This window comes from Lagopus leucura, unplaced genomic scaffold, assembly GCF_019238085.1.
Source record: "Lagopus leucura isolate 7727_CA_CO unplaced genomic scaffold, USGS_WTPT01 Super-Scaffold_100027, whole genome shotgun sequence".
Lineage (NCBI taxonomy): Eukaryota > Metazoa > Chordata > Aves > Galliformes > Phasianidae > Lagopus > Lagopus leucura.
Genome location: NW_024962278.1, coordinates 548,973 through 662,180, shown reverse-complemented (window position 1 = coordinate 662,180; position 113,208 = coordinate 548,973). Strand labels below are relative to the sequence as shown.

The 113,208-nt window shown below is 45.6% G+C and overlaps 2 protein-coding genes across 2 annotated transcripts; one reads left to right on the top strand and one right to left on the bottom strand.

Moving 5' to 3' along the window:
* The first annotated feature begins 3,988 nt into the window (after nucleotides 1–3,988).
* CTNNA1 (catenin alpha 1) lies at nucleotides 3,989–110,543 on the top strand. The gene is made up of 18 exons (XM_042880642.1): nucleotides 3,989–4,065; nucleotides 17,716–17,822; nucleotides 20,029–20,224; nucleotides 27,210–27,376; nucleotides 28,143–28,262; nucleotides 30,316–30,582; nucleotides 33,195–33,398; nucleotides 68,313–68,393; nucleotides 69,160–69,312; nucleotides 82,348–82,440; nucleotides 91,727–91,883; nucleotides 96,998–97,198; nucleotides 98,226–98,377; nucleotides 100,995–101,105; nucleotides 102,913–103,094; nucleotides 103,864–103,969; nucleotides 107,547–107,681; nucleotides 109,569–110,543. Exons 2-18 carry the CDS (start codon nucleotides 17,718–17,720, stop codon nucleotides 109,854–109,856), a joined length of 2,718 nt encoding a protein of 905 aa, XP_042736576.1. The 5' UTR covers nucleotides 3,989–4,065; nucleotides 17,716–17,717; the 3' UTR covers nucleotides 109,857–110,543.
* On the bottom strand, nucleotides 58,426–60,416 carry LRRTM2 (leucine rich repeat transmembrane neuronal 2). The gene is made up of 2 exons (XM_042880729.1): nucleotides 60,413–60,416; nucleotides 58,426–60,079 (listed from the first exon to the last, which is right to left on the bottom strand). Exons 1-2 carry the CDS (start codon nucleotides 60,414–60,416, stop codon nucleotides 58,536–58,538), a joined length of 1,548 nt encoding a protein of 515 aa, XP_042736663.1. The 3' UTR covers nucleotides 58,426–58,535.
* Nucleotides 110,544–113,208: the final 2,665 nt, after the last annotated feature.

Here is a 113,208-nt window from a genome sequence, read left to right as displayed (position 1 = left end):
GGGCAGATGGACTGGCAAATCCATCCTCCTGACTCAGCTCTGTTTAATTGAGGCTGCTGCTTTATTATGCACAGCTTGGATGGTGTGGCTGCTGTCCCACCAAAAGCAGCACCTCCCAGTGCTTCCACCCTGCTAACACAGTCCTGAGGCATCCATGGCCTCAGGACATTGAGATGAGCTTCCTGGCTGTGCAGATTCCTAACTGGATCCTGTGAGCTTCCTATGCAGTTCTGTGTCAGAGCCCTGAGGAGAATCAGTGATGTTTCCCAGCAGCATGGAAATGCTGAGACTGATTCTGGGGTCCCTCAGGACCTGGTGCCATGGCATGCATGAGATGGCATCTGTGCTAGACCCTCAGTTTGGTCTCACAGTGCTGTGTTGCTGGCTTCATTAGAGCCACCCAAGAGAATGTTGCTTACCCAGGCATGAGGTCCCTGCCCTGCCCCATGCTGGTAGGCAGACATGGCAAGGCTCTGCACTACAAGGCTTCTCTGTGGCTGTCCTTGTTGGGCTGTAACATCAGCCTGCACAAAGCCTATATCCCCAGCTGCGTGGACCCTGAGATTCTTTTACACTTATCTTTTGTTTTTACTCTTGCCACTGACCGTTCAGCTTCTTCTGCAGCACCTTCCACTCAATGCTGCTTTATACCTTCCCATCTTTTCTTCCTTGCTGCCTTCATCTCCTGCCCTCTCCCATTCTCTCGATTCCCCTGTTACCACCTCTGGCCCCTGCAGTCCCATTTCCACACCCTTCGCTTTTGCTTCAGTGCTGACTTCTCAAAAACAAAACTGAAATGCTCCTATCAAAACCCACAAAGATCAAACGTACACTTTGAAGCAGGCATGAATGTATGCATGGAGCAACTATTTTACTTTCAGCAATGTTGTCACAGAAACAGAAAATCCGATTCCAGCTAACTCACGTCACTTGGCCCCCTGTCAGCTGTGACTAGCAGGCAGCACAGGTACACCAGGTGCCGTGTAAACAAGATCCTTGCTTAGCACGCAAATCCAGCCCAGGATACAGCAGGGAGAGGGCAGCTGCTGCTGTGGCTACACCCACACGGGTATCCTTAGGCAGCAGTAGGCAGCGACTGCCTCGTGCACACCTCTGACTAACGCAGGTACTCTGCCAGCAGTGTGCAATCTCCAGCCACAGTCTGCTGTGACGTGCTGCACCCTGAGTTTCCCTAATACAGGCAAGATTGAAAGCGTTTGTTTGCTTTGTGCTGAGCAACCCACCAGCAATACTGCTGCTGCACCCTCTCCTCTGTGCCTGCTTCTCCCCCTGGCTTACATTTGCTTTTTAGCTGGTGAAAAGGGCTAAAAACAAAACAAAACACTAAAAGAAAATGGAATTACAAAACCATAAACACTGTTAAAAGGGAGATTCAGGGGCAAGCAGAAAAATTCTGACTCATTTCAGAAAATGGATTGGATTTCAACTGCTGGCACAGCCTGATGCTGTCTCAGTGACATGTGCTGGATGGGAAGTGCTAGCTATAGTTCCTGGGTGCCTGTCCAAACAACACCCTGCGTTTCAGTCTTGCTGACAAAGCCTGCCTCCGTGTTCTGAGAGAGCTGTTAATTAAGAGGCAAAGTCCAATCTCAACCTGGCTGGCTCTATTTTTACATGATTTTGTTTTTGTTTCCTGAGTCTTTTCACTTGATTCACAAGCCATCAGAGCTGCCAGCTGATTGCTTGCGTTTTTGCTTTGCTTTTCAGCAGCGTGGCACAGAACGTGTGATTCTCCACCATGCCAGGCCTTCTACCCTTGGGTTTGTAGTTTTAAAAGAGTTTTTTTTGTGTGTGTTTTTTTTTAATCTGACATTTTGTCCTGAAAGGATGTGAGACGTGCAAAACCAGTGAATGTGGAAGCCACCACAGGAGGCCAAGACACAGTATTAAAAGGAGTAATGAAAGAAAGCAAGCTATTGAAGTGTAAACTCAATTTTACCGTGAGTACGCTGCAGATCAGAAATGAGTAGTTTGGATCCCTGTTGCAACCAACACCAAAATATTAATGTCTTGGTACAAACAGGAAACAGAGAGAGCTCAGAAATCTGTTCTCTCTGTTTTTCTAGGGGAGACAATTTGTTAAGATACCGAACACCCTGTGTCATCTTAATAAATAGCATCTCTATAATAATAGACCTTGCTTTCTTTCGATTAACTTTGCTCACAAGGTTGGACTCTTGATCCCTGTTTTCTTCCTGGTTTGGAAAACAATGGCGTTGTTTTTATTTCCCTGCCTTGGATCCCTTTCGTGGGTTAAATCCGCGGGAAGGAAAAATGCAATCTGAATCGCTGCAGGACACCGCCTGCCTTCCTGTAGCAGCGGCCGGCAGGAGCCTGGCGAAAATAGGAAGTGCAGTCCTGGTAATGTCTGGGCCCAGAGAAAAATCACAGCTGGGAGCCATGGTGTGAACCACAGCATGCTCTGCAGTGACATGGGCTGGGGGTTGGCACCCCGGGAGTCTGCATGGGCTGAATTGCACTGCTCGGATGTAAGCTCCCTGAGGGCTGCCCGAGCTCTGTGTTTTGATTAGTATCAAAGGATGCAGCAAATAGATTCAGGTATCTCGGAAATGCTGGCAAATGAGTCATGAAATGTATTAAATTTATTCATTTGTTTTTACAATGCAGTACGAGCGCAAGTTCTGTAGAGATATTTGAATTAAAAGTCATGTCAAAACAAACTATGAAAAATACCAGTGATTTGGTGCAGAGTAAACGTGGTCGCTGGCACTCTTCAAAGCCTTTGAAATACATTCTTCCTTGGAGACATTTCTCCCCGTCAACAAATCTATCTCCATTGACTAACGCTCAGCTCCTAAAAGCTCCCTAAGAGCAAGGGCTGCCACTGACCGCACCAAGCAGCAAGCATGGCTCAGGAAATCCCTGCAGCGTCACCGCTCACACAGCTCCATTCCTGGATGCTCTCCAGGGCTTCAGTGTCTTTTCTGCAGCGAGGGGCCCAAACCTGAACACAGCGCTCAAGGTGCAGCCTCACCAGTGCTATGTGCAGCAGGAGTGTTGAGGAACAGCATTAAGCTTTCAAATGAAAACAACTCCCGAGAGGAACGGAGCTGTTTTCTTTGAGATCATCCACTGGTTTTCCACAAGCTTGCTACCTCTGCATCCTGCAGTAGCCCAGGAAGTTGAGGGCTGCTTCAGACTCCTGCGGACTCTCACAGCTAAACGTATGATGTGTGTTTTCACTTGTTGAAATTAGACATTGAAAGACTAACTACAACTCCATAATGTCTCAGTCAGGAGCCACAGCTCCAAGACGGGACATCCCAGGTTTGACTTCTGGGGGCCTACAGTGCTCTTCTAACAGCAGTAAGTCTTAGTGAGGAGCAGCTGAGTGCTCTGGGCTGTCCAGCCTGGAGCGGAGGAGGCTCTGGGGAGGCTCTGTACACCTTCCTGCAAGGAAGTTGTAGGAGCACTCAGTGTGTTGTAAGTGACAGGATGCAGGGAGACAGCAGCACATTGCACGAGGGGGAATTTAATTCAGCTATCAGGAAGGATTTCTTCATAGAAAGAATGGTAAAGCAGCAGACCAGGCTGCTGGGGACGAGGCCCCATCCCACAGGCACTGAGATTGCGGATGTGGTGCCTGGGGACTGCAGCAGTGCTGCTGGGGGTGCGCTGGGTGGTCCTGAAGGTCTTCCCCAAGTGAAAGCACACCGTGATCTCACTCTGTTCGGTCAGTAGCCGGACGGTTTTTTGCCTCCGCGAGAAGTTTTGACTGGAAATGTCGGTCCTGTCCCCAAGCGTGAGGTGCGAGGGGAGAGGCCCGGGCGCCGCAGCACGGCCCGGCCGGCCTGCAGGGCCGAGGCGAGGCGGGCGGCACCCCCAGGCCGGGCCATCACCTGGCTGCGGGGCGGCGCGGCGGGCGGTGCCGGGAACAGCGGCCGGGCGGGGCGGGAGCGGCGGCGGGAGGCGGCCGGAAGAGCCCATTTCCTCCGCGGGACGGGAGCGGGTGCGGCCGAGACAAAGCGGCCGGGGGTCGGAGCGGATCGTGCGGCGCGGTGGGGCTCCCTCTGCCCTTCTCCGGTAACTCTCGGCGCTCTTCCCTCGCGGTTCTCCCACACGGAAACTTTTGGCGGCGGGACGGGACGGGCGCGGCGGCCGGAGCTGAGGCCGCTGGTCGGGAGCGGGGCCGTGGGGCTGCGGGCGGGGCCGGGGCAGCGCGGCTTCCGGGAGCGGCCGTGGGCCGGGGTCGGTCCGCCCGTCCGCCTGTCGCGTTTCGGTGATCTCGGAGGAGGGCGGGCGGGGCCCGGCAAAGTCCGGGCAAGTTTCGATGTCTGCGCGGAGTTCCCTGGGAGACTTCGCCCGGCGCGGGGCGGTCCCCGAAAGCTCGGTCTGCCCGCCTGGTTCCTCGGGGCCGCTCCGCTTCTGTTCCTCCGCTTCGGGAGCGGCCGGCCTCCCTCCCTCCGGGCGCGGTGCCGGCCCGCCGCTCCGCTTCGCCCTGCCGGCCGTTGGGCGCCGCCCCCGTGCGCGGGCGGACGAGGCGGCGGTGCGGCCCGCTGCGCTGTGCTCGCCCTCGGCCGGACGGCGGTGTCCGCTTCTGTCTGAGCTGCCGATCCGTGACCCCCGTGCCCCGCCGCGATTCGCGCTCACCGCTTGCCTTAGGAGTGCCCGCGGCCTCGTTCCAGCACCCGGCCTGCCCGCCCGTGGCGTGGCTGCGGTGGTTGGGTTTCCTTTTTTTCCTTTTTTTCTTAATATTTTTTCCCCCCCTTTTTTATTTTCTTGGGAAGGGGCTGAACGACCAGAGCCGTTCCTGGAGCTGCAGTTGCTTCCTGTGTTTTTCCTGCACGGGGAGGAGGAGGAGGTGGGGAGGCTCTGCTGGCTGCACCCATTCCAGTGCACAGCACTGGGTGAGGCTTCGCTTCACACGCTGCCCAGCTCAGCCCTTGGGCCGGGCCGTTGGGAGGTCATTCTGTGCTTAAATGGTGTGAAAGCCAGCTTGCCTCGTGGGACGCGTGGTCTTTGGGTTTGGTTTGACTTGTCTTTGGGTGCTGAGTGTTTGGTAGCACTTGTTTCTCCTTCCTGAACGGAAACTTCTCCTTTGGAAAGGGCGTTATTTTATGTTGAGTCTTTAACTGTTTTTTATTCAGAGGAATGGTTTTTAAAGGAAATGTCTTAGTCTGTTCCTCCTCTGAAAAGTCAATGATTTACTTCTAGTGGTTCTTTTTTTTTTTTTTTTTTTTTTTTTTGAGGCTTTGCCCTAACCTTTTCCATAATAAACAACAAGCCTTCAGCTTTTTTCAGCAAGCTCTAATAATAGGCCTCCGCACTGGAGATTAAAAGTTTACCCAAGGTGGCAGGGGGGAGCGCAGTGGGTGGAGATTAGAAATCCTGCACCCAAACCGATGACTTAAAATACTGTAGCAAATATTTATGTCTCCATAAATTCTTGAGCTTTGTGTAACATCAGCATTTCCAGTGTCTGACATGTGTAATGGCAAACGCTAATATACAGCTGCTTCACAGGGTGTCCGTGGGTCTGATAAAGTTAACTGAAAGACGTAATAGAAAAACAATTTGTGTGTTTTCAGTGGCACGAATATCTTCCTCCCGCAGCTGTGAGATGGAGAAACTGATCTTGCAAAAGAGTCTTCATAAATATAAGTGTTTATGAGCTGGAAATAGACTTCAGTAGGAAGTCAGGCCTGCGTTGAAGTTGCACCTACTGTTAGAACTTGATTTCTAAATTTCTTTTCTTATGAACAGAGTTTGTTAGGCTCATGGAAATACTTAATGGCACGGCCAATCAACTCGTCATGGATGGTTAGTAAGGTTGGTGTAGTGTGAGAAGGTACAAGGCCATGGTTCTCTCTGAAAAGACTCGATGTATGGTGTCTGGTTTGGTTTTACTGGCATCTCTTGGCTTTGGACACCAGAGGAAACGTGGTGAATAAAAGAGGACTGATGATTACGTTGCCAGCACAATGCCATATTGAGGCAAAGTCATCTCACACAAAGCTGAATGCCCATTGTTGTTCTCTTCTGAAGTGCCTTGACTGGAAATCATTCAAAGTCTTGCGTTGTGGAACATTAGTGTGTATAACCTTGAGGATTTGGGTTCTTTATTACTTCTGGGAATCCACCCCAACTTAGCTGTATAGCTAATCTGGAGTAGCTCTGCTCTGTATGTAGCTCGTGCCTTGGTTAAACAGAGTTACAGCTTTATAGGAAGTGCAGATGTTGATGATTACTACTTTTAGCTTCATATGATTTTAATCCAGCATGCGAGGCTGGAAAGAAAAACTGTAACAGCACCTTTGTTGGAGGAACCCAACTGAGAAGAGAAACTGGGAGTGACCTGTGGTGCCACAAGGCAGCAGTGGGTGGCAGAGCCCAGTGCAGGGATGTTGTGCCTCATGGAAGTAAAGGAACTGCAGGAGGAATGCAGCTGTAAGTTGGGTCCTTCTACTGAGTAACTGAGACTCTTCATCTCCCATTCAGGGTGAGAATGGGTGTCAACTCGGTTTTTGTGTGTGTAATGGGTTACTATAGACTCTCCTATTAGCAAATCTGATACTTGAATGTGATTCATGATTCTACCTTCTCTGCTCTATTTAAAGAGCCAGCTACTTTTTATCTGGCATGATTACATATTTTTGTTAGTCGATCCTAGCTGTACAACGCAAAACATCTGCTAGTCTTTTCATGGATGTTTGTAAACAACTCTGGTAGAATCAGAGAGGAGTAACCTTTTTGTCTACACTTTATGAAGCAATAGGAATAATTCAGAGCGCCAACCTAAACTACCACAGTTTGCAAATGGAAATTCTCTGCAGTCTCTTGACATTCCCTTACTTCTGTTAGAATTCTAGTTTATAAGGCAGCTACCTGAATAATCATATTTACTCATCTGCATATCTCTTGAAAGGCTTTCTTTGAATTCAGGCATCTAAGAATGGGGAAAGCAAGCTTGGGGTCAGGTACAGCTAAGGGGGGTAGTTTACCAAGGCAGATAGTGCAACAGTAGCAAGAACACAAACCAAACCTGATGCCAAACAGTTCCCTAGTACATCTGTTTCAGTATATTAAATGACAAGAAGTGTACACACATTATAATCTAAGAGTGAATTCAAATCCTTAATGTTTCCAAGGGATGAGCAAACAAACTGGAGCCCAGCAGTGATGTGCCAGGTAGGATTTCAGTGCCCACAGCGAGATGCAACTGCCAGTGTGTACTTCTTTCCAAAGAACTTCCAGTTTCCAAAGCTATCTGTGCTGTTGCAGAACAGAGCTGTGCCTCACGTGTGCTTCAGAAGGCTTTCTGGTCAGCGTGGGGCTGATGGCAGGGAGCGGGTGGGATGTTGGTGTAAGCTGGGATAGGAGATGCTGTGAGCCCATTGGTGCACTCCATTCTGGAGTGGCGTTGAGCAGTTATTTTGGGAAAAGGAGACTGAAATTACAGGGCTTGTGGAGAGCTGATGAAGGCTCAGGAAAATAAGATTCTATTTTTTTTTTTTTCTTCTGGATATTGTCTGAAGGAAATGAGGAGAGTTAGGGTCAGATGCTTCTGATGCGCTTGTGTCCTTGCTGCTGTGCAGCACAAGATCAAGATGGCATTTAGGGAAATACCTAATTTGCTGCTTTTAAATTGATAAAGAAGTCAATATTGATGGCTTTTTTTTTTTTTTTTTTTTTTTAACCCCTCAACCTTCTGTGGCCTTTCACACCCACAAAGGTTCAGAGAGTTTTCATTCATTCCCTGCTTTGTTCTGGGTCCTTTCATGGGTGATATCTCCACAGCTTTAAGGGAGGATTCTTTTAGAGTTATCTTTCTAGGTAATATAACCTCAGCCCAGGAGATCCACTTAAATGAAATGGTCTGCACTAAACTTCACTTAACCAAAAGGGTCAGTTTAATTTTTTATGTAAACAAGACTGAGCTGTGTGCTTATAAAATAATGTTTAACCTGAGTAACACTGAGCGAGTTAGTATTCATCTTTGCAAAGTGCTCTTGAGATGAAGCTTTAGAGAGGCTTTTTATTATTATTATTGACTAGAATGAAAATTATATTAAGAGACAGCTTTGAAATATCAGGGGACAGAACTAGTTGTATGCTGGTGGAGGTGCAGGATGGTGCAAGCAGGTATTTCTTCCGCATAAATGTAGCTGATGGATGCATACAAACTCTCCACTCTGTACTCACTTTAAAGTGTGTCCATAGTGTGCCTGCTTGTAAAACTAAGTTCCTTTGGCATGACTTGGAGGCATAAGGGGTATCGTGGCTCAGTGTCACAGTTGCCAAAGCTGTTGGATAATTCATAGAATAATATTTGGTGATGGTGGTGGAAATGTACGTACAAGTTCTGTGCAGGCTTTGCGTGCAGTTTGTGTTGTGAAATGGAGTTCATGTCAAGCAATGCCTGATGCCCAGGTGTTGGAGTCTAAGCATATTAAAGCTTAAATTATTTTGTTTAAAGGATGAGAAGCGAAAATAATGGACTGGAAGTGGTGATGGGAGATTTGATAGGGTTTTCTTGGGAGAGCTGGGAAGTCGTTGGCCTGCAGTCCTGTCTCCAAGCCTTTTGTTGGGGCAGGGCCTGGGTCCTACTGCTGCCATCAGCTTCCTGCTGACTGCCTGGTCCTTGTCTGAGCTCTGGCTCAGATCCTCTTCCTGGCCTTCACCAAGCTGCCTGGTCACACTAGGAGGAGAGAATAAGGCAGGAGCTCAAGAGCCATTCCCTCTGCTTGTCACACCGTGAGCAGTACTGCTCTGGTTTTATCAGTATTCCATCACTTGTGCCAGTTGATGCATTTATGGAGCAATAGATGCTCTTGGGCAGTGGCTGATATCTTCCTCTGGTTTCCTATTTGTAATTTTTGACTCTGACCTCTTTTATTATCCCCACAATCACTCGGCTTCCTTCTGTCTTTCTTACCCCTCCTCCCCCCCAAGTCCATAAAATCGTCCCCAAAGGGAAAGCAACAGGAAAGCAATAAAAGAAGGAAATGGCATTATTTTCAATAGGCTCAATTTGATGACTTATTTTCCTTTAAATTCCCAAACCCGACTGGGAGTTCAGAAGGCCTCGTACAAAGGAAGAACATGACTTTTTTTTTTTTTTTTTTTTTTTTTTTTTTCCCAAGGCAGTAAAAAGCCACGATGTGGTTTGGGTCGATGAAAATGGCTTGATTTCTACATGAAGCTGGGCTTTTATAGTTTGTGCCACTTCCACTTTTTGGGATATGTGTTTATTTACAACCAAAAGAATTTCCTAACTAGTCTTAAGTGTCCTGAAAGCAGGCATGCAAGGCTTCCAGGAAAATAGGCTCAGGGGTTACTTGTTGCTCCATGGCACTTCCACTGCTGTCAGGAGTGCTCAAAGTACTCCAGTTTTGTACTGAAACAGAGAAGAGTGTGGTGTGACTCCTTTTGCCCTCCATTTCTGGCTGGGGTTAGTCTGTCTTCGATCAGATCCTGAGTTGGTTTTTTTACTCAGTAAATCACTGTCAGCAATTTTTGTTCCTCTCTGTGCCCTTCCAGAGAAGCCGTGCAGCTCCCACTGGTCCCTCCTATGTGCTCTCCTCAGCTTTGTTCCCCGTTGGTGCACAGAGAAGGTGTTTGTTTGAGCGTCCTCCCTTATGTATTCCCCCGGATAATTGCAGTCATTTACGATGCTTAACTCATCCAAACAACGCTTGTGCGTTACATTCCTGCTCAGCCTTCATCCCGGGCTCTGCTTTTGTGTTGTTTTTTGATTCCTTAGCTTGTGTGTGTTGGTGGAGCTGCAGGCTGACTTGTGTGGAGGCGTGTGGTGATGGTGCAGCTCTTCCTCTCACCAGCTCGTGGTTTGAAGTGAAGAGATTTCTCGTGATGCACGTGGCACATCTCAGTGCTGTTCTGAGCCCTATCACCTGCGGTTTGTTATTCCTTTTTTTTTGACTTACTGCTTTGTCATACTTAGATGAGTGTTCCTGAATGAAAGTGAAAGGCTAGAAAAGGAAATCTAAATGTCTTTTTTTTTTTTTTTTTTTGAAACTTCAGAAAACATCTTTCTTTTGGGGACTCATCGAGCTCTTGTTATTCAGTGCTGTAGTGGATGCTACTCTTTCAGTAGCTTGCACAAACTAAAAAGCAGTGGAAAAACCTTTTTCTCACTTTTGTGATACCATGGTGAGGGCTGCTTTTTTTTTTTTTTTTTTTTTTTTTTTTTTGCTATTTAGTCTTTAGTTGCTTCTACCCTGCTCATGCAATTGAGAAGGAGTGTCGCATTTAGTTTCTCAATACATTCTGACCATTTTGTCCATGTTCAAGAAAACTGTTGTCTACCAAACCTCTAATTAGAGAAGTCTCATTTCTCATCTGTCAGAATATGTCAGCTCAGATAGCTCCAATATTTGTGTACTTCTCCTTTCTAACTGTTAATGAGGGTCTGGCTTTGGAGGCTGGGGTCAGCAGAAAGGACCAAGCGGAGTCGCATCACAGCGTATTGCTTTGGGAACGAGATGCTGGTTTGAGTGGGGTCAGGTTCTGCTTATTTCCAACCTTGTAGCTTAAACTGCGCTTCCTATTGCAGATTGAGTGCTGAAGATCAGGGGAAAAAAAAAAAACAAACAACAGGTTTTCTTTGCTTTTTATTGCCAGCAATCAGTTTTTTTTTGTTTTTGTTTTTTTTTTTTTTTGCAAGCTGTACAAGAATTAATTTTGCAGAACTGGCAAATTTTTGTGCCAATTGATAAAGTAGGCTGATTTATTACAAGCCCTTTTTGAAGAAGACTTGTGAAAATTAATTTGTTAAAAGGCTGCCCTCCTTTTTGTTGATGTGCACTCATTGTAACATCAGTTGGTGGTTGGGTCCTGTGAGGGGTTTGCAGAGCCAGGCTCAGTAGCCACAGCCCAGTTATTGCCTCTTCAGTTACTGCGTGTCCCAAGGCTCTGAAATGTGCTTTGGGGTGCTGTGAGCTCAGGACATGCTGTCTGACTTTGAAAGTCTGCATCTAGAATGTTAAAATTATTCTTAGCAAAAGGGTTTCCCGTGTAACTGAGGAAAAGTGGATGTATGTTGTAAAGCAGCGTCTGATACATCATCAGTTTTCTTTCTATGTAGTTAGAATCCTGTGTGAGTTTTGGAAATGAGAAGCCATGCAGAAATAAATGGGAAGCTCGTTGGGCCATACGATGATATCCATCTGGACAGTTAAACAGGCATGAGCACAAGTTTGGTTCTTGCATCCTTTTAGGATCTCATCCATGACTTGAAGCCTTAATGTGGCATGAATAAAGCAGTAATTGCCCATGCTTGCTGTGATCTGGCTTCCCATACACCTCCCTTCCAGCTCCTTTGAGGCAAAATAGTCATGCCAAAATAGAACAGCGAAAGTCTACTGCTGATGTAACCGAAGGCAAGAGGCTGTTGTTAGCAGTGGCTTCTCCCAAATGTTGGCTCCTGTAGAGCTGTTGCTGTGGTTCCATGAACGCTGTGGTGAAGCTGCTTGCAGAGTGTGAGCTTTATGCCCTCAATGACAGCTAGACCAAAACTTCTAAATGGAAGGAGATTGCTTCGGTCCATGGTGCAGTAGCAGTTCTGAAGCTGCTGGAAGCAAGCACTCATTGCTTGGGCAAGTTTGTTGCATGTAAACCTGGTGACATACAGGAAAGTGTGTGCTTTCCTGTGGCAGTGCGTGGCATAGGAAGGGCTCTGCAACTTGTGAGGGGTTCTTGGGGGCTTGCTGCTGGCTTGGCTAATAAGGCAGGAGATAGCTCTTAGTTCTCTTCATTGGGGTTATGGAAGTTGTTACTTTGCCTAGGGATGTTGGGTTAGGTTGCACTTCCTAAGGTATAAAGGTTTATTAAACAAATAGCTGAGTTAGAGAAGCATTTGTCTGTCAGTGGCTGTGCAGTGCCCTCTGATTGGCAGCTCCAGGTCATTCTGGATAACCTTTTCCACAGCAGTGGGGATATACCCAAGCAGATGGGAGCTGGGTCTGAGTGGTCCTGTTCTGCTGGAGCTGCTGAGCGGTAGGCTTATCCTTATCTGGATTTGTCCTCTTGTTTGGCCTGTTACTGTGGCCTGTACTGAAACTTGTGGTGAAGTTGAATCCACTCAAGTGATGGGAATATTTTAGGGATTAAAGAATGTAGTCAGTGCAACACCTGTAGTTTGTATTTGAAATCCTAGTTCTAGGGCTTTGTGTGGAGTTTAAAACTTCATTGCTTATAGGGTGGAGAATGAGATTTGGTAGCTGAGGAGAAGGAATTTAATGTTGAAGGTTATGTTAGAAGATGAGTGTGTGTGTGTGTGTATACTTGGCTTTCAGTGAAAACAGTTTAAATCAAAACCACTCAAATCCTCCTTGAAAAGAATGGTGTATGCCAAATGTCCCTGACCAGCAGCCATTCTTCCATGGAGAGGAGCGCCGTGGCAGGAGGCTGTGAAGGAAAAGAGGAAAGAATGGAATTGCTTTTTCTGAATACTTAAACTACATTAAGAACAGTTCCTGAAGCCCCTTCATGGGAACTGGGCTCAGCATGTAGCATGCCTTAACCTTCTTCATACCAAGATGTTTACAGTGGATGTTAGGTACCAAAGTTCTACAGATTTGTGTCTGTTGTGTTTTGTCCTCCAGCAGAGGTAGAAGATCCCTGCTTATTGTCAGCTGGGTTACGTACTCAGATAACAAAGCAAACAGACAAAACCAGAATTTCTTTGAGGGCAGAGAAGTGTGGTTTGCTGTCTGGCTGGGAGATGCAATGGGATCGTTGTCACAAATCCCCTCCGTATTCCATGCTCATGCTTGGATGATGGAATAAGGGCTATTCTCTTTACATTGCACAGAATAACCAAGGGCAGCCTGCAAGCACAGGAGAAGACAGGGTTATAATTCAGCATGACTGACTACATAGCAAAATATGAAAGGAAGAAATAAATTGCAAAATACTGTTCTCGTGTATTACTGCGCCTGGGCAAAGTGCACAAAATGGGGACGAGTGGCTGGGTAGCACAGATAGCTAAAATGGAGAATGCCCTCCCAGGTATAAACCAAGGATTGTGTTTTAAATAGTCCTGTATAATGTTCTTTTGCTTTTTTGTACAGCATAGTGCACAAATCCAGCATGCGGTGGTGCTTGGCTTGGGTGTGTGCCCCCCGCTGTGTTCCTGAGGCTGTGTTCCTTTGAACATCACCTTCCTTAGGAGAACAGGGAGGGTCCTTCTGGAAAGCCTTGTGTTGGGGTGATTAAAATTTGAAAACGTGGAGAAGACAAATCCTTGCTTGGTGTAGGAAGCACCAAGTGCTGGGGCTTACATGTAGGAGAGGAGACCAGCGGTTAGATCTGCTGCTTCACAGCCAAAAGGTTGGCTGTGGTGCACAGCTCAGGAAGCTGAGATTGGGAACAGAGCAGGTCGGGCGTGCTTGCTTAGTGCTGTGTGGGATGGAGCCAGCATTGCCACCAGGTGTGTGTGGGAGCAGAGCCTGGGAAAACAGGACTGGGAGCACTGGGCCCTGTTTGCTGCTGTAGGGCTGCCAGAGTGCAGAGCTCACTGTGGGAACCCTGCTCTGTGGGCTGCAGAGCCCTGGGTGCCTTTGGGACACTGCTGCAAGGAAGCCACGGGGCTGCGTTCTCTCCCTTGCCCAGGTTTAGAAGTTGTTTGCATGCCGAGATGCTAGAATTAAGCATCTGAAGTTATTCTTAAAACCTGGAATTACCAGTTTGTCAAAAACTGAAAGCCACAACTAAAGATCATACAAAAAGAGCACCGTATGCTTATTGCCTGCAGCACGTTCATGGCCTGCCAGCTTTTTTAGTGTGAAATGCAGACGCAGCCTCACAGCTTGAGCAGCAGCCTTCTGCCAGGGCATCCATGCTGCTGCAGGGCACAGCTCACTCCTATCCCTGCTGCCACAATCCTGTCCTCTGCCCCGCACCGTGGCAGCTCCTCCGGCTGGGACAGCAAGCAGGTGAGGTGACTGGAGATGCCAGGTTACCCTGAGACTTTGGGCTCACTGCATCAAGTGGGTGCCAGAGTTGGTGCCAGTTGGAGGCAGATTGGTGGCAGGGAAAGGAGCAGTAGTACTGCAGTAAGCTTGCAGTAAGTGGTTGGAAGTGTAATGGGAAGCTGTTCTTAAGCTTCAATTGTTGATTCATTAGAGGAAGCAGGGGGTAAGGCATCCAGGGAGGGCTCCAGCCAAGGTACTTGTTAGCTGGAAGCTAAAGCTTCTGGAAGCAACATGAAGCTTTGGAAGTGGCTTCTTTAAACTTATCATCTTCCTCTATCCATTGTGGCCTTGCATGCCTGCTCAAGCCCTGTAAGATACCTCACTCTAGGAAACGTGCAACTGAAGTGAGCACCATGCTGACCCTGTAACAACCTGAAGGGCTGACATTTATCCTGCTGGGCTGCGAGTGTGGAAAACGCTGTGGCTTCATATATTTGGAGATGGGATCTGCTGGGAAGGCATTCCTGCTCTCTGCTTCTCTTGGAGCTCTGTCTTCAGCGCCCCTCAGCACAACTCAGCAGCAACATCCAGCATTGCTGTGCCCATTGTACATCTGTGCCAGGTGCCAGCCATGTCGCCATCTCCCCATTTCTGCTCTGCTTGCAGCAGTACTTGTGGCAGCACAGTGAGCCAGATGGGCAGCACATCCCGCCCTGCAGAAATGGGTTTCTTTTCCTCCAGCCAAATCAGCTCTTCCCCATCTGGTTAATCGCTCAGCCATGGGAAAAGCTGTGCCAGCACCAAGGGAGTGGGATGTGAAGATGGGAGTGAGCTCCTGGAGAGGTGTGGGAGGATGAATGCTGGTTCCCAAGCAGATTCCCTGCTGCTTTTGGAACCATGGGCTGAGTGAACGCAGCTTCTGGTGCGCTGGTGTCTTCCTATATATTCCAGTGCTTCAGATTCTGTGTTGCCTCCTCTCTTTTGCTGTGTGCTGCTCTGTCCTTGAGCCATGCAGTAGGTTGCTGGTCAGGGTAAGCACATGGTGTACCATCCCTTCCTGTAGCCCCTGGGCTGTCTCAGCCCTGCAGCTATGCTGGCTGTGGGGGGGATCCATCTGTACTAAATGCTACAGTTTCTGCAGTCGTCATGGGAATCATTGAGTGTGCTCACAGATAGCATAGCAGAGCTTGACTGCTCTATGCTTTATTGACAAGATATTAACATAGTTGCATCCAGTGAGGTAAAAGCTTGTGCAGTCACAGGAGGAAGAAGAGCTGAGCATCAAATCTTTCTGCTCTCGGGTGCAGCCCTCCTGGCAGTTGTACCTTTGTGCCCTAAAACTACCCTGTTCACATGTGCATTTGGAGGTCTTTTATTGTATTCTTCATGAGTACTAAAAATACCATATTTACTGCAGTGTGCAAATGATATCTAAGCTGTTGCTGCCAAACAATGTATTTGGTATCAAGCCATGTTTTAAAGATAAACTCCAATAAAGTTCATACTAAGTGGTTTTATGGACCATTACTTTGGGCCAATTCGTGAGCCGTCATACTAACGTATTTGCAGATGAATTGCCTTCATTACCCTACTAATACAATTAATGTATCTTCTTGCTGTTACCTCCTGTACTCTGCTTTGTTTCTGCAAGAGGCATAGCAGCATTAAATATATAGAAACAGCTTTTACCTGGAAACCTAATGGGCTTTCCAGAGACCTGGGCATGTATCTCAGGAACCATAAAGGCTTTCAGCGTATTTTTCTTGTCTAGGCTGCATTCACATTCACCTAATTGGGGGAAATAAAACAGCAGAGTTCCTCATTCGGGGCAAGGGGTGGAGGGGTGGGGGCAAAGAGGAGCTTCTGTGCACACTTTCACAGCATATCACCTGAGAAATGTATGTTTTGTGGAGGAGAGAGCGTGTGTTCTTGCCGAGCCTGGGCAGCAGCGTGCCTATGTGGCACTGGGCTCCTGGGCTCCAGCCTGGCAGCTCACTGCTCACCCAGTGCCAGCATCAGCACAGCAGGGCCCTGACATAGTCCAAGGCAGAGCTGGGCCAGCAGAATGGGCAGAGCAGGTGAGGACGGGAACCTTGTGAGGTATTGCCTGCTGCTGAGCGTTGGGGTGAGCAGGAGAGGGCAGCCACCCTCCTGCAGCTCGATGTGCTCCTGCTGCTGTGCTTGGAGCCCTTCATCTGCCCCTCTCAGTTCTTTGATTTAAAGCTAGCTGAAATACTACATGTGCTCTGTTCTCTTTTTCTAAGCTTTCAACCTATGAAGTGCAGTGTAGGCACAAGGAGCATAGGAGGGGATGGAGATATCTGTGTGGGCTAGGTGACCGTTCCTCTCTGCGCTTTGCAGAGTTGTACTCCAGCACATCCTTATGACGAAGTGTTTCAGTTTGTATTGGGTATTTAGATGCTCACACTGCTGTGGTGTAAGGCAGCGTGTGGCAGGGGAGCAGGCCAGTGCTGGGGCTGCAGCCAGGTGCTGCTTAGCCCAACTTCCCCACCTGCTCTCCGAGCTTCTCAAGTGCTGGAGAATTAATGAGAAATAACCATTTGTGTCTGCTGTTCCTGCGTGTGTAACTGTCAGCATTGCTGCGAAGCTCTTAGTTCTTGGTGTGCGTCGTAAACATTGCTGGGTACCAAAATTAGTGCTTTGCCTCCTGCTTCTTAAACATAGTAGGACATCGTGCTTGCCTGGCAGCTCAGGGACATCTGGTGCTGTCAGAGCAGTCTGTCTGCTGAGATGCTGTGCAGACAATGTCCTGTCCAGGGTGAGATTTAAAAATATCAGCTAACAAGTGTTTAAAACAACTCCAACAGCAAGTGCTTGGGAGGAGGGGAGAGGTGGCTTTGTAACTTACTTATTCTTCCTTTCTTAAAACAAAGTTACGAAACTAATTAAGCCCAATTTTGTATTTTGAGGATGAAAATGTTTTAGATGAAATTGGGTGTGTGATTTTCAGGATGACTTGCAGTGCTGTATCGTGGCGGTAACCCAGTGGTTCGTTTGGAGCAGAGCTATTCCAGCAACTTCACTGAACTTCTCCTGTAATCATTTCTGCTGTTCCATTGGGATGTTGGTTTAGAAGAGTAATGGAAAGGAAAGGCTCGGTGACAGCTTTGAAGAGCTCTCTTCATGCAAATCTGTTTTGTTTTGTTTTTTTTCCCCTCCTATGTAAATGTGCAGGGGAAGTGCAGTAGGTCTCTAAGCTGTTAAATATGAACCAGCTGAGTTCTCTGGCTCTGTAAGGCTCTTTTGCTTTTGTACTTGAGATGCTGTGTTGGATGAGCGGGTTGAGCTGGCCCAGCTCTGTGCTTACTGAGGTGCTCAGGGTTTCTGCTTGGCGCCCTGCTGAGCTGGCGGCTGTTGTGCAGCTGGAATGTTTCCATCTGTTGTCCCACTGCCTGGGCTGGGTGCGCAGGGCAGAAGACGTGGGGCAGAGGCTGTTGGTGTGGCCTCGTGCCAGCGCCCCTCGCACCTGTGAAGCTCTTTGGAGACCACGCAGCCTTACTTGTCGTTGTTCTGTTGAAATATTGGGACTTTTGGGTGCTTTGTTGTTGTTTTCAGTTTCTAACCAAAACATAAGGGTGTAAGGTCCACGTGCTTCATAATTAGCCATTAAAAAAGAAAAAAGTTGAACCAAACTATTATTTCCATTCATATTGTAAACTTAATTTACACAGGATGGCTGTGCTGCGCATTTAAAAGCCTCTGTTTTTATTCTGTTTTTCAAATAAATTCTGATGGAGCTGATGAGAACCAAGTTATTCATAGAGCACTTTTCTTCTAGAAATGACGGCTGTTACTGCAGGCAACGTGAACTTCAGATGGGACCCCAAAAGCCTGGAGATCAGAACGCTGGCGGTGGAGAGGCTGCTGGAGCCTCTTGTTACACAGGTAAAGGAGAAAAAAAGGTGTGGGGAACTGCCTTCCTAGGGATGATTACCTGTTCTGATGTGCCACTTCAATCAAGGAACTCAGAGCTTCTAGAAGAACGCTGCAAACCCAGGGAAAGGGTAGAAGGCAGAAATCATTGCTTTGTTTTATTTGAGCCGTTACTGTGCTCAGCTCTGTGCTCCCTCAGTGTGTGATTAGATGCAGCATTTCAACTGGCAGAAGCTGATATGCTGTTTCTCACCTCTATTTTGAGTGGTGTGTTGCTAATTTGTTGTGTATTGACGAAGCTGTGTTGCTGAGGAATGAAAAAAGCCCCTTGCAATGAAGCCCTCAGTGCTTGCTAAAAGGAAGGTCTCCTACGTTTTCTTAAAGATTCTGAAGGGAACCCTAAACATAGGTAGAGAGAATCAGATAAATGCTAAAGTTTCTGATGGATTAGTTTATTAATTTCAAAGCAATGAGGCAACACTTTCCTACTCTGTGTGAGGGGGTGTTTGCAAGCTATCTGTAGCAGCCTCCTGTTGTGTATCAGTTACCAACCCCTCCTAACGGGGTCCCACTTAAGAAATGTGCTTTCATGGCATTTGTTACTGTTTCAGTGTATCAGTTACAATATATGCTTTTTGTTGTTGTTTAATTTCTGCCTAGGCTTTGCACTGGGTTTGTGAATTAAAACTTATGCATGGTGTATGTTGCTCAGTAAAGTGCATGGGGAAGTATAGGAAGACTACGGCGAGCCTTGTGAATGTGATCTGCATCTTTTGGGTATTTTAGAAGTTCTTTGGAAATAATCTTTCTCTTCCAGACCTGGTAGGGTACGCTGGAGAGATTTAACTTATGTTTCTAGTATTATTTTCCTGAGCAGTAGAATTTTTCAAGCGAGAGTATGAATTGGACACGACTGGAGCAAAGCATGAACCGAAGTGATCGAGTTATGTTTCCCATGTGTGTGTCCCCTTATTTGCCATGCTGTAGTCCTTGCTTTTGAAAGAATTTGCCATTCGTTCCCTCTGGGTGCACATCTGGGCTGTAGGGGGTTTGCTGTATAGCTCTGAAGCTGGAGTTACTGGTGGAGTCTTTCCTTATCAGGAGTAGTCCTGATTTGGAAAACTTCACTCAGCAAAGGAGCTTTTTGGCCAACTTCATTGTCTGTAACTTATTACTAAAGTGGCTCAACAGGCAGTACTGACAATCCCAAATTTTGTGAATGATGAGACTGGCAAAACGTGGAGAGGAAAGTTGAGGAAATTGCCTTGCTGCAACCAGCTTTTTATTTGTAGTACATGATGAATTGAGACTCCCAGATCCTAATGCTTTCCACTAAAAAGAGCAGCAATGCTCCCAGCAGATGGCTTTACCTCTCTGAATCAACGTGAACCAACCTACTGAGAAGATGGATTCAGCTCAGAGGACCTTCATGTCAGCAGTCCTTGGGCTTTCCAGAACATTAATTTTTTTAGCATTGTAATTTAATGTCCTTTTGAAATAGCTTTATATGAATTTTGCTAGACTTTAGAAGGGGAGGAAAGAAATGAGAAATGAGTGGGTTTTGTGTGGGTTTTCTGACATTTATATCCATGGGATTGAAGGGGATAGATCTTGATCCTAAGCTAATGGAGTAGCTGGTCATCTGACCAAAGAGGACTCTTCATACTAAAGCCTTACTGGGAGAAACTTGAAACATTCCTTGATTACAGGAGGATTGTGAACATTTGATTTGAGTATTTTTGCACCTGATTGTTTGGCTGCAGTATTCTCTGGTTTTGATTGAAAAGCTGCTGCATTGCTAGATTTCTGTAGATCATGGCTTCAGCCTTGTTTGGAGTCTTTTTACGTCTGGAGAGCTATCCCAATCTATCCTCTAGTTGGTTCCTTTGTGTGTGATGCCAAAGAGCTCTGGTCTGGTTTTGAGATTGCAGTTTATCAAAGATACAAATAGAAATCAATTCTTAAATTTTTCAGGTCTGCTGATGCTTCTGAAAAATCTCTGAGCAGTTTAGCTGAATTTGTAAAGCTCATCTAATGAACCAAAAAGCATGGTAATGTTTAAAGAGAAGAGAAAAACGCTTGTTTGCAAATCTACCCTTTGGAGCTGACAGTAGAGCAAGTATTACAAATACGGTGTTTAAAGAAATTACACGTGCATGACCTTGCTGTCAGGCTGATAAACTTCTAATTTCTTTTTCCCTTCCATTCATACCTCCAGGTTACAACGTTGGTTAACACCAGTAACAAGGGCCCCTCTAATAAAAAGCGAGGGCGCTCTAAGAAGGCCCATGTTTTGGCAGCCTCAGTTGAACAAGCAACAGAGAATTTCTTGGACAAAGGAGACAAAATAGCAAAAGAGAGCCAGTTCCTCAAAGAGGAGCTGGTGGCAGCTGTGGAGGATGTTCGCAAACAAGGTAGGAGCTTCTGGAGCTGGATTTTTTTCACAGTTAATAGAACTGTTTCCATTTCTTTGCTGTTGTTACTAATGATTTTACTTCTCTACTTGTGGATTACTACTCCTCTTCTTGGATTATCAACTTGTTTAGCTGACTTCCTCCAGTTAAAAACATTAACTGGGCAGATCTGGAAATCAAATGTCCCAAGGAGAGATTCAGAGGAGAGACGAAGGTTGAGGCTTTGAAGAATGTAAAAAACAAACAAACAAACCAAAACAAAAAACACCCCAAAAAACACCACCTCAACTTAGGCAGAAAAGTAACCTTCCTCCTTGTAAACCACCGCCTCTAAATGTTATGAAACCACATCTCAAATACTTGTCAATAACTTCTGCAGAATTTGGATGTGTTTAAAACATCATTGGAGGAGGAAAAACTGAGTATTGACTTAGAACTGGATGTCTTGAATATGCAAAATGTAAACAGTGAAAAACAGAATGCAAGGACCTTGATTAAATATTCCAGACTTCCTCCCCCCACTTCTAGTGTTGATTTTTATCATTTGCCTTGTTGCTTTTCTTGCAGGTCTTTTCAAAGGAAGCCTATGGAGCGGCTTACTCTAAAATATGCACTAGTAAATGTTGCTGCTCATAAATCATTTATTGTTCTTCCAGTCATGAGCCTTTTCTACGCTTCAGTGAAACCCAGTCAACTGGTATTAACGGTGGTTGCTGCTGCAGCAAAAAAAAAAAAAACACCCAAAACCTCATTGGCATTAATTACTTGTTTGTAGCTGAAATTGCACAGTGATGAAATATTAGTTGAAAATGGTTTCAGTTCTGGATGTGCCTGGTTGACAGACCAAAGAAAGATCCATGTAAGAAGGCTGCAGTGTAAGGGGCTAATTGAGTTGGTTTAACTTAACAACGACAAACAGCAAAAGATCCTTTTGTCCTGAAGGCTTTTAATTCTTTGGTGCTTGCTTGATTGCTGCTCCATATTGGGAGTTAGAGTTCATCTCTGAATGTCTTCACATCACTCATAGTGATGTTGGTGTGCGAGGGAGTTGTGCTTAGTTCTTGAGAATGTGAAATTGCATTATCTGAATTTGTGTTTGGATATTGCAGTGAGAAGCTGGTAGGAAAAACTGATGCAAGAGGCTTCAGTATGAGTCTTTTGCCCCTTTTTTGTTGAGATGAGGCAAGCCTGATGCCTGAAGTTCCCTGCTCTATTGCTCTTCGGCAGAGGAGGTAGGGTTCAGAGCTGAGAGATGCTGGAGAAAAAATACTTCTACCATAATGTTGTTTTGCTTCTTCATTTCATGCTACCTGTCGCTTGCATGAAGCTTGATGCGCAGGGAAAACATTCTGAGAAGCTGTGTGGATAGTAAGCATTAGACATAAAGATGCAACTGAATACAACCGCTGCCCACAGCAGTTTGTGGGGATGCAGTCGTCATGTGGCTGAGCTGGGGCACACCGTGGGGCTGAGGACTGTGTCCCTGGTGTGGGGCAGTGCCTGGGCAGCCAGAGCAGAGCAACTCGTCAGATGAAGTAGAACCTCAGAGGTAATCAGAAGCAAATGATGGAAAATGAGATGCGACAGACTGTGGAGATGAGGGTTGTTTTGTGGGTTATTGTTGCCCTGCCCAGGGGTCTGTGTTGGGAGGGTTGCACTTTGCTAGCGCTAATGATAGGAGATACAAACTCGCAGAGCACAATTATATGCAGTCTCTGCACTTCAGAAGAGCTTCCAGTGGTGTGGTAGGCCAGTGGAGTTCAGAGACTGGAGAAATGGGAGTGGAACAAACAACCCGTGCCTGCCAGTGCTCAAGGCAGTTGGCTGATGCCTGTAGTAATAGGCTCCAGCTTGTGGTCAGCCCTGAAGCGGTTGGGAAGCTGGACTTGCTAATCTTTGTAGGTGCTTTCCAATTGAGCTAATCTGTTCTAAAACATGTGCTTAGCAAACCTTTTGGGTGCTGGTGCATTTATATGCCATTTGTGATGGGAAGCAAAAAGCAGAGAGATCAGTTTGGTTGCCTGGGTCAGCAGCAGGGCGATAGCAAAGTGGCTGTCTGTGAAAGCAGCAGTAGGACTGTAGATGTGTGCCCAATTTATCTTCAGCAGAAGACAGGAAAATAGAATTAATAGTGTCTCTATTTAGAATAGGGAGAGGTTTAGATACCATAATAAAAAGAGATGAATGAATCTGGACAGAGGTTATGAAGATGATTAGAACAATAGATAACTTGTCTCATCAGAGCAAATTAAAATTTTTTTTTTTAGCCTAGCAAGAAGATTGAGGGGATACATGATTTTAGTGAGCACACTTGCTCATAGAATCTATTTGTTGGGGGTAAAAACAAAGAAGTGGAAAGAGCTATTTAGAATGAAGGATAGCATGGCTACATACTAAATCAATGTAAGTGGATCACTTCAAAGTCTTCCTGATTTTAGAATGGAAGAATAAATTACAACTTGCTTAAAATATTAAACAGCTTCACAGAAAATCCAGAGTAAGATTTCTGACCATGTAAGGCTATGGACTTCTGACTTCTTTTGAAGCAGTGAAACTTCTTAAAGGAAAAATGTTAGTGGAAACAAAACTGCAGTGTTTTTTCCTGCTGTGGCTTTAGGAAAACAGTAGTGGTGAGAAAATGTCTGATGTGAGCTTTGATTTCAGCACCCTTGTGGTATGTGTTACTCTGATTTTTGCCATTACAACTTTGCTGGGTAATAGAAGGGGTCATAACAGCCTTGCCTGTTCTTATTTCCCCTTCTGCAAGCTCCTGCTCTGTGCTTGATGTTGTTATAGGGGTTTGCCCTCTCTGAAGAACCGAGGCCTGGTGCAGGTTGAAGTGGCAGCTGTTGGAGCTGTTATGAAACCAGCAGGGTATTTATCCAGATGCTGGGTACTAAGGCGGGCTGTGAGCTCTGAGGTCAAGAAGGGAGCTTCCCTTGGGTTGTGCTGACCAGGCTATTCCTGTTCTCCTCCCAAGCAGGCTGTGGTTTGCTGCCTCTGTATCAGTGTGTTAGCTTACACTGCGGAGCCTCGCGCTGCCTTCTTACTGTTGCGTTTCTTCCAGTGGTGTTTTTACATTAAAGACCAGATATTAAAGCTTAAAATTAGAAAGCGTAAAGCTGTGTATTGGGTTTGAGGTAAGAGAATGGATAATCTTTGTAGTCCTGGGGGGTTTTGGTTGTTCCAGGGTTGCACTGCAGAGCAGTGGACAGACTATTCAGCATTGTTACTCTCAGCCCTATGCTTGAGTGAAGCTTTCTTCAAAACTGAATGGGGGTTTGAGGAATTATGAAAGCATAAGGAAGGTGTTTTTTTAATCTGTACTTCACATGAGATGCACAGCTTACAGAAGAGCAGAAGGAAGCCAGCTGCACAAATAGCATAGTTAAGCACTGAATTCTTCTTGGAAAACTCAACTTTACAAGTCTGTTGTGACCAATTAGCTTAATTTCTTGAAAGATTGCAGAGTTTTTGCTTGTTCTCCTGCAAGAAAAACATTTTTGGAGAGTGCCTCTTGTTGTATTGAAGTAATTCCCCAGCACAGGACTGGAGACCCTTGAAAAGCTGTAAGCGAAGGGAGCTCCGAGACAGCTCTTGGCAGGCTGCAGATGAGTGCTACATGTGGCATATGGATTTAACTGAAGGTACAGTTTGAAGAATTAACCATTTTTTGTTTCCCTAAGCATCAGTTCCCCATATTCATGTGGCAAAAGGAAACGTGAAATCTGAGCTGTAATAAGGAATCAATGAGTGTCTGTTGGAGTCAGTTTGAGACCGTGTCCTTCATATCAGGAAGCCAGGGCAGCCCACTGTGCCCCTGTGGAGGACAGTGAAGGCAGCAGCAGTGGAATGGAGGAAGCATTACACAGAGTAACATGGCGTTCAGGCTCTGACTTTATCTTCACCATCATTTGGCAGGGAACGGGGGGCTCTGCAGAGATGAATTGGTGTTGTGCATAGGCAGAGGTATGGCGTGGGTGAGAGCAGTGAGCGGCGCGACCACAGGATGGGGGCACCGATGGCTGTCCAGGCAAAGGCATGGCCAGTCACACTGGTGGCTGCCAGGTCTGTAAATGGCTCTGAAATGCTGGGGAAGAGTATGCAGGAAAGGACGTGCTGATAGCATGCCTTGTGATTCTGATACTGAGAGTGAAGCAGCCTGGAGACAGGCTTTAATCTGCAGGGTGCTGAAGGGCACAAGATGATGAGCGTGGGTTCGTAGCTTGAAGGGAAAAAAAATAAGTGAATGCCTGCGTGTCCCCTAAATGCACATAGGTCTCCCCTCCTCTGCTCTGCTCAGCCAGCGCTCGCACAGGGCACGGAGCAAGCCTCTTCTGTCATGGTCATCTGCAGCATGCTGCTGGGGAGGATTAATAGTGCTGTCTGAAAGTGCTGTCAGAGCCTGTGGGCATGGTGGGAATGAGAGTAGAAAATGGGTAATTTTCTTTTGATGGACTAAAATCTTAATATTTCTGAAATGGGCTTTGTTCCATTAGATTTAATTGAATTCTTAGTATTTTATTGACAAGATCATATGTGGCTACCATTGCCTGTTCTTTTCTTGGTTCTTTTATTATCTTTCCTTTATAGTATCTAGTGAAAAATCTGAGGTGATATAGGAAAAACAGATTACTCCTATAAGAATTCATATCAGCTGTATAATCTGAGTTGCAGTCTGACACTTCTGTGGTGTATATCTTTAACTCTTAAATCCCATTTTCAAGCTTGCATTCTAACCTCTGGCTTGGGTTTGAAAATGAGAAGATTATATTGCATCCAACTCCTGATGTACACCACGAGCAGCAGCAGTGCAGAGGCTGGGGCAGGGTTCCTTCCTGTGCTTTGAGTCTGGTTACAGTAAGCACATCTCCTGAGGCTTCTGTAGCAGAAGTCTGGAAGTTGGCTTTCTTCAATTGGTGGGGAAAATAAATAAATAAATAAATAAATGCAATGGTTTTTAAATTTAATCTTCCATTAATTTGGTGAAGCCAGTTATCTTCTGACACTCTGACGAGCTGTTTGAAACTTACTGAATCTTTAAAATCTCTCATTAAAATAAAAAGGGAGAGCATTTCATTTCAGGACTAGCATGTAAGGTGGTGATTTAAGCGACAGATGAAAGATGATCTTGTTTTTTAGCCTCATTTAGTGATTTCTGAGGTTTGAGTGAACTGAGTGGCCACCTCCAAGTTGTTTTGAATAGGAAAACAGTGTTTTCTTTCTTTGGGGGGGGGGAGGGGGGAGGAAGAAAGTGAGAATTTTACATATAAACAAGGGAGGAAATATGGCAGAACCAAGCTCATGACAAATATATCTGAAATCCTGAGGTTGTTCATACATGCATTTATTTTTTTTTTTTACTTGTGGTAAAATGAATTTCACTATTATTTGTCTCTTCTAGGATAAATAGTCGTGTCAGCTACATAATTTCATAATCTCATGGCTCGTTGTTTTCTAGCACTGGAGGAATATTGTCCTTCACCCGTGTGAAAAACTATGGCTCTTAATGCTTGTTAAAGTAATGAGTCATAGCCCTCAAAAAGTTGGGTGGGAGATAGTTGTAGATTGATGCTTATAGCTGGTCTGTACTTGCACAGCAGGTTTGTCATATGTCACAGTGCTGAAGTAGTGCATTTTTTATCTTAAAATGTTGTATGCCATTCTTGGAAGTAGTGTTTAAGATGATGGAAGGATGTTGCACAGGAGGGAGCATCTGAACAGAACGGAGTGTCTGCGTGTGGTTGCTTGGACAGGCTGGCGGCTGTGCTGGAAACTTCCAGGGCAAGTGTGTGATGGTTAACTTCAAGTTCTCTGCTCCTAGGTGATTTTGAGTGGTTAAAGTGTGCCTCCCATCAGGGTGGTGCTCCTGACTGCTTGGCCATGGGAGTTGCTTATGGGCACGGTCATACCGCAGCATCACCATGAGATTCAGGTGCAGATCTCTCCCAGTGCTGATTTGGTGGTGGGGACACTGGGTAGCTCTCCCTTCTGAAGCATTATTTGAAGTTCTTTTCTCATCTGTGAGAAATGTGCTGTTTGTGTTCTGGCACTTGGCCAGATGGGCATTTCTCAAACAGGTTTGGGAAGCCTCTGGCACAGCAGTCAGCCACTAAACAGTCAGTATGCTTTTCTGGTCATCTCTGATTGCCCACGAATCTGTGGCCTTGAGCACCCAATGTTTTCTAAACTATAACCTAACTGTTCTCCGAATGTTTCCAAAATGCAAGGAGGTCAAAGAGCAATTATGTGGATTCCAAACCTAGTTGCTGTGCAGGAGTTGAGCTGGTAGGAACAAAATGCTGCCCTTGAAAGGAGGAGGACAAAAAAGGCTGGTTTTATTCCTCCGAATATATGCAGAAATTACTGTTCTGGCTTCTGGATGAATTTTTCTAGCTGTTTAAAGCAGCTTTTGCTTTCATAGTTATCCTGTTGCACTGTTACTATCTGAAATCCAGATTCTCTCCTGCAGCAGATGCAGCCCCACAGGCTATGAAATGCTGGAGCGTGTCAGGAAGCAGAGCCTTGCCCTGCCTGCAGACTGCGGCGCAGCCGGCCAGGTCCTGGCTCCCAGTTGTTTACAGCCCTACGAGCTGTGGCACTTCTCTGTGCTTACAGGGTGTTCTGCTGCCTTCTGCTTGAAAGCAGAGCTTCCACTTAACGAAGGTGCTGTCATGTGTGGAATAGCCATACACTGCAGTTGTGCAAGTAACAGCAGTGCCACTTGTATTTGCCCCTCCTGAGGACTCTGGTACACCAAAGCACCTGCGTAATTTGTAGGAGGGATCAAAGTGTGACTTCCAAACCCTTCCTCCCTCATGCACCACTCCTTCAGTGCTGTGATGACATGCTTGGAGACGGCAGAAATGCTGGCTGTACTTAAACAAATGCTTTTTGTTGTCACAGCCCAGACTGTCTTTCTCAAGAACTCTTACGCCCTGAAAGAAATGCTGTGACAGTAACGTGGGGCCTTCTCCTCTTGCAGGTGACCTGATGAAGAGTGCCTCGGGGGAGTTTGCTGATGACCCCTGCTCCTCGGTGAAGCGCGGCAACATGGTGCGAGCGGCGCGTGCCCTGCTCTCCGCAGTGACTCGGCTGCTCATTCTGGCAGACATGGCAGACGTCTACAAGCTGTTGGTTCAACTGAAAGTAGTAAGTGCAGGCCTGAGCTGTGCCTGGTGTGCCACGCTGAGCCTGGAGCTCTCGCTCGCAGTGATTTGCCTCTGGAGCACTGAAGGCTGGGGGACTTTTTCTCGTAGCGTGCAACTGATGAGTGTAAAAACAACCAGCAGACACTGTCCGTAGCTTTTGATGCTGTGTTGCACTTTGTTCTCAACTTTTAGTGTTGAGACTAATGCACCGTGATCTGTGAATTGCAGAAGATTTGATAATTAAATCTTTTAATCATAAAGAAGTAACTTGGTTTTCTCATTGACTTCTACTCTCTTCTAGCTAGCAGATATGACTAGCTATTAGTACCAAAAGTAGCTTCAGTGGATTGAATAAAAATGAATATGATTAACATTTTTTTTTTTTTTTTTAATATATTTGCAAGTAGGAAGTGGCTGGTTTGTGTGGAAATTGAGATGCAGTGAGCCTCAATATTGGGTTGACTTCATCTGGGGTTTGAGGTTCTGTCCTTGGCAGCCACAGCTCCAATGGGGCCCTGGTCTCTTCCAGTTATGCATTCTTGGCTGTCCCTGGTAGCTAATGACTCTGAAAGGGTACCTGAGCTTGAGGTATAGTTAGCCTTGACATGTCTCTCCTCTTAAAAAAACCAACCAAACAAACAAACAAAAAAAAACCACAAAAGAAAGGAGAGAAAAATCACTTTGTCTGCTTTGAAACGTATTCTAAATAGTCTTGTAAACTGTGAACTGTATTACTTGGGAAAAAATGAATATATCTATTCTTTTAGGTAGAAGAAGGTATCTTGAAATTAAGGAATGCTGGCACCGAGCAGGATCTGGGTATCCAATACAAAGCCCTCAAGCCAGAAGTGGACAAACTTAACATAATGGCAGCCAAAAGACAGCAGGTATAGTGATGGCAGTTCTTATTTCTGTATGCTGTTTCTTATTCTTTTTCAAAATAAGAAAATGAGGCAGCCTTGCTGCTCTGAGAGGCTACCTATTGCTTCTACTAATTTTTTTACTTTTTGTTTGTTTTGGAATACTTTGTCTTGCACTCGGTGACGTTTAGGAAACCGAATGGCACTTGCCTGGTAAGCAGAAAATCTGCTCAGCTGTAAAACACTGCTTCTGACTGAAGTGTCCATGCTAGCATTTGTTTATGTTAATGCTTTAGTACCTTTGTGAAATGCTGCTTCTATAGAATTGCACTGGTGCATGTCAGGACATCCATTTTGAAGCAGTGCAGGTATGGGTAAGGAAAGAGGGTTGGATGTGACTTAGTGCTTGGTGCTCTCACCACAAGACCACGCTGTCTTTGTGGCTCACACCGATGTACTGTCATGGCTAGGGGTAGAATTGCAGCTCTTCTCAATGCACCACACCAAGGCTAGTCTTGAAGTCCCCATTTGAGAAAGGTTTTAAGGTCCTGTGCTTTGTGTATGTTCTGTGTTTGCATAGCTATCACTAGGCCTCAACTGCATGCAGAATTTGCTTTTGTACAACATGACTGTTGTGACTCATTCCTATGTAAGGTAAGTCTTAAGGGAAAGGTGTAGGCAGTCTGATTTATCTGAAATAGCGTAGTTTTTGTAGACTGTATTTTTTTGTTCTGCTGATCTATACAAACCCAAACTGTTTATGCACCTCTAACGCTGCTTGTTTTCTTGCATGGATTTATCTTTGAAAATAAACTGGGAACAGTTTTAAATGGATTGCTGGTTGGTTATGTATCTGGGATCTGATTGCGGTAAACGGGGATGGGGTTGTGATGGCAATACAATAAATGTCCTTAAACTGCTTTGTGATGGATTGTTTTACACTGTGGGAAGTGGTTGTGTTAAATCTGTAAATCTGAAAGCCTGCTTGGAGTGCCCTCGCTGCTTAGTGTGTGTCTTAAGAGGTCGTGTATTACTCATTCATTTTTAAGAGTCTGTCAGATTATTTATTTTTTTCTGCTGGTAAGGCAGCCCACTTCATTTTCATCACCTCTCTGTAAGACTGAAGAGGTAACTTTAGAGTGTTTGTGCTGCTAATAATTGGGTTACTTTTCCTTTTTAGAAACTCTGCTGCTTGTGCAGGACTCAGAAGCTCTCTCCATTCATAGTACTTAGATTCCAAAGCAGAGATGATGATGCTTTAAAGAACTGCAGCACTGAGTATTTGTGAAAGGACCTATGGGCTTACTCAATCCTCAGTCTTAAATTAGTTATAATTATAGTCATTGGTTAATTTTCTCCATTTGGAGATGGACAAGAAGTTGAGTGATATTCTTGTTCTTCTGAAACGAAGTGTGTGAGTCTTTGAGGGGAGTGAACTCCATCCTCTAGGTGTGATTAAAGAAAACATACTGGTTCTGAGCATTGGAGTTAAATTTAAGATCTGACTTCTTAGATGCAGAATTCATGACGTGGTTCCTGTGGTTGAACTGCTCCATGCAGAACAACCGTGTGAATTTCTCACAATCTCTGTGCTGGTTGCACACACTCATTGGATTAATTACTTCTGAAACAGAGCCAGAAGACTAATGTCAGTGATTGTCAGAGATTACCTCTCTTTTTTTCTTCCTCTGGTTAAATGATGCTTGTCACTTACCTCTTGGCATCCTAAAGCACAGATGGAAAAGTGAGGTCACAGCTTCTGAGTTCTCCTGATGTAGCGGTATTGTCTGCGTTCAGTGCTGGTCCTTTGCTGTGGCAAGGAGCAGACATGCCTTGGATTTTGAAATGTGGAACTGTGAATTGCCCTGTAATACTGCTTTTATTTGAGTTTTTATGGAGCTGTTGTGTTCTGAGATTAGTTGAGCTATTAATAATAGGAAATGGGGAAAGCTCAAGGTTGAATTAGACTTGAACATGCTAAGCAAAGAATCTGCCTGTCTCTTGAAGATGCGGGAAGGCAGTATATGGATCATGTGTGGGGACTGCTTTCAATTGCTTCTTTCTTCAATTTTCCTAATAGGAATTGAAAGATGTGGGTCACCGTGATCAGATGGCGGCAGCCAGAGGAATCCTGCAGAAGAATGTTCCTATTCTCTATACTGCATCTCAGGCCTGTCTGCAGCACCCTGATGTGGCTGCGTACAAAGCGAACCGGGACTTGATCTACAAACAGCTTCAGCAAGCAGTCACGGGCATCTCCAACGCAGCTCAAGCAACTGCATCAGATGATGCTGCCCAGCAGCAGGGTGGAGGTGGAGAGCTGGCTTATGCTCTGAACAATTTTGATGTAAGTTCTGAACCTGTACATGAAAAGTGGCAACTCCAAGTATTGTGTTTGCTTACGTGATTTATAAGCAACATCTTTTGTTTGTTACCCAAAAAAACCCAGTTTTCTACTGAAAACCTGCAAGTCCCAGGTGAAGCAGGCTTTTATTTTTTTCAAAATTGGCTCTTTCAAAACGAGGATTGATAAAATATAGAAAGGAGAAATGCAGTTCTTGATGATTGAAGGCTGTCAAGTTAAACTAGCACAAAAATAGCTGTTAGCCTACTGCTATGTTAGATGTAAGCCTTTGGTTTATTTGAAATTGATTATTTCATAATATATTTATGTAATTTATTCTTGTGGGTGGCAGAAATGACTTATTAGAAGTGAATAACGTATTTAGAATTGCCCAAACCTACCTATTGAGAAGAACATAGAGTGGGAAGTTTAATGTGATACCTAGTTGGGAACGAAGTCACTTTTAAACCAGTGTGTTGCACTGATCTGTCATTTTCTTTGTCTTGTGTTCTGTAAGTTACCAAGGATAGCCATGTGCTTTTACTGAGAATACTTTCCTTCTGAAGCCAGTATTCTGTGTCTACTACTGATCCAGTCTGAGAATTTTAAACACCTTGGAAGTAGCTTCCCTCTAAAACTTTTTTTAATGTCACAAGGCTGTCAGTCACAAAACTCTTAGTACTTTTTTTGCCAAATATTGTTCACCTTTTCCTCTTGCTCTTGCCACCCCTGCTTCTCTATGTTACTTTATTCCGTATATCTTAACTTCTTTTAACATCTCCCTAAAGGATGAAATACTATTTGAGGTTTTCCCTGTACTGAATATGAAGCCTTTCTCTGTCATCTCTTGGGTTACAAGAGGACACTGTGGTTATCTTGATCTTTGTGACAGATTTCAGCTTTAAATCTATCTCAAATTCTGTCAGTTGTATATTCAGTTACATATGTTTGAAGAACGTGTATTGGGTTAACACCCAAAGGATCACAGGTTTGATCAGATCTGTAGGATGGGAAGGCAGTTCCAGGACCAGCACACGATGCTGAGGACTGGCTCTGGTACGTAGAATTGAAGAACATGTCAGTTCCAATTTGTATATTGGCTAATCTTGCTCCAGCCATTTAATATGATTTGTGCTGTGTGCTCATATTTTACTGTGAGCTCTCTAATATATGGTCAGAGACTTATTGAGTGCTTTAGCTTGCATTGAGGTCTGAACTTTAGTTTCCCATACTGCGGCTCGCTAACAGCACCAGGGCTTGCTCAGCAGGCCAGCCTGAATAGGCATTGTGTGCAATGGCTTTGTCTGCTCGGCCTTGCCAAAAGAGACAGGCAAAACAAATGTGCCCAGGTTCTCTGCAGATGTTATCCCTGCACTTCATTTCCTGTTAACATGTCAGTGTTATTGTGCTTTTGTTACAGAGGTTTTGCACGTCCCTCCCAAATGCTTCAGTGTTTCTGCTGCGATGGTAAAATATTAAATGACTACCAGAAGATAACAAGATAGTGATTATCTCTCATTTATGTGGTGTAATTCTGGGGTCGTAGCATACCACCACTGCATTACCTGAATAGCTAGAATTTTCAGGAAAAATGGGAATATTAGAAGAACGTGTGCTGTTTCTAAACCTGCTGTGAATTCTGTGGTTACTCAGCTGGGAGACTAATTGTGCTGACATTAATGTTGAAATTAGCTGGCATACAAACTGACTGTAGAAAACTCCCATTGCAAAAAGCTTTAGGGCTTCTTTCATGAGTTATCTGCATCTTTCCATCCTGCCCCTTAATTGGGAGAAAACCTATGCAAACCCTAAACAAATCTGTAAACCTTGAAATGGTCATGTTATTTTCCTTAAACTGCAGAACCTGTTTAAATAAGCCACCTGGAAGTAATCACAAGGTGGTGTATGCTACATTACTTCTTCCTGGTGAGCACTGGATTGTGATGTTGGCCCCCTGAAAAGCAGATACATCAGTATTGCTTATTTAGCCTCAGGTTTCTCAATACGAGCTGTGCTTACTAATCGTCCTTCAAAATGAAGCTGATAGACTTCTGCCATGAAGAAATCAATTTATATGCTATGCTAGTCATATGTTCTTTTACATGAATTTGAAAATACTGTTGTTTACCTGTTATAATTGCATACTAGTAAAGGAAGGAGGACTTGATAAACCAGGACAGCGGATTATTGTATATAGGGCTAATTTTGGACATTTGTTTTTCTTGGGGATTTTTTTGTTCGTGATGAGGTAATTATATCTGACAAGTTTAAATAGTGAAGGCATGTCCGGATTGACATATAGTTAAGAAGAGTTCTGTGCTTTGAACTTTATTAGTGCTGGCACACTTGATTTTTGCCATTCATATAATGAGACTTCTTGTGGCTGAGTTGGGTTTAGCTGTCAAAGCAGCACAAGAAATGACTAGCAATCTGATGTGCTGGGGAACCTGTTAGTAATTTTACTAAGCTACTCAAGAAAATCACTCTCAGTGCCAAAATTCTGTTTGCTTTTTATGCCTCATCAGGGAGTTGTGTTAACGTTGGTCTTTCTGATGACCTAACAGTAACTTACTGCTCAGCCTGACTGCTCACTTCCGAAATCTTTATTTTACCAGAAACAGATAATTGTGGATCCATCGACCTTCAGTGAGGAACGTTTCAGGCCTTCTCTGGAAGAGCGCCTGGAGAGCATCATTAGTGGAGCAGCCCTGATGGCTGATTCATCCTGCACACGTGATGACCGACGGGAACGTATAGTTGCAGAGTGTAATGCGGTGCGACAGGCCTTGCAGGATCTACTTTCAGAGTACATGGGGAATGTGAGTATCTTCTGTTCTGTTTGTTTATTTAGTTTCTGTGTTTTTTAACTCCACGTGATTATCCAAAAGGGGGGATGGCTGCAGGTCTGAAAGCTGGTCTGCTCTGTCCTCAAATAGGACAGGAGCATTAACCAAGAGTCCTGAAAGGCTTGTCAGAAGGCCAGCCTGGAGGCTGAATCAAGTGCATTTAGATCAGCTGTGATACTTACCTTAAGATTGATCTCTGCTCTTCAGAAATGGTTATCATAGCATTAACCCTTCAGTGCTGTTTTTGGTTATAACTCTTACATATTGGTTTGTATTATAGAAATCCTGGAATTAGCCTGTCTTCCCCACCAGATCAGTCTGCGTAAGGTAACTTAGCCTATGGGAAATGAATTCTTAGCCAAAGTAATAGATTTTTCAGAACCAAGTTGATTTGCTGTTGCTACTCCATTTAATCAGGAAAGATGTACAAAGATAAAACTGAATACCGAGTAAGAAATTCTGGGAACAGTTTGGTGTAAATGTTGGAGTGAGCATCTAGCACTGGTACATTACACTGCTTGTAAGCACACAGTATTTGAAGCCTGAGTGTATTTTTGCAGTTAGAAGTGTTATGTCATGAAGATGAGCTGCTGAGTTTGAAGGCATCATGATATAATATCAGATGCTGCCTCTTTCTTGGCTTGAGGGATTTTAATCTGAGCAACTTTAGCAGTGTTGAAGGGTGAGCTGGAGGTATCATAAGATTTAAACAATGTCAAGTCTCTAAACTTAAATACTCTTAAAAGACAATTGGTTTCAGATGAAAAGTTGTGGAAATCACAGCAATGAAATGGCTTGTAGTGTCATGGCAAGTAAAATTGGCTGAAGTAGCCATAATGGGCTGAAGTGAAGCCTGATTTACACTGGAGGTAAAACAGTTCAGAGGTACTTTCTTGTGATAGTAGAACTCATGTAACAGTGCTGCAGAATTGTGTGTTGCCTTTGAGTCTGCTGTTTCTTGGTGGAAGATACGTCAGCATGAGGTAGTGGTGCTCTGAAGCCTGCATGTACAAGTGAGGGTGCTTGGAGGGCAGAGGCATGCAGTGAGTGGTAGGGAAAGTACAATGAGTTTCTGCTTGCCGGTGGAAAACAAGGGCAAAGTAATTGAACAATACTGAAAGACAAGTCCTGTATAGCTGGCAGGCTGAGCTAGGTACTTCATGTAGTCTGTCTTAATTGCCTGTGAATGTAACTTGTGCTCAGCATTGACGTTGCATGGAGCTTGAGACTGCAGCAGGGAAGCCAACCACCGTGTTGTGCCATTTAAAACTCCTTTTGGAGCAGGGTGTTTTATCAGTACATGATGCACCTGGAACAATCCCTCGAACAAATGTGCTGCTGGATTGGATGCAGGCCTATCAGCACAACAGAATGAAGCGTTCACCAAATGCAAATGAAAAATATGGAGGAGGCAATGCTCAGTCTTGTGCACAGAAGATTCCGTGCATCTCTCTCATTGATAGTTGGTCAATACCTGTGTCAGATTCTAGAGCTTTGACTTCCTTGGGCCCAAAAGCCTATCTTGCTCCTCTGGCTGTGTTCTGCTGTCTCTGATATGCAAGTTAAAGTAATCACGCCGAGTTTCAAAGACTGTATTCCCTATGTTATCTCTTTTAACACATTGTGAAATTAGTGGAGCATACTGAATTTTTTCAAAGTCACTGCTATGTTATGATTGTAGACAGTGTAGTGGGGAAAATGAGATTAGAAATTCAGTGAAATGGAGTGGAAAAAGCAATAGATAAATTATGGTGAAAATGTGGGATGATGTGTAAAAATCCATACTGAGGGCAGGAAAAAAATCAGAATGATGAAGCTGAAGAATGAATAGTAGCTGGGGAGTTAAACAGTGAAAAAGCCATGGCTCATCTACAGAAAGAGTAGGGATGTGCTACTTACAGTGGTGGCAGAGGAAATGTTGTAGCATGTATGGTGGAGGTACCCACAGCACAGTACCCAGCCATCTCCTCCTGTGCTTTTCTCCCATCTCCCTTTGAAGATGGGGATGAATCAGGAATTAAATCTGTTAATTGCACTGTGCTTGCAGTGCATCGTAAATCTTGTTTGAGTGGTAGAATAAGAACTATTTATTGGCCAAGTGTAAAAATTCAAAGACAGGATTGAATGAGGAATATGCTGAAAAGGTTGAAGCACAAGAATGTCTTCAGGCAGATTCCCTTTTAGTTTTAATGCCTTCTGTTTTAGTGGCTTCTTCTAGCTTCTGGGTTTTCTTTCAGATCTTTGGTAATAAAAAGGCTTTTTTCCATAGGTAGTTTATATAACTCAGGGTTTAGTGGTTTTGGACCCTTGGTTTAACTGTCTCCTTGGGCCTGTCCCCAAGGGTTCTGTAAGTCTGCAAGCATTGCTGGCTGTGCTATGATGTGTGGCAGAAGCTTCTGTTCAAATACAATTTTCAGTAATAAAGAAACTGAATCATAGAAGCCCTTGACCCCTGCATTTGCTGGCATGGTGATGAAACCTGTGATTACATCATTAAAAGAAGGGCAAGAGTTGCTTGTTCAGTAGTTCATTATGAAAGTTATATCTTCTTTACTTGGATTGGTGTGCATTTTATTCCCTTTTCCATCTGACTGTTTTCAAAACAGAAGAATAGCCCAAACTGGTCCAACTGAATTTACATCAAGGCCAGTCTCCTATCTTGACAGCAGTCAATAGCAGATGCCTACAAGAAAGATGACAGTAACAAGGGAGGTATGTAGTTTTCCTTGCCCAAAATAGCTCCCAGATAGTAGTGGGCTGTAGCTCAGATGGTTCAGAGCTAGCATTGCTGGCTGTCCTTAATAGCTCTTGATGGACTGACCTCCAATGAATCTGCCTTGTTTTTCTGAACCATTGTAAACTTTCAGCATCCATAAGCTGGAGAACTCCTTGATAAAGAAAATGATTTTGCATTAAGAAACATCTTTTTGTTCGAAGCAGAGAAATTGTTTCATTTCAGAGAAGGCCATGAGCAGCTATCCCCCCCTCACCCTTCTCTGTGCTACGTCGTTCAGAGCTGTGCCGTCTCCTCTTTGCCGGAATGAAGTGTCCTGCTTTCATTAGTTGCTTCCCAAGGCAAAGACTTTTGACACCTCCTCTCAGCTTGGGCTGTCCTCATTACTAACCAGCGTGGTGCGGGAGAGTGGGATTTGAAGAGGGAATGAGAACTTGGTGCCCTTCCTTATCCAATTTGCAGAACTTCCATCGGCTGGCTGTAGCCGAGTGCTGGGGGCGAGGCGCTGCTCTGCAGTTGGTGTCTCCTTGCTGAATCATTCAGAGGTTCTGAGAAAAGAACTACACTGTGGCAATGATCAGGAGATGTTTCAGGAGCATGCTGCTGAGTGAAAGTGCTAGTGTAGGTGTGTTTCTCAGCATCCTACTGAGGCTGGTCTGGGTCTTCAGTTCCTTGTAAGATTTGGGTACCAGAACTGAATCTGGTCCATTTGGTCTGTTGGAGATTCAGACTGCTGTTGATTGATAGGGTCATGAACACTCCAGTACAGTGTTGTGGCGCTTTTGTTTTTTTCTGTTTTAGTCCTGTCCTAATCACGTCTAATATTTGATCTGCTTTTGATAGCTGCTGAACACTGAGTTGATATCATGATGAAACTGCTACATGAAAATCTAGCTTCTGAGTCAGAGGGACTGTTTTGGGGAATGTAAAGTCAGATGGTCTGTGTATCATTTAATACCTCTTGTCTCTTGAACTTCATCTGCAGTTTTATTAGCTGATTTCTTGATTTATATCCTAAAAATGCCAACTGTTCATCCCTTAATTATAGCATTCAATTTTTCAGTTGTTTTTTTTTTTTTCTCCTCCTTCATCTCCCATTTTCCCCCAAGGACTGACTTCCATTATGGCTTTTGCTTATTTCAGCCTCATGACTCCTAATAGGAAATAGTTTCTCTTTTTAAACTAGCACTGCAGATCGTGGATTCAAATAGCAAACTTGAATATCTGAGTGTGATTTTTGTTTTCATTTTTCTTATCTTTGAATAAGCTTTATTCTTATTGCTAATGCTGAATGGCACAGCAAAAGTGAGAAGGCTTAACAAAATTCGTTATTGATTCTGACTAGTGCTGTAAAAGCAGAGTAGTCCAAGGTCTTGGATGGGAGTTCAACTGCCTAGAATGCAATAAATTACCCACCTTAGTCATGGCTGAACTTGTAATATAAATAATCGATGGCAGGAGTCAGATCTGTGTGTGATGTTGCGTTTAGGCATTCATGGTATGTATTTTATTAATTAGATGGGGAAAAAAGTTCAAAGCATATGCCAGTTTAGTTGGATGATGATACCAGTCTTTGAGAGAGGAGGACAGAACAAAGCACCTACCTGAATGTTGTTCAACGTCTGTGTTACATCAGTGAAGAAGATAATAAGAAAGCTAGGATTTGGGGTTCAGGAGTGAGCACAAAAGACGTTTTTTTTAATTGTATCTGAAGTTACTGTTACAACTTCATAATTTTATGTGGGTAGATGCTGACTGACTCTGGTTTACTCCCTGAAGAAAATACATGAAGCTGAATATTTCTGGACAGTACCACCAATTTATCCTTTGCACTAGCAGGTGGTATGGTACCTTCCCTAATGCAGAGAACAGGTACAATGCTTGTTTCTGCTTTACTGTACTGTACAGGTTACTCTCCCTTATATTTATATGCTTGGCTTTCATTGCAAGTTATATTAGCTAGAGTAGTTGAAGTGAATTCATTAGGAAAGAACAGGGAGCTAATTAGAGCTGAAATATTTCTGCATCTTTAAGAAGCAGGTACATAGAATGGAGAAGTAGCAATATCCAGAAACATCCACAGACTCAAAGTTGTGACGCTATGCTCTGTGCTGGAACTCTCCTTGGGCATTATTAGTGTAGAGCATGGACAGCTTGACTTCATCTTAGTGACTGTGTTAAGTACAAGAGATGCAGGAGGTCATGGCTTTTGAGGTTGGGATTTCACATGTTAGAACAGAGTGCAGGATGTCAGCTGGAACCAGAAGATTTCAGTCTGAGCTGTTTGACTACTGTGCTGAAGTTGCAAAAGATACCAGTCTGCTGTACTTGGCTGGTTGACATGGAGGACTGAAAATGAGGACCTCCTTCAGCTTTAGACAGTCCATTTTTCTTGCTTGGCTTTATGGAATGTGGGCAGTTGGGTTTCTTTCCATGAACACTGCTTTTGAGCCATTGGCCTGTAGTGATTGGAGGTGTCCAGAAATGTGCAGGGAAGTCTCAATTTTTAAACATATTCTGTACCCCACTGAATTCTCATGCTTCCAACTACCCTTTCAGATGCACACAAGTAACAGACTTGTACTTGCCTAAACTTTGTCAGAAGCTCTAGTTTGGCTAGCATGGAATGTGAACCCAGAGCCCCATTGTGTACAACATGCTCTTGTACAATAAAATCCCTTGTTACTACATTTGGAAACGATAAATCGTGTTACATAAAGTAGCTTGACAGGTCCTATTTCAATGGGAATTTTAATGCTTTCATATTATCATTCTGACTGTGTCCTTGGCTGTCTGGATTGCATTAGAGGTGCTTGGCAGCAAATGGAGAAAAACCATTTGGGGCCAGCTTCAGAGCAGGCATTTCAGGCACAGATCATTTCAGCTCATTTTTCCAGTTTCCGTGCTCTGCTTGGCCTCAAGACCCATAGCAGGGTGTGATGGAGGGGGAGAAGTGGGGGTGTTGTATTTCTTTAATAATAGATTTCCAACAGTTGCAAAGCACATCTTGAAGGTAAGCGAAGCAGCTGATCTGCAGACTGTGTGCTGCCTAGAGTGCCTTGGCCCTCAGTACCTGACATAGATATCACCACTTCTGGTTTTAGACTTGGTGGTTGCATGTCTTGCTGCATGCCTGTGCTGGACTTCATGTTTAGTGTGCTTAGGGAAATGTGCTACACCAAGCAAGTACGTTTGTTCTCCTGATTGTCATTCCACTGGTTTGCTTTCCTTTCCTAAAGCTTCTTTGAACACCTCTGGTGCTTGAAAGTGAATGGGCAAGAGATATCTAGCTCATATCTTCAGTGTGTTTGGGCAGAAGTAATTTTGTCTTTGGAACTACCTGTGAAGGGTATTTCTACCTCTGACACATAAGACTTTTAGAATGGAGATGCTTTCATTATGAATTTGCCCATTAATAATATTGACAGTTTCTATTTCCCATTTGGAAAGGAATGCATGTGTATTTGCACGTGTCTGCTAAACTTAGGTTCAGTTAACTCGTGTATTTGGAAGGGCTCTTGCACAGCCCTTTTAATGAAAGCAGCTGTATCTGTGGAAATGTGTATGTGAATGAAAATGGCAGACTGATCCATATTCATGATAGATGCTGATAAAAAAAAATTCTGCCTTGAGATAATCTACCCTTTCTTTTTAATATTGTTTCTGTCAGTTTAAGATGGTTGAATGCTGAAGTGATGGACACGGCTTGAAAGCCTCTGGATTTTCCCTTCACGGGCTTTGCTGTTCAGCAGAGATGTGTGCTATTCTCTGGGCACTAATTTTCATAGATGTTATCAGATTGACAACAGTGCTGCTTTAAGAAAATAAATAAATTTCTGAAGTGATACTGATTTTAAGTTGGTAAAGGATGATATAAAGTAAATCAGTGAGCATGATGAGTCTGGTGAGAATTCAGGTGGTGTTCATTAGCTTGTTCTTTCTGAGCCCCAAAAAGGAGCTTCCAGGTTGCTTCCCCTTGGTCCTGGCTTGGGACTGGGCACAGCCCGTGCTTTCAGAGGATGTTCTGGGAGCTCTTTGGGGTGGCGATATCAGGCCTGTTGAAAGAAAAGGAAGAATTTACGAGTTCTGAATGATTTTTTAAGCCCAAGGCAGCTTTTGCACTGAGCGGTGAAAATGTGTTTCTTAAAGAAGAGCATGGTTGTCATAATTACCTTCAGGGAAATACACCCTTAGGGAAGCTCAGCAAAGCTCAAGTGGCACCTGAGGCCTTGTTCCAGAACGGGCTCAGCAGCCTGTTGGTATCACTGCTCTCCTCCATTACTGTGCGCAGCCTCTGCTCCCAGACATCTGGTGCCAGCAAGCAGCAAAACCCTTTGAAATGGAATGCTTTGACAGCGTTTGGGATTTAGTCGAAATTGCATTACGTAGCTGCAGTCCACTTGCAGTCCTCACGCACTTTCCAGTGTTTTTATTGTAGATCCTTAACACGCATTAAACAAAAAAGGCTGCTGCCCTTCCAGAGCAGCAAAATTCTGAAGCAGAACTGAGGGCAAGTGCTGTCTGTAGCTGGGAGAGCCGAGTCGTGTGGGTACCTCGTGTGGCTGTGATGGCTCTGCCTTACTGCTCCCTGCTGCCCCGGCCCTCACCTTTCCTGCCAGGCATGCTTTCTCCGGTGTTAACAAGTCTAATAGTTTCTAATACTGTACAATACAGCTCCTTCTTAATTTAATTATTCTGATTAGCCTTGAGGATGGGTGGAGAGAAGACTTCAAATGAGGGGTGCCTGCTTGTTTGTGTTGTGGCACTCAGCCGTGTTTTGCCTCTATTGAACTGTGAGCCATTTTACATAAATGTGCATGAATTCTACTTCAAAGTTTTGTTTTTAGTCAGAATTCTACTGTTTAGTATAAAAATATTTGAACTTTATGTCAGATAATAATATATTTAGTCAGTTTGTTCTGTACTACATTTGTACTCTCTCAAAATCAGAGAGAACAGATAGAGCAGAGCGTGTAGGATTGTGTGGTGACTGCTGATCTGTGGATAAACAGCCTCCTAGCCTCCAGCAGGATCATGCTCTCCGTGTGCAGAAGTATTACACACACAACTGGGCTTTTTAATTTCCCTCTTGCTGGATGAAAGGGGTGATGGAATTACGGCAAAGCTGGAATACTGTATTTTGTGCACTGGGACAAAATACTTGCGTCTCAATTCCTTGATTTCCCTTTCTTTCCCTCCATCTGAATAAAACTCTGCATTAAGTTCTGCCTTTCTACATGATGAGATTCAGGAGGTGGGAGAAGAGGACAGTCACTGTGTGTATACATGGTGCTCTGTTGTCTGCTATCCAGTGGTATGAATAATGAGTTAAGCTCTTCCCTTCTTTTCTCCTATCTACTTTCTTACAGACAGCTATATAAGCAGAATAGGTCTTCACTGGAGTTGCTGTTCTAGGTGTAGGGTTTAACACCTGGACCACGCTCTTTGCTTAGGGTGTTTTATCCTGTTCAAACAAGCTGATGTTCTGTAATGCTCGTAATGTCTCCCAGAGCTTTACAGCTACTTTGTCCCGGAAAGTCAACTGAATCAATACAGAATAATTAGCATTTGTGGCTTATCCAAGTAGTGGCAGCCCTCTTGAATGTAAATAGAGGCAGAAGAGTGACTTAATCCTCCTCTAGTGTGAGGAAAGGATGAGGGTTAAGCTGTATCTTGAAACAGAGGAGAAAAACTCATCTTGCCTTTGGTTTGCCCAGGGACGTGTTCCTTCAGCAGGAGAAACAGGAGTTAGAGGCAAATGGGAAGAGGAACAGCAGAGGAGGTGCAGATTGTATATGCCAGGGGTTCAAAGCTTTCTGCTCAACTCTGGTGGTTATTCACTCAGAAAGCCAGGCAGTCAGGATTATCATTGCTGGATTGCTAGTCTGAAAGTGTAGTTTGAAAGGGAGGTTTCTTCAGCATAGCAGTAGGAAAGCTGTGGGCTTTCAGGCCAAGAACTGTCTTGCAGAGGTGTGCTAAAAGGTGCATTTTTCTCATTGCCGATTAGAAAATAAAACCAACAGTCCTTTCCCTAGGGATCAAGCCGTAAGGGGCAAAACAGGACATCTGCAGAACTTGCATTGGTCAGTGAGAAGGCAGAGTGCCATCCACTGCAGCTCGTTTCCACAAGTAGCTGTGCCTTTAATGGACTGAGCGTGTTTTTCTTTATCCTCTTGTGTTTCGGGCTGAGCTTAAATGTTGCGTGATGTGCAGCCATTTGTGGATTATTGATTCATCCTGCATATATGTTAACCTTTGACTGTCAAGAAAAATGCTTTTGCCATTCATAGGGTGCTCTGCTGCTTCCATATGTGGCCAGAAAAAATAAAATATCTTCTCAGCTCCGACTCTTTTCTGTGTGCCTGAGGTGCTGTCATCTGTGTTTAACTGAATATGCTAACTTGAATTGACATTATCAGTTACTTTATAAAACCTGTGGAAAGAGCTTGAAAAATGAAACCTGATGGTACTTAGACAAATAAAAAGGCTTCTGAAAGCAGAAGGTTCTCTTCTGTGGCTCTAACTCTGTACGTGTGATGTCTCAAGAGCTCGGCATCTCTGGAGCAAAGGAAGCTCAGGAGACGTGGGGGTGTGCAGTGCAGTAATTTGGAGAGCTGGGCTGCGGTTCCTGCGGATGCAGACAAGTTTGTCTTTGCTGTTTGCAGACTGGCTTATTAGTTCAGGCAGGAAAGGTGTTCTGGCAACAGGCAGGTGTCCCTGGAGGGACTTCCTTTGTCCTTTCTGCTTTTTGCTTGCTCCAGATTTTCATTCGTGCTTACCTTTCATCTGCCAGGCTTCCATAGAATGCATTTTGGTCTCCTATTTAAAAGATGGGCTCTTTGAAAAATAAAATAGATGTACTTTTTATTGCCTTTGTGCTAAATTGATTGAATTTTGGGCTACAATTTCCACCTACAAGTGGGGCAGGCACCTTCTTTCAATGCCAAATTTAAGATTTTACAGTGCAGAGAAGCTGTACATAGAAGAAGCTTAGGGGAGACAAGGCATTTAATATTAATTAAATAAAATTAATAAAATATAAAAAATATTAAAAAATAAATAAAAATAATAAAATTAATATAATAATTAATGTGCAAAACTTGGAATAACACTGGTTAATACGTGTTAAATACACTGGTGTTATCTTGATGCATGGATGTTGTTGTGCCGTATTTGCATTTCTTTGAGAGGAATATGAAAGAGTGCTGGTGATCCTAAAGCATTTTTGTGTGACTTCCTGGAGACATCCCTCATTTATGTGCCTGAGCTTTATCTATATTTCAAAGCTGTTTTTCATACAGTTTCTGTTGATGGGTTTCAGGTTTGCTGCAGAAGATGTTTATTAGCAACACTGGTTTACGATGCTTTAAAAATATAAATATATATCCTTTTTTTTCACTAGCAAGAAAACCCAGGGCTTGTTTGTAGCACATTCACAGTCCTCTATGCAATGGCAGGAGATCATGACAGATGGTTCTCTTAGAGCTTCCCAGCAGTGAGTGTCAATGATGGCCCAAGCCTTAACATCTCCGTTTACTTGGTAGTTTTCAACTGTACACCATGCATTGCTTCCAAAGATATGCTAATTTTATTCAAAACCACGTGCTACCAGACCCCAGCCATTGCCTCTGCTGCTGTGGAGGCTGAGCAGCTGATTGTTAAATTGCCCAGATGGCTTCTGTGTCTGGTTTGAATTCCTTCATTTCTGTTTTGAAAGGATTTGCCTGTCAACCTTCTCCACTGTATTGAAACACGTAGGGAGAAAGTTCCTGAGCCTCTGGCCAGACCCGGAGTGCTTCTGTTCCTCTGATAACCTTAAGGCTGATTTGCTCATCCCCACAGCAACTTTGAACCTTTACTTTGAGGACAACTTTAGAAGAATTGTCATTATTGAGTCATTTCAGGGGAAGAAGGTGACAGGAGAGCTCTGATGTCAAGTAAAAAATAAGGCTGCAGCTCTATCATTTGATACTGTTCCCCTTAAATGCCAAATTGTGAATTTCCTTAGAGGCAGAATGAGTTTTTGGGCTCTTCTCCAGGAGTCAAGGAATCCCAATTCTAGAGGTCAGTGGACTGCAAAAAGCAAGAAAATGAGAAGTTAATGCGGAAATAAATGGAATGAGGTTTAGGTTGGGAATAGGAAAGTTGAAAGCCTTTCTGTCTTGCACCTGAGCAGTTGACCCTTTTGGAGCTAATGGCTTGCCAGTTGGTCACATTTCTTCTTGTGGGATGATATTTTAAATCAGGTCTGTAATTAAGATTTGTGAAGACCCTGCCTTCCTCAAAGTGGATGTTCTTGTGCTGAGTTGTAAGAGCCAGTCCAAGGCAATGGTAGTAATGAAGCAGCCAATCTTCATGTCCTGGTACTCCTGCATGCTGAAATCTCCTCTAAACTTTTATCTCCAGTCCATTCTGTGGAGCTGTGAGAACATCTACTGTTATTAGGGAACATATTCGCTTTCTTGCTCCCCAAAACTAAGAGTACTCTCAGCTGGAATTTAGGAAACCTTTTTGAGAGGACAAGACAGGCAGCTTGTATTGCTTCAGAGCATTCCTGGTGTCATTTCTAGTAGGTGGATTAATTTTTTTAATGCACTTCATAGCCTTCCTCTATGGCTTTTGGTTATATGCACTGCTTCAGAAGTGGGTAATACCCAAAGGAAAGCAGCTGTTTCAGTGCCAGGCCGTAGTGAACTGTATATTCAGTTAAAGCTGTTTTCTCAGTGTAGAAGGGGATTTTACCAACTGTTTTTTCAGAGCATTACCTACTGAAGCACATCCAGTTTTCCTGTTTTTCTGCACCAGATTGTGCACTTGTATACATGAATTCTGTTTGCTTTGAATAGTTGCTTCTTTATCATCTATCTGGTGCTAATTTAAATCATCTGTCTAGTGGTTTCTTTGCAAGTAGTAGTTGATAAAATAAACATGTGAGGTGCCTCCTCATCCCATGTTTCTCTGCCTTGCTTCCTGCTCCTTTTCTGAGCTCCTCCTTAGATGATGCCACAGTACCGCCTCAGCTTGCTGCCTTTCCTGACTGGTTTATTTCCTTTGACATCCGCTTTCTTTTGAAGAAGGGCAGCTACTTTGTATGTGTCAGCCTAGTGCTGGCATCTTAAATACTTTAATGCATTCTCATTATCTGCAAGGGTGGCTGTCTAATTAGTTAGCTTAGTAAATAATGGCTTGATAGTGTCTCTGGAAAGTTATGCATGCCACAGTTTTAATGCCTTTCTAATCCTGGCCAGTTCCTTGGTGAGTCACTTGCACTGGGTAAGAGGAGGAGATGGAAGTGAGGGTGGTGGCTTTCTTGAACTCAAACCAGTATTGCCAACCCATGGTCAGTAAGGTTGTTCTCGCTTCCAGCAATTTTGTCTTCTGAGGAGGGAAGTGAATTTATCAAGATCTGTGTGTGGGAGGGAGAGGAGATGCTCGGCTCCGGCGTGTTGGTGCTGGGAAGGCTGGAGGTGCTTGTTAGCTCGTCCCTCCCAGTTAGTCAGCTTTGATGCTATTTCCAGTGATTTTAATGCCTTTTGCTTCCTGTCGAAGGCAACTTCAGATTTAGTATTTCACTGCTGTATTGCAGGGTAGATCTGCTGAATCCTTTTCTACAGGAAATACTTAAAAATCTGTCACAAACTAAAGCTATTTATATTTCTAATAATGAATAAAGGTTACATTAATTCTAGCTTTGAATGTCTTATGACTTTATGGGCAGGATTGTTTCATTATCTATTTCTCTGAGCTGTCTTGCCAGGAGTTAGGTGGCTTTATTCCCAGATTTATAATGCATTCTCTTCCTCTTGGAAAGGGCATATGCTGTCTTGGCTCACTCTTTTTAATTTGAGTCTTGCAGGGGTCTGTGTTGTTCCAATTTTAGTTGTTCTATTTCTAAAGCCTTTCACATGCATGTAAAATATGATAAAAACTAAAATATTTCAAGGCTTTTACAATGACTTTGGGTGTAAGCTTCACACTGCTTTTCATCTTTCTGGATATATCTATTAGTTCATTTAATCTGCAAAGGAAAAACTTGAGATATTCTTTAGATTAGGTTAGTAATTAACATAAAAATGAAAGGTTTAGCCTGTAAGAAGGGACTCTGGTAGCATCTTACTTGCCAGCCCCAGCAGCTGTCTCGTGGCTCCCATGAAGCAGTGTCCATCAGGCTTGGTATTCAGGGCATTCTCTCATCCATTCTTCCATGCCGGTCCAACCAGCAAAGTGGTGAGTGAGATGAATTGACCCACGTCCAAGCTGAACTAGTTGTCATTCAACACAACAGCATTAGAGGAAACAGCTCTTAAGTATTGGCAAAACCCCACGCTGCCCTCCTGGAGCTGGGCTTCTGCCACTGGGGAGTGACTTAGGCTCAGCCAGGTGGGGAGAGGTGCGGAGCCGTGCCAGTCTGCAAACACTGGAGGTCAGGCAGGACGCTGGGCCTGCTGTAAAACCACCTCCATGCATCTGGAGTCATGAGGAGTAGAGCTCAGGCACTTCTCTCTCCTGCCTGCGGGCTGCGTGTGAACGGATGGAGGTGTGCAGGGAGAGGGGTGGGGAGAAGTTCCCTGTGTGAAGGCTGGCGAGGAACCTGCCAGATTGCTCCAGTTTCAAGTGAGATCCTTTTGGCATGGCTGTCAGAGCTCACCTAGGTAACGTATTTGAGGTTATGAGTCCAAACCTTGCAATTTCATGCCCTTCTAATCATGGCCAGTTCCTTGGTCCCAAGTGTGTTTGCCTCGTTAATGCTGGGTCTCTTGCCTTTGAGCTTTTCCAAACTCTGCCCCGTCCCAGTTCTGCTTCTGAATCGCAACTTCATGTAAACTAAGAGAACTCGGTTTTAGAGTGTGGCATGTTGCCAAGTTTGATTTTCCTTTTGAGCTTATATGGAAGCAAAGTTCTGTGTTGTAGCAGGTTGATTTTCTTGGTATCTTGTGTGACTAAATATTTTTGTCTTGCTGGTGGAAATGTGTTGCAGAGATACAGAGCCTGTATGTACCCGACTATGAAACCCAGGCTGCTGCCTTCTTTAGATGTAAGAATAAGTCTCAAGAGAAGGCTGGTATACCAGGCCATTACCTGGTAGAGCTCTTTCACGAACGTTTCATACCAATTTAATTCCTCCTCTGTCCCAGGCCGAACATCTCCCTTCCATCTCCTCCCCAAGATCACTGGTGAAAATAATGGTAAAAAAAAAAAAAATTACTTTGAGCTGCCTCAATATCATTTATTCCCTTGAGAAATAAATGCATCAGTAACACTGCACAGTAATTCTAAAGCTCTGATTTCACCTTTGCTTATAAGAACACTTCCTCTTGTTACTCTCCTGTGAAGGTATTTGAATGAAACTGGTAGTTACCAATGCAGCTGGAGGACAGGCAGGGTTTGTATGTGTGTATGTATACAGGTTAGTTGTTTACTAACTGGATTCCTGCGTGAGCTGGCAATGAAACTTCCCACTCCATGTGAAGTGATGGGCTGCTGACAGTGTCCGGTGTTCCCAGCATCACCTTCGAGAGGCAGCTCTGCAGTGAGATGAGGCTCATGGCATTACGAATAGATTTCGGTCTGGAGTGGTGTCATAGGTCTTGAAGGTTTTGGTCAGCTGCCATTGAAGATAGAAGATGTGAAATTTGGAGGCTGAGTTAAGTTGCGAGTTCTCCTGATTTTCCCTTTCCTCTTAGGGAACAGACTATGTACGGGTAACATCACAAATCACAGCGCTCAGATGAGGAAGTGAAATTTTTCAGAGTATTTTGTATTAATGAAAAGCCTACAAATATGTGACTAATTTGAATTGTGTTTGAAAGTCAAGAGGAATGCTTTTGATAAAAGATAATGAATGGTAAAATAGGCCTTTCCCAAAGTATTTCATTAATTTCTTTTAACTTGTCAAAGCAGAAATCAATCTGTGTAATGTCCTTACTAGAAGCTGTTTCAATAATCACAAAAGTCCTATTTTCTGCTCAGAATGCTTTTTTGAGTCAGATCACAGAAACCTATTGTTGTTCTTTATCACATTGTGCCTTGTCTCTGAGCAACCTTTGTCGAGTATGTGGTCTTGTTACCAAGTCCTAATTCTTTCAGTAGTTTAAAATATGTCTTGCATAAGCAAGTGTAGGAAACTCTATATAAAAATAACTCAAAAAAAAAAAAACCCAAACAAAAAAGCATAGTTTAATAGTTTATCCACTAAAAGCAGTGTACAGCAACTCAGCCCCGCTTAGCCTGCAGCTGGTAATGGGTAGAAAGCTTTGAGAAATATGAGTGTGAAGCAGGCACTCGATTTTACAGCCACTGGTTAGGATAACATGGTATGGCTGAATCTGAGAGATAATTTTAAATGATTATTTAATGCAATAGAGGAGACTAGTGCCATTGTATCTGTGCTTTGAGCAGGTTCCCGTCTGTGGAGGCCCTTCTTGAAAGTGAACTGCTGTGTTTCTGCCCTGTTAGTGACTTTAGAGATTTAAATTTTGATATCTAAACATCATTTCCAGTGAGTTCCCTGGGGGCACTGCTTGTATGTACTCGTATCACGTGGGCCTGTTTTGTCGTATCTCTGTCACACTTTGCGTACATGTATGTGATTTTAGAGGCACGAGTGGTTGGGTTGTTTTGGTACGTAAACTCATCTGTTGTGCATGGCTTCCTTGTTTCACTGATGTCTGGTGGTCAGGAAACAGAAACCCACCATGTGGTCTGGTGGTTACAGTGCGGGCTGCACTCAGTGGCATTACAGCGAGCAGAAGAAATGTGCCACATTGTAGTTCAGTTTGCATAAACAACTGAAACGGTGCTTTGCTGATGATCTCTTACTAATTTTCCTGATGAAGATTACAGTTTTTGAATGAATGGACAGGAATGTTAGGTGTTTGAAAGTTCCTCTTTTGATGATGCAGCTTTACTTGGGCTTATTCAAATGATGGAGTACCCACTGAGAAGAGGAAAGCAGTCAGCAATCTAATAGCACTGGTTCATCTGAATGTGGTATAAAACTTCTTCATGTGTCTCTGGACACTCTCATTGGCATGCTTTGTCAAATTAATTGTTGGCCATGGACAGTTGTAGATATGAAGGGGTAATATCCCTAAAATTTATCTGTGTGGAGCACTGGAGTAGTTCTGTGCTTTGTCAGCGCTTCCATTTGTCTTCATTGTTTTATGGCGTGCTGTCAGACAGCTGTTAGGCATGGAGGATCCTGGATTCCTGGTGCTGTGTCACGGTGAGGCACCGAGCAGCTCCAGCAGTGTGGGAGCCCCTCTGATCTGCAGCTGGCTGCCGGTCAGGAACAGGAGCCGAGCTCTGAATTCAGTCCTTCAACGCTTCTCCCATTTGGAGCCTGAAGGAAAGTTCCAAATCCTCCAAGTTTCAGAATTGTCAACAAATGCCTGAATTGCCAGTGGAGCTGAAACTTGGAGCAGCCGAGGCATCGCAGCTTGCTTGGCAGTGTTTGAGGGTATGTCAGTTGCATGGTCTGTGCATATCTGGAGTGCCTTACTCCTGATTTTGCTGCTGTGGGCTGTGTGGGTGCTGAGTTATTTTAGCTATCAGCAGCAGGTGTCCCTCAGCTGAAGCAATGACAAATTTTAGCTGGTCTAAAGCAGAGAGCTGCTCCCTGCTTACAGTCTGACAGCAACACCTGGCAGAAGTTCAGAGCATGCAGAACACTGAGCATGCTGCTTCATGGTGCAGGTGAAGAAGGGCAAACATTACATCCATGGAAAGTTAGCTGCCACTGCAGACTGGTACCTTGTTGAAGCCACACTATTTTGTTTGCTCAGGACTGTGATGTTGTGTTAGCAAGCTTTGGCAGGTACTATATCTGTGTATTTTTGTCCTGTAGTGCAACCTAATCAAATGGCTAAGCTTTAAGTTTCTGGTTTTGTAGCAGTGGATGCTAACTGCAGGAAAAAAGCATTTATCAAGGAGTCAGCGCTCCCTCTTCCAGGTTTCCAGGTTTCACGAGTGCCATGGTGCTGATAGATGTCCCAGAGCTGAACTGATGGTCTGTGGAGAAGAATATCAGCTGGTAGTGGTTTTCTCTTCCTGCCTACCTCGTGGCTGTTGAGTTTCTGAGGGTCTCAACCCCACAGATGTGCTGTTGATACCCATACAGCTCCCAGTTATTGTTAAGAGCTGCCAAACCAGTGACCTGTGCTCTCTCTTTCCAGCTGTGTCCCAGTTGGTTCTGTCTTCAGGATTGCCTGGGGAGATTAAGAAGAAATTCCGTGTCTTTGCTGAAGCATCTTTTTCTATGCAGAGGACAATACAGATGGAGCTTTCTCTGCCCTGTATATGAGCATCGTGGTTAGGCATCAGGCCTTTTCCCCTGTCCCCAGCTGGGCACGTGCTGAGCTGCCTGCTTGCTGAATGACCCTCTCTGGTTGGGTGAGTTCAGCCCCGTGTGTACAGAGCTGGGACTGCCAGCAGTGCTGCTGGGGATGTGCTCACCAGTGAGGAATGCACAGGTGATTTCCTGTTGCAAGCCATTGTGTGGTGTCTTTAGTGGTGGAGGCTTATTCATAGTCTGTGTCCTTATCCCTTTCCCCGTATACTTGCTGTTAACAGATTATATCATTATCAGCTTGGTATGAGCTCTATTAGGATTAGAGTTTTTCTTCCCTGAAAGATTAAAAACTTCAGATGGTATCAGGGTTGAAGCAGTTTGTTTGAGGGCAGGAAATGATAGTCCCGGTTAACTTGCACATGGCTTCAGAGGCAGAGGGTCTGGGCATGTGATGGATTATTTAGGAGCTGAAGAGAAGAGAGCCAATACCTCATTGTACAAGTACTTACCCTAGGGCTGAGCTGGATTCCACATCCATGCTCTTCTCCGTATTTTTAGCTCTTTGCACTCATGTAAGTAACATTGCTTTTGCAGTAAGCTTTCCTGCAGTGTTCTGTACACTTGGTAAAGGATATTTCAGGATTTCTGTAGCTGTATGGTTGGAAGCATCTTGGAAGGACCTTTCTACTTGAAATGCATTTCCTGTATCTGGTGCTGTTCTTTAATCTCAGGCGGTCTCGCAAAACCCGTTCTACCTATTAAATATGCAGTAAAGCTGTTCTGTTTGGTACAAGACTGTATGTTTAAACAGCAGAAGTCCTCGTTGCTCTTGTATTTTAAAATTAAGAATTCAGCTGCAACACTACCTTCAGATTTGGAGCCATTAGAATGGATTTTTCAGATTTATTCTCCTGATTACAGTACAGAAAATTAATTGCTTTTGACGGTAAAGAATTATGACCTATTCATTATTTAAGAACCTTCTTGATGGATGAACCATTTCTACTTCCAGACTTTTTGTGAAGTGAGGCTGCATTTTAAACTGATACAAGCATAATACACCCATATCAAACGATGGATGCTTTCTAGGGGGTTAATAATTGGAAGAAAAGAATGAAAGCACTTAGTGCCTCACTTGTCTGAGTGTTTAGCATACAAGTAGTAGAGCCTGCTGGGAGAAAACAGGAGTAACTTGCTTGAACTGCATTTAAAATAATAACATTTTTAAAAGGAGGATTTGTTGTTTCTTAAAGTGTCCTGGCTGTGGAGGTACCACCCTAGTTTGTGTCTGTGTTCCATACTGCAGAGAAGGCCTTGCACGTACTGCAGGAAAGGCCTGGCTCTCCCACCCGCACAGCACTCAGCTCCTCACTGTTGGCACTGCTGCTTCACAAGTTCTCCAATGATCTCTGTGTGTGTTTAAGCCTTTGTCTCATCTTTTTAACAGATGAAGGAACAAGAAGAAATAGGTTGTTTTTTTTTTTTTTTTTTAAACCATGTCAATTAAAAACAGCAGATCTGTAGTGATGGTTTGGTTACCTTTGAGCCTGGAAACGTTTGCTGAATGCCCTCAGCAGCCAAACTTCTTCAGTCATTCATCGTAGAAGTAAATATGGAACTTTGTGAATGAAACATTTTTCTCTGTTTTATGAGATAATTCCCAGAGCACATGGTTCTGATGTCAAAGGTCGTTATAAAGCAAATGTTTTCATAGCATCTAATAGTAATCAAATTGCTGATAAGTTGCTTTAAGAAGTTTCTTTACAAACGTAGAACTATAAAGATTAACTTCAGGGTTCCAGGGGTGTGTGACCTATTGCAGGGAGTTCTGTCCCTTAAACAGCATAAAACCACAGACCTGGAGGGAGGGAGGAGGAGGAGAGGGGGGAAAAGGTGTCCGAGCTTCCCTGTTGTGCTTCAGTTCTCCTCTTGGGCTGTGTTCTTGAGTCTTCGTTTTTTCACAGTTGCTTTAACACAGCCCACATTTAAAAGCTAGCTGCCAGTGATGCTGACAGTTTCTTATTGCTGATTGATTTCAGAGATTTTGCATAGAATTATCAGAGTACCATTTTTTTTTCTCCTATGTGTCTTACCTTTCCTTGTGAAAACAACGGCTTTTATATTTTTAGAGAGACACTGTTGATCTTAACGTCAATCTTTTTGAAAGTTTAAGAAAATACATTGATCCTGTGCTGCTTTGAAGTATGAGAAGGACTGAGGAGCCACTGGCTTGTAAAAGCTGTGAGAACTTGAGTTAGCCAAACTTAGTGCACAAAAGCAGAAAGCAGCGCAGGCTCAGATACTGAAGTGGCTTTAGCTGGCAGTTCAGTGCATGTAATCATCTTGGAACATCCTGAAACGTGTTCTTTCTCTCAGCTGTTGCACTGAGTCTTTTGGGCTGTGCCCGTGAACTTGTCTAAATGAGGCTGTTCTGGTGTTGTTGAAGCACCGTGACTTAGAACACAGTGTTACAGTGGCCTCTGTAAAGGATGCTTGTACGGGGCTGTATCTCTCTGTCACTTCCTAGGCTGTAATAATTCAAAGCCAGGGAGATGTGCTGTGGTTTGACACCTGTGCACGGTGTGGTTCCTGCTGAGTGCCTGGAAGGGCGGTGCTGCTGGAGGGGACAGGCTGCTGCTGGCGCTGACACTGCCAGCACTCTGCCTGGTGGCCCAGGGCTGTGCCCACGGGTCCTGCTGGCTGCCATGGCTGCAGCACAGGGAGCGGCCCAACGCTGGCTTGGGCTGCTGTTGGTGTGCTCTGAGACCCCAATGGATGTAGGCAGTTGGACACCTCTGCTTGAAAAAGGAGGAAAAAAAAAAAAAAAAAAAAAAAAAGAGGCAAATCCAGTTTTACAGTATACACAATTTTAATAACAAAAATGTTCTGTACACTGCACTTCTTTTTATTCCATTACTTACACCCCCCTCCCATCAGGATCTGGCTCTTTAACTATAATTTCAATACAGTGCACTGAGGGCTCTCCGTCTCGTTGCTGAGCTGGTAGAATAGTTCACTCGCTAATGTTTCATGAGGGTGAGAAGCAAAACAGGGTGCTGTTTTTGTTTTGTCTTTAGGGTTTGTTTTAACAAATGGGTGGCTGAGGGCTGGCAGGTGGAGGTTTGTGTGTACATCACAGGTGCATGAGCTGTGTGGTGTTTTGTCCTTAAAATGCATGAGTTTTGCCCTGTCTGAGGTTGGCCATATCCATCAAAGCTGCTGTCACCTCTCCCTGAATACCTCTCGAAAAGGATTTTTGTTCAAGGTGTGAAATGCTACATTTCCGGGTGACTAAAATGGTCTCCAAGCATCCCACTAGCACCTGGCTTAAAAAGGAAAATCTGTCCCCACTTCCAGTGCATGGGACTCTGTGCAATGCAGAAGGGGATGGGAGGAAGGATCTGCTTCTGTGCAGCTGCCTTCAGGTTGTGCTGCTATTTCTTTTCTTGCTTTTTTTGTTCTTTTTACTGGGGGAGAAGTTCTGTGTTCCTTTCTGAACTCCCTAATTTTTATGTAAAGATGAAATTCAGCTTTCTCAGTAGACTTCATAGGTCTGAACAGATGGATTTTAATAGCTGTGCAGCTCACAAAATTAAATCAACTTTATTTTCATTAAAGTAGTACAGAAATTAACTTAGGCACATTAAAAACCAAGAATGTAGTGCAGACTTCTGATTAAAGCCACTGGATGTTTCTGGTTTACATGTCAGCAATAGACTGCAGCCTTTGAAGGGGCATACAGGCTGCGAGCTCAGATGCTGGGCTTTGCATGCAGGCTGGGCTTATCTCTAAAAAATCATGTAACTTCTGCAGCAAAACAAAACCCAGCATTGATTCAGCAGCATTAATTACGTTTCCTTCTGATGGAAGTGGGAGCTCTGCTGGCAGAGGAGCGCTCCCATCGGAGTCTCAGCGCTAACCCGTTTTACTCTCGATCAAGTAATTCTTGGTTGTATGCATTTAAACGATGATCTAATGCAGAGCGACTAACAAGAGGGGAGCTGAAAGCATTAATTCAGACCTGTTCCAACACGATGACTCAAATGGAGCTTGTACTGCCTGGTTTGCATTTCACTGGCACGGGGGTGGGGAATGGAAGCGGAGGCAATCAGGGAGGCTGGGGGATGTCTTTGGGTGGCACAAGGATCCTAGAGCAGCGGAACAAATTTCCACTTCTGAACGGCCCTGAAGGCTTGTGTGATGCTGTACCTAGAGGTGGTGAGGCACCTCTGTCATTTATCATAGTATCACAGAATGGTTGGTTTAGAAGTGACCTTGCAGCCTCCTCAGTCCTTGCTGTGCCCCCCACCAGCTCAGGCTACCCAAGGCCCCGTCCATGGCCTTGGGCACCTCCAGGGATAGGGTAACCACGTGTCTGGGCAGCAGTGCCAGGGCCTCACTGTCCCCTGGGTAAAGAATTTCCCCCTAATTGAGTATCTGCAGAAACCAAGGCTGTGCAGTAGAGGTGATAGAGAAGAATTTAACAACCGCTTCATCAGTCAGTGCTCATCCTGAAAACACTTAACTTAAGCCAGATCATCCTGCTTCGTATTCCATAAACAAAATAAATCAGACTGCTGACTAAGGCAATTATTATAATCCTCTCTTTGTTTGGAAGAGTCACAAGCCATTGAGAATGGAAGACAGTAACTTTAAAACAACCAAAAAGGATTAACAACCTCTCACGGTGCCCTTGTGTAGGGCGATGGCTGTGCCTGCAGTTTGCTGTCCCTCCCAAGGGAATTCAAGTTGACTTTGCTGCTCGTGTTTGACATTCTGCAGGTTTTATTGCACCTGTTACCCTAAATGTGATGTTTATGGAACTGCTTTGCTCATGCCTGGAACCTGGCAACAAATGGTTTAGGAAATGGCAGGTATAAACCACAGCATTTGGGAGAGCAGCCGGATGTTGGAGCGTAAATGTGAGTGGGGCTGAGGGAGGCAGCATGGGTGGGCTCCCTGCACCCCAACCAGCAGAGCCTGTGGGACCTGCAAAACTGGGATGATGGATGGGAGAAGTGAAGCACCCAGCTGGAGCATCAGTCTGTACACTTCTGGGGCAGAATTACAAGCTGTTAGAGACAGGGGCTTCTGGGGCACTGGAAAGACACTGCCATGGGAGGAGCCTCGTTCTGCAGTCAGGAAATCATAGAAAGATTTGGGTTGGAAGGGACCTTAAAGATCATTGTGCTCCAACCTCCCTGCCGTAGACAGGGTAGCTAACCACTAGATTAGGCTGCCCAGGGTCCCATCCAACCTGGCTCTGTGCCTTGTGAGCTCCCAGCTCTGGGCTGGCTGCACGTGGGGCAGGAAAGTGGGATTCTGTCCTGCATGCACAGCTTGGACATTGGTGTTCAGTGCTGCCATCTGATGGGTGGTAGCGCTGCACTAAGATTAATGGTATGGGCACTGGAAGTTGAGTCATGAGTTAAGTCAGAACTTTGTCTCTGCTGGTGCCTCCATGGAAAGCACTGCTGCTCCCTGGTACCTTTGGTGCAGGCATGGGATCAGCCAACACAGTAAGGGTGGCACAGCAGGGCAGGCTGCTGCACTGCTCTGCTCCCAGCAGGAGCCTGGGACTGAGGGAAGAGCCATTGATTGCTGGGAAGGAAGCAAGTCTTCCTACAGTCAGCCATACATTAAGGTTTTGTATTGGCTTAGGGCTGAATCACATGGGTTGTAATCATATGGAATCATAGAGCCGTGAATCGTGGAATGGCTTGGGTTGGAAGGGACCTCAAGGATCATCTAGCTCCAACCTCCTGCCACAAGCAGGGCTGCTGACCACTGATTCTGATACCGTACCAGTCTGCCCTGGGCTTCATCCAAGCTGGCCCTGAGCGCCTCCAGGGATGGGGCATCCACAGCTCCTCTGGGCAGCCTGTGCCAGGGCCTTGCCACACTCTCATATTCACTCCCTGCCCACCTACCTCGCCGGATTTATTACATTCAGTTGAAAGCAGTAAAAGCAGAAAAAGCAACAGTTGATTTCCTAAAATGGATGCAAATTGGCTTGTCGTATTATAAACAGTTAGGGGAGTTCAAAGAGAACTTAATGGAAAACCATAGTCTTCTCTGACTCTCTTCTATTAAAGTACAAAGTCGTAGGAAGTACACAAAATATTTGTTTTATAATAAGGGCACCGTAAAAGTAAAATGATGCAAATTAATATCTTCAAAACCAGTAATTGAAAAAATCTTTATGTAAAATCTGAACAGAAGTCACACTTATCTTGCTATAGTTGCCTCGGACGAATTCATTTCACAATAAAACATCAAACTTGTATAATTGCACCCTAAATACCTCACTAAGTGGTAATACAGATATATAAAAGCAGAGTGAAATAGCGAACAGATTTTTATGCAGTGATTTTTCTGTTCAGAAAGTTTGCAGAATAGTTTAGTACAACACAATTAGCATACTGTAATTACTGATTCGTTCAAGGTATGTTGACACTGTGAGGAATTTCTCTTCATCCGTGTTTGCTGGTAATTGTTTAACACTGCAGCATTGGACACAACACATTTTTTAGTTATACATACATGTATATATATATAAAAAAAAATGCCATCCCTCTGGTCCTTTTAACTTTGGTTAGAACGTTTACAATATTTGAGCAGTTGACTTAAAAATAACGTAATCCTTTGCAGACCCCCCCGCCCACCCCCATGGCATCTCAGTACCACTGTCGCTGCATAGATCTGCAAATATTTACATATCATTTCATAATATAGTATAAATAGCAATGTGATACCTCTGGTTAAAGAAATCAAATTACTCCCGAAGAATGAGGTGCGTGTGTGTGTGTATATATATTTATATAAGAATTTTTTAATGGCATACTAGTTTAGATTCTGTCCCATTTTGACTAAGAAACAAAACGTTTTTTTGTGAACTATTCTATAAACTAACCATTATCCTAATGTATCGGAAGGTACGCAGCTTTGAGCTGGTAATTACCTTGAATTTTGGAAGAGGAGGACAAGTGAGAGCTTATATTACAGGGGCTAATTCTGTCTCCAGAGAAACCGTGGAGTTAGTGCATGAAAATAGCTCCCAGCAAGAGGAAGCCTGAGGGGGGAGAGGGGGGGGACGACAAAGAGAGGTTTCTTCCTTCCTTCTCTCTTTCTTAACCTCCGGTTGATATTTACTTTTAATTAAGAAAAACTTGTGTTAAGGGTATTTACACATGAAAAGGTGTGGAAGTGCTGTTTGTTCGTAGGCGTGAGTCATTAGCCCGAGTGCATGAAAAGCATCATCGAGGCGAAGCAGAGAGCTGGTCGGGTTTGAACGCCTGTAACATTTAGATCATCGCACCAACCTTCCTAATTAAGCACCACCAGGTACTCTGCAAGTGCCTGGAGAGCCATCCTGGTTAATTGGTGGTGTGAACTGCTCCTGCCTGCGTTTGCTGCGAGCTCGAGCAAGGTATGTGTAAGCAAGCCAAACTGTGAGCATGGAGGTAGGAAAACTGCCTTAAAAATTAATTTGCCAGTCCCCAGTGTATCTAAATCCCCACCTGAACCTTGGTCACTTTTTTTTTTTTTATTTTTCCCTCTCCCCTTTTTACTCGAGTGGAAATGACCAGAGGAGGAAAGCCTTCCTCCAGCGTGCCTCTGAATTGAGCAGAGCCAGCTGGGATGTTTGGCATCGCACAGCTGCGGGGGAACAAATGCAGTGTATGTTCCTCTGCAGGTCTCTGTGCAGTCAGCCTCCCTCCTTCCACCCGGGCTGATTTTACTGGGGAAAGTGGAGTGTGGAGACTTGGGTATAAATGGTACGCACAGTCAGAGAGTTACATAACATGGAACATTTTACATAGTTTGAGGTGAGCGTCTTTTTAGACTTTTAAACACTAGGAGTTCAAGTTTAATGTGATCATTGCTTCTTTAACACTGAAAATATTATGGATTTATTAAAAAAAAAAAAAAAAACAACTTAAAAATACTGCACCACTCCATAAACAATGCTTCCATTGAGTAGCTTGGAAAATTAGGCTTTACGTCAACATTTGTAAAAATTAGAATCTGCTGTAGGTCCCCTACAATTTTAAAATAGGTTACTTATCTGGTTTAATTTTAAGTATTATACTTCACATTCTTTATATGGCAGCTGCTGACACTTGCATTGTCCGTAGCCGTTAATGATGATGAAGGGTCCTTCGTGGGTGGGTTCGTACTCATTGTACGGTCCTTGGTCTGACATATTTGCCATATGTAGCCGCGTTTGGGATCGGAGCTGCCTGTGGTTTTGAATCATTGAGCACTGCCTAATTCTTCTTAATGTGGGAGGGCAGCATTTCCTGGAGATGAACACTATAAAAATGATAAAAAAGAAAGAAAACAATAAAGCCATTGTCCCTGTAATTACCCTCTGAGTGAAGATGGCATTGTTTGGCTCGGGGAAGGGTTCCTCGGTGGTGACGACCATGCCTGCCGTGGTGGGGATTTCTTTGTCTCCCATATGGAAATGAGAGGAGCTGATGCCTTTCGTGGACTCGGTGGTGGGAGCGTCCGTCGGAGCCGCGGACGGGGCAGCGGTCGATGCGTTCCAGCAGAGCTGGAAGCCGTGCACGGCGTCCAGGATGTCCTCTCCCTGGGCGTGGTCGGGGCCGTGGCACAGGATGGGATGCTCCCAGCGGCCCCGGAAGGCTCCCAGCCAGGCGGCCAGCGCGCAGATCCGGGCGCTGCATTCCCACAGATTGCCCGAGAGCCCCACGGTGCTGAGCGACGGCAGCGAGCGCAGGATCTTGGAGTCCAGCGTGCTGAGCTTGTTGTTATCCAGGAGGAGGGTTTTAAGGTTAGGCATAGTTTCAAAAACTGTTAGGTCGATGGCTTTGATCTCGTTTCCAGTCAAATCGAGCTTTTCTAAGGTGCCCCAGGTCCACTCCATCCCACACGTCAAGTTGCTAATTTTGTTCCACTGCAAGAAGAGAGTGTGCAGGCTGCTCAGCCGGAGGAAATGAGCAAAATTAATCTTTGTCAGCTGGTTGTGCTCTAGGTGCAGCTCCCTCAGCTTGATTAATCCTGCAAAGCCATTGCGAGCCAAACTTCGCAAGCGGTTTGTGCTCAGATCCAGGAACTCCAGGCTACGGCAGTCCCAGAACAGGCGGACAGGGATCGTCCGCAGGGAGTTGGAGCGCAGATGCAAGGTCTGCAGCTTGCGGAGGCCGTAGAGCAGCTCGGGGTGCAGAGAGGACAACTGATTAAAAGAGAGGTCCAAATTCTGCAGGTTAAGCAGCTGGCTAAAAGTGGTGTTTGGCAAATGAAAGATTTTGTTGGAACTTAAGACTAATTCCTTAAGTTTATACAGTCCTTGAAAAGAATCTTCTCTGACTGTTGCAATTTGATTATGATCTAAGTGAAGCCAAGTAAGTTGACTGAAGCTCGCAAATTGATCCCTTTCAAGTTCAGTAATAAAATTGTGCCTCAGTGACAAACCTAGAGAGCCCTTTTCAGTGGTGTTTGGCACTGAGTGAAACCCCTGAGAGTCACAGTAAAAGAGTAGCTTCTCACAGCGACATTTTGGTGGACAAGCCATGCCCAAGGCAGGCAGCATTTTTAAAACCATGCTCATTGCATATAGTGCTGCCAGCATACGAGCCCCTAATGGCCACTTGAAATGTAAGCCTGCAGAATATAATTTAGGAAAACAACAAGATAGGATATCCTTATCAGTATACTTTGAACATCACCGTGGAAGATTTCACTGCAGATAACATTTCCATGCATTTCCAAAAAGCTTATTCTAAATGCAAGAAACAACTTAGTACTACACACAGAATACCAGCTATTACACTTAGGATGAGTCTTTGTCGGCATTACGGAGGGTTACAGCGTCACAATCAGAACACATTGCTCTCACAAGGTTCACCCCAGCAAAGCGTGCTGTAGCACCTCGCCGCTGCCTTAACACACAGCCATCATTCATTAGACAAGGGAGAGAGAAAGGCACACACTTACCCATTCTTTTGAGTACATTGGAGGTTGCATTCAGTCGTAGTTTGAGACTCAACACGGTGAGTCTGTGAAAGGCTCTAACGCGAGATAGCCTGTGAATAATTTACTGGTTTAGGGTCCTGTGATATTAGTGCAAAATTGAATCCACCGTGCTCTCTTAGAATATTCCTTTTGAAAGCGCCGGCGTGACCTCCTCTGCCAGGTCTGCAGTTTTCAAGTCGATGCTTAATAGAAGTTTTCTTCCTCGGCAGCTGCTTGGCTGTTTAATTGAAGCTCACGTTTTCTTTTTCCGCAGCTGTGGGTTCCTTTAGTCCTAACTTGTTGATGGCGGATGGGTGGCTTATTGCTGAGAGAAGCTCCTGGAGTAGCATGAGTGCATTTACTGAAAAGCTTTTCAGGGAAGCGGCACAAGAATGGGTTTGCTTATGCGCTGCGACCACGCAGGGCTGTATATAGGCTGACGTCACCTGGTGACGTTCCTTTTGTTTGGGTTTTCCAGAAGCTTTGCTGTTTTAAAGCATTGTGCTGCATACTGCGATTGTGTTTGAGACCGCTGATCGAGGAGGGGAAAAAAAATCAGCTGTTAGAGCCCTTCGTCCCGGCGATGCGAGGAGCCGGAGAGCCGCGCACCGCCCGCTCCCCCCCTGCATTCCCGCTGGCTGCGCTCACTGTGGCAGCGCAGAGCTGCAGCTGGAGCCTCGCTGCTGCTGCCGGCTGCCTGTCCAACCCGGCTGCACTGGGGATGCTCGGGGACGTGAAGTGTGCCCGACTTGGACTGAGGGCGCTGATTAGCAGCGCTTTGCAGGGAGGTGGGGCAGCTCGAGGTCCCTGCAGGAGCACGGGCGGAGGGGAGTGCTTTTTGGGACAGGGGTGCTGTCGGGGTGTGCGGTGGAGGCCCTGCGGTGAGAAAAGTGCTGGGAAATTTCTGGAAAAAAAGCAAAGCTTACCTTAGAGCACAGGAGAAAAAAAATTAATTGGAATCTAGCTTGACAGCTTGCAGTTATGAAATGAGGAAATCCATCTTATTTTTTTTTTTCTCTTGCAAACCCTGGCTTTTGTGTCACTTATTGCTGCTTACCGAAGTGTAGGAGAGTAAGTTGCGTTTACAGCAGGCGTTCCCTGCAGCTCACAGCCCTTGATCAAGGACTGGGAGCCACGGTGACGGCAGGACCTGCAGCCAGCATGCACAGTCCTGAGCTGGGCTGTGGTGCCAGCAGCCCTGCAGGGCCACAACCTGGTCCAGGGCTGCAGGCTGGGACATCACGGCTCCCGCTGTCCAGCGCAGACTGTCCTGTGGGACTTGTTGTCACCTTGAGACACGTGGCAGCAGCGCAGCACGAGGTGCTCGGCAGTGCTTGCCCTGTGGCAGTGAGGTGTCGGTGATGACCTCGGGACAGGGCTGAGCTGAGAATAGCCAATTCCCCATGCTAACAGGGAGGGAGATTAATTGTGTCAGAGGAGGTCTGAGAAGACAATGGTCATTTAGCTTCATTATTAAACTTTAGTTCCTTATTTAAGCTCAGCCTTGCTGGTTTCTGCCTGTTTTTCTTTCTTTGTCCTACAGAGCAGCTGTGCCCCTGGCTGCAGTGCTGGACCTGTGGCTGTCCCCACAGGGGAGGTGTTAAATGAAATGGAGGGATGGAGAACACAAAGCACAAAGAAAAGCAAAAGCCCACAAAACAGAAAAATAAGTAATGTAGCTATTTTTAATGTTGAACTGGGCAGTGCTAGGTGTCTGCGTTAAATTGTTCTGTCACCGTAAATATTCCAGCTTTTGCTCTAGACTGAAAGGAACATGTGTAAAGAAATGACACGGACCTATTCCAAGAGTTTTTCCGTAGTTAATATTCACTGTGCAAGAAGTACGCAGCCAAAATCCAGCCTGAGCTGCCCGTTGCCTTGGGGGAGTACAGCAGCAACGTGCCTGTAGCTGTGCTTCTCAGCACTCATCTGGTGCACTGTCCTGACCCCAGCGCTGATCTGAATGTTAATAGCACATAAATATGATAACACAATCTTTTAAGGAATGTTCCTAAGGTGTCATTTAAGAAAACTGAAAAAGCTCCGAGATGAAAAATTACTACCCTGCTGTGCCACTCTTTCCATTATTACCGAGTGGCCAAATTTGGGTACCTTTTGGAAGGGCTCTGCTTTTCTGCATCCATGCATGTTGGTAGGTTCCTCCCACGTGACGGTTGCGTAATCTGGCACGGCGTTGGGAGTTGCTGCTTGCACATGGTAAGCTGCTGCCTCGCTGAAGCTCTTGGTTCTCTGGCCTGTAAGCAAACAAGGGCTGTTTAGCACCTTGCCAGTGAGTTTCTTGTTTGGGAAACAGTGAGTGCGAGCTCTATGGGCGCTTTTCTCAGCATGAACCTGTTTTTGTGCGTGCTTGTCGTGAGACAACAGCCATTATTGAAGGCATACCTCCGATTCCTTTTAAACCTGAAAGTGTGCTGATATTCTCCTTGTGTTTTGGGAACTGTCTGGGGTGCCGAGGTGCAGCAGGCTGAGAATAGACTCCAGCTGCCTGCTTAATTCTCACCGTTGCATTTCTTCTGAGACTGCAAACTTGCTTGCATGCCAAGGGAAGCCATGGAGTAGTGCCATCTGGAGCCTCCCACCAGAACAGGCTTTGAGGTGGCATCTGCACCTCTAAAACTTGGGGGAAGAGAGGAAATGTGGCTTTCTTGAGAATAAGTGCTCTAGGACCAAAGAACCCGCTCCCTTACCTGGCTTGTTGTGCAGCAGCGGAACTGATCTTCCTGCTAAACACATGCACTCGAAGCAGAGCTGCACCCCGAGGCCAACGTTGTCATTTAGTTAGGCTGACATCTGGTGGAAGCCTTCCTGGTGCATTAAGTCCCACAAACAGCCTAATGGCACTTGATGCTGACATGGGCTGGGCAGCCTCTTTGTGCTTCTGGTGCGGAGAACGGAAGCGTGGGTGCTGCAGGCACCTGGGATTTGCACCTGAGCACACAGCTCCTGTCTGTATGGAGATGGGCATGGTGGCTGCTCCTGAACGTCAGCATGTTGGGAGTCATGGGAGAATCAGCTGCTGCTTTTTTGCCTTCTTGCTGTGCAAATAAGGCAGAGCAGGCTAGCGCAGGTGTGGCTGGGGTGTCACATGGGTTAGGTTGCTGCTGTACCAATGGACGTGCTGTGCAACCCCTATATTTCAGTGATTAGCTGTGGCTATAGGAGATTCCTTACACTTATGTCTGTAACAAGCCAGGGTGTTACTGTCTCCTCAAACATCAGATATCAGATAGATAATCACTGATGAAATTTGTGCATCATGCTCCATCACTTGCCCTTCGTGGTTGCAGCGTTATAGGCTGGATGACTGTGAAGAGGAAAGGGACCTGGGGGTGTTGGTTGATGCTTGGCTGAACATGAGCTGACAGTGTGCCCAGGTGGCTGTGAAGGCCAACGGCATCCTGGTCTGCATTAGAAATAGCGTGGCCAGCAGGAGCAGGGAGGTGATCATCCCTCTGTGCTTAGCACTGGGGAGGCCGCACATCGAGTGCTGTGTTCAGTTTTGGGCTCCTCACTGCAGGAAGGACATTGAGGCCCTGGAACGTGTGCAGAGAAGGGCAGTGAAACTGGTGAGGGGTCTGGAGCACAAGTCTTATGAGGAGCAGCTGAGGGAGCTGGGATTGTTTAGTCTGGAGAAGAGGAGGCTCAGGGGAGACCTCATGGCGCTCCACAACTTCCTGAGGGGAGGCTGTGGTGAGGAGGGCTTTGGCCTCTGCTCCCAGGCAAGGAGCAGGACACGGGGAAATGGCTGCAAGTTGTGCGTGGGGTGATTTAGGTTAGACAAAAGGAAGAACTTTTTCTCTCAGAGTGGTCAGGCACTGCAGTGGCTGCCCAGGCAGCTGGAAGAGTCGCCGTCCCTGGCAGTGCTCAAGAGGTGCATGGATGAGGAGCTGCGAGATGTGGGTTAGTGCTTGTGGTAGCAGTGGTGATGGGAGGGCGCTCGGACTGGATGATCTTGCAGGTCCAACCTTGTGATTCTATGATTCTGTGGTCCGGAATCAGCACTGTTATACCTGGAATTTGTTTGCAGCTCTGCTCTCTTGGTAATACAGCAGTATGGGCGGCCGTCCTTTGTAGGCATACAATTAGGCGGGGTGTCAAGGTGAGAATTAAGCATGTGACAAACTTGAATCTGAGCACTACATCTTTATGCCTTGCCATGAAGCACCGCTCAGCAGCCCTGCACTGATGTATGGCTTTCCTGTGCACCCCGAGGACGGAATGCCAAGCACCCATTTGTCACTTACTCAATCACCAGCATTAAGCACAGCACTGCTCCTTCCTTTGGTTAGAAGACAATTCAAAGATTACCTGAAGCAGAAATCCCTCTGCAAATGACCTTTTTTTTTTGTAGAGGGACTGCTGCAGGGTGGAGAATGCTATTCCTCAATAGCTCTCTGATCTTAGGTGAAGCACTGAGATTAATAAGGGAAGTTTTTGTTGCGTAGCTATAAAAGCATGGCTGCATAACTACATCGTAATATGTGCTCTGATTCTGGTTGCTTCCACGTAGCATTTGTTTACTGCCAGCACCGTGCTGTACATTTTCACATTTATGAGTTAGTTGCGGTTGGATTTTAACTTCGGTAGCTGCAGGAAGAGCTTGGTTTGGTTTTGTTTCTGAGTCAGATGGCAGGCCTACAAAGGGAATGCTTTGTGGACCGAGACAGTGATTCCGCTTTGCCTCTCTGTGTACAAATCCCCTTTCTCTGCTTTAAGCTGTTGGAAAAAAATGGTGAGGTTGGCTGTGAGATCTGGAAGAGCAAGGATGCGGCAGTGACTGCTTGTGCTGCCTTCCAAGCAAAGCAGCACCGATGGTGGAAGAACAAAAATTCCAAGGGTTGGGGGAAATACGTAGTTTCTAACAGCAGTTCTAGCCCTTTTTAATGACGATCTTAAATATATTTGTTCTGAGTGTATTATCTGTTGATACTGGGCAGAGCAGTAGTGTCATAATGCAAAATGACTGATGCAGTCGATATGACCCTGTTAAATCCAATGAATCTATCAGCTGCTTCCTCTGCCACCGGCTGCAGAGCCTGTGATTCCCTTGGACAAAGCTGCTTTCCATGCTGAAAACCTAAAAATCCCACTAGTATGAATATTCAGGATTCGCTATTCTCAGTCCTCATCCCATGTGCAGAAGCTGATCACTGGGATGTGTTCTTCTGCTGCATCATTAGTTGGCTTTTCCATGGAAGTTTGGACTAAAAGCAAGGGCTGTTTTTTTAATAGGAAGAGTAATTGGTTACTGGAGCAAATTATCCAGAGGTGGTGAACCTTTACAATGTGATTTATTACTTTATAAACTAGCTTGAATGGGAGTTGTTAAGCTGTAGGGTAGAACCACTGGGTAAAATTCATGGGACTTGAGCAAGGGGATTGATGTTGTCCTTGATGACGTTTAACACTTGGAAATAATGTTGAGATTGGAGCAGCCAACATCCCATAGGCTGGCTGTGCTTGGACTTCGCAGGGCGTAATTGGCTCCACAGTTGTGCAGTATGGTAACTTTTATGCAAAAAAAGTCAACTGACTTCAGAATGGCAAAACTTGACATCCTCATCTTTGGTCCAGGACCTGGGTTACAATTGGCTGTGGGAACTGTAGGTGGGAATGGTAAGAGGTTCCCTTTCTGCAGCTGCAAAAGTGCAGGTGTGCCTCCTCACGTTGCCTGCAGCCCCAGCCGTAGTGAAGGTGCTGGGTTAGCAGCTGGGGCATGAAGGTGGGAAAGTGCTGCAACTCAATTAGTGGGGTGTTTATATTGCAACTTTCCAAGGGAAATGCTCTTAATACTTTCTGACAAGCCTTTGTACTAAAATTTCAGAACACCAACAAGATGGAAATAAACGGGAGCTGCTTTGCTCATATGTAACAGGTTTAGATTATACAGCTATTTCTGTGTTAGTACACAGTGTGACTTAATAGGAACAGATCAGCAGTATGAAATCGGAGCTGCTTACCCTCTAATGTACACATTGAATGCTTTTCAGAGCATTTTACGTAGGGCTGCCTGTGGTCAGATCTCATGAGCTGAACAGCCATTGGTGGAAACCATCCCTGGGTTCCCTTGCAAAAAGGGACCTGTGCTGCACTACCAGGGCTGCTCTGTGCTGTGAAACCGAGCATGGCAAAGTGCAAGTGATAGGTGGATTCGTATCAGTGTCATGCTCCTGGTAGGTGGTTAACGTGGGGGTGCCTGGGGAGCAGGAAGAGGGCACTTCTTGGATCAGCAGAATGTTTGGCTCCCTGTGCATTAGATGTGCGTGTACCTTCCAGAGATACTGGAGAAATGCCGAGGTGGAAGGGGGAGTGCTCTGGGTTCATTGAAACAGTCCCCCTGCAGGTACAGCGGTATGGTAACGTGAGCAATTGCAGGTTTATGTCTCAGCAGGCACGGGGGGCTGCCAGGAGCCCACTGTCTGCATCGGCCCTGAGTGCCAGAGGGGCTGCAGGACGGCTTCCAGCCCAGCTGCCTGCCAGCTTTGTGCCTCACCAGCAGGGGAGCAGCTCAATAAAGGCAGCGTTCGTTTTCACCTTATTTAGAGGTTTCTGGTTTCATTTTAAAGTGTGAAGACCGGCCCAGCATCAAGTCTGCTGGAGCTGTGGTGTGGTGGAACAAGCTTCTGGGCTTATTTCAGCTGGTTTCGGTTACCATTTGTGATGAGAGCCAGTGACTGGATTAAAAGAGTGACAAATCTTCAAAATTTCAATGAATTATAATTACTTGACAACATCCGAATCTTCCCCCCGGTTTTATTCAGTTTTTATTCCTGCTGTAGAGTGGACTTTGTGATTTCAATTCAAGGCTGCCTATGTGAGTGTTTCAAACCAGCCTGGCATCTGCGGAACGATAATTGGCACAGCCTCGCTTTAGTGCTGTAAAATGGGTTTTGCTGTTTTTTGTTGTGTTGTTGTTTTCTTCTCCACAGGATAATTATATTGATCGTGGCTTAGAAGTTCAGAAATTGGTTTGTGGTTGCATAAAGCTTACTGCACATAACTCAGAGAAGCTCTATTGTACAGAAAAACCCTCCCTGTGAGACTGTAAGACCACTGCTGTCTTATCTGGCACTCCCAACTTGATACGAATTCAGATATTTTCAGCCCACTGTCTGCTTAGGCAGAGGGAAGCTGCCACTGCATCTTGGCCCCTTTCCCTCTTTTTAACAATGGTGCTAATGTGAAACTTGCTGGATCGAACTCGGCGAAATCCAGGTCCCAGCAGGCAAGCCTGGGTGCTTATTTGATGTTGGGATTTCATCCCTAACAAATGTTTTATAAGGATTTTACCTTTAATATAATTGATTTTTGGCTTACGATTGACTGCTGAAGAACAACCTTCTGTAGTAGTGAGGCATGGAGCTGCACAGGGAGCACTGCCGTGCTGCACCACCCGGTGCCTCCGTCTGCCATGGGAGATGTTGGGGTGCCGTCCATCTCCCTTGGTCCCAAAAGGTCGAGGATTGAGGCAGGAAGAGCTGCTGGGGACTGGAGATTCACGGCAAGCTGTGTGGTTGTCGGCAGAGCTGTCAGAGAAGAGAAATCTAAACTTAGCTGTTTAAATACAGTCTCTGGCTGATGAGGAGCAAAAAGCAGCCTAGATGTAGGAAAGCATCCATTTCTCCAGAAAGGAAGCTGAAGAGTGTTAAAGGATGCAGCCTTATGTTGTCAGATGCTCCTGGGCTGCTTGAGCCTGCCTGGAAGAATATTGCTTGGGCAAGGAGGTGGAGACTCTGCTTCTAACTTGAATAATCACTTAGAAGTAATAATAAAGGAACTGACAGTCTTCTTGACATAAATCATACTGGTTTTACTTGGAGACCCTGAATGCCTGTTTACCTTTTTGTCTCTTGTTTTCCAGGCTGGACGCAAGGAAAGAAGTGATGCACTGAATTCTGCCATTGATAAGATGACCAAAAAGACCAGAGACTTGCGCAGACAGGTAATTGCTACGTGAGGTTCACACCTGGTGAGGCAAATGAGTGCACCTCTGCATGTCTTCTCTCGTGGAAGTATTTCATCTGATGATTTGGCTCCAATTGGTAGAGAGCTTTCCTGCTTGTGATGTAGAGTGAATGAAAGCAGTGCCTGTTAATGAGCGTAAGGCGGAAGCACAACCGCATTAACTGTGTGATAAAGGTGCTGGACTCGGAGCCGTCCTGATGGCAACAGGGATTATAAAAACCCTAAAATTTTATGAGATTTAAACATAATCGTTTGTGTTTTAAAATTTTTTGCTGGTTTTCATCTCAGAGTATATTTTCTATGAGAACTGTAAGGTAACACTGATCTTTTATCTGTTTTTCTATTTTTATGGCAGTATATTCCCTTTTTCAAGTAAACGTGAGTGTGGATGAAGCTTATTTTAAAGTGTTTTTATTCTAGTAGAAAAATGAAAGAAGTTAAATCGGCATGTTATTTTATCAGCTGTGGGAAAGTGGCAAATTTACTCAGACAAAACCAATATGAGTTGCTAAATCAATATTTGTGGCCAAATGGTGACTTGCACTTACATAACTAATCCAGTTTTTAAGGAGATTTAATTTAAATGGAAGCAAAAAGTGTGTAGACAAGACTTAGTGCAGAGAAAGCCTTGGTCGCACGAAGGAAAAAGGATCAACGACAAAAGCACTTAAGCTTTACATATTAATACAGTGAAAGGAAAATAGCAGAAAAATAACTCTTTTATTCTTTCATTTTTATTGTAGCTCCGCAAAGCTGTGATGGACCATGTATCAGACTCTTTTCTGGAAACAAATGTTCCACTTTTAGTATTGATTGAAGCTGCCAAGAATGGGAACGAGAAAGAAGTTAAGGAATATGCCCAGGTTTTCCGTGAGCATGCCAATAAATTGATTGAGGTAAGGTGGTGCAAATTAAAATGAAATTAGTGCTCCTTAAATTAAGTCAAGACTAGGCAAAACACACTTTTCAATTCTGTTGAAACAAATAGCAATTTTTAAAAATAAATTTGCTTTTTAATGTTCTTTTAATGAATTTAAGTGCAAGGTAATATTTAAATAGTTCAAAATGTAAGCTTGTCAAAAAGCAGCTGCTGTTACACAGCCCATGCAGTTCTACTATACCATTACCTTCATTTGCTTTGTTTAATTGGACATGGTCGAAGATGTGGTGTAGGGAAGACAGTGGCATGACTTTCCTTCTGTCATCCTTGCCCTGCCACTTGAATCCCAGTGATTTTTTTATTTTCTAGCAAATACTGGTGCCTGTGAACAGGCCTTTTAAGTAGGGATGTATAGAATGAGGACCTGCTTGCATGTCTGTAAAGAGCACGCAGTGGACATACACAGCATTTCAGCCACGACAAATTTAATCCCCTCCACCTTTTCCTAATAAAAATCCCAATGGCTGTTGAACACACATAACTGCAACCATTAGGACTAATCTGTGGGAACATTAACTTGCACGGGACTGACCTGCCTTAACTAAAATGCATTGAAGTTCATTAGTCTTCCGTGATTGATAATAGTAAATGCAGCAGGTACGTGCAGTTACAGTAAGAGAAGTGAGTTTGTGCTTTGTATTTATAAGTACATTTTGGAAACCTTGTGCTTTTTGCCATTATTTTAAAATTTAAGTCATCATGCCTTACATGACTTACAATATTTAAGAGTTTTGTTTGTGTTCATGCTAAATGCCAAGGATCAGACATACACCTGTAGTTCTTGTTGAGGAAATATGCCAACAGGAATAAAGCTCAAAAACTCTTCCCAGAAACCATCAGAAACTGCTCAGCGTATTTCTGCTTAGTGTCTCTGGTACTGACCCGTCCCCATGCCTCTTAGGGTCATAAAGAATAGTTTCACACAACTTGACATGTCTGTCTTACTCAAGAACTTAAGATTTGACTGTTACTAGTAAGCATATTTTCTGACTCTTGGTGACTGGTTTGGTTTTTTTTGCCTCTTTTTGAAGCGTTATGGGCTCTGAGCAGAGCATGTGGGGGCTGTCCCATAGTGCATCAAGATGGTCTGTTGTTTGGAGTTCCTTTGAAGTTATCAGCTCTTGGTCTGCCATGGCTCTGTGTAAATGCTGTCCTCGTGTAACTTCGGAGTTGTTTTGTTCTAAATAGCAGGTAACTGGTGCTGTTTAGTGATCTGGCAAAGCAGCAGATGGAGGAGAGTGCAGTGCTGAGGCAGCAGGCTTTGGCCATCCCGTGTCAAGTGGTGGCAGCGCTTTTAAGTGAGCTTTAAAGCCTCCCTTCTTACACTGCAAACCTAATTTGCAGTGTAAGAAATTATTTTAAGGGCTTGTTTGCAGGAGCAGGTGGCAGGCATAGCAGTAGAAGCATCTCTGTCCTAGCTGCACCGCTCCAAGGGACGCAGAGGGTCCACACGAGGAGTTTATTGGCACCATTAGTGAAGATGCCACGCCACTCTGCCTCTTGCTAGGTGAGCCCTCACTCCCTACTCCCTCACACTGCATGTGGCTTCTGAAAAGCAGTGGGAGCTGTAGGCACTGGCATGCAAGAGTGGCTTTTTCTGACCCGACCTTGTGTGCAAAATGCCAAACTGCAAATGAATTTTACAGAACCTCTGTTGAACCACCCAGTCTGCCTTTTCAAGAAGGGCTATTCCCTTGGAAGTATGCATTAAACAATATTTCTGGCTGGCATCAAAAGGTTCTGCTAAAATTATACGCTGCTGAAACAACTTTTTGAAAGCTTGTTTATTGCTTTTGCTGTCTAAAATGCAGCTGTAGCTATAGGAGTAGCGTGATCTAGATGACTTACAAGCCCCTTCCATGAATGTAGATGGGTTACTACATATGCCTGGCTTAGAAGGGGAAAAGTACTCCTGGAGAGCGCCTGTCTCCAGGGGACACAGAGCTGTTGCAGAGTCATCTGTGATGTCAAATTCACTGTAAAGGAAGGCAGGTCAGGGAGGGCTGTGCTTACCGTGCCTCTGCTGGAACAGAGAGGGATGTTTGCAAGCTCCCACGTGATTCTGCTGGTGGGCAGAAATCTCCGCTGCAGATATCCAGAGAAACAATAGAGACTGTGTAAGAACAGAACAGAACAGAAGATGCTCCACTTGGTGAGATCGGAAGTGATTGCTTCCAACTGCTTTCAGTGGGAGATAAGTGTGCTGGGGAGTTTATCATAACTACCCTCAGAAATGCTGCTGAACGCCTCGAGACATCAAATGTGACAAAACAGCTGCAGTGCAGAGCAGTGGTGTTGTGTATTGTGCTGTGACTGACAGGCTCCTGTGCCTTAGGTGTAGAGCAGAACATGCCCTTCCCTTCAATACTGAGCTGAGAGGAGAAATGCACGTCAGAGGCCTGTCCTGCAGGACACAACTTGGAGGATTCCTATCTGAACTAAGCAGTTTTGCAGCTTGGGTGTGGTGCTCAGTGCAGATCTCTGCTCTGTGACCTGGAGGAGCTGGTGCTGCCTTCCTGTGAGCTAAGCACAGGAGAGGACTGGGATTCTGTCTTTGTGGGCCCTCCATGTAGGTACAAAGCTGTCCATGCACCTCAGTTGGTACTTCTGTTCTAAAGGTGTTCCCTTCTTGGCAGTGGACCACTGCCTAGCTTGCCATTCTGAAGTCCAGGCAGCCAAATTCAACCAAAGTGCATACAACCACAGAGATCTGATTTGCCTGCTGGGCCTGTATTGTCGAGATAAACCAAACCATAAAGTTGTCCCGGAGGGCTTCCATTTGATTTGTGCTTTCATAGTAAAATACTAGCCCTTTATCCTGCTTGTTGAAAACCAAGAAAGGGTAAAATTAGATTTAAATTAGGGTAAGATTAGATTTGTTTCACTTTAATAATGTATTTCAAAGGTAGCTTTCAAAATCTCTGCACTAACAGCCCATTAACTAACCAGTACTCGTCCCGAGTTTAACTCTGGGATGGAGAGGCCAATTTAAGCACAGCAGAGAAGAAAAACAGAAGGAACAGCACTTCAGGAATCAATACAAGAGAGAGTTAAATTTACTCATGGACTATGGAAGTCTTCCTAATACGCTGATTGTAAAGCATGTGCTTGTGTTCTGGTGGGTTTTATGTTGATGGATAAGGAAACCTTGGCTCTCAAACCTGTAATTCTGCTCTTGAGGAAAGATGTGGCATCCTTAAAATTAATGTTTCTTCTTAGAGACAAGGCTGTCCTGAAACTCGAGGCTTGCTTTTCAGTGTTGTCACTTAGCACCATGCTGCCTTCGCTCACCTGGGCTTTGAAGTGTGCTTATGTGCGAGCTGCCGGCGTGCTGCGAGCTGCAGTCGCTGTAATGGCACTTGGGCTGTTCTCTGAAAAATGAGAGAGCCATAAATGTCGGAGAGGAAACGTTCTGCTACGCTATTGAATGCTCTAGAAAAATAAGAAATTAGGCTGTTGATTTGTCACCGTACTGTGTAATTTCAATTTACAAGTTTTCTGAACCCTTAAGAAATTAGGTATTGAAAAGACAGATGAGGACAGAGTGCAGGTAAAAGCTTGCAATGGCTGTTTGCTTGCTTAAAGGACGTTTCTGGAAAGGAGTTTGTAGTTCCTTAAAAATAGCAAATAACCTTGTGCAGGAGCGAGCCTGGTACCCCTGTGTCACATGTTTCTCCTGACTCAAATTTTATTTTCAAATCTTCCTCTGAGAAACTTTGATAAGAGCAGGGAGGTGAAAGCTCTCCATGATATTTCATAAGCATCAATTTTTTCCCAATTACTTCAATTTATCTGAAAAGACGACGCTGTGCCTTTTTTAATGCGTTGGGTTTTATCTTGCATACAGAGATGACTTTCGCATCTTCGGTGAAAACCCATGAACAGATGCAGACTGCAAATTTATTTGCTTGGAAAGAATCGCATTTGGGCACTTAACTCCGTAAGCTATCCGTAGCCTCTCACACTGACATTCTCCCCTTCTGTCACCCTCACTGTCTCTCCCCGTGTTCTGAAATAATTCTTCAGACCTCAGTCTAAAAATACCACTGTCCAGAAGCACGCTTGTAACATTTTTATTACAGTTTGCCCTGATTTGCTCATACTTACAGCCTGTGTTTTCTTAAGGGAGCCTAACAGCTGCAAGGTTTGTTTTCTGTTGTTTTTCTCTTTCCTTCATGTGAAATGGGTAACGCATAGCTTAGGCTAAAATAGTAGCTAGCATTTGGACACCTCAAGGGCTTGACGTATCAAAGGTAAACGGATGAAACTAGAAGCTTTGGAGGTGGGAGTGGGCTGGATTTGCTCGTTCTTTAAATGTTCTTTCGTCACATTTGCCATCAGAGGTGTGTAGCAGCAGTGCAAGGCAGATGGATGTTGGGTGCACAGCGCACGACGAGCCCAGCCCTTGGCACCCAGATCAAACGCTGACTTGAGATGCTCTCCTGAATCTTTGGGTATATGAATCTCTCAAAACTTGGCATTTGCAAGGCTGGAGTCGTTATCAGTCATTACCATGGTATCTGAGCACCTATTTTTCCTGTTCAGTGAGCTAACTTACAGGGAGGAAGAAAATCTGCAAACTGAAGTTTGTCATCTTCCTGCTTTTATTTTGAAGTGCGTGTTACAAGGGAAATGTCCTTGTGCTATGGTCTGGAGAGAAGAGGCAGACTTAGTCCAACTCAAGAGTAATTTCCCTTTTTAAGATGCGTAGCAAAATATCTCTTCCAAAGAACAAGCACGTTCTTTGTAATTTGTCTGTGGATAACCTTGGCAGCAATTTAAAACAAATGTCTTCAGCAAAAGACAGTGTAACTCTAATATGCCCTCTAAAATCTGACACTGTTCAAGAACCGATGAACTTTCCATGCAAGTTCATTTGATTAGCCAACTAATTCATAAATAAATTAAGTTCTACTCATAAAACATGCTTTCCTTGTGCGCATTCCTAATCAGCAATATAGGAAAGCCTCAGCAAAAAAAAAAAAGTTCTTTCATTTTCCAGCAAAACTGCATGCACAAATTTAATCCAGCATACATAAATAAAATCAAGTGACCTTTTAATAGGGTGACTTTTGTTCTTGTAAAGTTTCTTTGAGGCCAGTGTTTAATGCTGCACCACATTATGTATGGCAGGGTGTGAAGAATGGTGGCAGAGATCAAAAAGTCAGCAGAAACTAAAAATCTGGTAGGAAGAAGAATAAGACTTGAGCATAACCTGTCTAGATTTGACTACAGATACACACAGAGCGAGGAAACTGAACAGTAAAAATAGTGGAGGGATGAAGTGGTTGAAGATAAGTTTGAATGCTCACGTGCCGGGATGGGCATTGGAGTTTTTTGACGTTCCCCTATTGAAAAGCACCCAGGTTGGCTGTTGCTCCCTGCTCAGGAGGCAGTTCTGCTGTGCCTTTTCCACAGGGACAGCCATCATTCCTATCTGTGGGATGGTTGGGAGTGTGGGGCTTCAGCTTCAAACACTTGGGCCAATGGAGGCGCCAAGGGTGTAGAAGTTAGAGGTGAGTGAGGTTAGAATTTGGAAAATTGTGTTTAATTCTGCTATCCTAGAAACAATCCCATATATTTTTTGTTCCTTCCTCTGTTGGAAACAGCAGGGGAAATCTGTGAAATGTCAGGAAATGTAAGTGCTGTTGGGTATACGTGTTGTTGATGTAGTGTGGTGAAGAGCTCTGGAGTCCTGGGCTGCTTTCTTTTCCAGATACTTCAGTCTTGATATTTTTTTTACAGCATCGTTAGGTAGCTTTTTTGGATACAGCATTTATAGATGTGACGTAAATGTTTTCATTCCCAACATGTTAGCAGCCTTGATGCAACACTGGATTTTCATCATCTCACTCATTAGCACCATTGGACTATTACTCACATAGAGCCATTGAGGATTGCCTGAAGTTTGTGTGGAGCTCATTCCTCTTACTGTTTTGTTGCCTTCTTCAGGAGCATAATGTGCTTATAATTCCCATTAAACTTGTCATGAACAGTGGGCTGAATCACCACAAACTGGTTTAAACAGCTAGTAATAGGTCAGAAACCTTTGGTCATAACACAGCATGCTGAGCGATGAGGAAATGTTATAGCAAAGAACTCTTAAGCTCCAGTTCAACTGAGACCTTTTTGGATATTCAGACACTGAATAGCACTGCTAGAAACACTTTTATTTTGAAGAAAAACATTTATGTTGCTAAGAGGCATCTAAGATGAGGATTTGCTTTAGAAGTTACTACTGAAGATCAGCTCTACACTACATACCAGTGGTGGTATTTCCGTCATGGTAGCTCTGACTGGCTTGTGTAACTGATGTGTTCTGTGCCTGTAACAACGTTTTATCGCTTTAGCTTGTTTGTGTGAGGAGGGCATGGTTCCTGTGCCAATAGTTGCATCTGCTGCTCCAGCTGCATCTGCGAGGGGCACGGTGCCCATGTCAGACACTGCTGCTCCTTCAGCAGTTCTGCTCTCTAGGCCAGGTCAGTAGAAAGGATAATCTGCCAAGCTGGGAATAAAGGTACACTGTGCTGTTAGCAAATTCCTACTGGGCGTCTTATGCTACACACCCCTTTCCCCTCTTTGTTTGCAAAGCCTTCCTGTTGGTGAGAGCAGCACTCTCCATTCTGCACTTGCTGCTCAGCAGACAGCCTGTTCAGTTTGTCATGATGCAAATCCCGCAGTGTGAGAAGTTGTCTTTCTCTCTGCAACTTTGACAACACGAAGTGGGCTGTTGGACAAAGATGTTTTCTTGGGGTATGGAAGGAGCTTGCCAGTGTTGAACAGAGCTGCTGTGGGGTAGCAGCAGACAGCTGGAGGAGGCAGTGGTGGACAGTTCATCTGGGTTGAGAGCCAGATGTGATGCTCTGCTCCTTAACTAGATCTGTGTATGCTCAGACACAGCTTACAGGGTGCTAGTTGTGAGGTTTCATCCCAAAGGAAAGGTTGCCCTTGAAAATCAGAAGCTGCTGCTTCACAGATCTGTGGAGCAGGAAGTTCACAACATGCAGTCTGTGGTCCCCTTCCTTTTCCTGCTGCTTGCCAGCCTACTGAAATTAAAAAACAAAAAATTAAAAGAGAAACAACAATAAAGACAAATCTCCATTTCTCATCATCTGAAAACTTTTGAAGAAAAAAAACGAAAACATTTTGCTTCATAGTTTTTTTTTTCCATGTAGGTTAAATTTCCCACAGTGTGTTTAGCACAGAACTTGAAGTTGCTCTTGTCTTCTGCTGGAAGGTAACCGTGAGCTTGCAGGAGCACTAGAAGTAGCAGTTATCTCCATTTCAGTCCATCGTTCCTCACTGTGCATTACGTCAGGAGTTTTTCTGTGTAAAGGTTTGTTTTATTTAAAGGCTTTCACTGTTTTAAGTCAATACGCTGGGATTGCATTGCCCAAGAAGCCTTTGCAGGTACCTGCTGCAGACCTGCAGGCACTTGGCTCTACTTAAGGCGCATGAAATCACGGAGCAGCTGACAGCGTGACTCCTGGTGACCTGCTGCACAGCCCCTGTGGGCCCCCACCAACGTCCTCCCTCCGTCCTCCCCACTCTGAGGTGGTTCCACCACGGCACAGTTCCTGTTTGGCCGTGCCTCTGCAAATCTGGGGCGCTGATAGCATGATAGAGAGAAGGCAGACCTCTGCCTCGTAGGACTGAGTCTTGAAATGCTCGTGTTCAACTTGAGTGGTGGGTGAATTAATGCATGTAGGGACTTTCTGAATAATAAAACCCTCTTTTATTTCCCAAAGAGAAGTGTGGGCTCTCATTGACACCTGTCTTCTGAAAGTCCTCAGTCACTGCTTCCTTTTGGCCGTTGTTTCTGCAGGTGAATGGATTCCTTGGGCTTTGGCCATTGCCAAATGAATCTGGACAGTTTTCTTAACATGGGCGAGGAGGAAATTGCATCTGTTGTAGCTGAATTTTGTGAGAATCTGTCCTCGAGAGGGAAACATTCAGTGATGCTGCTTGTCCTTTTTTTTTTCTTATTCATTTTAAATGGGCAATTTTGGCTGCTAAAGGCAGAAGTTTGCGTTCCCAGAGAAACTGTAATATAAAAACAAACAAACAAAAAACGGGAACAAAAAGCTGAAATATTGGAGTTTAATCAGAAATGAAAGCACTAAGAACACTTCTGAGAAGCATTGTTTGCGTGCTACTGAAACTGCTGAATTACCTGTGTGTGTGTACGGGTGTGAGTATGGCTTTCGTCTCATTTTTGCACAGGGGTTTGTGAGCATCAGTTGAGAGGATGCTGGTTGTTGTCCAACTGTAGCCTTGAGTTCTTCAGTAGGAACGCTGAAAACTCTTACCTCTGGAATGCTGTTCTTGCACCCAGGGTTTCAAAGCAAGAGTAGTCAGGCTCTTAAGCTCAATTAGTGCTTGTTTGTTCCGTGCATAGAGAGACAATCCTGATTTGTAACGATGCCATGTGGCAGAGGCGGGCTCTGACAGTTTCAAATAAATTATGTAACAATAAACTCATTACTGAGCCTTCTTTGGATCGCACCGTTGCTGCGTGGTTGCATCCAGCACCCACTTGAGTGTGCCTTGTGTGTTTGGCTTTCTGGAGAAGCTGTCCTGAAAATAGGGCCGGTAGGTAAGGAGCAGGAGGTGGCGGTGATGCTTTGAAGTCAGCCCAGGTGCGCTGAACAGAAACGTTCACGTGGGCTTTCAGCATCAGCCTTCAAACTCCTTGGAAAAAGGAAGCTTGGATGTGTTAGGGATTATGGTTCATTTTCCCTCTCCTGTGGCTTTTGTCTTCTATTGAGAAAGCAATTTGTTAAGGCTTTACTAAACTGTTCTGTGTAAAGTAACCCCACTCCTTAAGCTAGGATGTCCAGTGCAGAAGACACTTTAACAGCTGCAGAGCCGTGGCAGTATTTCTCCATGGCTTGCAGCAGTGCGGTGTAAGAAGTTCATGCTGACCCCACACTGGTGTAGCTGAGGCTGCTGGAGGCTCAGCTCCTGAGTTGTCATAGGAACAAATTTTAAGTGAAATGAATAAATAATGAATTTCAGGTGAAAAAGGTGAGCGCTGCCTAATGTCAGAGAGAGCAATTGTCTGGAACACCCGACAACACCAACGTGGGCTGGCAAATTGTTGCTAATGGAGGAAAAAATTACCGTAAAAATATCGAGACTCTTCCTGATTAAAAATAGCAAACTCTGAAGAAAAATAGCTAGAACTGTGACAGATGGTATCATTTCCCCCTATTCTTTTAATTTGGAAGTGCACCTTGTTGCTGATAGCCTGTTTCCAGTTGACCCTGTGCGTGGGGGTGGTTAACTGGCTCCTCCTCGTTCCATCTCGGTGTCATTGCTGAGAAACAGCTGACCTGAGTTCCAGGAGCAGGTCGGTCGCTGCAGCTCGGGGTTCTGCATGGCAGAGGTCTGTTAGCTCGGGCTGCAAATCGCACTGCTGCTTCACGTGCTTGTTGCTGACGTGGGTTGAAGCTCATCCCTGCTGCCCTGCAGGATGCACAAAGCAGGGTCTGGGCGGTGGCTGCGCACTCTGAAAGCTACCGGAGCCTTGAAGTCGCATCAAAAAGATGCTTTTAATTTGGTCTGGCTGTGCTGCAAGCAGTATCCAAGCACCTCGTCTTGCTTTCCAGCGCGCCTTGGCCTCCCTATGTGTTTTTTAAAGTCTTTCAAGAAATTGGCCATTACGACTGATTACATTATTTGCAATTTTTTGTCTCCTTTGATGCCTGTGCCAGCAGTGCTTATGTAAAGGGGCTTGATGATATTGAATGGTAAGAATGAACAAATGCAGCGGGAATTCAATTGCTATTTTGCTCTCAAGCACAAGTGTTCTTTCTAAATCAAATCTGACCACTTACTATGTCAGTCAGCTGTGTTGTTGGCGAGACGGGAAAACTATTTCATTTCCATTTGATTTGAAGGGAGCTTCTGTTTGCTTGAGGTGCTCTGTTTTATTTGAAAGGCTTGGAAATGCGTATGATCTCCAAATGCTCTGCATGCTTTAGAACAAATTTAGTCACTTTTGATCTTCATCTTGGCTACAGAACCCTGTGCATTATGTGCACGTGTGGCCAGGAGCTCCTTCTCCTCCCCCTGTCAGGGAGCTTGAAGTTCTTTGCCAGGTACCAGGCAGGAGTTAGCAATGAACTGTGCCTTCAGACACTTCACAGTTCAATTTCCTAATCATCCAGGCGCCCAGTGCAGCCGCTGTGTGCCATTCCACAGTTTGTGCCATGGAGCACTGGCTTGTTAATGACATTTGAAATACGTAATTGTAATGTCATTTACAGCTGGATTAGTAAGTTGACAGCACTTGTAAACTTGGTATTTTAGGAGGTTTGTGAGTTGTTGCAACAGACTGAGAGTGTCTGTGCAGTAAGCATTGCATTGCTGTGGGTTTGGGGTTTGACCCACTGCACTCTAAACTCATCGTGACATTCTTGCTTTGCATTTGACGTTCAGCAGTTTGCTGGGAAGTTTGTCTGCTAATCTGGCAGAGAAGCTAATCTGCCAAAGCAAATAGCCTGCTCTTGGACTAACATGCTGAAATGAAGTGTTCAGATTTGGAGGCGCAGAAGTAGGATGGAATGTGGCAGCCAGCAACTGGATTGTCTTAAGCTGCCAAGGAAGCTCAGTCACGGAAGCACACACACTTCTTTCATAAAGGTTGGCAGTCCCAGTCAGGCCGTTTCTATAGAAGAATTGCCATCAGTGAGGTATTCAGAAGAAAAATGACTGTACAAAAATGACTGTGCAAAAAAGCAAAATTGCATAGCACCACGGTGGGGGCACTCAATTACCAACTTCTTTGCCTCTCTGTATTCAGACAGAGCGAGGATTCTCTGTACTTGATTCATCACACTTGGCTTGAGAGAGAGCACAACATCTCCAGATAGCGGAGAGGCTGATTCTGCAGCGCCTCAATGTAGCTTTTATCCAGCCCCATCTCAAAAGGGCTTTGTGTTCTTCTCACTTCTAGAAGCCATAACTCTGCTGGGGAGGCAGAAATGACATCGAAATATGGACCATAAGAAGTATTGGCAAACTGGTATTTCTCAAAAATATGACCCGTGCTTAAAACAACAGCAAAACCTTTATTTGACTTTTAAATCATGACATCTTACTGCCTTTATTTTTGAGCCTCTAAACAAAAGCAGAGTATACTACAGCTCACTGCGAGCTGGGGATTTAAGATGCAGCAGATCTAGAAAAAAAAAAACCCTCTGTTCAAAGGAAAGCTCCTTCCTGGCAAGGTGTCACTGGGGTGCCCTGTTGGTGGCTGTGCCACGCGGGGCGACAGAACCTCTGCTGAGCTGGGAGCACACTGCACAGCCCTGCAGGGAGCCGAGGCGTGCAGCAGCCTCACCTGCTGATGTGGGACCTTTTCTCAGCAGACTGTGGCAGAAAAGAAAGTGGAGAAGTTCAGGAGTGGTCTTGCAGCAAGCTGGCGCAGTTCTGTACGGCGCGCGTTGATGCCACGTAGTCTTCCTTTCAACTTGGGTTTGTTTTGTCCAAATATATGCTGCAGCATCTGTTTACTCAGTGGTGCAGTGCTGGAAGCATAGCTCTCCTCCTGACAGCTGACGGCTTCACATCCTTTGTAACTCGATTTGGATGTGCGGGAAGGAAGATGCGTGCTTCGCGATGGGAACTTGCTGTGGTCCCAAAATTAATAATGGAATTGATGAAACACTCCACTCAAGTCTCTTGGCATGTGGTTGATGGTTTGTGGGACAGTAATGTATTCTGTGTGGGAACATCTGCTGTAAAGGGAACGGCTTGGGGAGGGGGAAAGTGTATGATACAGCTGCCAATACTACTTCAGAGTGACTCGCGTACGAACGCACAGGATGGTTTAACTAAAGGGAGGATGGAGTTTCCCCATTTTGTAGAGGAAAGTCAGTGTAGAAACCTGGTTTGCTGCTGCATATCTGCTGGTCTACAGTGGTGCTTTACAACACCTAACTGGGGTTTTGCAGGTTGCTCTGCCTTTGGAATGACAGTGCTCAGTGTTCGTCTCAGTTCACTCCGTACTATTTTTACAGCTCTGTGTTCAAATGGCTCAGAATAACATGCTTATCACTCATCTGTCAGCTGCAAAATGCAACTTACTTCAGACTTCCTTCCCCTGAGAGTAGCTCCGATACGAGGAATGTCTTCAATTACCAAAAAAGTCTGTGCTGTCCCCGTCCTGTGTACTCCTAAAAGGCAGTTGGTAACAGGAGGTCCTCTGGTGCAGAGTGGCCTACTTAAGAGTGCTGCTGTGCAGCAGGTCAAGGTTTGGGAGTAAAGTTCTAGCATCACGAGATGCTGTTCCAATTCTGGGGAAGTGGGGATGGGAATTCAGTGTCATCTGTACCAGCATGTGGCTTTGTTTGGTGAATTCCAGCACTGCAGAGGACCGGGTTCTGCCTGTTGGATCCTGCAGCCCTTGACTCAGTGGGAAGTGCATCAGGATCCAGTGTGCCGTCACTGAGCCCTGCTTTGTACAGCATCAGCAGAACAGAGGGAGCTGTGCAGCACCTCTGCACTTCCTGCATAAGTGCATTACACGATAAGCCTGTCTCCAAGTGTTTCTGGGTTCGCATTAAGCTAGATGTACAAATCCTTCAGGAGAGCGTCCCGACAAGCATCAGAACGTTTAATCCTCACCTGTGTTGAAGCTGAATTGTTTTTTGAATTGTTTGATTGCTGCTGTCTCACTCACTGAGTTGGAATGGGCCTTTCAGCTCTGGCTTCATGTGCAGCCAGTGATGCTCTTGTCTGATTACTGTCAAGAACTTAACTGAGTGGGTGGAGGCACCGAGCTGCCTGTCCTCTCAGTAGTCATTCAATTTTATCATCCAATATTTTGCGACTGGAGACAGAACAAATGTCATTAATGATTTCAGAATCCATTGGAACTGAATCATTGTGAACACTTTGCATTGTCACTGGTCACAAAGCTCCTTGTAGAAGAAAATAAAAATCATTGCTAACAGTTCTTTGTTTTTTCCCCTTTCTGACACAGGTTGCCAACTTGGCCTGTTCCATCTCAAACAACGAGGAAGGTGTGAAGTTGGTTCGCATGTCAGCCAGCCAGCTTGAAGCCCTGTGTCCCCAGGTAATGAAGCACATGAGAACCTGCAACTTGGCGAGTGGTTCTGAGATTTTATGCCCACTTATAGACTTGTCTGCAGGTCTTGACATTTTCCTTAGTGCATGTAGAGAGTTAAATGCATCATGACTTACATTCTTAAAGCTACACAATAGAAAGTAATTAGATGAGTGATAAAGGTGAATCTTGCAGTTCTTTACGTAGCAGCTGTAAGTTCCTCTTGCTGGGAATTCTTGTAACCTGTGAGTCAGGTTTACTGTTTTCTGTGGACGTTTGTGTTGCAGAAATGTGTTGTAAAGACACTGCCTCTGCTCTTGTGTGTGTGCTATGATTGTTATCTTCTTTACATAAGTAAAATATAAATACACCAATAAATCTTCCTGATAGCCCACAGTCAGTAAAAAGTGGCTATGCAAGAGGAGTTTCAGCCTGTCTGAGACTGTTCTTTAATTAATAACTTCTTAACGACAACGAGGAAATTAGGTTTATATGAGAGCCAGGCTTTTCTCTTTCATTCTGATACTCCAGTTGTTGGCATTTCAAATGTCAAGAAACTGGAATGAACTTTGAGGGCTGTAGAGTGCTGTCAATTCTTGTGGTTACATCTTGTAAAGCATCAGGAAGCTCAGGTCTGAAACATACAAATTGGTAACTAGATACTAATGGAAAAGACGTCCTCAGAAATGGTCATATGGCACTGTGTGAAAATAAGGTGTGTTGTCATCTCAGGGTTACTTGGAATTTGTTCCCATTTTTCCATATGTGTATGGAAACAGAAGGGACCTGTGCAGATCTGTAAGTTCTTTGAAATCGTGTTTGTTTCAATCTCTTCTTTCTTTGCCTGTCCAACAGCTTCCTATTTCAATAAGTCCATGCCTTTACAAGATGAGCATCGTGACAGCCACTTCATAGTGAAATAATAAACTGCAGCCAGTGGTCACAGAACTGTGGTGGCAAATACCAAGGTGCAGTTGTTAACCTTTGTTTTCAGGGATTGTGGATGCTCCATTTGGAGTGGCTGGGAGCTGTGGTGAAATGGACAGGGAGGGCTGGAGCTGATGAATTTTGGCTTTATGTAAGTTCCACATCTGAGCTTCCAAGCCTGCAGTTGTGATGCTCCGCTGTGCGATCTGCCTGAGTTTTAGGGCAGTCAAGGGATTAGCAAATAACACCATAGATGTTCATGGGGCTTGTGAGAGTGCTTTTATGTTACACTGTGTTCTCTGGCTGATACTTTAATGCTCTGAGTGTATTTGAACATGTGAATCCTGAGAGATATTCAGGGACACTTATTTAAACTGTTCTATAAATGGCATCTGCTTTCTCCTAGCAGTTCTCAGGTTTGTCCCGTGGCAGTCTGTGCAGTGCAGCACGCTGCTGTGCTCATCGGCTGCCACTGAGCACCCAAATAATCCCCAGATGCTTCTGGATGCACGGAGCAGCGCAGTGAGGTGCTGCTTTTTAAAGGCAATTACAGGCTTATTTCGCAGTTCGTTTCTGACAAGATGCACAGTTTATTCTTGGATGTTGTTAGGTGACAAACATGCAAATTAGGCATAAAATACAAATTTACTCCAATATTATCTGCCTTTTTTTCTTCTTTTTTTTTTGCTTAGATGGTATTTTTCCAGAAAGATGCTGGATTCAGAGTGAGTCAAGTCAATCAGTAATTATAATACACTCTGAAACTCAAGTGAATATATCAATATCACAAGGAAATATAATGTATGAAATTTAATTCAAGGCATTGCTGTGGTGGAAAGGATGAAACTGAAATTTAATGCACTTGATTAAGTCCCCAGGTAACTTCTTAAATAGCTTAGCAGTGCAGAGGCCATTCTGGGAGTAGGGAACTCCTGGTTAAGGAACGATTTCTGCAGAAATCAATCTGTAGAGTTAATTATAAAAGCAGTATCTCAGGTAGAGCAGTTAGTTGGTCCCTTGCGATAACTTGCCTGTTTCAGCTGCCAGCTGGAGCCAGGATGGTGCAGCTCTTCAGACAAACAAGGCTTGGAAGCTTTGTTGGTGTGCACAAGAACCCAATCACTGCCCACATCACCAGAGGGCTCAGGCATTACAGGTTTGAAATTTAATTATTACAGCAAAGAGAAGGTGTTTAAAAAAGTTGTTAATCTGAGAAGTCACTACAACAGCATGCTGTTGTACAACAACACTGGGGCTGTGTGGTTGGGTTGCTTTTCCTCCAGAGAAGTCATTTGAGTCACATCAGCCTTGCTGTTTGCTGAGTGATCAGCCAATTAATGCAGAAGGCAAAGCTGGAGACTAAATCTAGCATTTCAACTCTGCTTTGTGGCCCAGGAAGAACCGCTGGGAAGAACTGTGTGCTCTGTAGCAGCCAGCTGGGTCACTGCTGCTGGGCTGGGCTCCCAGAGCTGAAATGGCACCACGTTAGGGGTCGCTGTGCTTTCCTGTGAAGCCAGGCACGACTTGGAAGCCTGCCTGCATTCTTTTGGTTGAGGGCACATGTTGCTGAAATTCTGCTTGTGGAAGCACAAGGATTTCTTCCAGCTTTGCACAGGGGTTACCTGTGTGCCTGCATCTTTGTGCCTCCCTGGGTGGTAAGGGGAAGGGGCAAGTCTGCCGTGTGTCGGGATGAGGGAACAAAAGTCCTTGATCGTTGCAGCTAAATGTTTAGGAAATGAAATGCTTAACGTCTCCTTCTGAATGGAAATGGAAAAGTACTGCTGTGACATACTTGAAATAGTTGCTTGTGCTCCCATTTGCCTAGCAAAGCGCTGGGGAAGTTTTCTTTGCCTTCTTGCTAAGCATAGATCTTGCCAATTGTAAATTAGTGAAAGATTTTGTTTATCTCAACTCAAAAACCTGGATCCTTGCTTGTAACTTTGGCTTCTGAGTTCTGTTTCCAAGAAGCACTTACTTTGAGAGCCTGCGAAAGCTGTTTTGTAACAGCATTTTGAATTTAAGATGTCTAAGAAGAGAGCTTAACCATAGCAAGCTTTCTGATCATACAAGCTGTAGGTGTTGAGGAGGCAACAGTGAAAATGCCCCAGCATGGCTCATGAAAGGAAAGAGCATTGCTGCAGCCTTTTGATGTGACAGTCTGCTGCCACTTGCAGCTGCATTTGCCAGCGATTCGTTGACTTTCTCGTTCTTTAAAGCCTTTAATGTTTGTCTGTAGATCTGTAGTGAAATTGTAGTCAGGATTTTAGAAACTAATTACAGAACAGAACTTCCATAGGGGTGCTTGCTTCCACAGTACGTGCTGGAGCCCCTCGCCCCGAGGCCGACCATCCTGAGGAGCAGCAGGTGGAGGTAGGTGCAGGATGGACCTGCAGCTGCAGGAGCTGCTCTCCCCTCCATAAGCAGCAGGCTTTGCTCTGAGCACCACTGGTTGCCTTTCGAGGGCAGCAGGCAGTGCCTGCACCCGTCCTTTCCCTGCTTGCTCCGTGCCTGCTGTAGCACAGCCAGCATTTAGCAGAGCTCACCCACCCTGCGCAGTCAATGAGTGTCACTGATTAAACAGGCTTCAGAGGAGTCTTGGATTAGATTACATCTTTTATGAAAATAAATTGGCTCTTCTTGTATTAATGTCTTCTTTTAATGACTGCTGTTCCACATCCATACATTCCAATTTTGAAATGCTTGAAAAGCAATTTGCTGCTTATAGATTTCTGATGAGGCAGGTGGTTGCGTATGCTGGTCACACCTGCTGCCACACAAACAAAATGCAGAAGTGCAAGCAGTCCCGTGCAGAGGTTCCAGGTTGCATGGAGACTGCTGTGTAAAAGTTAACATTGAAGTTGCAGTTCTGTGTCATGAAGGCTGACTGTGAACAACCAGCACAGGACAGGAGTGGCCAGCAGGGAAACAATGTCAGAAACTTGAGCAGCTGCTGATTCAGTGGACTTATATAGAAAGAATCAGTGATAGGAGAAGGATTCAGTTCTGGGCTGAGAGGTGGGCAAGGGCTGTGTGTTTTCTCACAGGGCTGTGTGTTTTCTCACAGGCACAGTATGGGCTGTGGAATGCAGTAGCAGAACAGCTTCCAGAAATGCCACTGCTCCCTGAAACCCCCAAACTTTCATTGCTCCAGGTTGGGGAAATGCTGTACAGAGCCACACTAATGGGCACCAGAACAAATGGCTCAAAATTCCTGCACCTTCTGCATGGGCTGCTGTTACCATGTGAGCCCTCAGCTACAAAAGTGCTTCTCTTATGTTTGGAATTTGATAGGATAATTATCCATATACAGCATATATATAGAAAATCACTTGGATGGCAGCATAAGCTGCTGGGAAGGGTTCTGTTGCTCCAGAAAAGTCTGTGTCGTGGCATTGTAGCAACAGGAGGAAGTAGAGACTCCTCTGCAGAGACTCCTGAAGCAAATCCCAAAACGGCAAGGAGAGTGTTGTAAGCACCTTTTGTATGCTGGAACAAAGAGGAGGAAGTCAGAAGTCAACTTCTATGATTCTGTCTATGATTCTGTGATTCTCCTCTGGTGCATCAGCCTCTGTCCACTTACTGGTCACTGCCATTACAGCTGGAGATCGTGCAAAGCAGTCTCTGCGTGTTTTGCTTCCAGGCATTTCAGCTCATCAGTCTGCAGAGTGCTTTTTGCTGTATTGAAGTTCAGGGAGGGCTGGCACACAGGCATGTGAATGCAAACCTGGGGCTGGATGTAAGTGGAAGTGACTTAAATGTCCTGCTTATGAACTGTGCTTCTCCTTGTAGCAAAATGGAACTGGGAGCAGAGGAGGAGACATGAAGATGGAGATAATTTTGGAATCTAGGATATAGGAAATGAAGTTAGGAGCAGGTTCTTATAAACTGCTAGTAAGCAGGCTGTGTTTTCTTTGATGCAGAAAAACAGAGGTGTGAAAATCCAGCTAAGCCAGGGGCATCCTGCTGAGCTCAGCTTGGGGCAGCTTGGGAGGCACAGGGCAGGAATGTTTTTGGTGATCGTTTGGGAGCTGCGAGCTGAGCGCTGTGCTCTTATTGTGCCTCCCAGCCACCCCTGGGGGTCAGAGCAGCAGCAGAGAGCTTGGCAGCACTGCATGGCCCCTGTCTGTGGGCTGACAGCAAGAAAACAGAGCGAGTGAGGGGTGATGCGTGGTGCAGCCCTGGCTTGGGCAGCTTCAACAAGAGCCTGCTTCCCCCAGCCTTGTACCTAAATCACTTCTCTTGGGGTCTCCTCCCCTTTATTTCAAAACTAAACAAAGCACACACACACAAAAAAAACCCCAAAATGCCAACATGAGAACAACCCAAACCAAGAGTTAACTCCCCATATTTGGGCTGTAAAGAACAGGTGTTTAGTGAGGAGAGGGGAGGTGTGTGGGTGCTCCTTGGTGGGGCACAGCAGCATCCTAAAGCCAATGCCACAGGAAACAGGGCAAAATGCAACCAGCTGCAGAAGGAGCAGCGTCGTACAAAGAGCAAAAGGTCCTCATGAAAAAGATTGAGGCAAAAATGACATAAAATTAATGCTTGCAACCACTGACTCAACTTGTTATGTAGCTTATGGGTGTTGTGTGCATTGAGATCATCTTAAGGTACAATAGGTAAGAATTGCAAAGCAAATCAAGTAATTTTCTTCTCCCGTGTGAACTTTCTTCTTTCGGCCCTGCCAGCCAAGTGCTCAGAATGGCTCTTTGTAGGAAAAACAAATGTGCAGGAGCTTTCTCCTAGCTTCTGTGTCAGTCTTCCAGATGCGGGGCCAGAAAGTTTTTCAGTCTTTAATCTCTATTTTCAATAGGGAAAGAAGCGAAACAAACAAACAGGCCAAAAAGCAGATTGTTCCCACGAGGCTGTGAGCTGCAGATTGAGCCATCGCCTGCAAGGCTTTGGATCCCCAGCCTCCCCTGTGTCAGGGCAGGGCTGCCAAGGCCTGGCTGCGGCTGCAGGCACAGGAGAGCTGCTCCAGGATGTGCTGGAACGGCGGCGCTGAGCGCTGGGCTGAGTGCAGCACTGCAATTGCTGTATGAAACAAAGCATCGATAAAAATAGTGTGTTTTCTTGCCATGCTTCATTTCCTTCTGGATAGTCTCAAATGTCCCTGTTTGATTCTTTTCTTTGTACAACTTCAGTGAGTCATTGTGATCGCAGTGCTCTGGCAGAATTTTGAGAAGCTCTGAAATACAGAATATTTCCCTGCATTGCCAAGTGTTTTACGTGGAAGCAGCTACATTGCAGGTAGTCTTGCCATATTCTGCCTATTTTTGGACTAGATGTGTCCTTCACACAAGTTATTTGTATTGTAAATGATTTCACACAGTTAAATGCCCAGTGTTTGGTGTTTTTAAGCAGGAATAATTGTGTACTTCCATCAGTCCCTTCGCCCTTACTCCAAAATGTTTGGTTTAGACAATGAAGGAATTGCAGTGCCCACCACTCCCAACATACATAGACACAGGAGATCCCATATTTCTGTCCTTCTGCCAAATCTGTCCAAGCATCTGTTAGAAAATAAATCAGTTGCTCTGTAGTGGATACCAGACTCACGTAAGAGTGTATTTACCTGGAAAGTTGGGGTTTTTTTAGGATTTTATCAGTAATCCCTGGGATATGGGATATCATCTGGGAATCCCAGGTGACGGCCGGGATAATTTGTCGATGTAAATCTTAAGCTTTGCATGTTTGCTAGAGTGAAGGGTCTGATTCCCCTAGCTAAGACTGGATGTTGCGACCACTGTGCAGATGGAGATCCAGATGCTAAATGTGTGCGAGTGGATTTATGGCTGTGAGAGTTTGTGCTATGAAACAGGACTCCGGGGTGCGTCAGCTCTCCTGAATTTCCTCCTGACGCACGTGCAGGCGTGCACACCTTCGTGAGGCTGTCTGCACTGAGCTGCAGTTCTGGCTTTGGCTCTGCAGAGCTACTCAGCAGCCTTTGATTTCCCCACCTCTACATCATCCACATGCTGGCTGCTTTCTAAACACAAGGCAGGTCTGTTTGTAAGGGAGATCTCACCTGCTAATTTTGCTCGGTAGATTTGTTAAGATGCCTTTGAGGTGACTGTTCCTTTCTGCTGGTGTAACTGCAAAACAAGGATCCTATTCCAGATGGGTGAGCAGACTGCCTGAAGGGTAATGGTGCAGCTTGTGCCTCCTGCATTTGAATTTGGTGGCAGTGCCTTATTTGAGCTCTTTGAGTACTTGCTGAACCCTCTGTCTATGACAGCTCTTCCGTTAGATATGAAGAGCTGCTTAATGTGGGCATCTGGGGTTAGGCATGTGCTGCTGACAAAGATTAATGGTTCAGCCAGCTGCTGCTGTCCAGACATACATCACACAGGCACGCAGGCCATATGCTCCATCAGCAGTGGAGCTGACCTGTCTGAGTGCTTAAAATGTGTTTTCATACCTGGTGTTAGCCAGGGTGGCTGGGAGAGGGGAGGAGAAAGCATCCTGAGCCCTGGCATTGCTGTCTTGTGTCTCTGCAGTAGTGGTTGTTAGCAGATTTGTGGAGCATTAGCTGTTTTCCCCATTTTGTTTGTGTATTGCTCATCATTTTGCATTCATCTTCGTAAGACTTTGGATATCTAGATTGTCACTGATATGTGACATACATACATGAGGTTACATACATGAGGCCAAGGCAAGAAATGGCAATGGCCAGTCTTAGGAACCAGCCCCTGTGACCAGAAAATGGGCTTCCCTTTCTAAAACCTCTTTCTGATTGATTTTAAGTTTTGAACTTAATTCCTATGCGTGTCACAAGGCTTTTTACAGAGCTCCCAGGGCTGGAGAGCCACAGTCCCATGGGCAGATTGAAGCACTCAGAGCAGCCTGCACCCCACGGCTCCCCAAAGGGACTCCTGCTCCTGCAGCTGCTTGCACAGGCAGCACAAATTCCAGGTTTCATTTTGAGGCAGGGGAACAGCAGAGGACTGACGTTGCTCAGGAAGGACAGGGGCAGTGCTGCATTGCCAGGAGTCAGAGCTGTGTTTCAGCCCAGCAGCTCTCCTGACCAGACTGTGGTTTGTGCCAGGTTGTTTTTTACCTTTGCACACTTGTTACATCAGGCTCACTTGTAGATGTGACCAAAATTCCCAGCCTCCATCTGCAGCTGCGGTGTGGCAGCCTGCAGAGCAGGACAGCTTGGCTCAGGCACTGTTGGTTCCTAGCATCCCTTGGGTGAATCAGCCTCCTCCTCCTGATTCATTCGGCACCATCGTGATATCTTTAACATCGTCATCGTTTCCGTGTTTAGTGAGTTATATCTTCTTTTAAATGCTTTGTGACACTTCCAAATGAAGCAGGTAGAAAATGTCGATTTTGGAAAAGCAGGAACATCTGGCACTTACATGTTTTGTTCAACAGCTTTGTGAAATTAATGCGGTCCTGAAGTAGAGAAGAAAAATCACACGTTGAACTTACGAGTTAATTAGCTCTAACGCTCTAGCTTGAAAACAAGATTAGGATTGTCATGTTGGTCTGACTGGAGGTGTTCCCGTGCCTGGCATGTCTCCAGGTCGTTTTGCTAACACACACAGGAGCCAGAGCGGATGCTGGAAGAGGAGCAGGCTTTGTGGCTGCTTCCTTCCCACACCTGGAGAGGCTTTTTTTGACATTTAACTGACCAAGGAGTTGGCAGAGCGTGGATTCGTTACCCAGCAGTGTGTAACACTTCTGCTTGGCAGAACAGTAGGATTAGAAGGAATTACATCCTAACAGAGAGCTCGAAAAAAACGTGCAGGGGTGTTTGGGAGGAGCAGCAGGGGAGCACCAAATACCCTCTCCTCCTGTTTCCTGCCTAATCCAGCTCTTCCAGAGCCGTGACAGAAGACTTGAGCTCTTGTAACAATTACTGGTGAGGTACGGACTAAAATTTGAAGGAAAAGAAGATAAACACAGAATATATCTTGAATTCTGTATTTGTGTATTGTTCCTGCTTCAAACTGTCAACTTAATCTGTTTGGACCTTTTTTCTCAGGTTCTGGTGAGTAGCTTAGGAAATGCAGCCTCCAGTGAACCAACATCATCACGTCTGAATATTTAACAACATAACCTGTGCTCAGAAAGGTGCTGTGCCTTTTTAGCATGAGCTGTTAGAGAAAGGTGCAGCTGGCTGGTGTGAATACCTGCCAGGTGTCCTTGAGTGTAATAAGTGACCATAATAAATGTGGGAGCACATGTCAGTTGGGTGTGAAAGCATCAGAATAACAGAATAAACACTTTGGTGTTTAAACAACAAGTTCCTGAAAACTTACTAAACTTGCTTTGTTTGCTGCTGAGTTCATTGGATAAACATACAGAACCTACTTGTTTAGTGAGGAGCACGTTCTAAAAATCCAGAGGTGTTTTGCAGGTCATCAACGCTGCCCTGGCCCTGGCTGCAAAACCACAAAGCAAGCTGGCCCAGGAGAACATGGAGCTCTTCAAAGAGCAGTGGGAGAAGCAAGTCCGCGTGCTGACGGACGCCGTCGATGACATCACCTCCATCGATGACTTCCTGGCTGTGTCAGGTAACGGGGAGGCTCTGAGGAGCAGACTCCTCACTGGGCTTGTTTCTGGAAACCAGTGGTGTCCACACATGGTGGAGTCCCTCGTTTTTGGGAGGATTGGTGTTGGTACACTGCACCTGGCAAGCGCTGAGTGTGATGTAAAAATAGAGCAGGAGATGTTGGCACAAGGAGAAAAGGTATCTTTCCAAGTGTGAAAGCAGCGATAGTTTAGTTAGCAGGTACTCTAGAAACTTGTCATTGCTCTTACAGAGTGAGCATGCATAAATGTATATATTTACATGTCAGCAGACAGATCGGCTCAAATATAGCGAGAGGCACTTTGAATCTCTGGGTCTGCAGTTGCTGGTGAGCTTGGCACGGATTGCATGGAGCTCCTGGAGGCAGAGCGCACTGCGAGCAGCGGCGCAGCAGGAAATGGGAGCGTTAAGGCTACGAACTGCAGAAAGCAGAATCCCTCCCTTCACCTCGGACTCTTCTTACCTCATGAAAAATTAACATCCAGCCATAATCGTACAAGTTAATTAAAACTGTTCATATAGAAAACGTTCTGTGAATATTTTTAATCACGTCGGTTTTACTAATGTTTTTAAGGAAGATCAGATACTTATCACAATACATTAATAATTCCATTTGTCACAGTGATTGCCAAGATAACCTGTTTTATCAGCATCAGATGATAAAGACCCACTAGTAGCTGCTGTGACCTAGAAATAATAGGGGCATTTTTATTTTCACGTCCTCTAATTCCACTTGAGTCAGAGGACACAGAGCTATAACACATGAGTTGTGGCTGCACTAGCTTTCACAAATTGCCACTACAAACCCAGGGCCTAATTTTCCTGGTGCAAACAGACTGGAGCATCTCCAGTGACCTAGAAAGCCAAGTCGTAAAGCGATATTTCACGGGAGGACGTGTGGGATCGGAAGCACCGAGCGAGCGTATCTAGAAAGTGCAGGTGAAAATACAGATAACAAAGAGTTATCAGTATTATCGTGTGTGTTTTATGCCCTGGGTTCTGAGTAAAAGCTTTGTGTGCAGTGAGTTAGCAGAAGCTTACTCGGCAATTGAACGTCCTCGTTCTCGTTATCTTTCTGCGTGTTCTTCGTTGCAGCAGCAGCTGAAATTGCACAGCTGTGAGGAGCCTATTTCTGGGGAAATATATTTAGAGAGAATTGTGTGCTGAAGTTCATGGCTCCATTTGGAGTTTGTCCACGAGCGTACAAAACATTTTAAAGAGAAAAGGCTGTTATTCTGCGGAACTGCAGCCCGCTTGAAGCCGCCTGGCTGTGTTTGCCTGCTGGTGGGGCTCAGAATGGGTCGGAGCAGCGGGACCGAGTGGTCGCCTTCCTTGTGCAGCCCCCTCGTGAGATGGGTACCTCTGAGGGGGCAGTGGTGGTGCTGCCCTGCTCCTGAACAGCTCTGAAAGCTGCAGGGCCTCGGCAGCAGGCATTTCTGTCCTGGGGCGGCGACTGGCTGATGCAGAGGGCCGCTTTCCTGCCCCATGTGCGAGGCCGTGGAAATGCCACGCTCACACTTAGAGACTGCTTCAGATGCTCGAGTGCCTTCAGCGATTGTTTGTGTTTGCTGCCTTATCAGAGAGGCGTTTGAAAAATATTAAAGCAATAAATATTGCTTCGAGTGTTATTTGTTTGAACTTTGATAAATGCTTTCCATATAAATGCCGCTGCTGCAGTTCTCTGCTAAAAGTCGAAACGTGTCTTTGGATAAAATGGTGATGGCTGTGATTTATGCCAGGTTCCCTTTGGGGTTATTGGGATCTTTGAGCACAGTGGGGTTTATATAGATTGCTAACTGGGATGTAAGCAAAATAAAAAAGTGTTGTTGCAGCCTGTGTGTTTGTGTACAGCATCACATTCCTGCAATGCCCAGCATAAAACTCATGCTTTGTTGATCCATTTATGCTAGAGTTGTTATAGTTAAGAAAAGGTTTGATGAGAGAGACATTCATTTTAGGTGATAGCAGATTGTTGTGCAGGATGAGGACACCTGACTGTGCAGTGTTGAGGTTGGCTTTACGAAGAGCACAGCATGAGAAAGGCTCTGTTAGGATGGACAACGGTCTGGCAGTGGCTAATTGTTAGGGCCTAGGAAATTAGTGACAGGAGACTCCTAAAGACTAAGGATCCTCCCCAAACGCTCCCAGCCACGAGTGTTGGCAGTCCAGGGAGCTCCAGCAACAGAGATGATGCCTTCTGAACAGTTCTTGACAGGCTTTTCTCTGTACGCTCGAGTTAGTTGCTCTTTCAGCCATTATCACCCCTTGACATCTCCAGCATCTTGTGCACAATTCACAGCCTTAGCTGTGCTCCATGTGAAGATCCTCCTTATTTTTGACACATCACCTATTTGGTCCAGTTGATGCCCCAGTTGTAGAAGGTGGGAAGGGTTTTTTCACTTCATGCTGTGTGTAAGTGTACAGACCTCTGTCCTGTGCCTCCTCAGTCATCTCCTTGACTGCAGTGTCTGTTCGTTATTCCTCATTTCAGAGCTCTTCAGTACCTCTTGTGATTCCTGTCCCCTGATGAGTCCCATCCCCTAGCACTCTGCCTGTGGTTCCCACTGATTCTGTCCTTCAGTTGCTGGTAGCACTGTGTAAAAAATCAAATCCAGTATTCTGAAGTCCCCTGGTTCTCCTTCAGGACCCTCTTCAAAACCATTCCAGATGCTGCCTCCTGTTGTGGTGCTGATGGAGGTTTGAGCTGGAGATTGCCCATCGTGATGGAGCTGTTTCTTAAGAGCCTCTGGATGAAGACTTGTGGTCACACTGATCGTCCTTATTACAAAATGAAAACTGCTTTTAAGTGTATGAACATGCAAGTGTTTGTTTGTAACCACATCTGCTGGCACCGTGGCTTCACCTGGTTTCTCCAGTGTCCCTTGTCAAGAAAAGGTCCAGCATGGAGATGGTTCTGAGACCATCCATGGGAACGTGGTAGAAAAGCAGAATTACATCTGTGACTTAAACTTGGGGAACTTGCTTTTATATTTTGGTCCTCTTTTAACCCCCAGCACCCCCATGACAGCCTTGTTAAGGTATTTAGAAAAGGCATTCCTGAGCCCTTTGGTGGGGAGCTGAAGGTGCACTGTGGCGCTGGAATGAGGATGGACAGTCACAGGGGCTTGAATTCTCGTAGCTTTTCACAGTTCTTTGAATGTCCTGGTTTGCTCTAAAAATATTTTCTACTAGGAAGACATGGCCTGTCCTCTTACCTTCTCTTAGCTTGTCACCAATCCATTTTTCCCTGTACTTACTTCAGTAGGATGAGATCACTTTGCTGCTGCCGGTGTTCCGTTCTGTGTTACCTTCTGTTGCCGTGAGATTTTTCTCCTGCTCAGCAGCACCAAGGCTGATGTAGGACAGCTCTGTAACGTCCCTGAAGGTGATGGTGCTGAACCCATGTGTCAGCATTTCCCTGCCCTGCACCTTGGCCTCAGCAGATGGCATTTGGCGCCGAACACCCGTGGCCTGCGTGCCTGTAGGACAGGTAGGAGTGTGTGCACTGCCAGCACGGAGCGGTGTCACATCTCATCTCCTGTCACCCAGCTGCAGAGCAGGAGCAGAGTGGATGCCTCTGACAGTCCTGCGCTTCCCCGCAGCTTTGCAGGCTTCCTTTCACATCCTTCTGGCCGCTTTGCATCTGCAGAAGGCATTAAGTGGTCGGCAGCATTTGAACATCAGTTCTCGTTTCGCCCATGCCCTTTATTAAAGCCCATATCATCTGGAGAAGCTCTTAAATGATCTGTGGCTTACTTTATTCTTTTAGGAACTCAAGCAATAAACATTGTGTTATTTGGCCTGACACTGATGCTTTTCTCTTCGCCTTTGTAACTTGCAGGGCTGTCTCTTGCTTTAATTCTGAGCCTGTGCGTGCTCCTTGCCGGGGCTGTTGCAGCACGGCTGCCTGCTCACTGAATTGTCAGATCACTAACAAACCTGCGCTTTCCTCTTGTAGGGCCACATCCTGCCCTCAGCTGAACTTCTCCAGGCTGAGTTCCTTCGGAGGTGTTTCACAAGTGCACTGTTTGTCCAGGCTGCTTACACAGGTCTGGCAGCATTGCATCTGGCTCTGCTAATTTTATGTAAATTGGGCAGAGCTCTTCCAGCAGCAGTCCTTCCAGCCAGTTCTTACGAATCCTCCCTCAGCTCCATGTGCTGCTCATCTCTCCCAGCTCGTGCAAAACAGCTCTCTTACCACCTGGGCAGGGAATAGAAGCTGGGAATGATTTAAGGGACAAAGCAGGGATGCTTCCAAGGAGGCATCTTATGATGTTGGATTGCAGTGTCAAATCATTGCTCCTGATGTATCAAAGAAGTGTTTGACAGAGTTTGTAAGAGCAGAGTTTGTGAGTTCTGGGTAGGTGTGTGCTGATGAGCACCCAAACCTCTCCAGGCATTTTCAGAAATCTCTTGAGGGTTTTTACTCATTTGGAACCTCTTGAGCTTGATGAGCAAAGGAAAACATGTCTATTAGAATGTATTTTCTTAAAGCAAATTACAAAAGGAGGTTTTATGGCTTTCTGTTTTCTTATGAGGCAGTGAGTACTCCACTGCTGGAACACTTTTGGCATAAATCAGTGCACGTGTTACCTGTCTTAATGCGTGCAGAGGGCTAACAGTGTGATACCATCCCATGGTGTGTGGTCGTAGGAGAACTCTATGTAGGAGGCCAGAAACGTGCACCCAGTGCCCCTGTCTGTCAGGGCATCGGTGGGTGAGGTGTGGCCTGGGCCACGTACGTGCAATGACAGCGGGAGTGGCTTGCAGGTATTTGGAACACGGGCTTTGGCAGCCCAGGGCTGGGGCATGGGGAGAAACGAGTTGAGGGAAGCTGCAGCTGAAGCCAGCTTTTGTGTTGGCAAAGTTGAGTACAGAAAGGGGACGAGAGGTTTGGATGCCTCCAGATGAGCGGACCGCTGGTTCTTGGTTTGGACAGACAGCTGTTTGCTGGTTGTAGCAAGCTTAAAAATTAATGCTTTACAGCAACTAGCTGGAGGTTTTTTAGAGCAGGTCACACGCTGAGAAATTGTAATGCTGATGTACACGACAGAAAAGAAGATATTACCGTCTAAATCCTCCTTCTTTTACCACCAGAGAACCATATTTTAGAAGATGTAAACAAATGTGTCATTGCTCTCCAAGAAAAAGATGTTGATGGTTTAGACCGCACAGCTGGTGCAATTCGAGGACGTGCTGCTCGAGTCATTCATGTTGTCACCTCTGAAATGGATAACTACGAACCTGGAGTCTACACCGAGAAGGTGCTGGAAGCCACGAAGCTGCTGTCCAACACAGGTAAGGCAGCTCTTCCAGGACCCCGGGTTCACGCTGCTTCCAAGTGGGTGGGCAAACGGACAGCAGCGTGCCCGTGATACCTGTTAAACACTCCATTTACATACTGTAATGAAAATTAGTGGGAGTTATTTGCAGAGCTGTTGCAAAATGAGAAAAGTAATTTTGCTTTGTTGACTGGCTTAAAACTCAGCAGCACAAAAGGTCTCCCTGGCTGTGCTGGCTGTCAGCCTGAGCCGAGCCAGGTGGCAGTGCCAGGAATGAGTCCCAGACAGCGAGCCAGGGCTTGTGGGCACGCCGGGCATCTTGCAGTGCTGTACCACGATCTGGAAGGGTTTCTGCTGCATTGCCCCAGCAGAATGAGCGTGCATTTTTGTATAGCTTGTAAAAGAAGCACTGTAGGTCGCAGTCCCCCATGCCATAGAGTAAATGTGGGTGTTGCTGTGACCTGGCTGGTAACATCCATCTAGGGTAAGAAATGGTTCTGGGTGCTTTAATGAGTGCTATGCTAAGGATCAGTTGCTGTTTTTGTTTTAATTACAACTTTGATGAAGAATCACGGGTGGCACTGAGGAGCCAAACAGACTGCAGATGGCTCTGAGATGTTCTTCCTGCGGCAGTGAATCACTGGGGCACAGAGGTGCAGGCTGCCCTGCTCAGTGCCTTGCTCAGCCCCGGCCTGGTGATGGTAACGTGTCCCCACAGTGTCTAGAGGCATGTTAAACAAGTGCTTAACGTTGTATCCCATAGACTGTAACTGCTTTCCCAGGACTTTGCTCTTTGTGCACTAGGAGGGTGGGATAAACTTTTCACTGTGTGTGGGGGAAGAAAACAAGTAGCAGCAGAATAAACACAAAGTGCAGTGGAGATAGGACTGAAGCAAGGGTGTTGGTGTTCATTTGTAAGAAATGTTTCCAGTTTAAAGGGAACTATTGCACACTTTCCAGCAACAGTTAACAGCACACCTCACCTATGAGGGTATCTGTGTTACTGGGTTGGAAATGACGGCTCTTCTGTGCTCTTAATACAGTTATGCCACGGTTTACTGAGCAAGTAGAAGCTGCTGTGGAAGCTCTGAGTTCAGACCCTGCTCAGCCAATGGATGAAAATGAATTTATCGATGCTTCGCGACTGGTGTACGATGGAATCAGGGATATCCGGAAAGCTGTATTGATGATCAGAGTGAGTGTCACTTACCTCAGCTGCTTTCAGTCTCTGCTCACTTTCCCCCAGTTACAACACATCAATTTTATTCCAAGCAGACTGCGTAAGATTTTCATTTAGCTCATGTTAACGTTCTCAGTCTTAAAAAGTGCTAATCACTCTGTGGAGTACTTCAGAAGTGCGTGTTGACTCAGATTCATTAAACAGATCTGAGCATCAATGATAGCCTTGAGTGGTGATGCTAAATACCCTTCACGCATCTTTTATAAAATCATGTTAATGCCTCGTTTATTAATGTGCTAAATCAGTGACCTTTGATTTAACAATTGCGGGTGAATTCCTACTGTAGATGCTTTTTCATGGTTTAAGAGCCTCAAAGTAAAGCTTAATGTTTCTTTCTTAAGTAAATTTTGAGAATTAATGCTGGTTAGCTGAAAATGGGTTTAGAGGAGCTCAGTCTGTAGTTCTCTCCAGGTTTCTATAGCTTGTATTCATTAATTGGCTAACCTCGTTAAAAAGAGAGCGGCTCACAGACCTGGGGGCAGCAGCGAAGGGGCAGAGGAGCTGCTGCAGTTGTTTGGAGGGACGCAGAGCACAGCTCTGGCTGAGGCCGGCCTACGGGCAGATCTCTAGAGCAGCATGGAGAAGAGGGGCAGGAGCCAGGCGCAGCAAACAGAAGTGTGGAGCTTTTATTCCTCGTTTGCTTTCCCCTGTGCCCCCCGACTCCAAGCTGAATGCCTCGCAGCTGAACTCGCCGTGTCTGCGACAACCCATGCAGATGCATCTCGGTAGATTGACAGCGCACAGCCCCACAACATATGTGATTACAGTAACCATTGCAGTTCTGTCTTCCATGTTTGCTGCTTAAAGCAAAGAATCAGATAGAAAATCAGAAGAAAAGCTGACAGCCACATATGTGCTCTCCGTATAATTCCCTTGTATTTACGCTCGGGATTTATAGAGAGCCAACATTATATGAAGATATCAGTGCTTTCCTGCTCTGCAGACGAGCTAATTGGATTCACCCCCTGCTAGAGTCCTTGTTATTCAGGACATGGGAGCAGGGCTGCCAATTGCACGTCGGCAGTAATTAGCAGAGCTGGCAGTGCCAGGACTGCTGACATTTCCCCCTGTCGCTGATGTCAGGGTGCCAGTCGCTGGCGGCAGCACACTGCTGACACATTGGCGACCTATAAAAAAAGTCAAGGTGTTGTTATTTGTTGTCCAGAGGGCTGTAAGGTGTAGAATGCACTTAGATAAAAGAGAAGGTGCAGAACCCCCACTTCCGCAGGCCGGGGGCTCTGGCTGAGCGCAGGCACGGCCGCCCGGCAGCAGGATGCTGCACAGCATGGCTGGGGCAGCACGCTGGCTGACCCTGAGCCCCGGAGCTTGCTGCTTGGAAACCAGAAGGAAAAGTAATTTCTTTACCTGACTTTTGTGCTTCTGCAGCCTGTTTTCAGAAGTAAAATCTCACTCTCTCTGTAGTTATTGAAACAAAGCTCTTTGCTCTCTGGTCCCCAGGCAACCTCCTGTCAGCCCCAGAAGAGTCTTTGCCCCCGGGCTGTGGGACGGACAGGAAGAGAAGGGGCTCTGGCGTTGTCAGCATCTTCCTAAAGATGTGGCAGAATGGGTTTGGGGGAATTTTTACCCTTTTCTTAAAACACTGCTACACCGATGTACTCAGCACTGTACGTCCCTGCCCAGTTCTTAAAGGCATGGGCAGCAGCTGGGGCCCAAATAGTCTGTGTCTCAGTTGTCAGCACGCTCAGCCATCTCTGCTTTTTTGCAACTCTTTTCATAAGTGTTTATATTTTAAGTATATTATGAGATGTCTGCATCAGTGTCAGGGAACAAGTTTATGAAATTGAGCATGGGAAAGAAACCTGAAGAGCAAGGACTTTGTTTGCATTTTGTCTATTGATCACAGTTCGTGGCATTGATCAGCAAAGTTCTTTGTTGATCCAGCTCTGCAGAACTACCATCAAGTTCTTAGCAGAGATGCATGCAGTATGTTAACAAACATGCTGTTTGAACTGATAAGCTTTGTAAAAATGTTGCCAGCCATAGACTGGCAGTAGCAAAAATAAATTCTAGGCGAGCGGGAAGTAGGTCAGCTGGGTTCAGCCTACAGCATAAAAGCTGGCCCTCACTAGCTAAAAATTTTAAGTTTCTCCTGGGGGATAAGACTAAATTTCGATACATTTTGTCTGTTGTTAATTCAGTCGATGCTTTGATTCATAATTGTGCTAAAGACGTCCGTGGTTGTGAACCAGGGCTTCAAGTTGTATGTAATTTTAGCTTCAGAATGTCAAGCGAAGCTTTTACATTTATCAAAGTTGCAAAAGGTGATGTTCATTTTGGAAAGACTTCTTCTGTATTTCAGCTCCTCTGTGCATTTGTGTCCTCTGACAAATCTCAGATGTTCAGTGACTGCTCAGTAATTTGGGGGATTTCTACCGTGTTTAACATGAGCACTCAGCTGTGCGTTCCACACGCAGGCCTGATGCACCTTCCTGCTCAGAACATTGAGTCATTCTTACCTTTGTTTGTTTCCATTCTCACAAACACGGCGTTCTCTTTGGTTTTAGAGCCATTCAAACTGCTGTCTGATCTTGGTGCACTTCTCTCCCCTCAGACCCCCGAGGAGTTGGATGATTCCGACTTCGAGACGGAGGATTTCGACGTCCGAAGCAGAACAAGCATTCAGACAGAAGATGACCAACTCATTGCTGGACAAAGTGCAAGGGTAAGGAAGAAGTCGGTGTGTTAGCAGAGCCTGTCCTGCTTTCAAGAAGCAGCTCAGCTCGTATTGAAGATCCAGGTTAAATGTTGGTGGAAACGTTAGATCAGAAAGCAGCCGTTCTGTTTCCAGTTTCCTTTGGAAAAGGAGTTCAAGTGAGATGCAGCAGTGCTGGTGGACGGATGGCACGAACACTTGTGTGTTGTTGTAGGCGTTCTGAAAGATCAGAATGCTTTTCATACTGATGAGCTGCTCCAGAGAATCACACACAATCACAGAATGGCCAGGGTTGGAAAGGACCTCCAGGATCATGAATCTGCAACCCCCCGCCACAGGCAGGGCCACCAACCTGCACATTTAATACCAGCCCAGGCTGCCCAGGGCCCCATCCAACCTGGCCTTGAACACCTCCAGGGGTGGACGGGGCATCACAGCCTCTCTGGGCAGCTGTTCCAGCACCTCACCACTCTCATAGTGAAGAACTTAATGGTTGGACTGGATGATCTTTTAGGTCTTTTCCAACCTTGGTGATTCTATGATTCTATGAACTTCCCCCTGACATCCAACCAGACACTGTAGGCACTGCCCTTTAGTTAGGCAAGGAGTGTGTGCAGTAACATACAGGACAGGTAATTGGGTTGTGTGGCTCCTAGTTACAACAGGCAAATACTGACTGTGTGGGCATGAAACTTTGCAGCTCAGGCAGTTTTTACAAAAGTTTTCTTATGCAGACGTTTGGCCACTGGGCCTTTAATCAAGACGATGTGGAAAGCAGCTGGAAAATGAAGTAATTTAAACTAAGTGAATTTCCTATGACTGTTAAAAATGAAAGCACTGGTACGTAATGCATAATCATTAACAGGTGATAGCTTAAAATTGGTACATGGAAGGAAAAGCAGGCCTTACCTGTGTTCTTGCTTGACGTGCTCCCTTCTGGATCAATAGCAATTTATCCTCTTGGGCAAGTGCCACAAAAGATTTTTCTGAAGGCTCTTTTTGCCCACAGCCAGACAGGAGCGGTGAGGCCTTATTTATCAAACTGCCACATTGGCTTTGGAGCCCTGCGAACTCCGAGTGCTTTTGTGCTCTCCCTCCTGGGGCTGCACCCTCCATTCTGTGCGCCTCCCCTCCTACTTACATGCAGACATTTCTCATTCACCTTTCAGCACGGTGCTGCCAGATGCATTTCACCCTAAAGCTCCTTTTCACCTGCTGCTGGAGGCACCAATGCTCCCAGTATTTATGAAGGCAAAGGCACTGAGGCTCATACAGGCCATAAACCTATGCTAGTAGATTTTATGCAGGAGTAAGCACATATTCTTTATTTCCACTTGCACTTTTCTCAGCATTCATGTTTCAAAATAGCATTTTTTGCCAGATCCATAATATTTCCTTTGTGCATTACGACACTGAAAGATACCCACTTGGGTATCCCACTTTGGATCCTCCTTCCAAAACTCTTTCATTTAGAGAAGAGGCAAGTCCCTCCTCGCCATGCTGCTGTTCCTTGATGGATGGTAACATGTGGCAAACATGGTTGGAGTTCACAGTTTTGCCATGCAGACGCCTGTGCTTTGGATGTCAGTTTGTCTGTCCGGGCATTTTTTCTTCTTTAGTGCTGGTAGTAATTCATACAGCATAAACTTTGTGTTCAAAATGGAAGGAAATCATTTTGGAAACCCTCTAGGTGGAGGATTGCTATTAAAGTTTTATCCCCCATCTACACAACTTAAATTGGTTATCAGTGAAATGTTCCACAAGGCCTTCTGCACTGTGGCTGGAGGAGGCTCTGTGAGAAAGCTCTCTCTTTCAGGCTATCATGGCACAGCTCCCTCAAGAGCAGAAGGCCAAGATTGCTGAGCAGGTAGCGAGCTTCCAGGAAGAAAAGAGCAAATTGGACGCTGAAGTATCAAAATGGGATGACAGCGGTAATGATATAATTGTTCTGGCAAAACAAATGTGTATGATTATGATGGAAATGACAGACTTCACCAGGTGAGTCTTCTTAATTTGTGCACACAGCACCTTCCCTCAGAACTGCCTGAGATGGGGCTCCTTTTTAGCAGTCCTGCTTCTTGTAATTTCCTGTAAATGTTAACCTGTTAAAGGCTGGGTGTTAACCTGGGAGAGGCGTTGCTGTGCAGTGATGCGGTGTAATGACTGTTTAAATTGATCTGTAGATGCATGCAGTTACTGCCTGGCATTCTTTATTTCTTCAGGGTGATCTGGTCCCAAAGAGTACGTGTATATGTATATATATATATATGTGCAACTAAACATATATATAGTTGTTCAGTTCTTTACAACATTAACTTCTATGGGCTTCTTGGTATTGCTGAGCTGCAAAAATAGTTCCTCACACAGTTATTTGCAAAAGAAAGAGTGTTTTTTTGATGGCTTTTGAAATCCATTTACTAGACTTCATACAACACTATTTCTTAAACTTGATGTTGCGTTCCATGCAAATTACAAATCTGTCTTCTAAAATGTTATCTCTCATCATAATTAGTTTGCTTGAAACAGTAAAGTTTTAAGATGTTTTTATTCCTGCATTTAATCTGAACGTGGGGAGAGGCTGCGGGGGGGATCTGCCTGGGAGGTGCATGAAGAGGCAGTAATGGCTGCTCCTGTGACCTGCCTGCTTGTGCAGCCTCATTTGTGCTGTCGGGTGTGTTTGTGCTGTAATAAGCAATAGAAAGTGCAGTATCTTGTTCAGTCTTGTGTTTTTCTGATGCTAGGAGGTGTGATCCGTTCTGTTTTACAGAGGTAAAGGTCCACTGAAAAATACATCAGATGTGATTAGTGCAGCCAAGAAGATTGCAGAGGCTGGGTCAAGGATGGACAAGCTGGGACGCACTATTGCTGACCACGTAAGTTGGAGGTCATTTTCATAACCCTTCAGCACAAATGAGCAACAGCAGATCTTTCGTACTGCAGACATGATGAATGCAACGTGTGCTTACTTGTGAGGTCCGGGCTGGTTTTCTGAACTGATGTCCAGAGTTGCATGGTAGTCTTCTCCTGCTTGCTGCTCTCCTGCCACCCTCAGCAGTGTAAGCAGCCAGATACGTCCAGCCATGAAACCTGCAGCTCCCTGGCTTCAACCAAGCACCTGTAATCTGGCAGCCCTGCTCTGTGCCACGCAGCAGCCAGGCCAGTGCCTCTAAGTGAGCAGGGCTGGATCAGCTCCTGTTGTTTTCATCGTGCTCGGGCTGCCCAACACTTCCCAAAGCAATGACAAGGCTGTGTAGCCACGCTGTAATTACTGCACGTGGCCTATTTGCACAACCTGTAATATTATTTCTGAGGCAGCTTTTTAATATTGAACGATTTTCAAATGCCCCATGGATGAATGGTGGCCTCACCGTTCATGTCAGATCTGCCAGCATTATTCCTTCTGTCCAGCCAGAGCTGATGGAGATGTGGAGCCAGGAGTGCTGGGTGCTCTGCATCATCGCAGGCTGTGGTGCAGCTGCTGTGCTCTGTGTGCTACAGAATTTGGAAAGAATTCTGAAGGACTGAGCGTGGCCAGCTCAGGGTTTCTGCAACGCATCCTGTGCCACTGCACAAGCTGGGCTGGGCCAAGCAGAAACACCTTTGGTCTCAGTCCACACCCAAATAGCAGACATAATAATGCTCTGCCTTCAGAAGGTGCCCTGAAAGGCAAGTAGGTGAGGTCTGAGATCATGACTGCTATGAACTGTGTTTTGTGCAGCTGTTGCTTGCTTTTCAGTCTTGCTCTGAACGTAATTGATAATTCCAGGCTTCTAATGAAGCCATCTTACTCTGGAATTAAATCTTTGTAATGCAGATCTCTATTAAGTGTTGCATCAGGAGGACTTTGTGCTCACCTCAGTGTATTAATGGTGCAGTGAAAAACGTGTGATGAGGAGCAAAAGTGGGAAAGTGTTGTTTAAAATGGGGCTCCTTGCTGTAGCACTCCGCCAGCTGTATTTCTGGGGATCAGGTGCCATTGCTGCCTTAGGGAAACAAGGCGAGGAGCAGTTTGTGTTGGAGACCATGGGGGATCTTGGGCTGAAAGTTCACAGTGCTCCTTTTTCTAGTTCATGTGTTTTACACAAACCTGGTGTATGGGTTTCTGCACCGAGCAGTGCTGAAAGAGAGGAGGAAGGCTAAATGGCTGCTTTTAGTAGGCATCAAGTCGGTAGAAACGTAAAAGATGAAGCACAGGTCAGGAGATAAAACGAGCAGGAAAGCCCAGTTAGTCACTTTGACAGGAATACGGCTTTTTTGTGACTCCACACCCTGCTAATACATCCTCCTTACATATTTCATTCGATGTGCTTACGTGCTCTGTAGAAGCTCGCCGTAATGTAGACATAGCTGACAGAGGACTGCGTGCAGCCACTCTGCCTTCCTGTCACATGGCTGTGAGCAAGCAGAGCTGTCCTCGCGTCCTGCAGGCCACGTGGCAGTGGTGAATCACAGCCCTGGTGTGAGCACGTTGGGGCTCCCAGCTCCTGCTGCCAGCCAGCTTTACAACACAGTGCCTTCGAAACCATAAAAGCTGTTATCCCACCTATTTCATGTCTGCTGAGAAGCATCTAGCCATCAGCCTGCAGATTTCCCTAGAGGTATTCCATCCTTCACTCAGAGTAGCAGCCTGCTTGTTTTGAATGGGAGAATGTAAAGGAGTTATGAGTACAACACAAACAAAAATGATTTGCAGCAGGACAGCGATTCTCCGTTTTGTTTTTTTTAATGTAGAAATACTTAGAAAGGGAAAACCCACCCCATTGTGGTGCTGTGTAGCGATGGGAGGCTGCCCAGAGCCACATCCAGCCTGGCCTTGAGTGCTGCCTTTTATCTTGGGTAATGTCTCTTTGCAGACATCATTGGTTTTTGAACTGAATTCTCCGCTCTGCTCACAGAATTAGTGCACACCCTGTAGGCTGCGGGTTTCCCAGTCATGTCATATTGATGTCTACTATTGAGTAATATCTCCTGTCCTATTTTTTACTTCCCCACTGCTCTTTGGTTGCCTCCTGCCACCACAGGTAAGCACGCAGCAGGCTCTTAGTAATTCCCACCCATACAGCACCCTGAGCTGTGCACAACCCCCTGCCACAGTGCAGTGTGCATGTGTCAGCACTCAGCCTTAGCTGAGCTGCTCGGGAGATGGAGAGCATTTCCCAAATGCTAATGGCAGGGTTTCATTAGCTCTTTGGCCCACAGTGTTTGTGGGCTTTCTCTAAAACATCTTGCACTGCTGGCTGCTATTGATTCACTTAAGAAAATAACCAGCAGACCTCACCTCTTTGTTATTCAGTTTTCACTTCGCTGATGGAAAGCAGGAGAGAGCTGCAGGTGCCTCACTGTGTCCTTAGCTTGGCTGGGGGGCACGAAGGCGACTGCTGCCACCCCGACCACAGAATCACAGTATCACAGGGCACCACAGGGTTGTTACAGGTCACCTCCATGCTGAGCTGCCCCAGAGCTCTTCCTCCACAAAAAAGATGCTCCAGGCCCTGATGCTCTTTGCAACCCTCCACTGCGCTCTGTCCAGAAGATGCGTTCAACTGGAGGTCCCTGGTGGCAGGCAGGCTCAGAGAGCTGGGCTTTTCCTTTCTCTGGCAGGTGAGGACGGGCCATGAGGCAGTAGGCAGTAAGCCTGACTGCCAGCAAGGCTTTAAGCAGCAAATCGCCACCACATGTGAAGTTATTTTTCCAAGCCCACCATCTCTGTGGTCAGTCTTCATTTGACGGCGCCTCGTAGCACATCGGTGTTGGGGTGCAGTGTGTGGGGTGGGCAGTGCTGTTCTGACCTCTGGTGATGCTGTGTCCCCACCACAGCTGGGATGGCACTGCAGCTGCTTGTTGTGCAGAGGCGGTACTGGGAAGTGCTGGGCGGTGCTGTGGGGCATTGGAGGGCGTTTGGGTTCCCTGTGTGAATATGTGGGGTGCTGGAAAAAGCAAAACTGAAGAAGTTACTCCCATGGAATGGCTGAGTGCTTCAGCAAGCACTTGAGCAATTGTATTTTGTGCCAGGTGAGAGATCTCACTTCCACACTGCTGCAATGTGGGAACAGCTGTCAGGAAAATACCTGTTTTGTGGGATATCATCAGGTAACTGTTGGGTTTATCATCTGCTAGCTTATGGCACTTAAGGCTAGGAATGGGGGCTGGGTTAGTAGCAGCTACCTGGAATCTGTAGTCCTTGCTGCTGCTTCTGTCCAGCACAGAGGGAAGGCTGTGGGAGCCAGCTCAGCAGCCTGCAGGAGCCAGGTGCGTTCCCTATCTTCTTGGGCAGCTCAGGTTCCCACTGCCCTATTTACTGCTTGTAGGGTTTGTGTGTATTTAGCCACGTATTGAACAGTTGACTTCAGAAAGCCAAAGCTGAGAACTGCAGCAGTAAGCAGCAGTCAGAGTGGCTGAGCTGCAGCTCTCCCATCCCCACGCCAACCTTTGCTGTCTCTCTCCCTGCAGTGCCCAGACTCAGCTTGCAAGCAGGACCTGCTGGCCTACCTGCAGCGCATCGCCCTGTACTGCCACCAGCTCAACATCTGCAGCAAAGTGAAGGCCGAAGTGCAGAACCTCGGAGGAGAACTCGTTGTGTCTGGGGTACGTAGGGGTGTGGCTCTGCATGGTTCTTTCCTCAAGGGTAGCAACTGCTCATTAATGTTTGAAAGGAGAAAGAGTACAGAAAGAGAAGGGAATGCTTCTCTTTTCCACACTCAGTGTTTGAGGACAGGTTCGCTTTACTCCGTGCGATCTGCCGCTGTTCCAGATGGTATTTCACTATCAGGAAGGTTAAATCACTTCAGTCAGCGCAGCTGAACCCACCCGAGTATCTGCAGAGTCCTGGAGCACACGGGGTCCTGTAGTGCCCCCAGAGCTGCTAACATTTCTGAGCAGCCGTGCCCTGAGCAGTGCAGGGCTTTCAGCAGCTCTGAACTCTGTCCTGGGCTGCCCTGCAGCCATCGTGTAGCACGCAGTTGTTTCACTGCCCTTCCTGAAAAACTTCTTCCTAAGAGGGAGCTGAGGTGGCTCTCTGGGAGGGGGAGAGCAGAATGCACTGTGCCCTGCTGTATTCTTTGCCCTGGTTGGTTATGTGTAACCTGCAGTGCTTTTGCCCATCCACCTCCTGGGATGGGGATGGAGATGGAGGTGAGGATGGGATGAAGATGAGGATGGGATGGGATGAGATGGGGCAGGATGGATGTTTGGTGCCACGCAGCTCTGCTGCATGATGCGCTGCTCTCTGGGAGGCTGAAGGCATTGTGCTGTCAGAGGAGTGGATGTGTCATTACACAGTAATGTGGACTCCAGGGTTTTACTGCCATTATTCAGCTTCTTCAGAATTTACATACCCTCCTGCCATAAATTAGTTGTGTGAGCAGGCATCTGCCATCTAATCTGCCGCTTTATCTGCTCCCCTCCAATCTGCCCATGGGGCTGAGTGATGCTGGGGCTGTGTTCAGCTCTGTCAGGTTACAGGGGAAGGCCTTGAGTCTGCAAGGGAATTCCGTCAGCACCGGCGTCCTCCCCAACCTGAGGCAGCAAATATTTTGTGAAGGCAGAGCCGCAGCCCAGGCAGCTGGCACTGCACCCTGAGCAATCTGAGAGCTCCTTTAGAACAGCACCTCCTTGCTTTCAGTGCAGTGGATGGGATTCCTCCCGCTGTGAAGAGCCATGGAAGTAGTGGCAGGCAGTGCAGCGTTGGCAGTGCGATGGCTGGGGCAGGGGAGGGCAATGCTTTGCTGCGTGGCACAGCTCAGATTGCCACCACGGTACGCAGCGTGCAGTCCTCCAAGTCCTGCTCACACTGTTTGATGCTGGGCATTTTTTGCTTGGATTTTCCCCCAGCTCTTCCCTAGATGTACACATGCTGCAGTTTAAATGCGGAGAGGGAGCTGAGCTCTCATCTGCTGAGGATCGTTGGTATTTATGAGCAGCAGGTCCTGGTCTTGTGCGGGGTGGATGGGATGAAGCAGCCCTGCACAAAGCCCACAGTGCAGTCAGCCCCGCTTCGCCCGCACACACCTCAGCCCTCACCTCCTGCAGTGTGGCTCCCCATCAGCCACACACTACAGCTTCCAAAGTTCTCATTTTTAAGCTCCTGTCAGTAGAACCACCTCGCAAAGGGCTCCAGGCCTGGCTGAAGATAACACGGCGTTCCTCCCTTTGTAACATAACTTTATATAAACGTTTATTATCAGTAATTAAGATATTACCGTGATTTTAATTTTGTTAGAGAATAAGCTGCTTTTAAAGCTTAGTCACAAAAGCAAACAGCGAAACACGAATGCCTTTGGTTGCCATTAGCATGGAGCAGTGTGCAGGCATGGTGCTCCTCGGTCAGCAGGGGAACATCGCCGTGCCGTTGGGCTGCAGATTCTGAGGAGAACCATTCAGAGCAGCCGTAGTGGCTTCCAGCAGAGCCCGCAGCACTGCTATGGAGCTGCTCAGCCACTTTCACCTCGAGTAACTGCGCCGTTCCTCCGGCAGGTGGACAGTGCCATGTCCCTCATCCAGGCAGCCAAGAACCTGATGAACGCCGTGGTGCAGACGGTGAAGGCGTCCTACGTGGCGTCCACCAAGTACCAGAAGTCGCAGGGCATGGCCTCGCTCAACCTCCCCGCCGTGTCCTGGAAGATGAAGGCTCCGGAGAAGAAGCCCCTGGTCAAGAGGGAGAAGCAGGACGAGACCCAGACCAAAATCAAGCGGGCGTCCCAGAAGAAGCACGTCAGCCCGGTGCAGGCGCTCAGCGAGTTCAAGGCGATGGAGAGCATTTAGAGGTCTCTGTGTCGGTTGGTTTTTCCTTTAGGCCACTACTGCTACTTCCAGAACTCTACTTTTAATATTCTAAGGATTCTCAGAAGTTTACTACTCCTCAAAATGTATTTACTTAATATAATTTTGATAACTTTGTTTAGATCATGTGGGGAAATACTCAAATTACAAATCCTATCAGTATAGCTCCAGCCTGCGAGAGTGTGTTAATTTAGATTGCTTTTAGATTCCAGGGGTGTATTTCTAGCTGGAAATTATTTTGTATAATCTCGCTTTAAATGAAATATTCTATAACCAAAGAGGTTTCACAATAACACTAACAGTTAATGCTGATAGCTGAATCGTTCTGCTTGGAGACTGCTGTTTTGCCTTGTGATCAGGAGGGAAAAATTAGGTCTTTTCACCCGAAAAAAAAGTTTTAGAAATGGATTATTGTATGTATGTGTATTCCTGCTGGGAGGGGAGAGCCAGTGAGCAATGTGTGCTGAAAGGAGCACGAGAACACAGCGAGCACCTCCTGCATGGCACACAGCCGGGCAGGGCCAGGAGGGGCTGCGCTGCTCCCTGTGCTCTGCTTCCCATCCCTGCGCCCCCGTGGCTGCTGGCTTCTGTGTGACATGAGAGTGGTAATGCCTGCTTACAGACCGCCGATGTTGCTGCAGGACACAATAAAGTCGCTTTTCCCACCCATATGTTGTGCTGTGCGTGGTGTTGGTGCTTCCTCTCACATCCACACAGTCAGCACTGTGCCCATTTCCCAGCACAGCTGTGTGCACCCAGCAGCTCTCGCTGGCTGCGCTGCGACCGGGCACTGTGTGGAGATGTACCTACAGGCATCCTTTCACTCTTATTTACATGCTACGACTGTCGGTGTGTTTTACTCCTACCAGCGAGGTCCCGCGTTCCCCAGAAGGCTGGGAGCGGTTCGGGGGCCGGGATTTGGTGCCCTGTGTGTGCAGTGCTGTAACTGAATTTGAGAGCCGCTCATTGGCAGCTCTTATGTTCTAATTCCATTTAGAACATCAACTAAATGTTCTAAACTCTATCAAGCTTACTGCTTACTCTATCAAGCTTACTGCTGTCAGATTACCCAACCGCTGATCAGGATTAGGAGGTACTGCAGTAACATTGCCCGTTTTGCTCCCAAGTGCTGCAGCCTCCAAGGACAGGTGACAATGCACTGCTGTGTCACTGCTGCCCGCAGCTCTGCTGCCCAACGGGTCCGTTCTGCTCTGCTGCCCCACAAACACCCCAGGGTTAACTCTGTGTGTCTTTGCCATGCATGGTTACTGTCTGCTTTCACACAGTGTGACTTTTCTTTTTCCTGGCATTAATGTAATAGCCTGAAAGGTTCTATTCCCCACGCTGTTCAGTGTCTGTCAAACACACCACTCCAGAACCCCATGTATTAGCATTACGAAAATAAATCGCAACAAACGGACATTTAGATCCATCCAGGTTTTGAGTAAATGCAAACCCATGTTCTGCTGTGACTTTTGGGAGCATCCCTGGCCTTCAGGAGCCACCAGGGTCCAGGCAGGCTGCATTCAGCACAGGAACAGCACCGTAACTATATTAGAGCCAATTGAGAAGAATTACAGTAATTACTGCTTGATGTAATTAAGCTCTGGGGAAGGACTTGTGCAGTTTGTCTCATCTGCAGTGCTGGAGGGAAGGCTCTTCCTCTGGCAGCAGTGTGTGAGCACAGCCCACAGCAGTGCTAAGAAGTGCACAGGGGATGTTCTGCCAGCGCTGCCCTGCTCAGGGACACCACCCAGCTGCTTGTTCCCTCTGCGGATGGAGGAGTGCAGCAGCAGCTCCCATGCACCCAAAGGAGCAGCTCCTCCCTCACAGAGCCCAGCATACACAGCTGTGGTCTCTGAGGCAGAAGTGCTGTACAACCACAGCCACACTGCCTGCCAGCAGCTCCCATTTGTTGGTGCTCGCAGATACTGATAGGGTAAGTGGCTGCCCAGTCACGGGTGGTGGGAAAAGCTGTGAGCCTGGGCTGGGGCTCAGCCTCCAGCCTGAGCCTGCAGGCAGAGCCCTTAGGTCTGGGTTCTGGCCGCAGGGACTGCCTGCACTATATCAGCAGCACCTTCCCTGAGCATCAGAGTGCTTTTTGGTAAGCAATTCCAGGAACTTCTTTTGTTTCCCTTTTTTCTTTTCTTTTGCTTTTAGGACGTTCTTCCTCCCCTGCACTTCTCTGGCAGTAGGATGGAAATGCTGTCAGCTGTACTTCTCCATGTGCACCACCCGGAGCCATGGGGTGAGCAGCTCATCTCTGCAGCTGTGCATCTGGGCCCTGTGTGAGCAAGGTGGGACACAACAGACCGGGGAGGGAAAGCAGAAAGGGCAAAGCCCAGCAGAACTGCATTCTCTGCAATGAGTCCCCACTGAGGGCACGGACACCACTGTTGACCGCTGTGGGGTTCCCTGGGCACAGCTGCCCTCACTGCTGCCCGGAGGTGGCCCCAACTATGGCACTGGCAAGGCACTGCATACAAAGCACAGAGCACACACTGCTGCATACACCCCTGGAGGCTGAGGGCCATGAGAGCCATAGAGCCAGGATGTTTCAGTCCAATTTAGCACTGCATAGGGCCCAGCTCTGCCCCAGTACTGAGATCTGTCCCCCCAGCAGCAACTGCCATCAGATGGTATTTACTCTTAACCCTACAGCAAGTCTAGCCCTAAGCGGGCAGCTGGGAACAAAAACAAAAATAATTTTTAATCCCAGGAAGGCAGCCCAAATCAAAACCTAAAGAGAGAATGAAAAAAAAAAAAAAAAAAAAACAAAAAACAAAAAACCAACCACCACCAAATCAATACTTGCAATTAGCACTGCTGCACAGTGATGACAGCCAATCAACCACAGCCACGGCCAGACATACCTCAGCTCCAATGGGTGAGGGCTGGCACAGCCTGGCTGCAGGCAGCTCTGCAGTGAGTTCGGGCAATGCCACAGGGCTGCATACAAAACCAGCAGCCTTCCCTTATTGGTTTTAATTTATTTTTCTGCAATGGTGTTAGTAACATCAGCATCTCCGGCCCTGGGTCACACTGCCGCCCTGCAGCGGGAGCAGCACTGACTGGAATACCTGCAGCTGCCAGAGAGCAATGCTGGGATGGAGCACAGAAGCAAGAAGTGCTCACAGCCTGCTCTACAAAGCAGCTCTGCATTGCAACGTACCTGCAGCAGGACAGCACACAAGCAGGATTTGGGAGTTTGCACCTTCCTCATCCGAGGCCTTGGGCACTACACATCACTCTGCAGCCCACCTCTAAGGGCAGGAGGAAGGCAGGCAGGCAGCAAGAGGTTCCGCACAGGGTAAGGCACACTTCACCACCCCAC

Coding starts and splice junctions, on each gene's coding strand:
- CTNNA1 (XM_042880642.1), top strand. CDS start 17,718: ATGACGGCTGTTACTGCAGGCAACGTGAACTTCAGATGGGACCCCAAA. Junction 103,095..103,863: donor GAAATGACAGACTTCACCAG/GTGAGTCTTCTT, acceptor TCTGTTTTACAG/AGGTAAAGGTCCACTGAAAA. Junction 103,970..107,546: donor GACGCACTATTGCTGACCAC/GTAAGTTGGAGG, acceptor CTCTCCCTGCAG/TGCCCAGACTCAGCTTGCAA.